The 134,314-nt window shown below is 42.5% G+C and overlaps 6 protein-coding genes and 1 long non-coding RNA gene across 9 annotated transcripts in view; 4 read left to right on the top strand and 3 right to left on the bottom strand.

The window, feature by feature from the left end:
• Window positions 1-3,819, top strand: part of LOC143118505 (uncharacterized) — an 8,033-nt gene extending 4,214 nt beyond the window's left edge. The window contains exons 3-4 of the long non-coding RNA XR_012986161.1: window positions 2,101-2,245; window positions 2,562-3,819. This is a non-coding gene — a long non-coding RNA (uncharacterized LOC143118505). The remainder of the gene's footprint in view (window positions 1-2,100; window positions 2,246-2,561) is intronic.
• Window positions 3,820-19,622: 15,803 nt separating this feature from the next.
• Window positions 19,623-23,524, bottom strand: LOC143118506 (ectonucleotide pyrophosphatase/phosphodiesterase family member 7). The gene is made up of 5 exons (XM_076279561.1): window positions 23,275-23,524; window positions 21,757-21,902; window positions 20,502-21,137; window positions 19,884-20,163; window positions 19,623-19,740 (listed from the first exon to the last, which is right to left on the bottom strand). The coding sequence occupies exons 1-5, from the start codon at window positions 23,522-23,524 to the stop codon at window positions 19,664-19,666; spliced, it is 1,389 nt and encodes a 462-aa protein (XP_076135676.1). The 3' UTR covers window positions 19,623-19,663.
• Window positions 23,525-31,005: 7,481 nt separating this feature from the next.
• On the top strand, window positions 31,006-35,994 carry gask1a (golgi associated kinase 1A). Its single transcript, XM_076279588.1, has 6 exons — window positions 31,006-31,020; window positions 31,207-31,350; window positions 31,723-32,535; window positions 34,430-34,552; window positions 35,389-35,492; window positions 35,696-35,994. The coding sequence occupies exons 1-6, from the start codon at window positions 31,006-31,008 to the stop codon at window positions 35,898-35,900; spliced, it is 1,404 nt and encodes a 467-aa protein (XP_076135703.1). The 3' UTR covers window positions 35,901-35,994.
• Window positions 35,995-41,094: 5,100 nt separating this feature from the next.
• Window positions 41,095-52,255, bottom strand: pomgnt2 (protein O-linked mannose N-acetylglucosaminyltransferase 2 (beta 1,4-)). The gene is made up of 2 exons (XM_076279562.1): window positions 51,971-52,255; window positions 41,095-43,369 (listed from the first exon to the last, which is right to left on the bottom strand). The coding sequence occupies exon 2, from the start codon at window positions 43,330-43,332 to the stop codon at window positions 41,575-41,577; it is 1,758 nt and encodes a 585-aa protein (XP_076135677.1). The 5' UTR covers window positions 43,333-43,369; window positions 51,971-52,255; the 3' UTR covers window positions 41,095-41,574.
• A 1,828-nt stretch (window positions 52,256-54,083) lies between these two features.
• Window positions 54,084-85,500, top strand: snrka (SNF related kinase a). Its single transcript, XM_076281108.1, has 6 exons — window positions 54,084-54,253; window positions 56,859-57,563; window positions 69,917-70,058; window positions 77,931-78,143; window positions 79,318-79,452; window positions 81,708-85,500. Exons 2-6 carry the CDS (start codon window positions 56,975-56,977, stop codon window positions 83,095-83,097), a joined length of 2,469 nt encoding a protein of 822 aa, XP_076137223.1. The 5' UTR covers window positions 54,084-54,253; window positions 56,859-56,974; the 3' UTR covers window positions 83,098-85,500.
• A 573-nt stretch (window positions 85,501-86,073) lies between these two features.
• Window positions 86,074-107,945, bottom strand: ano10a (anoctamin 10a). Its single transcript, XM_076281109.1, has 13 exons — window positions 107,785-107,945; window positions 106,643-106,797; window positions 105,261-105,458; window positions 104,793-104,927; window positions 104,315-104,434; window positions 103,276-103,845; window positions 102,676-102,731; window positions 102,435-102,509; window positions 102,146-102,328; window positions 101,083-101,274; window positions 100,836-100,964; window positions 92,923-93,039; window positions 86,074-87,091 (listed from the first exon to the last, which is right to left on the bottom strand). Exons 2-13 carry the CDS (start codon window positions 106,779-106,781, stop codon window positions 87,053-87,055), a joined length of 1,953 nt encoding a protein of 650 aa, XP_076137224.1. The 5' UTR covers window positions 106,782-106,797; window positions 107,785-107,945; the 3' UTR covers window positions 86,074-87,052.
• Window positions 107,946-107,995: 50 nt separating this feature from the next.
• abhd5a (abhydrolase domain containing 5, lysophosphatidic acid acyltransferase a) lies at window positions 107,996-115,360 on the top strand. 3 transcript variants are annotated; one of them, XM_076281110.1, is made up of 9 exons: window positions 107,996-108,086; window positions 108,325-108,410; window positions 109,005-109,274; window positions 109,404-109,489; window positions 109,732-110,107; window positions 110,901-111,055; window positions 111,773-111,884; window positions 112,243-112,429; window positions 112,830-115,360. In XM_076281110.1, the coding sequence occupies exons 3-9, from the start codon at window positions 109,138-109,140 to the stop codon at window positions 112,917-112,919; spliced, it is 1,143 nt and encodes a 380-aa protein (XP_076137225.1). In that variant the 5' UTR covers window positions 107,996-108,086; window positions 108,325-108,410; window positions 109,005-109,137; the 3' UTR covers window positions 112,920-115,360. The 3 variants fall into 3 exon arrangements, with proteins under 3 accessions (XP_076137225.1, XP_076137227.1, XP_076137226.1); XM_076281112.1 differs by lacking the exon at window positions 109,005-109,274 and having other exon boundaries at window positions 112,830-115,359; XM_076281111.1 differs by lacking the exon at window positions 109,005-109,274 and having other exon boundaries at window positions 108,069-108,410; window positions 112,830-115,359.
• The last annotated feature ends 18,954 nt before the right edge of the window (window positions 115,361-134,314 follow it).

Consider the following 134,314-nt stretch of genomic DNA (forward strand, 5'->3'; position numbering starts at 1 on the left):
CAAAATTAGTTATTTAGAGTTCCTTTCACCCAATTGCTACCAAACTTGGTATTTATTTAGCCAACAGGTAAATGCAACTTTCTGCTATTTCACTTTTTTTATAACATGCTGTGTTGAAGCTGAGGAGCTTCACAAACTCAAAAAATGTGCCCGAAATATGCAAATGGTATGCTAATTTATGCTAATTAGTATATATAAATAATACATAATTGTCATGTCAAACATATATTTGTGTAGCCTAACTATCTGGCTTCAAGAGAAAATGGATGGTTTCTTTGAGATATGCTTAGGTCACCCACAGCAGAATGAAATATCAAAGGAGTCATTTTTGGCCTGTTTTGGCCCTGTCGGGAAAGAGTTAAAACGGAGGGAGGGCGACACAGTGCTCAGTTGCTGCGAGGCGGATTTGCCAGCTGGTGGATGCTGTTGGTGGTCGATGGATTTTCACGTGGCATAGCAAGGTTAGCAGAATTGTTTCCTAAGCGTAATGTAAAAAAATTAGTTGCAGTATTGGGTACAATATTATGTAGAATGGACCGACATGTCCACCCGTCGATTTCCCGTAGTAAATCGACCCTTTTAATGACTTAAATTTATTTTCGTATAGATGAGTTTAAGCACAACATTTACGTTATTCATGACATTTATCTACATGTCGTGTTATTGGATAACGTTAACGACAGGTGAAGTTGTTGACATTATCAATGGAGATCAAAGGCGCTCGCGTTCTAAAGGTTAACGTCACTGTTGCCGTTGGCTAATAACGTTAGCATGCTAGCGTTAACGTTAGCACACTAAAGTGACTAACTTTGTAGTCACTATCATTACACTTACCTTTTCAACAGCTCAAGGAGGGAAAAATTGGCTTAAACTATCTAACGCTATCTAATATTATCTGAATTAATCTAAAACGCTAACTATATATATCTCTATATACAACAAAGATTGTCTCTTGTCGTTATCACCACCAACGTCTGCGCAGATTTTTTTGGTAGTTGGGGCTGGTTGGCAAGCACGCGACTTTTAGATGTGCAGTATTCTGTTAAAAAATCTGATAAGTGAAGTGCTCGCATGGCACTGAACTCTTCAATTTATTCCCCCATCATTTCGCTGAATTGTAACGGGCTACACCTCTGCCTTTGCTAACTTAGTGGGTTAGGTTGACCTAGCACCTAAGCAATGGAAGGCAATACCATCAAATGCATTACAACCATTTGTTCAGTAAATATCTATCTTCGTCCAGAGGTGAGGAAAATGACTTGCCTTTTTCATGCATCTCCTTTGTCCATCTCCTGTGTTCGGGGAATGTCATTTGAAATCACTCTTCAGGTCGTGATGTGATTAGAAAATGCATAAATTAACCTTCATAGTTATTTTCAATTGACTCGTTCAGTTCATATTTTTTAAATGAAGAAAGACAGTGAGTGCTTCTGGTTTCTCTCTTCAAATAAACTAGGGCTACAGCTCTGAGTCTTTTTGGAATCTATTATTCTAGTGATTATTTCATCGAGTAACAAAATATTTAATGTATTTAATTGGTAAAATATATTTTGCTTTAGGTGCAAATTGATTAATATGCACAATAAATGTTAAGCTGTAAACTAGCCCTAGTCACTTAAAAGTAACTTCATTTATTTTATGTAGATTTGTGCATCTGCAGCATCTACCTTTCCTACCAAATAACCTAATTTACAAAAAACTGCTGTTTTCACAGTGCAGTTATTCTACAATACAGTGCAGTACTTAAGTATTTTCATGTATAAAATACAGAATTTAATTATTTTGAGTTACTCGAGTAATCAATTCATCCCTAACTTAAACCTTTAACAAGTCCTTTAATAATCAGCTTTCCATCACTACCATCTCCAGTTGTTGTGGATATTGTGTTACCTATTTTAATCACGACTAAAACAATAATCATGTGTTACCAAGCTGGACCTAAATTGATTCCGAGTCTGAACTAACTGAGCTAGATGAAGTTATTATGTTAGGAATGTGTTAAGTTCAATTCACGGTTAATAGAAAATGAAATTGGTTCATGCATAACACTGCTTTTGAAATTGTATCCTTAAAATTATTGTCTTTTATGATTCCTTTTAGGAGTATTTGTGATGCACACCACACTACTCTGTTAAGTGCTCTGTTAAGTGCTCCTGACCTTCAGGAGGAACAAGGATCAACTGGAGGTCAACCTGGGAAGAGGATACTTGAAGCTGTTGCTGCCACTGAATAGCGCAACCCTGTTGTAAGAATTTTGCTTTCATACTCATCTTTCATATACCTTGTTCACTTTCAGCAGCTTAAACACGTTTTAGATTAAAACTTCTTATTCCACTGCTTGGCTGGATTTCCCATTGTCCTACGTAATTCAGAATGACCATTAAAATTGTTATTTGAACACGTATGAGGTAGATCCAATTTTTTATTTTTTGAACCAAGCACACTTGTATATTAATCACTGGGGGGGGGGGGGTATACCATGTGTCATTTTTTTTTTTTAGTGGTTAGGATGGCCAAATGTATATTTACTTTACATTATTTTTTATTTATGCTCCATACAGAAAGGACTCGAGCTAGAAGTCAAGTGTGCCGATCTTGGCAGACCTGTGCCACTGTGAGGTGTTGAGTGTGTCTTGGGAGAGCTGACATCTCTTCACAGCAAGAACATTGATTGGTGCAGAGCTGAAGCATCACACATAAAGGAGCACACAATCACCTTTAGAGGTTTACCTCTGGTCACTCCATAGACTTCTGAAAATAACATGGGGACACTGGTCCTGGTGTTAAGATGTTATGTAAACTCCCATGATTTCATTTCGTCTTTGGAAAATGTAATCGCCGACTGCAATTGCTTGAAAATCGTATGGTGTAAGCTCACCATAAGGCTTTTAAGGATAAATCATGAAAAAATATTTTCGAAAGTGCTCTGTAGAAGGGCCCCAAGATGCATACTTGGAATACAAATTTTCTGTTATGCCCATCAGACAATGAATCTTAAATGTGGTAGTGCTCTATCCACCCTTTCATGTAGGTACCTAGATGGTGTAGTGCCAGTCCTCTATTTGTGTTCTCTACATGAGTGGCAATCCTCAGAAACATTATATGTGAGTTTGTGTTGCCTGGACAAACCTGAAAAGTGCCTTAACCAGCCCTAAAAAGAGCTGTGTGTGGTAATCATCCAGGCTTAGAAAACACTGGCTAGAGCAGTGATCCTCACAATTTTTTTCACGAGCCACTTTGGCAGTGCAAAATCAAAAGGAGAGACACTTTTACGACAACATACTAAGTCACCTTTGCAAATGTGCATTTCTACATATAAATTGGACATCCCACAAAAAAGAAATAAAACAGCCAATACATTTTCATTTAAGACCAGATTTACTTTAATACTGGGATGAGCGGAAGCTGGCATGCATGTCCTTGACTTTCTTCATGCTGTATTTTTAGTATTAGTAGTAGCATGTTTGACAATGCCCTCTTTAGGAGGCACCATTAAGGCTTAATAACTTCCTTTCACCTTCATTACTGTATTTGGGTGAAGGGGGAAGTATAATTTAGATGTTTGTGTTTTTGTAGTGCAGTATTCTATGTTTATGAATCACATTTCAAAAAATGTATTGACTGTTACCACATACAGTGGGTCCCATTTAGAAGTGGCCACTTCATTCGTGCTTTCCGTGAGTCATGCACCTGCGTGAAATTATTACAACTTATCGCCACAAGGTGGCAGTTTAAGTCTGCTGTAGCATTTGTAAACAGGGCAGCGGATTGCATTCAAAGGCGTTGCAGTCGCAGTAAGATACTGTAAGCAGAACGAAACTTAAGATCGATCACCTTGTTGAAGTCATACAGTAGACTAGGCTAAATCAGAGCCTACTTTTGTTTTTATCAAGCTGGGGCCAGAGGTGATTGCCTTTGGCGAACAGTTTAGGCAGGTTTAGGCCTACTCAAAATGAGTAAAACCAAATTTGCTGAAATCTTGCCAAAGCTACCATGCGAGCCACCAATTATTGCTTGACGACCAACTGTACTGTAGATTGATTTACTGATTGTGTTTGTTAGATACATTGATCATGTATGTACATCTCCCCCCCCCCTCCCCCATTTACTACTGCTATGAGAATGTTCACATGGCCATGCTGATCAAAATCATTGTCATTTTACAAACTCCCCAGATTAATGTTGAGCTTGCTTAAATGGTCTGTTTATTTGTCTATTATTTTGTTTTCATAAATGAATATATTTATATATATAAAACATATTGCTAGTTTTGGAATTACAGCATGTCTCAGTGGGGCAGCCATGGCCTACTGGTTAGCACTTCGGACCTGTAACCGGAGGGTTGTTTGAGCAAGGCACCTAACCCCTTACTGCTCCCCCAGCGCCGCTGTTGCAGGCAGCTCACTGCGCCGGGATTAGTGTGTGCTTCACCTCACTGTGTGTACACTGTGTGCTGTGTCTGTTTCACTAATTCACAGATTGGGATAAATGCAGAGACCAAATTTCCCTCACGGGATCAAAAGAGTATACTTATACTATACCATAAGGTGTCAAGCAGTGTTTAACAAATGTTTGATTAATGTGTAGTAATGTTTTTTTTGTAAAAACTGTAAAATAATAAAATGTGTGAGTTATTGGTTTGCTCTGTAAATATTGTCAAAAGCATCTATGAAAAACCATGACCTTTAGGCTACTTGCATACACTTACAAGCAACTATACAAAATGGTAGGAACCTCTAAAACTCTCGAAATTTAGATTGATTGTATGGTGATAATGGCTGTTTTGTAAGAATTAAAATCACTGGATACTTTGCTATAGCCTGCACAATTGAATTTGCCATGTTAAACTGGTATAGCATTCAGGATGTGTGCTTGCTTATATCCATTCAGACTTGCTAGGATGTGTTACATCAAATCGTTAGCTATGTGCGAAGTGCTGCTGTGATGTCAAATGACAGCCTTTTGAAGGTAAGATGGTGATCAGCCAGCACATAATATTTCTACACCTAGCAGATGACGTAGGCTATACTGGAATAAAGCGTATTTTAGACATACAGATTTCCAGCCGATGTAGAACTAAAATGCATCTTGACGGTGAAATAGCGCCGACATTTGTAAGATCAAAATAAGACGTTCTAAATGGAACGCGATCATATTTAAGACATTAAGATCTCCAGGAGATGTAGAACTATTACACACATTGACAGTGAGATGCCGCCGCTGTTTGTAAGATCAAAATAAGACGTTCTAAATGGAACGCGATGTAATTAAGCTGTTCAGATCTTTTCCAGACGTCTTGGAGACGTATGTGTGCTGACTGGGCAGCTGAAGGGGACAAGCGTTCAAGTCGCCTGAGTCAAGGTCGGCGAACTTATGTTCCACCAACGACATCGTCTAACATTGCCATGATCGCAGAGAATAAAGTTGCATCTCATTGGACTGCAATTGTATCTTGCGTTTGCCTGTTGCTCACAACCTGCAGCCAACGACTTTGCTAAAGTAGTTTAAAGTGGGTTAATCGTTTTTGCCTGATAGCCTACTTCTACAGGAGGATCTATGATGCAACTACATGTCTGGAGGCAGAAATTGGGCTAACATATTTCTCTGTAACATTTCCAAAATCCAAGTGAACAAAACACTATACAAATCAGAAGTATCTACTGATATCTTTCTCCGCTGAGTTTGTTCCTACTATTTGCCACTTGCCGTGCCACTAAGACAAGCTGAAAAGGGCGCATCATGAATAAAGCCTATAGGCTACTGTAAACTAGCAATGCTATCTATGCAAATGCAATTATGTCCAAAGGTAATCTACGGTAGGCGACTGCATCAGGCTACTGCTGATGTCTCTGCATTGCATAGGGGCAGCTGTCTGCGCTGTCTAAAACGTATTTAACTTAAGCCCACAGAGGACAATATAATATAGTATTAATAATACAAATATAATAATGGCGATGTGAGGAGTTGGCTGTTTAGCCTAGGCTATTTATCCTATGTAGCCACAAGTCTCTCCTGTGCTGACTACTTCTCAGTCTCATTCTCTTCTCGTTGTCTGACCATGTCAACATTGAGCAACGAAAATAAGGGAGATTTTCCGGGTTACTCACCCAAAATACAGTGAAATTTCAACATTCGTCTTTCTGTTGCTATCCCTCTGCTGAGAGCAAGAATTCGTAGGCCTACTACAAAACTGCTGCACTAATTAAACGAGGTGTGAAGCTAAGCTAGGTCTAATGAGATTGGCGTCAAATCGTGCTCTCTCCCACACTGTTCTGATCACTCTCAAGCAAAACGATGCTTTAAAAACATATTTTCGCTGGAAGGGCTGGAAGGGGATACAGGACAACAGTAAAGAGACGGCCAAGTCCGATGGGGCTAATGTTATGAAAGTAATAAAATATGGGATATTTTACGGGAAAATATAAAAACAGGAAGACAGCTGGAAAAAAGTTGACAGGTAGGCTATGTTTCTGACAGTGGGTGACTCTAGGGCTATTTGCTGTTGTTAGAACGGCCTGTATTGCTGTTGTTAGAACGGCCTGCCCTGTAGCCTATTGCACATAGGCCTACCATCACGTTAAATTTTGTACAAATAAATAAATAGCCTACAGCGATCATACCGGCGCTGTCGCACTTGTCAATTGACAGCTGCATTAAATAGACCCACCTATGCATTTTCTATATCAACAAAATGGCCGCTGCGAACGTTATTACCTGATTATTACAGATCGAATAAGCCTAATAGAGCTGGTAAGTCCCGCCCTTTCCGCTATCCCCGATGGACCTCTAGATTGAAAAATTGTTAATGCAAGTGAATGTGAGAAAATTATTATTTTCTGGTCCCGTTTGAATTTTGCCATGAATGTGAACATATGTTGTCTGTGAATTTTTAATATAATTTTTAGTGTAAAGAATGCTACAATTGAGCGGGTAGAAGTTTGATGCGGTTAAACTTTGTATGAGAGCACTTTGTGGACTACAACTTTCCGCTAGACGACAGCTAACTAGTTTCCCATAACAACCATCAGTTGGTCGAGAGGTAGAGGGTTATTAAGATCGACTTTGAACACAGTGAACCATACAACTTTACAATCACACTGTATCATAGTGTTAATGTGTTGAGTGAAGCTAGACATGTTTCGAATATTTTTGTTACCATGTGTGTTTATTCCTGCCATTACAAAAACTAGCATCTCAGTTAATGTTAGCGATTAGAGCTAGCTCACGTCACAGGCGACATGTAGTCTTTCTCGTTATGTCTTTTCCACAACTGATAGCCGAAGAATCATATAATATACTGTCAAACTCGTAACATTAAAAATTATATTAAAAATTCACAGACAACATATGTTCACATTCATGGCACAATTCAAACGGGACCAGAAAATAATTATTTTCTCACATTCACTTGCATTGACGATTTTTCAATCTAGAGGTCCACTGGGGGTTTAGCGGATGGGCGGGACTTACCAGCTCTATAGACCTCTCCAGAATATATCCCGCCTCCTAACTTCCGTATCCATCCAACTTCCGGGCGTGGATTGTCTATGGGAAATAACATGGCGTTTTTAAAGATCGTACCTGTCAAACTCTGTAGGTGACAAAGTAGAAAAAGCTGCTGGGCAGATTGGCCTACACACTTCTGCCATCTAGTTTCCAATTTTCAATTTTTTGATTTTCGGTGCCGTTTAAGTAGTATAGTCTATAGTATACTACTTAAACTGCACCGACAATCAAAAAATCCAGTGGAAACTATATGGCAGAAGTGTGTAGGCCAATCTGCCCACCAGCTTTTTCAACTTCGCTACCTACAGATGTTTTACCGGTATGATATTTAGAAACGCCATGTTATTTCTCATTAGGGGTTTGCACGGATGTCACATTCTGGCCGGTAACCATGGTAACCCAGCATGCGCGGGCATATTGGCGGTACTCTGTGAATGAAGTACAATGGAGTCTTATGCACTTTGGATATCTTACGTGATTGTAGCCGTTAGAGTTCTCAACGGGTCGGGTTGGCCCGACAAACCCGACAGGACCCGCAGGTTCGGGCCGGGTTCAGGTCGAAAATATAAGCAAATGACTCGGGTCGGGTCGGACCTCGGGCTTAACCTTTTCTGCTCAGTGAAAAAAAAAACATTTTTTAATCATCGCAGCTGTTCACCGTAAAGAAAGTCTGCTGCTGCGTGCAACGTGCATCATGGAGAGGGGCAGGGGCAGACGCTGCGTGCACGCCTTTAGCCTGGAGAAGAAGATGGAGTTGGTGAAAAGTAGGCTAAACTTGCCGCAGGTGAATTCACCGTCGCTACTACAGCAGTGGGGAAATCAGAGGTCTGGAAAGTGTTTGGAGTGGTGCTGGATTCTGATGAATTCTACAGGTTATTTGCAATGCTCAAAATGCAAGGTGCTGATGAAATATGTGACCCTGCAAGGCGAAACCAGTCGCTTTGGTAAAATGTACAAAATTAAGTTATTGTGCTCACATGAACGGCAATAAACTAAGCTATATCGAGGGTAGGCCTATTGCAAAAAGTATCGCTAAGATAACCGCATCCAAAGTTGCCATGGTTCTTCCGTCACGATACGCCAGAAGAGGAGAAAATCACCGTTTTAAGTAAATTGTCACGCTAATGTGTTGAATCTTCACCTAAATAAAGTCAGGGTTTAACAGTCAAACGTAGCCTATGTTTTACGTCGGGCCGGGGGCCGGGTTCGGGCAGATAATTCATGTTGATGTGTCGGGTTACATCGGGTCCGGGCTTAAAAAGCAACGGGCCGGGTCGGGTCGGGTTGTAATTTTCAGGCCCGTTGAGAACTCTAGTAGCCGTGTCTAAACAACAGAAAAGCTAATCAAAATCCGTCTAAGATGCAAAGGCATATATAGGGCAGGACTTGGACCACAAGAAAAGGTGCAATATTTCGAGAAATTACGGTTTATTGGCAGCGCAGATCCATATGAGTTGGGTGATCGAGACGAAGTACCAAGTTCAACCACAAGCGCCCCCCTTCCTCCGATAACTTCTGGCATTATTCTCCTTTCTCCCTGTTTTTTTAATAACTTTTGGAAGTCGATACCTACACCAGATGTTTTTCTCAGTCGGACCTATTGGTACAACCTAAAACACGGCAATAATTAACCATTTTCCTTGACGATGTTAGGGATTTACTTCAGTGCCTAATGCTTTCTAATGAGGCGAGTATCTCCAATATGGCAACGTCCAGATCTGATGACACGCCGTGCAAACCCCTAATAGACAATCCACGCCCGGAAGTTGGATGGATACGGAAGTTATGGAGGCGGGACTTTTTCTGGAGAGGTCAATGATGTCTGCCTGTTTGTCTGTCTGTTTGTCGGTTTGTCCATTTCCTGCAGCCTATCGTCACTTAGGCCTACTGTTTACGTAAATTGGGGTTATTGTGGGTTTTGTTTAACCTTCTTAGTTTCTTTTGATTTATTTGTGGGACATGTAATCAGTACTGGCTTGGCCAATTCCATCTGCAGTAGTACAGGGTTACATGTGGGCCTCTTGTTTCCTGTCGTTCCATTTTGCTGTGGACCCTTATCTGGTGTATTCGTTTTGAATTTATTTTTGTGTGTGTGTATACCGGGTCATTGCCTTTGTACGGTTTGCTGCACTGTCAAAGAATGAACTTGTGGGTAGGCTACCCATATTGCACTGCTGCACTCTCGCCTCTGGAGGCTAATTCACTGTTGTTATACCGATTCTGTGAGTGTTCCTTTTAAAGGAACCATATGTAAGATTGTGGCCAAAACTGGTAATCACTTTCAAATTACTGTAGTGCGGTGTATCCCCTCCCCCTCCCCCCTGACTCAAGGTTGCCAACCCAGATGCCGAAACACTACTGACTTTGTGATTAGTAGATAGGTGGAGGGTGGCGCATTAGGCCAAAACACAACATGACATGACAAAACACAACAACAACAACATCAGTTGAGGGCTGCAACTTCACTTTTTAAATGACAATATCCTGGCCGGACTACTGTTGTCAGTGATATAAGTATTTGAAATTAACATGATTTCTTAATATCTAGTGACATATCAGGGCCATTTTATGATTAATTGAAATACATTTCTTACATACGGTTCCTTTAACTAAATGTTTTGTTTTTACCTTTTAAGGAACTTAATAAAATTAATTTGAAGAATCCTGCATCTCTTGATTCATTCATTCATCTCATTCATTGATTTGAGTGACCTGTTGTGGGTGAAAAGTGCAATGTGTTATACAAAGTAGGTGCTGCCACTACGTTGCACATATCTGTACATGTTGTTCATACATTGTTTATATTACATAGGCATATTTATTCTGCTCTTATAAGGTTACTGCTAATACACTGCACACTTAATTTAATTTTATACTACTCTAAAGCTGATTTTAATTTATACTACTCTCCTGTCTATGCATGGCCGTGGACACCTCAACAGGCACAGGCAAGGAGGCATCAGGCGGGGGCGGGGGGTAATGGGGGCTTAGTCATTGGATGTCACCGGGATGCAGAGCTATAGTTTAGTAGGGTGACAGCCGCAGGAAAGAAGCTTCCTCTGAACCTGCTGGTTCGGGTGCGGAGAGACCTGTAACGCCTCCCTGAGGGGAGTGGGGTGAACAGTCTGTGGTTGGGGTGAGTCTTTGATGATGCTTTGCGCCTTACGCAAGCATCGATTGCCCTGGATGGCCTCGAGGAGAGTGAGGCACCGGTGATGCGTTGGGCAGTTTTCACCCTCTGCAGTGCTTTCCGGTCATGGGCAGAGCTGTTGCCATACCAAACTGTGACACAGTTGGTGAGGATGCTCTCAATGGTGCAGTGGTAGAAGTTCACCAGGATCTGAGAAGACAGGTGGACCTTCTCTAGTCTCCTCAAAAAGAAAAAAGAAAAGATGCTGGTGAGCCTTCTTGATCAAGGTAGAGGTGTTGAGGGTCCAAGAGAGGTCCTCAGAGATGTGGACACTCAGAAACTTGAAGCTGGTGACACGCTCCACCTCAGTCCCGTTGATGAGAATGGGTGTGTGTGTGCCAGCTTTAGACTTCCTGAAGTCCACAATGAGCTCTTTGGTTTTCTTGGTGTTGAGAGCGAGGTTGTTATCAGTGCACCACGATGTTATAGGCTGGACCTCCTTCCTGTAGGCCGTCTCATCATTGTTGCTGATGAGACCAATCACCGTAGTGTCATCTGCAAACTTGACAATGATGTTAGAGCCATGTACAGGTGAGCAGTCGTAGGTGAAGAGGGAGTAGAGGAGAGAGCTCAGCACACATCCCTGTGGAACGCCGGTGTTCAGGGTGATGGTTGAGGACATGTGGTTATCTAACCTAACAGACTGAGGTCTGTTGGTTAGGAAGTCCAGAATCCAGTTACAGAGGGAGGTATTGATGCCCAGTTCACTGAGTTTGGTGATCAGTTTGGAGGGGATGATGGTGTTGAATGCTGAACTAAAGTCAATGAACAGCATTCTCACATAGGTGTTGCTATTGTCAAGGTGGGACAGGGCAGAGTGAAGTGCCATAGAGATGGCATCCTCTGTACTCCTGTTCTGACGGTAGGCGAATTGGAAGGGGTCCAGTGAGGGTGGTAAACAGGTCTTGAGGTGGGCCAGGACCAGCCTCTCAAAGCACTTCATGATGATGGGGGTGTGTGCGACTGGACAAAGGCCCTGAGTACATGTCCGGGGATACCATCAGGACCAGCTGCCTTACGTGCATTAGTCCTGCTCAGTGCTGCACACACATTGGTGCTGGAGAGTGTGAGGCCTTGATGGCCACCTCCTTATTGTCATTATCAAAGCGGCTATAGAAGTGGTTCAGCTCATCAGGCAGGGAGGTGTCGTGACAGGGGGGGTGGAGTTAGTAGTTTTGTAATCTGTAATGGCCTGGATGCCTTGCCATATGCATCGGGGGGTCAGAGTTGTTCTTGAAATGATCCTCAATCTTTAGCTTGTGGTTGTGCTTGGCCTTTTTGATGCCCCTTTTCAGATTAGCCCTGGATGAGCTATAGGCTTGAGCATCACCAGATCTGAATGTGATGTCTCGTTCCTTCAGCCGGAGTCTGACCTCACTGTTCATCCATGACTTCTTATTAGGGAAAGTCTTAATCCGTTTGAGGGTGGTAACACTGTTGATGTCGGAGTTGATACAGTCCAAAACGGAGGAGGCATACGAATTAACGTCCATGTGGAGGTCATGGGTGGCCTGAGTTGCGAACAATCTCCAGTCAGTGTTTTCAAAACGCTGCTGAAGTGCCGAGTCAGCTCCCTCTGGCCACACTTTGACTGTTCTTACTGTTGGTTTCACACGTTTGATGAGTTCTGAGTACTTGAGCAGTAGAAACAATGAGAGGTGATCTTAGTGTCCTAGGTGGGGGGGGGAGCGGCTTTGTAGGCATCAGTGTAGACATTGTCTAAAATATTATCTCCTCTTGTGGGGCATGATACATTTTGATGATATGTTTAGTTCAGTTGCAGCTCGCGGTAAAAACATAACATTTCCCCAGCAAACTAAATATGGCCACATCTGGTCACCATATCCTGTCAGTCTTGACAGTTAAACAACTGGTTTATCTCACATCATCTGACAGGGTTCTTACTTCTATTTTTGTCATACAGCAAAACTGCTGTCCTTATGCTGCAGACAATGAGACATTTAATACCCATCTATTATTGACCCAGTGAACCATCATTATGTGTGCATATCATATGGAGCCACGATGTCAAATAAAATAAATTTATAGTAGAGCTGATGATGGAATAAATTGGCATTCTATGTCATAACCCTCCTCTATAACATGGAATTTACAAGACTTCATGTTTACATTTCAGAGGTGTATCGTGGAAAAAAACACTACCCTGTTACAGCCAAATTTAGCACTCTGGATAAAAAGATCCGTGGACACAAGTCTGAGACGGAAGAAGCTGATGATAGCCTTTATTCACAAAACCTCTAGTGTACAGCTATGACTAAGCATGAGCCAAGTACACCCGAGTAGGTAATGTGAATGGATGGATGTCCTCTGTAGCGGATAATCTAAGAAAGTCTGAAGTTTACTCCCTTGCGAGTGAGCTCTTATTCTCTTGACATGGTGTTTGGAAACCATCTCTTTCCATACGTAACATGGCCAATCACAACTAAGTTTCTACCTCTTATGGAAATGGAAAACACCTAGCCAATCAGCATGCACTCAATTGATTATGGTGGAGTTTACCGTATTGTCCATAAAAATAATGTGCATCATCAATCTGTCTGGGCGAGTCTATTAGATTACATACAACAAGACCTGGTTCCTGTATGTGCATGTGCATGACGTCATCCTTTGGTGACTGCTTGGTGGTACATTAGTCTTCATAAAATTTACCACAAGTGTAAATTCCTGTGTGAGCTCTAAGAGAACAACTCACACGTAACAACAAGCCATACAGCAAAAGATACTCATAGTTTCACAGAAGCTGCGCTTTCACTTCTTCTAAAGCAGAAAATTTTATAAAGGTAGGCACCAATTTCTTGATTCAAAACAAAATAACGCTGAAACATCTCATTATACACTTAATTGACAAATGATGAGTATGCAATATTTTGTATATAAATATTTTAAACTTTTGTCTAGACAAATACTACCTATGAATATGTTTGATCAAGTTAGTTGATTGATCTTGATAAATTAAAATAGCAATTCAATCTAAGCATTGGATCGGATTCAAAACACAATTTTTTTTTTCCAGATTGCATCTGAAATGGCATGTTGTTTAGAAGCTAAAGAATATAGTGTCGGGTTAACCTCTAATAAACTATAACCATTATGAATCTTCTGATTATTTGCCTAACTTAATGTAGTGTTTATTTATCTATCTAGTGTACAATCCCTGTTTGTCTTTCAAATGTGCATTTTAACTCTGATTGCTAGCAAAATGTGGACAGCTGCAGAAAAAGAACTGGTTCTTGGGGTGTACATCATCACATTCATCTTTGGGCTGCCAGCCAACATCCTTGCCCTCTATACCTTCATCAAGAAGGTGCAGCGAAGGGCAACGCCTGTGGACGTGCTGCTGATCGGCCTCACTGTGTCAGATCTGCTCACCAAACAGAAAGCAAACAGTTACAAACAGTCACTCACTTGGCTTCATAAGAGATCGCGCGTGCCCGCACGCACGCACGCACTCGCGATTGCGCTGACCGTCAGACACCGGACAGCGTAGTAAAATTAACGGGTGACAGCTGGGGCCACTGCATCATACCGGATTCGAACCAGCGATGCTATTGGCACAATTCATGTGTTTTGCACAGCAACGTCTTCTCCATAGTGCTATGGAAGCACTGCTTAACGTAGTGCTCGGTGTTATAAACATTATTGTTTACACGCTGGTTATTGCGTGTAGGTCAAAGGTCCTCCTTTTCGTAAAATTGATTTTTATTTCTCTGGCTGTTGCAATTGATATCAATGATTAATGTGAATGCCATCAGTAAACAGCACACCAAACAGAAAGCAAACAGTTACAAACAGTCACGCACTTGGCTTCATAAGAGATCACGTGTGCCCGCCGGCACGCACGCACGCACGCACGCACACACTTGCGACCGCCAGACACAGGACAGCGTAGCGTAAAATTAACGGTTGACAGCTGCGGGCACGGCATCATACCGGATTCGAACCGGCGATGCTACTGGCACTATTCATGTGTTTCGCACAGCGACGTCTTCTCCATAGTGCTACGAAGCACTGCTTAACGTAGTGCTCTGTGTTATAAACATTATTAGAGTCTCGTAACGCTGGTTATTGCGTGTAGGTTAAAGGTCCTCCTTTTCGTAAAATTGATTTTTATTTCTCTGGCTCGCAGACACCGGACAGCGTAGCGTAAAATTAACGAGTGACAGATGCGGCAACTGCATCATGCCAGATCAATGATTAATATGAATGCCCTCAGTAAACAGCACACCAAACAGAAAGCAAACAGTTACAAACAGTCACGCACTTGGCTTCATAAGAGATCGCGCCCGCCCGCACGCATGCACGCACGCACTCGCGATTGCGCTGACCGTCAGACACTGGAAAGCGTAGCGTAAAATTAACAGGTGACAGCTGGGGTCACTGCATCATGCCGGATTCAAACCAGTGATGCTACTGGCACAATTCATGTGTTTAGCACAGCGACGTCTTCTCAATAGTGCTACGGAAGCGCTACTTAACATAGTGCTCGGTGACCGGTGTTATATACATTATTAGAGAGTCGTGACACTGGCTATTGCGTGTAGGTCTGCGCCTATTGCATTCTACTGTTGTTAGCCTTAAGCCTAGCTCAGTCATTATGCTATACCACATCTCCCTCCATTGGAAGAGCAATGAGCTGCATTGAGCGTAATAAACTGCATAATCCATATTTCTAGATATTTTGGTGAAAGTAACTTAAAAGTAATGCAATAGTAGTGTAATGCCTTACAATTCAGAGACAGTAATATTATAATGTAACAAATGACTTTGAAATGACAGTAATAAGTAATGCATAATACATTACGATTTTGAAGTAACTTGCCCAACACTGTTAGTGTAGGCTACTGTAGGCAATGTTTAAACTGTATTTCGAGTTTAATGTCAGCATGTTGACTTTAAAGTCGACACGTCGAGATTAAAGTTGACATGACATTTCAACTTTATTCTCGAAATATCGAGTTTAATGTCGACATGTCGACTTTAAAGTCAACATGACGAGTTTAATCTCGCCATGGCAAAAATATTTGTTTTTCTTCATGTGTGGCCCTAATGCTCCGTCGTACGTTCCAGATAATCCGGTCTTGAATTTGTAGCAAATTTCGACATGCATGCCTCCAAATTTGGGCTTTAAGTTTCACATTTTCTACATGATTTCATAACAGGCCAAATACAAAATAAATGTTACAAATATCGCCTAGATATCGGTAAATATTAAAATCAGAGGATATACAGCTGACTAAGAGTTTGTGCTGACTAAGTAGCCTTAATGATCACAAAATGCTAAGCATGCATCTAGCCTATTTGAGTTTCTTAAAGCTGAGCTGTGCTTAAATTGTTCAATACATAATTTCAAACAGGCCAAATATAAAATAAATTTTAAATATAGCCTAGATATCTGTAAATATTAGATGATCAGATGATTTACAGTTCTATGAAATATGTCAGGTTTCATGTTTTTGTAATGTTTCATACAGTGATGCAGGTCTACTGTTGTGAATAGGCCAAATACAACTTTGATCATTTTTATAGCCTACTACTGTATAGTTAACTTTGGCCTTGGTGCCCTGACATGTGGCCTATATGCCCCCCACCAAATATGCCCAACTGAAGGCCAAGTGGCCTTGCCTCTAAAATGGTGAAATTCCAAGCCTGGAAGGTAGAGTATTTCAAGAAAGAAAGAGCAGTATACAGCAGTACATGATAAACCTACAGTATATACCTTGTCAATCAACAATCTGATACCCATGCAGATAAATGATAATGACCCAGAATGATCATGACAATGACTGCCCCTACGAGGTCTCATTCCAACAAATCCAACCCACAACCTAATATGCACCTGACACCCCTGGTACAAGGAAATAACAATGATATCTCTTGAAATTGAAATTGAAAATCCTCAAGCTTCCAAACATAACTCCAAACTAAATCTCCTGTGCCATGTCAGATGTATTTATGGATAGCAGGATATATAATTAAGCTACACTTCTTGATATCACGCTGTGCCATATGTCCAACTCCTGTCCTCTTTCGAACACAGACAAAAACAAAAAGTAATTTAAAAAGGGAAAAGGAATGTTGAAGAGGAGTTCTGCATGCAAACGACTGTGTTGCACCAGTGGACAGCTTTTCATTACCTCTTGGCTTTCACAACACAGAAGCCAAAGACAGCTGAGTCGAGGCAAAGTCAGATCCAATACTGCTGTGCAAAGAGCCTGACAACCCACTCAATGTGCCAACCAGTTTGGCATGTTGTAGAAAGCATACCGCAAAACATTACAATATAATGTAATGTATGGCATACATATTGATTATGATTTAATCAATGTAATGCTACCATAGAGAATAAAGTAATTTTTCTCCATCAGGGCATTCTAAATATTAGAACACAAGTGTGTACATCACATATAGTGTTAAGGCCCCCAGCCCAAGAGTTTTACAATGACTCCAATAGTCGACACATTGGCTACCACATTTCTTACATGCACTTGACAATTCTCTGATGCCTCTACCCTGTGAAGAATGCTATTAAAATTGTTTCCTTAATCCCAAATGGAGACACAGTTGACCGAGTAGATTCCAGTGTAGTTAAGAGCAGGTAAAACTTGAGGCTGGTTTGCGAAAGAATAGTTCTTTATTCTGGATGTAACAACAGAGTTCTGGTAACTCTGTTATACGCACAGCACAGCACAGTGTTGCAAGGTGAAGCCAAGGTAATGAACTGAAGCCAAGAACTAGGAAACTCGGGGCTAATTATAATACCAGAATATACATTCATGTCTGGGGTCAAATTGGAGGGGGGGGGAAACGGGTGATATAGCCTTATTCAATTAAGATGTCTCTTGTGGGGAACAATTAGTTAGGTACACCATTTGCTATTGTAAAGTGACAACATTCTGTCTGCTTACAATAAACGTCCTGTCCCCACAGTTTCTGCAGTATCTTAAACAAAGAACCAAAAGAATGACATACAGAAAACCACTAAAATCTAACACCTGGCAGGGCATTTTCATGGTCGTTTACAGATAAAATTACATTTTGGACTGAACCTTACATTGATGTAGTGTGTAAAGGAAATTCATAATTGCAAGTTGGTATTGTTTATTAACTTAACTGGGATACTATGTTTGAAGGCAAGTCAGACTCAGATGTGGAGAAGGATACATTTTAATCCAGTAGCAAAATCCAGGTCTACTTAGTCAAACACAGCAGCACAGGTAGGGGCATACAATTACACATCACAAATCCAAAAACCAAAGTCAGGGTACAGAACAAGGTCAAGAATCGTTAACCCAGCAATGTAAATAGATATCTAGGGACATAGAGGGCTGCATTCACTGAACGGGTGTTATCCATCATCAAAAAGCAGAAAAGCAGGACGTACTGGATATATTAATGAGATATCTAGGATACAGAGTATAAGCTGAAATAGTAAATAGCAGGAATATCAAGTGACTGGGGGGGATGCGATGGGTGTAACAGTTATCTACTTGTCATTTCCTCTTAGAGACATTCATGGCACAGAAGCCCGTCTGCCAGATTTTGATACATGCATCAGTATTTGCCTAAATACCAGCATCTGCTGGTCATCTGTGGGGCAGCCGTGGCCTACAGGTTAGCGCTTCGGACTTGTAACTGGAGGGTTGCCGGTTCGAACCCCGACCAGTAGGCACGGCTGAAGTGCCCTTGAGCAAGGCACCTAACCCCTCACTGCTCCCTGAGCGCCGCTGTTGTTGCAGGCAGCTCACTGTGCCGGGATTAGTGTGTGCTTCTGTTCACTGTGTGCTGAGTGTTTTTCACTAATTTACGGATTGGGATAAATGCAGAGACCAAATTTCCCTCACAGGATCAAAAGAGTATATATACTTCTATATATATACTTATCAGTAGTACTGCAATTTGCTATAATAGGAAAGGTTCAGAGGTGGACCTGCATCCTTCTAAGCCGTGATTGAGGGGTTTCACTTTCACTTCATATTGTAATGTGTCACATGAATGTTGATCATGTCCCAGAGGTTCTTTTGGTGGTTGGTGGTACAAATTTCATTGTGTTCACATTCATTGTGTTGGCTAGGTACAGAATGGCAACAATAGTCCAGACAGGTTCCTTGCATAAGCCTCAGCACCTAAGCCAATCTGTAACGCTCTCAAAGAAGGGCAGCTTGTGAAAGCAGGAAACCTTGACTTTTAGATAGGCACAAAGTTTGCCTTTTTTCATATCTGTGTACCGGTATATCATTTTAAAGAGGTGCCCTTTGTGTCTTTATAGACTTTTGTTTCCCTGTTTCGAGTGTCTCCAACTTTGTATGGACTCCCAGCGTTGTTTACTATTAGGCTGCTTGACAACCCCCCCCCCCCACCCCCACCCCCTTTGACCACTACTGGGCCAATGCTTTTGAGGTGAACTGTGAACCTTTTGATTGGTGACTGAGTCCTGATCAAAAACAAGTGCTTCACCAAAATACATAAGCTAGCAACCTCGTCAACTTTTATCAGTACCAGTTGTGCTAATAATAATGTTTGCGCGGCCAGACTGTTAAGGTAGTGTGTTTATAATGTCTTTAAAGAAAATAGCACTTCAACATAATACTTTTATATTTATTGGAATCATTATTTGTCAAGCACAATAGCTGACAGTAAATAAACATAGTAGAAAAACAAATCAAAAACATGAAGCAGTATGATCGGATCAAACGTGGTTAACATTTAAAGCAGGAAGGAGATCTGAGATCTGAAAAGAGCATATTTCTCACGTCGTCCTGACATTCAACAGTACAACTTTATAACATTCCAACAAAACATTTCATAATATAATGTTTAATATTATTACAAATATTTAGTGTCAATCTTAGATCATGGGTCAGTGTACATACATATAATTAAATGTTGATGTTTGATGTTTCTAAGCATTATTTCTTTCAGTTGTTTCAGAGGTCCTCCTTCAACTTCTTATAGTAAACAAGAAATTGTGAAGATCAACACACTTAGTAGAGCAAGTGACATCTGATTCCTCTCTCCATGGCCAGCTGGAACGAAACACATGGGAACATGAATACACTGAATAGCAACACCCATCTCTATCTATCACATGGGAACATGAATACACTCACTGAATAGCAACACCCATCTCTATCTAACACATGGGTGGGGGGTATCAACGATAAAGTACCTGGAGTAGTCGTGCCTGTCTCTGTTGGAGTTGGGCTTGTTGGATGAAGATTGTCGAAGTCATCTACCAACATATCCTCAGTGTAGGTCAGAGAGCCATTGTTTGGGGCCGGATTGACACCCATTAGCTTGCACATGAGGGCATAGATGTTCACACTGTCAAATGGAGAAGCCAAGTAGTTCTTCTTGAAATCTGGTCCAAATGCTCGGAAGATCATCTTCATGTCCATTTCCTGATTATGAAAGCCATGATCTCCTTTGTTCACATATATGATTGCTCTCTGTGGACACCAGAAACAACTGTCTCAATAATGGTTTCCCACAAAACATTACCAAAACTTACACTGTGTTCCAGATTGAACTGATATATACCTTATTAGTTAGTCAAAAGTTTACTGGTCTTGGTCCCTAAAATAAAGAGCTAATGCTTTACAAAAGAAGACACTATACATTATAAGACAAAATACTAAAGCAATATAACAGTATCCAAGGCCAGTATTCATGTGAGAAAATGTAAGTATACAAAATCTCTAGTGGAATATCCTGATTCCTGATATTTTCAATTTTGCCTATTTTCACTGTACACCTTGTATCAGAGTGGAAACCAGTAAATACTCACTGAATTCAAGTTGTAACCTAAATCTCCCACAAGAATAATGTCCTGGATTCTGCTGTTTTTGGCAAAGTGAAAGTTTTCAGGAACATCTTCTTTCATGTACACTGTCAGATTGGGATGAGCATTCTTCAGCTTATCATAAATCTCTTGCTTTTTGCCGTTCCTGGGTCTTAACATTCCAAAGCCACCATAATCAACCAGTTCAAAGTGTACTAGCTGCAGAAAGTTAATATATTTGTTGAGTATGATTTCTTTGACAGTTGGATCGTGTTTTTCCTTTTTTATTGTGGTCATGCCATGGTCAGATGTGATGATGACATTTAGATTGTCAGTTAGGCCATGCTTTGCAATAGCCCCTTTGAGGTAACCAAGTGTGCGGTCGATCATCTTAATAATGTCCTTTCTCTCTTGGGTATCTGGACCCTTGGAATGTCCGACACTATCAGGCTCCCCAAAGTACAGGGTGACAAAGTCAAAGTCCTCCTGAGTGTACCAGCGCATGACGGTGTCTATGTTCTCTTGCCACTCTGTCTCATTGTCATCTGGCATACCATAGGATTCAACAAGTGCTCGGTCCACTGCTTGTCCACTGTAGTTGACTCCACCTCCGGGATAGTAAAAAGATGCTGTTTTCAGTCCCTGATGGAAAATGAATAAAATATGCCATTATACTCTGTTGGGCAGTAATAATAAAAAACAAGTAAGAGAATGTTTTATTGTTTATCTCTTACAGGCATTATTTAGGCATATTTATAAAATACAATATACACTACTACATTACATTTACATACATTTAAAGAGGAAAAACAAAGAACTTATATAGGCTATTTTCACAAGTTTTGAAGTTCCCTGATGCATAATAATTCTGTCTGACAGTTACATTACTAATTTGTGTAAAATTCACTACACTTTTATAACTACAGTATCATACTATATATTGTATTTCACTATTCCTGAAGAAGGTTTTTGGCCGAAAGCTTGAATAAATTCCTATATTATTGCACAGATCTGAGTGTGCGGATTTTGATCCTGTGCTTGACTATGTACCATTTCACTAAAATAGTTATGATTGAATGTGTGTATTCTAACTTTTCTAACTTCAACCTTTCCCCTCTAGAGTGTCATTAGTATTCATGACTGATCATAGTTCTGTTGGTTGGTTAATATTATTCTTTTGGCTAATAGATTGATTGCTGCACATGTATCCATTCATGTACATATGACAGTCACTGGAGAATAGTTTTGTGAGTGTCCCCACCTGGTTCTGTGCTGTGATCCATAGAGGCAGGGCTCCGTTGTCCCACCACTCAGAGCGCTTCATCGTTTCCTTGTGGGTGATTTTTAGGAGTGTGGTGGAGTTAAACAGCATGTTATGTACCACTCCATGATCCTCAATCCATCTCCCTACAAGTACAAATGTTGACATCATAATATTAATTAGACTGTGTGTTGGTTATTCTACACGGCTGCTCAAACCCACACTTTAGTTGTGTTGTTAGTTGCAGTCCATTTTCAATGCATGGACACATCACAGACAATGAGGCAATTTGGAGCAAACTAATCTCAAAGAACAGGGATAGAAATATGGGAACAATCTGACAAACAGTTGGTTTGTATTTTATTGACATAGACAATTTCAGTATATAATGGTGAGCATGTGTATATGCCAAAAAAATAGGTACTTTTAAGCCAGTTATGAATAACATTCTCCAATTTTGCATAGGACCATAAAGGTGGATATGACTGATATTAGGCTAATTAATCTTCTTCAATTGATCATACTCTAATCAGTTCAGATAATGCAACGTTTGAGAACATCCTTATCTATAGAATGACTCAGATGGTCATAGGTAAAATGATCAAACAAGACCCCCTGATAATGGTTGACCTTAAACTCTCACTCACTGGCATTAACTTGCTTTATCAATGTTGAAGGACATTTCTACGGCCTTGTACGTGTGCTCCAGCGGCTCCAGACCTGTCCCCAGCACAGAGACAGCCTTTCAGTGTGTTAGTGTCCCCAGCACAGAGACAGCCTTTCAGTGTGTTAGTGTCCCCAGCACAGAGACAGCCTTTCAGTGTGTTAGTGTCCCCAGCACAGAGACAGCCTTTCAGTATGTTAGTGTCCCCAGCACAGAGACAGCCTTTCAGTGTGTTAGTGTCCCCAGCACAGAGACAGCCTTTCAGTGTGTTAGTGTCCCCAGCACAGAGACAGCCTTTCAGTGTTTTAGTGTCCCCAGCACAGAGACAGCCTTTCAGTGTGTTAGTGTCCCCAGCACAGAGACAGCCTTTCAGTGTGTTAGTGTCCCCAGCACAGAGACAGCCTTTCAGTGTTTTAGTGTCCCTGGGTCTAATGCTGCTGTCTCAACAGATGGCAGCAAAGAAAATTGCACTTGCAACAGCAGTCTGGTAAAACATCTGCAATTGCTGCACACATTTAAAGACCTGAGCTTTCTCAAGAAATACGTAGAGTCCGAGAGAAAGCTGTTATAGTCTAATACAATCATTTGTAATAAATAAAGACTGTAGTAGCATATACAGCTCTGAAAAAAATATGTGGTCTCCTTATTTTCAATATGACCGTCAGCTCATTTGAATGTCACTCAGCAACCATGGGATGACATCAGAAAAATTTAGTGGTCTCTTTCAGAGCTGTATATTAGTCATAATAAAGTTTTACTTAAACTTTATAGTTATAAAAATAAGTAGAAGAATATAATTAAACATTCAGTATATCTTAGAGCCTAATGTACAGCCTTCATACTCTTGCTCTTACCAGTGATGGTGGTGAAGTGTGAAGGGGATGTCATTGTGATCATTGGTGGAGTGATGTATTCTGCCTTCACTCCTTCCTTTACCAATTGATCAAAATTAGGCGTCTCCACATCCTGATCATAATCCCATCTGAAGCCATCAAAAGAAATGAGCAACAACTTGTTAAAGCCACCTTTCCTGCCACCCTCGCTAAAAGGTCTGCATTCTGCACCATAAAGAATGCAGGCAACCAATATCAACCCTAATTTCATCTTGCAATGAGTTCAGAAGGGGAGCATGAATGGTGTGCTGAAGGAAAGCTACACCATTTTATAGTCAGCACTGAAAATCAGATAAGATAATACTGTAGCCTGCCTGCTAAAACCTGTATCCTCTTTCTGTAAGAGTGACCTTTCAACATGGGTATAAAACACATGGTTATATGGTTATACACATGTCTACAGGCAAATTGCTGCACATGAGCAATCACACTTAAAAAAAAAAAAAAAAAAGATAAAACATACAACCAACAAGTAAAATTATAAATAAATAATTATAATAAAATGTAAAAATAACGATGAAACAATGGCACTTAAAGAATAATGATAAGACAACAAACAAAGTTGTTTGAACAAAGTAAAATATCATTCAAAATCAAATTGAAATAAAACAAACATTTCCATAAAAATAGCCTCATTAAAAGTACCAAGGAGTATTATAAAGGCGATGGATTTAACTCCAGGCTATAGTGTTTTGAAAAAGGTAGGTTTTAAATCTGGATTTAGAAATATTGATTCCCTTACATGAACTTGAAGGCCATTCCTAAGATTGGGTGCCACAAATGCTCTTTGACCATCTGATAATTTCTTAAAAGATGGAATAACCAACAGAGCAGAATCAAGAGTGCAAAGAGTGCATACTGGTGTAAAATGAGCTAATAAACATAGTGAAATGAGGTGGTGCAAGGCCTTGTAAATTAAAAGGAGAATGTTAAAGTATAACTCCAGAGTAAAAACAACCTAGGGTCTATTTACGGTAGTTAACAACTTCATACTTTTGATTGAGAGCAAAATTATGTTATTTGGTGGCGTTTTGAGCAAGACCTTTATTTGCATTATCACTGAATGGGCTTACGATTAACCTAATTTTGCTCTCAATCAAAAGTATGAAGTTGTTAACTACCGTAAATAGACCCTAGGTTTCTCTGAAGTTACACTTTAAAACCATGTACAACTTGTACAGTTTGTAGTTTTGGTCAGCATTCTGGCTGCACTATAGTTATACTAGGCCTACCTATCTGAATTTTACCATTGACTTCCATTGACTTTAAGTAACATTGGTTATCTCCTCCACTACTCTGCTATTACTTGTTAATTATGGGAGGTCAAGTTCTTCATTTTATGGAGTCAGATTAATCATAGTTTCTATTCTAATATTTATCACCGCTTCACCGTTCTGTCCAGTTCAAGACATGTTAAACGTAAGATTTTACAGGTCCAACCCAGTAATAGTAAAGTGTACCTAGTGGCCGATGAGTGTATATCTATAGGTATATAATAAGGTAATACACATTATGATTATGTTGCATCTTTTCCACTTAGGAAACTAATCACCAAATATGTACTTGAGTGAGGTTGAACATGTACATCATAAATTCCTTATGACAGCTTGAGGTTGTCAGCAATTTGAAATCATATTTAAAGGCCAATAAAATAATAATGAATAATAAAAGGCAATGCCAGCTGATTAAAAAGGCCATGGTGAACCATTGGAACGGCAAGACTGATCAAAGTTACATACAAACATGGATACAGTTCTCCTATTAATGATAAGACAGGATAAGGACAGTGGTTTTCAAACTGGGGTCGGCAAGATTATGGGATGTAGGCTTACAATTCACAGTGTTTCCATAATGTTCCTCCGAAAGTGGATGCTCTTTATGCAAATCTTTAGGACCTACCTGCACCTCTGGTAATGATTAGCTCAAAGATGCTGTGTGAGCTTGCCAGTGACAGAACGCAATGCAGCCTTCTTTGGCCACAGGAGTGCCAGTTATACATGAATGAGTGCTATCAATTGGAAAATAATAAATCAGATTTAAAGAATTAAAGGCTGGCATTTACAGTACCTTTGGTGTTGGCATAGCCTAGCTATGAAAGAGCACATTTTCTCACAAAATTTTCCAAAGTGAAACTATTTTTTGCTGGCTGGCGAGACTTGGCCAATGTTTTTTGGGGGGTCGCCAGACAAAAGGTTTAAGAACCGACTGCTCGAGGATATTAAATATAACACCTTCCAATTTCACTCACATATGAACAACATTAAAAGAAACCTTTGTGGCTTGCTCATGTATATTTCAATTCATTTTCACAGAAATGTGCCAGTCCCTGTAATAAAAAGGGAAAACAAACTGGCAAGGAATGACTGGAGATACATACAGCATGATATGAGAATTGAGCACAACAGTAATACTGGACACAGGCAGGTGAGGGCAGCATTGGTTGTAGAATGATACAGTGTATATGAATCGACACTATGTTGAAACTTGGAAGTATAGACTGCATATGAACTACTCTACATGGCAGTGGTCTCACACCAATTGACTTTCGCAGACTCCTGTTTTCTGATGACTTTTATGGTATGGATGCAGAGGCGACCTCCTGTCCAGTGTAATAAGCAAATTATATCCTCAGATGTGATTGCCAGTGCAGCTGCAACTTGCACCAACACCTTTAGAATGATGTAGCCAGTACTACTCTCTTTATTTGAGATTTAGATCTGCATAGGACAGCCTATATAAACATAAACCCTGTAATTAGGCAACCTATTAAATAACCCTTCAAACCCCAGAATAGGGTTTCTGAATATGCTGTTCAGACTTTTGTTAACTTCTGTCAGTATATTGGCTTAACAGGATTTATATGGTTGGTAAGCACTCTTGCAGCATCATTAAATAACATGTATTAACAGCTTTTGGGTGACCGGTTAACTTCAGATACTATAGTGTGCTATGGAATTTCCAACACGTGATGGGAACATGTAAGCAACCAATATTAATCCTATATATCTTACTGTCTGGCTTAGGCGTGTATTGTTTTTATGTTGATGCTATTTTTACCTTGACGTCAGTTGTTGATATTATAAACACTAGGTTTTATAACAATTAATGTAAACGACTTCCAATTGGCCAATTACTGTGGTAGATTTACTTTGTTATAACTCATGTAGACGTATCTTTCACAATTATGCCATAATATCTGTAAATTCCTAATGAATATTCCCTGCCCTATTCTCTAATACAATGACCACGTAGACCACAAACAGGAGGTGGAGGACAAAATTCATGAGCCCTTTTTGCCATCGTTTTTTTTCCACGTTTCTGGAAACCAGGCCAACAGTTCTCAAGTTTCACTGCATTCCTTTAAGAACCTATTCTAGCTGGAGTCATAGACTACCTAGAGCTTTTACTGCGAAGTAACCTTTCATACGAACAGTTGCCTGACTAGTTACTTGACGAGTTGGGATAACTTTTCGGTCAAACGTGTGCAAACTCACAAAAGGCTAAATCTCCGCGAACATCATAGACTCGTTTCAGGCGATACGATTGTTTGATTTTTTTCTAGGATTAAGCATGAACCATGCTACAGCATCTTCATTGAAATGGGCTGTTTTGATTAAAGCAAATCAAGAAAAGCTTAGATTGCAACTATACTTTTAGTGTAATGATGGACAATGCTGCACCAGGGCTTCTAGTGCACGTTTTTAATAGAGAAAGTATCGAGATGATGTGGCAGCGAGCACATGTGAGATGAGATGAGACAAATTAAAAATGTTAGATCGGCATTTGCACCGAACAACTCCAGTGTTCAGTCGTCATATCATGGTAAGTGTCTGTATACATTGTTCTACGATGTACAGTAGGCTGAAACTTGGAAACAAACCTGCCATCCAATGCGCATGCATAAACACTGTAGCTTTGAACATTTGCACGCGCGTATGATCTAGCCTACTGCACAGAGACATTGAGGGATCTCTTTTTTTTTTATAAAGGAGCAAAGAAACTATGTTGTGTATTATCCAGGATCTATCTCAGCCACACCCTAGGCGTCTAAATGAGGCATGGAAAATAAAGAAGGGCAGTGAGCCAAATAATATTCTTCTGGTTGTCCTTTTGATATAAAAATGTAATGACTTCAAATTTGCAAAAAAAAAAAAAAAAAATCATATGTCAAAATGTGTTATGTATATTAAACATGAATTATTGATTTCTTCTCATTTTTCTTCATATTTACATATTAATATGATCGCATGCTGAGTGGGAAGCGCCGGTTAAAAGGAATAAGACATCAACAAAAGACTGACACAGATTTGGAGAGTGGTCATAGATTAAGGAAGATTAGTCATTTGCATACCTGTCATTCTCATTTTTATGTGTCATAAGATGCGAAGGTTTGTGGAGCAGCTTTGTCACACCTATAGCGAAGTTATATCCATTTTTACGAACAGTTGCTACCTTGACTGTGCAGTGCAGGATATGTTAGATTTGGCATTGAGATTTTACTATGTGGAGTTCTGTGGTATTGTGGAATATACTTCAATGGAGTTCAATCCACTTAGGAAATTGTAATGAGCCCAGCCAAACGTCTAAAACAAAGTTGACTGCCACTCCTAGGACTGAACAAGCTACTGTATGTGCAGACTTAGCAGAGCAGTTTGTTCTGTGCCCAGAACATGTGCATGAGTGTAGCTGTTGAGTTCTGTAGGACGTGTGTGAGAGAGCAGAGAGAGTGAAGTAGTCCAAACAAGTGGAGGTTCCTGAGGAGACACAGGAATGCAAGGAGCAGATCACAGGAGGAGCCACCTCCACAGCACACCACAGTGCCTACCAGCCCTCCACTATCTGCCCTGGTGCATTGGCACTGGGTCTACATGATCATGCACACAGTAGAACTGGATGTTCAAAAGACAGTAAACATTAGCACATGTGTGAAATTAGTAATGAAATAAGTCCACCATCCACCTACATCACAAGGACATCACAGCATGTGCTTTCCTCATGTATGTTGTCTGATAATGATCCCGATGCTTCCTGGTCTGCTGTGGTCTTTGTGAAAAAACATCAGTATTTTATAGCTTCATCTTGTAGCTTCAAGGCCCAACATATGTACCAAATCATGGCAGCAGCTGTACTGAATGATGAGTAATATACCATTTAAATGCTGTCTACATCTTTAGTAGTGTGAAGTATTTGATCAATACTATTTCTGTGACATTAGGGCTGCAACAATTAATCAAAAATGTCAAAAAAATCTAAGTGTTGAGAGTGAAGGGAAAGCTGTTTATAAGTATAGCTTTATAAAGCTCTCCTCTGAAACCACGGTTATGTGAGTAATCAGTGCTGTGTCACCTGGCAACTGCAAACCAGTCAGGCGGACCTCCCGTCCAGAAACTGATCACAGCCTCAGCTGCATGAAATAAGACAACTGCATTAGAAGCGATAACAGCATTTTCTTTCTGGTGAGGTCAGTTCTCCTCTCCTGAATGCTACTTTCTATGTGTGTGTGTGTGTGTGTGTGTGTGTGTGTGTTGCTTCTAACCACTTGCTTCTCATTGGTTATTGGCTATAGATTTTGTAAGGGCAGCACTCACTATTGACTCAGCTAGCATCCGTATGAGTAATGATCCCTCAGTGCAACTCCCTAAGCCCGAGAGCATCTCAGTCAGGACTAGGACACTCACTACAGCAGATGGCACCCTGTCACACCGTTATATAGTGCGCTCTCTGTCATGGCAGGAGACACAAAGAGACAGGCAGACACACTGGAAGATGGGTCCCATCCTCCAACCCTTTTTAATCTCTCTGCCTCCCCAACTCTATGTTCTGTTGATCTTGCACTTCTCACACGCAAACACACACTTCTCCACACTTACCTGTAGCTGTACTCCTGTACTCCTGCCTGAAAAAGAAAAAAAAATGTTCATGCACACCTCAAAGCTGTTAGCAACCGTCCACACCTGCCAAAACCTGTCAGAAACGCTGTACTGATGTTTAACTATAGCATTTTAGTGCTTGGGTGAAAAGGCTACAACATCGAGCAATACCAGTGGCAAGACATTACAGCTTTGTAGAGCTTTGTAGAGCACAGACAGGAAGTTCCTATTTAAACACTCTGAAGTTTCCTTATCCTCATGTACATGTCTTTCAGCTTAGCCAAACACTCAGCAAGAGGAGAAAACTGAACTGGAATAACTCTAAGCAATGGTGTAACTGAGTATCTATCATATTTACAATCCATATAAGGACACCATTTTCACACGCCTGAAATGAGATAAAGAGGTCATGGCACATTTCTTGTGACCGATGCTCCAGATGTGGGTTCTGTACTATTTCTGAGTTATGTGATTGTCACCTCATTGTCTTGCCCCTCTCCTTTTCTGTGAATGCACATGATCAGATTCATGGCTGATTATGTGGACCTGATCTACCACTAGTGGCCGGTCGTTGTTCTGTTGCTGTCGTTGCTGGGTATCATGACCAGCTGGAACTCATTTGGCTGTCCCAGGCAGGCAGGGCACTGCAAAAATGTGCTCTGCTCTGTTTCCTGGGCAGGGCGTGATTGGCTGTTGGCATTCCACCTCTTCACTCATCACCATGCTACAGTATTCAGGAAAGTTATGTCTCAATCTGAGAATATGAATGAGAATATATGCAAGTAAACACACCTTGTATATGTACCAATGCTGTTATATATGCCCACATAACATTACCTGCATAACATTACCAGACACATCCATGTTAGGCTACTGAAGGAGAGATGAGGTCTTACAATTAAGAAATATATATTATTAGTAAAAGCATTATGATATTTTTCTGCGACAGTATTGCAGAAGTTTCTGTATTTTCTCTCTCTCTGTTATTCAAAAAACAGCTGTTTGCTGTTGGGAAGCCCTGAAACTGTTTAGCACCCATACCATGTCCTTATGTTGACAAACCCACAGGTACAGGGACTGCTAAACGCTTGACCATTAATTGGCATGTCATAGTAAGCCTATCTGAATGTATTTCAACTGACCACTACACATCAGTAAGTGAACAATCTACTGTGTGGTCATTTAAGTTAGCCCCAAGGAATACGATTAGAATATAACACAGATCATTCTGGAATACCTCCTAAGCTCTGCGTTTGCTTAGCCAGTAGCCCCTGTGGTGTGGGCCATAACCTGAGACAGGGCAGGTCATAGTGCAGGAGTGGTGAATCCCGAGTCAGTCTCGACTGCAGGCATGACATTCTTTGCGTGGAGGATAATGAACGCCTTTCACAGGCAGTATCTGGAAAAGTCATAAAGCAGCCAGCCACAAGCAAAAGATCCCATGGATCTGAGACATTCCACTCAATGTAAGCTGACTCCCACACTCCGATTCAGTCATGATCAAATTGAAATTGAAATTGAATTATCAAATTCAACACATTTTAGTTTTTTTTCCCACCAACATACACACAACAGATCTTTGAAATCTTTGTAATTGCTCAAAATAGGACAGTATCTTTCAGTGTTAAAGTGACATTTAGAGATTTTGCCCAGTAACTTGCACAAATGTCATGTAAAGGGTGTCATATCTACACTTAAAATGTTCCATTCCCTTATCATAGACTGGGTGCTGTAAAGGTGGTATATTAGTAAGATAGCAATTGTAGCACCAGTGTAGTAGTTGCACTAGAGGTTTTGTAGTTATCTAATTTAAAGCAACACAATGTTGCTTCTGCAAGTCAGGAAGGATCGTGACCCTTTTAGTCGTTTTTGACTAACTGGATACCGTCTGCACTAAATAGCATTGAATAGACTCTGAGGGACACATATATAAATTCTTCCGTGCTTCATTAAGTCAGTGTCATGAATTCAGATTTATTATCATCTTTTAATGATTTAAACTCATTGGTTTGTGCTCCCACAGGCTCTGAGATCACTCATGAAGATCTGTGTCAAGAGGCGGTCTGTGGTGACTTTCTTGGCTCTCTTCACCCTGTCTGTGGTCTTAATCAACACCATTCCCCTGTTTCCCACGCAGACAATGACACTTCCCCCACGAGACCTGAAAGTGAGCACCAGCAAGAGGCTTCCTGAGGGAGCACAAACCACTCTGCTGGATCTCCCTCCACCTCACAGTGGGGCCTGGAAACTCAAAAGTTTAGAGAACAATGCTAAGCACAAATTTATGACTCATCACCAAAGACACAGAGACGTTGGTGTAAGCAAAAATATTGCAAATGAAATACATTTGGATTATTTCATTAAACTCAGGCATAGAAAAGAGTTAGCTCCAGCAAAGACCAAAGGGAAGCTCTCAAACAGAGAAAAAACTCCTTCCCTTCACTCAAACTTTTTAGAGAATAAGCTATTCAGTGGGAGCAGTGCTATCCCCTTCAAACAGCCACTATCACATTCTGTAAAAGCACCTGTCATCTCCCAGACTGCTAAAACACCAGACAACTCTAACGGCACAAAGCCATGTAAGCAGAAATGCATCCAGGGTGGAGGTGGCCATGAGAGTGTGGCAGTGGGAGAGGCTGAGATGACCCAGCCGACAGTCAGAGAGGTCTCAGGAGAAGAGACTGCACATGAACAAAATCCTGAAGGCTTCTGGAAGAGGAGGTCACATTCTTTGGCTGGAAAAGAGAGCATACTGAGAGACCAGATGCGAGGAGAGAAGTCGGATCTGTGCCAGATATCTCATGACAAATGGAACGAGAGCACACCTGAGTCCCTTCCCTGGTTAAGTGCAGATGATGTGAAGAAGATGGCCTTCCTCTCAGGTGGCGTAGTCCTCAGCAAGGCCAGGATTCCAGGACATGGTCAGGTACTTCAGGTTGGCCTGGGGGCTGGAGAGACAGCGGCCGTGCCGGACCACAGGCAGCACTGTCAGTCAGGATCATGTGCTCTAATCAAGCGGCCCAGTGATTGGTTTGAGGTGCTGGCTTTTCACCTGGACAGGGTACTGGAACTGAACAGAAGCCTTCCCTCCGTGCTCAGGAACTTCAAAAGCAAACTGCTACCATACAGGTATATCAGTGGTACCTCTAGACCAGTTGTGTGGTGGGACCCTGACATTCAACACCTGGCGGAGGTGGACAATGACCAAAACTCCTTCTCCCTCTCCTGGCCACTGTACCAGAAGGTTCTGCAGAGCAGGTGTGGGGCCCGCGTGTCCCTGAATGCCACACCATGTGTGGGGGTACACCACTCCGAATGGGGCCGCCTGGCACTGTTTGACTTCTTGCTGCAGGTAAGATGGCAAGTATTTTCTCTTCCATTCATTTATTTTTTATTTTAAAAACATTTTAAGAAGATTCATCGCCCATTTATAATCTCAGATGTTAATCTTTAAACACAACAAGGGTACAATAACGGTTGCAACAACATTATGTTGTGGAAGGGGACAATTGGAGTCTAAAGTCTTGTCTGAAAACAAGGGGAATTGATCATGATGGAGATGTAGGAAAATTATATGTGTTGTTCTATTGTTAATTATTCGGAAATGGCGTTTTGTGATTTACAATATTTAATATTTGTGCAAAGTCAAACAGGGTGCATGGTTTTCTATGTTTACAATTTGAATTTGGTGTAAGTAAGATTACAGTGAGTGTTGGGCTTTTAATAATGGAGTAGCTGGGCTGATATTGGGTCAGTTGCTGTAACATGGCCCTGGCCTAGTAGCACTCTATTGATTTGGAGACCGTGCCAAGTGGGCCTTTGAACATGTGAACAACGCGTCCTTGACAATGCGTCCTTGACTATCCATTTAACACCTGAGAAAACAGGTCGGCTGAAGCCTGAAGCCATCTTCACCAGTGTTGGGAGTAACGGCGTTTAAGTATAACGGCGTTACTAACGGCGTTAATTTGTCAATAACGGAGTAATCTAATTAATTACTTTTTACAACGTTACAACGCCGTTAACGTTACTGGACGTTAAATGCGGTGCGTTACTTACTTTGCATTGATTGAATAAACTGTGTAATCAGAACGCACCCCTGGCTCACAGCTAGTGAGGAGGTGGGTTAATAACGACGTAAGCGATTAGGATTGGCTAAGGCAGAGTCATGTTTCATGATAGCCAATCAGAGCCAGTGTTTTTACACACTTGCCAGCACACGCGCCACACACACGCAACAGCTAAAGTAGAGATTCGATGAAACAGCAGAGGTCAGGAGCAATCCGATGAAAAGTTGGCATTTTCAAGGTGGAGATATAAGCACTACTTCAAATTCATTGTGGTCAAAGGCAAGAACGTGCATGTAATGTGTACATTATGTCCAGGAGCGAAGACTTTGTCGACATCCGTTGTAAGCAACTCTAATTTAATGAGGCATCTCACACACGCTAGTGGCCAAAAACACCGATAGCCCCCCTCCACCAGAGATGATAGCTCGCCATCCACTAGCAAAGAAGGACGCAAAAGCTAGATCTTTCTGCCTCACAACAAAAACCTATGACACAGGCTGAAGTCAACCATAGGTCTGTCGATGGACAATTTCCCCTTGGGGATCAATAAAGTATCTATCTATCTATCTATCTATCTAATAAATATCGAAAGTTATGTAGCCTACAAACACCTGTCTGTTCTACTAATTTCAACTGGCTTTTCAAAACTGCTCAAAAAATCCAAATTCTTTGACATATAGCAACTTTTTTTTGTAACAGTAACGCAAATAGTTACTTTCCCTGGTAACTAGTTACTCTTATCATAGTAATTCAGTTACTAACTCAGTTACTTTTTGGAACAAGTAGTGAGTAACTAACTAATTACTTTTTTAAAGTAACGTTCCCAACACTGATCTTCACAACAGTGCAATGCACACACATTTTCTGTACAAAGAAAGAATGTATAGTGTGGATTTTAATGTTTTAATCTTTACATTATCATAAAATATTGTAGAAAAATAATGTCATGAATGTGATAAAGTTAAAATTTGTATGTAAGTTTATTTGAATGATAAGTTATTGCACATAGATGCATCAACTTACTCATCAACGCTGACATTCCAGTGGTGAGACCATAAACTCAAACTCAAATGTCAAAATGAACATGTTTATACAGGCTGTAACAGAGCCTAATCTGACATGTGCTGATGGTAATTGCTGATTGAGGGAGTATTCATATGTGTGTGTTTTTTCCAGGTGAATGACCGTTTGGACCGCTACTGCTGTGGATTCAGACCAGACCCCTCGGATGTCTGCCTGGAGAACATGTTGCATGTTAAATGCAAAAGCCCTAATGACCTTCTTCTTGTACATATCCTGGCAAGTGTAAAATCATTCCTGTATTTATGCTTTTCTTTAAACGTATGCCTTCAGCTTCACACAGCAAGAATGATCTCTTGTTTCAGTAAAACAAGACTGAAATCAGTTTCCTCCAGAGGGCTGTTCTTGTGATGGGACTGGTGGTTTCTCCACTATCAGGTTATTGTATTATTGTAGACACAGTACTGTGAACACGTTTACTGGGGTTTTAAAATGAGAATCAGTCTGTATTCTGTTTAATGGTTTAATGTTCATGTCTAAGGGGTTAAGTAGAAAAGTCTCAGTTCAATAATACATGTTATCAGTGTCACTGAAGCTAACCACTAGTGTCCCGAATGGGGATATGGGTTGGGCCTCCATGCCACTGAAGCAGCTCCAGACTGTTCTCATCTACAGCCACTACTTATGTAATTGAAAGGTTGTGGATAATTACTTCATGTCTACTGCAAGACTAAAAGCTTTCACTAAAATCATAACTTTTCAACATGATCCACTTCAGCCTTGGACTTTCTGGACATTTGATTGTATACAGTATAATAACAGTCTGTTCATTTTCAGACTGTTGTTCATTTGCACTGGAGACCTTTCCAACAGAAACTTTGTCCTTGGGATGTCAGACTCCAAGTGCTCAGAGCTCAGTCTGTCAGCTTTGTGAGGATTTATGTACATTTCCTCCCTGCAGTCCTATATTTAATTTACCCATACATCAGAACCCTCTGCTGAATCTGACAGCCGTAGAGATTTTGTGATAGAGTGGTTCTTGTACATCAGGAATAGCATTTGCAAACTATGCTATAAAAGAAGAAAATAATTCCTTCCTTCCCTTTTTGTTGTAGGTGAGGAAGGCTGATCCCTCCAGGCTGGTATTTATAGACAATGCAGGTCGGCCACATCACCCTCATGACAACCTCAACTTTCGATTAGTGGAGGGCATTGATGAGTAAGTGCGATGACCAAATTAATCTTATGATTGCAGATTACAGATTGTCACTAATAGCCACCTTTGAATATTATTCTACTATTGATCTTAGAGTTTGGTATAGGTTTTAAAAACAAAGTTCCTTCAAAGCAATGCTATTTACATATGGTACATGACATGATGATGGAGCCCCAGAGTGACGTTTGTTGCACCTCCACCGGTAGGTTCCCTGAGCGAGCTGTGAGCATCCTGCAGTCAGGCTGTCTGGAGAGCATGCTCCTGAGGTCTCTGTCTGCGGACCGGGTGCTGTGGGAGAGCAGAGGAGGAGCAGAGGGCCTGAGGCCCATCATCCGCACCATTCAGCAGCGAGGGACAATCCTGCTGCAGCACATCCACAACAGGAGACTGAGACTCAACAAGGATCTGTGACAGTGGTCATGAGCAACATGCATGGTCTTTCCAAGGGCAGCCTTACACCAGAATGTATCCAGGCATAAGAGAGCTAAGGAATAGGTGCACACAGAGGTGAATAGAAGACGCCAGGACTAAGCAGGGATTGTGTAAGCTGCAACAAAGTCATCAGGGATCTGCTATAGCACACAGTGCTACCAACACCTAGGAAGCCTGTTAAATGGGCATGACTCCTTTGGCAGGTTAACACAAAGGACCAAATGGTCCCATTCTAACTCTAGAACTTCTCAAGCCTGAAAGAACAGTGAAAGGGAGTTAACATGATGTCACCATATTAGAATATCTAATATTCACGATATTAAATTGAAATTCTCGGTGGTCAGTCTTGCATTGACATGAATTCATCCTCAGGTTTTAATTAAGTAAGACAAGTGAATGAATGCAGTCAGCTAGCTGGTGATGGTGGGAAGTCCTAGCACACTGATTTCAACTATTACTTAAACATCTAAGGATGCAAACATGGTCTGAATGAGTTAACATCCTTAATGGATCCTCCCTCTTTGAAGAAGGACATTTGCATGAAGGAGAAGCTCTGTGTAAAGTGAGAATATCCTCACATATCTGTGGTAAAGGCAGTGTAAATGTTTTAGTTCAATCCTTTTATAACGCTGTAACACTATCAAATTAAAGCACAGCTCACAGCAAATGTTTATTCTTTTCAATGTGTGCCTTAGCTGCTTTTGTATTGGTGTAAAATTGGAGTGATTGTTAGCTATTAAAATGCTATTAAAACACCTTTTCTTTTTATCTACAATATATCTATCGACATAGCAGCATTCTTGGTGCTTGTGTTTCATATCCTACAATTTTTAGTGTATTTGGTTGTGAAATGAGGACAATAACAAAAGGCTATCAAATTGATTCCGTTATATTTGTATAAAATGTTACTGCAACACTCTAGCTTACATCTCCATTTTTAAAAACATTAAAAATTCATGTAATTTAATTGTGTATTTCAGGTAATATCAATACAATTGCAATTGTGTTGTTTTGATTGAGTAAAGATAAAGATTTCAGTTCTACTGAAATTACTTGGAAATTTTTTTTAAAAACAATGATTCATGAAAATTCATTAAAATGGAGGATATAGCGTTTTGGAACCAAACTCTTCATATACATATATGCATCCATGGTAAAGTGTTTGTTTTTTGAGTGTTCTGGAAAACATCCTGCAAAGTTAGGTTAGCCAACAACAATAGCTTTATTGTTTAAAAGTTGTGCTGATGAAGACATTCAGAACAGCACTGTCAGAAATCTGTTGCTGATGAAGAGACTCGAGACAGCATTGTCACAAAATTTACTCGGAGCTATCCTGATGTGCTTAAAACATTGATATAGCTTAGGCTACTATAAATAACAGTTGAAGAAAACATGTTGCAACAAAACAGTGGTAAAACTGTCGCCACAGGACACTGCAAAATGGAAACAGCTTTTTTCTGAGGCACTGCCTTGTGGTTTCTCCTCTGTGATTAAGCGTGCCTTGCAGAAATCTGTAGCATGCCTCCCTCGCCTTTCAATTGCAGGATGAAAACATTTGAACAATGAATCAAAACCAGGGAGGGAAACATGTTTAATGTTATAAAAGAGAGGGTGTGATCAGGCAACAGCAAGTCTTGGCACAAGTTATCCTCTGACATACATTAATTAGTTTGTGTGAATAATTTGTCTAAATGCATTATAGTGCAAAGTAAAATATGTTCACCCAGAACAAAAAACTTTTTTTAGACAGATTCGTTAGGGCCTGGAAATAATTAACTATTTCCACTGAACTTGCCAGTTGCAGTGTTGGGTGTCTGAAGTAAACTACTGATTGCATAACTTTTTTCCTTTCAGTATATTCACAAATAGCCATTCAGTGATGCAGTGATGCACAGCAACCTAAATTCTAAAACTAGAATTCTAAAACTAAAAAAGATATTGGGCCATCAAGAGAGTAGCTCTTTCTTTATGGAACATGGTAACTACTTACAACGCTGGAAACCTGAGTAGTCAAAAGGAGTTCCTGGAGAGTCCTCAAGTCCATGTCCTCAAACTACACCACTCCATATAATATGGGTTTATTATTTCAGGAGATGCTCTGTATAAAGGCTGACCCCTACAGTTATGGAACACAGGACCTTGTTTATGTCCAGTAACAAGGTCATTCTAATCATGAAGGGTTTTTTACAGAGTAAAATTCTTATCCTTTTTTTCATACTTGATACTTTCTTACATTGTAGATGTGCATGTCAGAAAGTAAATGTAACTAAAACAGTTCACTGCTGGGCTCTATGATTTCAATCCTGCATTCTCACATTGTATCACTGAACTGCCACTGAGCTGCATGCGTATGGGCCTTATGACACAGCATTCAAACTGCTGTCAAAAACAACTGCTGATGGTGGTTCCATTAATGCAATTCAGACATCACAGAAAGTCAATAAACCTGAATAATTACAAAAGTTTGAAATAATGGCATATGAAATAATCACATTGAAATGCCAAAGGAAAATTTTCAATTTCAATTAAAATGTTTAGAGCAATACCAGAAGTTAACCCTCCTCTTGTGACATGAAATAAAATTGCCTATTACCCTTGGGTTATAAGGCAATCATCAACAAAACATCTGAGTACAACTTTGATCAAACTGTTGCAACAACTTGTAAATAAACTGCAACCAAATTGGTGATTGCATCATCAACTGATTATATGTGATTTTGCCCCCTGAAGACAACATGGCACTGAGGGCTCCGACACTGCAAATGTGTGTAAAACATGAACACATGATAGACTCATCAAAGACACAGTCAATGGTATTTCTAAAGCTCGTATCATAGTCTATCATGTGTTCATATTTTACATACTTTTGCAGTGTACAGTATGTGCCATGTGTCTTTGATGAGTGTCTTTGATGATGTAACATCTTTAATGATTGTAACATCTGTTATTATTTATTAAATGCAGCCACCTTCACATAATTTTATTTCGAATTAAGCTATTTTACCCTTTCAATGTTCAAAATAATTTGGAGCAGCAGGGCTGATAAAATCACTATTTGTGACTAATGAGGGTAGGCCAGTTACGTCAGGGAGCATGTCATTCTCTGATCATGTAGACAGATAGGGTAGAGTCATAGTTTGGTGAAGTGTTCGAATCACTGAGAAAGAAAAGGTGTACTAATGTAGGAGAGAACAGGTGTGTTTTTACGAACCCCGGACATTTTGATAAACACCCTTCAATTACACCTTATACAGGAAATATTATTAAAGACATCAACAAAGGGGTGTGTGCGGTGTCAGGTGGTGGTACAATAGTGTTCATGTGACATGATATTTCTCATTATTAATAGAATGTCATCTATCAGCGCAGGTTATATTGGTCAAATTCATTCTGATTGGATCATAAAAGGCCACAGCAATGAAGAGGATGGACTGAAGTATTTGATGGTATTTGTGGATGTCTGCATTAAGGGCTTTTGATTTGTCTGGTTATGTTAATGGTCGAATGGACAACAACAAAGAGGAATGACCCACAAAATGTGTTGGTATTTGTTGGTAGAGAATCCATCATGAGAGTGAGGGTGGTTGGGTTTGGGACGCCAGACACAACTGTTGAGCCTTCTGGAGATGTCGTGGGCCTAACAGGAAAGTGCCTGCTTGATAACCTCAGTGAAATCCTCTCGATGGCTGCTGTTAGTGATGGGGTTTTTTGCCCACAAAGGTTGCTTTGTTGATTTTGATGGTAAATATGATATGCTGCTGTGGGAAACCTCCTACCTAGTACTATTGACACCACTCCTCACTAGGTGTCCACTCAGTGTAAGAGGTCAAAGGACTGCTCACTCACCGCCTTGGCTCCGCAAAGTGGCTCAGACCGAGCGGAACACTATTCCAGCCACTCATGAGGTCAAGCTCACACTCTCATCCCTTCACATCACCACTGCTGACCAGAAGGACAGTTAACCAGTACCATAGATATTGATACGTCTAACCATACCATGACAGCTCATAAGCAAAATTGTTCCCATGACCCATACCTTTGCAGCAAATGTTTATGTCTCACTATTTAAATCACAATAGATTGAGGCCTTTCTTTATCAGGTGCTCTTGTTAAGATATCTTCTATGCCAAGACAAGGTAGTTTAACTTTATCTATGAATGAACCATATAAAACTGTCATGATCAAGTTTACATTCACCGACACCATTTATCATCATGTGTATCTTGGAATTTAATCAAGAAAGATGTAGACACTCTCACAGCATTAAACGAACCAAAGTAACCAAAGTACATTTTATAAGAAAATTTGATTTAAAAAAGTTTTGACCAGCAACATTTACAAGTACATTAATAACTTTGATTTCCCCAGCCAGCTAAACTCAATTTACAACATCCAAAGTAGTGTATCAGCTCCAAGATTTAAGATCCCGAGGAAAGCAAAATATTAAAAGATATTGAATGTGAAAGCATTTGAACTCATTACTGCCTTCCAATATGAATGTCTTCTACAAGGGTCAGACCCATTTCAGAAAAGCATGTCCAGTTGTGCTGATATCTGCCACCTTGAAACAGTAGTTTCTTCAGAGCTATTAGAAAACCAGTATAAATGTGCAAAATGCCCACTAGTAATCTCATAAACATTATTCCTGCAATGCAGCCACATTTCAACCCCATTCCTTAATTTCACTGTCAACAAATCACATTAAAGGGACTCAGTAATACAAAGCCAACAGTATTTTACGATCACATATAATAAAATAAATATTTGTATTCATAAATAACAATTCAAGGTTTCATCACTAGTATTCAGTACAGCCTCTCACCTACCTGCAATTCTGCCTCAATATGACATCTCCACATGTTGTGGCAGTTTTTGAAACAAAGTCCACGCAAAGATGCAACAATTCCAATACAATGTGGCTAACATGGTTAAGGTCATTAACATCTTCAGTCTAATCCAATGCAAATATCCTAAAATGCACTATTACTATACTCCAACACAGAATGATTTTGACAGACCGAACAACAACTCAGTCCGGTTCTCCCCATTTCAGTAGCAATTGCATGTAACATTATCCAAAATAACTGTTCCTATAAAGTACTTAATCTAAAACAAGGGAATTAGAATTCAATTAGAAATGAAAGGTTCACCAACACAATTACAAAAGCAGAAGGCCATTCACAACACTGATATTTAAATGCTCATATCATAGACTTCACATATTTCTCATTACAAATTCACTTTGTTTCCTCTTTTGGCTAATTACTGCAAAGCATGTTCTATAGATATCCAATGAAGTCAAACCAATTGCTACAAGCAAAAGGTGAGAACTGACACCATACTCTGTACACCTCAAGAGAAAGTGCAAAGGCCTCAAATGAGTTCAAAATAAATTAAATAGTTCAATAAGCCTTGTTCATACTTTAACACATCTTGTGTCACTAAATTCAGACAAAGATTTTGACCTCCTCAGGCAATATTCCTCTTCGATCAGCAAGCTATGGTGCCATGCGGTTGACCTCTCTCTTTACCCTGCTAATCTCCTACATGTAAAAGCACGGACCTCAAACACATATTTTCGCCCCAATGTATGATTGTCTGTTTCTTATTGAACTTAATCTAACAGTGACAGCATTAAGAGACAGGTTTTAGATCAGGTTTTACATAGAAGAACATCTGCAAAGGGCCCCAGCAGGCTCTTGTTGAAGATGCAACGTACCCACACCAAGTATGTAGTAAAGGGCTTGATGTTTTCAGAGAAAGTGTAGTTCTGGTGTGGAAGGATGTAAGGCATGTACGTGTTCTCCCCCTGCTCCTGTATCCACACTTCATACTTGACTTCGCGAACCTTCAGGTACTTCAGGTTCCAGGGGATTTGCCAGGACACAGTCAGCTTGGCCTCATTGGCAGCCTGGACTGAGGTCTGACATTTGGGCTCACGGACTCGGCCAGGGTGGACGGTGCTGGCAGCTTTGGCCTTTTTCCCATTGGGCTTGATCTGTACAGTCCTTCTGAGGGTGGCCAGGAAAGATGGAATGTCCACCATTGTGTCCTGGTAAATTCGGAAGAGCCACTCTGGGTTACGACAGCACAGATGCCGGGGCACTTCCTGGCTGGCAAGAATGCGGCCTTGTTCCTCCTTCTCCAGGTGAGAAATGCCGCCTTGATCCCAGGGCCGCTCGGGATAGGTCACAGAGTTCTCCATTATGGTGTTCCTCCAAGCTGCATACTGAAGATCCATACCAGGCAAGGAAGCAAGAGTCTTGTAAGGAGTGTAATGCTCAGGGTTGACTGCATAAGGGAAAAGCTCCACCACAGCTGCTCCCCGTGGCAGAAACAATGAGGCGACGAGCTGGGCGCCATGCATGCTAATTAGCATGGATGCCCCACTGATCACTTGGACAACACTTGCAAAAGACTGGTCCTCCAGGGATACCGTGACTGTCCTCATCTGGAACTCCTGGGCCAGAGCCAGAATCAGCTCAGCTTCATTAAGTATTAGCCTATTAATAGACCTGCTGAACACCACAATGTAGTCATCTTCAGGGCGATCCTCTCTTGTGACATTCATTCTCTCCATCATTGTTTTAGCAAACTGACGGACTTCGTTCCCAGACACCAGGATATTGGCTTTAGGTCCTTGTGGCTGCACAAATCCATACTGGTACCATGTTGTCATCTTTGACAAACCCACATATGATTTTGTGAAGCACATCAGCTTGCCAAAGTTTCTTAGCTGCTCTTTGAGGAGAGGCTGCTTGCTGCTTAGCAAACGGTACAGGTCAAAGTGGGCGCCCTCCCCCCAGCCCTCCATGAAAACAAGGCGAGCTTCGTCATCCAAGTCCGAGTACTGCTGCATGGTGTAGAAGATGGGCAGAAGGTCATCGTGAAAAATGTGCATGAGGTTGTCAGGATTGAAACGGTTCATGATCAGCGTGACATCAGGCACAAAAACCGGCTTAGGCATGAATTTCAGGGCAGCCGCGGGTAACTCGAGGAAGTTGAAGTACTGCGTGTTGTGGTCCTCCACAGAGGACAAGTCGAGCAGGGCTGGCTGGAAGCGGCGTGGGCCCAGGTTAGGCAACATGACTGACGAGTTGCCGTGGAAAAACACAAACTCCTCAGCCTCGGTGCAGTAGCAGAGATAATCGAAGCGGCAGATGCGGTCAGTGTGCATCTTGCCTGAGCACACCATGCGGGTGCCGTGCTCTTGCAGGGCCTGCAGGGCAGCGTGGTAGTCGATGCGCACTTGCGAGACTTCCTGGGACTGGCGTGTGAGCTGAAGCTCCTCCTCCAGCTGGGCCGCAGTCTCGCTCAGGCGCACGTACTTCCACAGCAGCGCTGCCACCACGGACACCAGCAGCCCGTTGAGGACCGCCGCCACGTTCATCCTGCAGCCGGGCGCACGCATCACTGCGGCATCACCACTGGACACACGCACACTCCACCTGAACACACAGCAAGGACAGGGTCACCTTCACATAGACAGGCAGTGACACAACTCTATTAGCTGAAGAGATAAACAGTAAGCAATAAATTATTCGAAATTAAGGCATTAAACGGGTTAGCAAAAATACATCAAAATGCTTTTTGAAATAAATCACCAAATACCCTCATTGGAAATGTTTAAAAATAAACTACATATACAGTAGCTACGCCATGTATCAACATAAAATACTGTATTTTGAAAATACTCAACATATTTTTTTTCAAGAGAGGATGAAATCACTGCCTATTAAATCTGCAATGAGGCTACATAGAGAATAGAGAAGTTAGGTTGTGGGTGAGCAAGTAACTGGGATTGAGAACTTGTAAAGTAAAGAAGGTACACCCTTGCAGATACTGTAACAGTTCTTGATGCAAAATGATCTACTGTAGGACTTAACTATTTTATACTATTGGAGCTGCGATTTGATGTCCATTAAGTCAACCTATTGGTACAGTTGTTGTCTCTGTGATGTTCCAGTCTCTAAGTTTGGTTCAACTGGCAACGGATAAATTGCTTTAACTAGACAAGCAGCTTGTTTACGTCCTTACATGCAGAGGAAATGTCGCCCTGGGAGCTGGAAAAAAGTTCCTAAAATATCATTACTAAATGTCAGTCAGTAGTGAAAACAGTGTGCCGATTCACTCTCTCAGGATAAGACAGGCCAAAAATGATTCACACATCTCAGAATGTCAATCTGTACGGAGCCCGCGAAGGGTCAGGGTAGGGATTTGTTTAGAGCAATAGTTTTGTGTTCCCTCGCAATGTTTTTGCGTTCCCTCCCAATACTTTTGCGTTCCCTCGCAATAATTTTTGCGTTCCCTCGCAAAAAGTTTGTGTTCCCTCACAATACAGCCTATTTCATTAACCTATATTAAACAAGCACATTGACTTGGCTAGCCTCGTATTAGTTGGATCTTTCAGTTGGATCTTCTCCAAATATTAATGGGGTTTCCTTAGCCTGTGCTACACCTTTCCACCAAGTTTTGCGAAATTTGTACCCGTAGTTTTATATATTGTAGATATTTAGATATTGTTGACATGCCGCACCGCAGTAGCCTACTAATGGAAGCATTGTAAGGGAACGCAAAAGCATTGCGAGGTAAAACAAAAACATTGCAAGGGAACACAAAAACATTGCAAGGGAACGCAAAAGTATGGCTTTAAATAAATCTCCATCCTGATCCTTCTCGGGCTCCGTAAATCTGCATAGTTAAAATAAAGCATTTAATTCCACTACATGGATTAAAACAAAATTAAAGTTATACTAAATATATTCTACCATGTTGCTTTTGTTGTGTATGATGATGCATACAGAACATCTGTTATGGCTAGATGAAACTCCTGACTAATAGTGTGTGACACACCTCAGTGAAAGCTTGTATACCATGAAAATAACACTGAATATGTTAGTGTGTATGCAAGGATCCTTCTTAAATTCATTCTGACAATGTTCAAAAGCTGACAATGATGGTAAAGATCTAGCTTGCTGTTGAAAGATCTAACTTGCAAGTAGATTGGCTCACTCCCTCATTTCCCTCTCTCCCTCTCGACATCATCACTGAGTCTTGAAGAAGCTCCAATACCAAAAAACCCCATAAAAACTGCTCTTTTACATGTAAGCAGCTAGGTGCAAGGTGCAAAACATAAAATCTTATTAGACGGCTCTTTATAATGCTGCAGAATGCTCCAATCACTTGAATGGGCATTCCCAACGTTCGGTGGTCTGATTTCTCGATAACAGACCGTTGCTAAGTATAAGTATAAGACTGCTGTCAAGGAAAATGGGTTTTGTGCTTCTTATTCACATCTTAGTCCGGTCACTTCTTGCAATGGAACTTCATTCAAAAGTGAATGCCGACGGTTGATCAGCTGTGTTCTAAAGAATGTTTGATTCAAGTCCCCTCAGGGCGAAGCAAGACCTCTTATGAAGTAAAACCTCAAGTTCTGTTCGCCCTGTCGGGACTTATTTTCTAATAATGACTGGTGTTCTTTACATTATCCCTTAGTGTATGGGTTTCAACTTGTTATTTCCACACCATCGGTGTGGAATATCTTGTTCACAGGCGCTAAAAGAAAAAGGAAACCTATAAAAGCCAGGCACAGTCGATTTCTGCAGGTCTCTTTTTTAAATGATATTATCTAACCTAGCTTCCCACCTTTTGCAGAATGTGATATCTTTTCAGCAAAATGCTCTCACCAAGGTTGATTACACTTCTGAACTCTGAATGCCACCCAGGTCTTCAAATACCTCTGGACTGGAATGCAAACATGATCCAGTTGCACTGTATTTTGATTCAGAACAGACTCAAAGGAGAGGCAGAGGCAGCATTACCCTTCAGTCATCAAGACAAGGACAGGAGTGACCACACTGCTGGATATTAGTGTTCATCTTTCTTTCTGCGAGGATGTGAGCTCACACTTTGCTTTGCCAAGTGATGCAAAATGTCAACTTGGATATTAGCAGGCAACAGCCCTGCATGCAATAAGTGTGTCTGATATTTCTCTTAGACATGCAAGGTTTAAAATGTTGAGTCACTCCCAACATCCCATCATGAATACTGCCTAGAGAAAAGACAGACCGTGATTTGGTTTCAGGGGAAAACAGCGGCCCCAGTGTTATTTAAATATGAAAAGAATAAGTAAAAAGATGTCAACAATACATACTACTATGCAGCAGAAAGTGGAGAAAGTATACAAAAGTTAGTTAATCCAAAATCATTATATGAAAAGAAGATCAAAACAATCCTGAAAAGGCATATGTTTTCTCTAAAAAAGTAGCCTACAGGTACTACTGTTTCCTCAATGTATGGCTGAAGTAAACAAGCAGAAAACTAAAGCTGTAAACAACTCATGCATATCCTCGTCTCTTTTGAGCTTGATCATTTCACAGTGATCTACATAATAAATTGATATTGCACAATGGTATTACAGCCATCTAATTACAGCCATTGAGCATCTTAAATGGCAACGATAGGGTAGAGCCTACACCTAACAACCACAAAGGATATGGGAAATGATCGCAAAAAGAATACTGAAATAAAGGAATTACAAACAGAGCATGTTTGCCACCAATTCAGTTTCCTAGTGTCAAATCCCTCCAAGCACTAGATGCAAAGTCCGAGTCTAGGTGAGCTGTAGATGATTAGGGGGGAATCAGGGAGCATGTCCTTGAGATGTCTCTTCCTGTTTAAGTCCCATGGCATACTGAGCAGACAGGGAAGTAAAAGGAAAGCATAGATTGGCCTGGCCATGCAAACAAGAAGGGCTCAATTCCCTGTGGATATGCTTTAGTGTTAGCTCTGTGAACAATGAAGTTCACAGTGGGGGAGGAACATAGCCTGATGAGTCCACTGCATTCTAATAACAGCTGTGGAGAGACACTACATCTCTTCCTGCTTGCCTATTTTGAGTCTGACCACAACAACAGCATTCTTTTCAAATAAAATAAAGACAGCCAGTAGATGATTTTAAGGGCCGTGGCATTAAAAACAGTGGACAAGGACAAAGCCCATTGCCATTTCCAATAGTGATAATATCTGAAACAGAACTGAAGATGTAAAAAATAAACAACTCAAAAGCCCCCATAATATCTATGCAAACATCATTGTGAAGTGACATCAGTGGCTAAATGTTCATTCTTGCTTCATAGTCAGGGGGCCAAAACTGATATTAAAACTCTGTCGGTCACTTTTTGGTACAAGCATACAACCTATCCAGTATTAATATTTAACCCCTTAACATGTGTTCTAGCCAGGTTGTCAGCTTAGAAAATGTTTTTTTGTCCATTTTAACACCATATTCTTATAAGTGGTAAAAGCGGATTTTTTTTCCCCAAAGTGCTTTCATTTTCTTCCATGTTACCTACTGTAATTTTGGGCAAATGTGCAATATAATCCAATTTATGTGCAAGCATGATCATTAGGGTGGTTGTCAAGCTGATTTTTTTTTTGTGTGTATGACTTTAAGCAATTTCAGGCCAATTTGTTGGTTTTCTGCTCAACATGACATACCAACACTAAATGTTGAATATCTCCACAACCACAAGGACCATATACATAGAAATGGTATCACAACACTCATGGGCTGTCTGCAGAAGTGTCAGAATGAACATGTATTGTACAGTGTAAGAGAACAGAACTAGAACATGAAAAAAACAATCTTCACCTAAAGAGAACCAGTTTTCAAAGTGAATATCAGCTTGGAAACATGACATAGTATCCCAAAACCTCTATCAATCAGTACCCCTATCTATGGGAATGCCAAGTTTAAGTCAAGCCAAGTTTAAAGCTTGTAGGGAGAGACAGTGCAATGCTGCACAAGTTGTAATTCTTTAATGTCAAGGCAGCAATGTAGAACTGTAGATGGTAGTCTATGGTGCTATTTGACTTCATTAATATACCAGGTTGTAACACAAATTATATTTAATTGACATATCACTATAGTTATTAATTCCATCCTAACATAACTGCTCTCTCACTTCTTTAGGGTAAGGGGTTAGTAACTAGTTAGTAGTAATAACTAGTCTTGCTGATCCTAGCACTTACCACCTGACTAGAACTGACTCTCGATTGTTTAAAAAACAGCACTCACTGATGCACTTATTCTTATTGTACTATTATTGTACTTTTTAAAATGGTCCTATATGTAAGTGTTGAGAGAATTGCTTTATAAAGCTTAAACTGTTAACCATGTTGTTAGTTGCTTTGTTTAAAAATGTGTCAGCCAAATGTAATGTAATGTAATAACTAATAGTTGTATGGCAAAGGTATGTTTTTCCCCTTCCAAGCAGTGACACTCAGGAAGGCAGCCAACAGAAGGCACCCAGGGACCATGTCCATGTGCTCAATCTGAGTCCTAGTCAGGGACACAAAAGAAGAGTTTACCGTTTGGAGAATGAATACCTTCCCGATACAAAACATGCATGCATGCATCCAAGGGCATAATATAAATCTAATCTACAAAACAAGAAAAACAATATCATGCCAAATAATCTGAAACAATGTAGTTGCATGTAATGTGGCAAAACTCAATAATAATGATGCGAGTACCTGAGTATTCTTGCACCGAGCTGCACAGACACATCCACATGTACCACTACAAAATATTCCACTTTTTTGACATTGCCTGGTACTGCACTGACTTCCACTTTCCTTGCATCCACATATCGTCAGCTCCAAGCACCTGGCCTGTACAGGTTCTTTGGTTAAAAGCTGGGGGACAAGCATTCCATCCTTCATGTGCCAATCACAACTGGTTGGTAAGGGCAACTGTGGATGGGTCACTGGTGACTGTTTCCACTGATTTGGTGGTAAAGTATCCACATTGGCTTTCACTTTCAAAAACAGGGCACAGCGAACATCATGGATTGAAGTGCTGGTCGTTTTTGGATCATACAGTTTGCAGACAAACTGTTATGCTGAGGATAGAATAGCTGGACTTGGTACTTCATCCTCACCAAAGTTGTGGAGAAGATGAGGGCACTGTTGGAACACTTTCCACGCCATCCTTTTTCATATTCCAGTGACCTGACTGGTAGTGTCACATCCAGTGATGGCATGAAATGCCAACAGACCATCCAGAATCTCATTTGACATTTTAATATCATGCACTTTAATGTAGCGTGGTTTCTTGGCAGTTCCTGCTTTCATCCAAATTTCTGGGCTCAGCAGGTTGCAAACACAAGCTGCAACAACAGTACATCTGTGTCATTGCACTGAATGATGAGCCTCTCATACCCATTGGTTGTGGCATCATGAGGTTGTGCCTTCATCTTCTCGACAACTTTGGCTATTCTATAAGTATAAGTATATATACTCTTTTGATCCCGTGAGGGAAATTTGGTCTCTGCATTTATCCCAATCCGTGAATTAGTGAAACATACTCAGCACACAGTGAACACACAGTGAGGTGAACCACACACTAATCCCGGCGCAGTGAGCTGCCTGCAACAACAGCGGCGCTCAGGGAGCAGTGAAGGGTTAGGTGCCTTGCTCAAGGGCACTTCGGCCATGCCTACTGGTCGACAAACTACAAACTGTATGATCCAAAAACGACCAGCACTTCAATCCATGATGTTCACTGTGCCCTGTTTTGGAAAGTGAAAGCCAATTTGGATACTTTACCACCAACTCAGGATGCCTTGTCTCTGCACCTAATGAGGGCCCACTATCAAACAAAGGTTTGGAAACAGTCACAAGTGACCCATCCACAGTTGCCCTTACCAACCAGTTGTGGTTGGCACATGAAGGATGGAATGCTTGTCCCCCAGCTTTTAACCAAAGAACCTGTACAGGCCAGGTGCTTGGAGCTGACGATATGTGGATGCAAGGAAAGTGGAAGTCAGTGCAGTACCAGGCAATGTCAAAAAAGTGGAATATTTTGTAGTGGTACATGTGGATGTGTCTGTGCAGCTCGGTGCAAGAATACTCAGGTACTCACATCATTATGATTGAGTTTTGCCACATTATATGCAACTATATAGCCTGACGAGCCAGACCCACATTAAAATGTAGGGTCTGGGTACTCACCATTCACAGTGCTCAGTCCGAGGGGCGGGATAATTGGTTGTCTTTCAAATTCCCTCTGCACGCAATAGGACAGCGCTAGAACGCGTCCCATGCGTTTTCCCACCAGCGGAGCTAGTTGGCTAGTTCAAATTTTTGCCAACTTAAAAAAAGCTTAACTCGTGTCAAGCTGTTCGCCAACAGCAAGATCCATCTTCTAGCTAGGGTGCGTCTAGATTTCTAGGCTAGCAACTCTATTGTTTCAGATTATTTGGCATGATATTGTTTTTCCTGTTTTGTAGATTAAATTTATATTATGCCCTTGGATGCATGTATGCATGTTTTGTATTGGGAAGGTATTCATTATCAAAACAGTAAACTCTTCTTTTGTGTCCCTGACCAGGACCAGCACATGGACATGGTCCCTGGGTGCCTTCTGTTGGCTGCCTACCTGAGAGTCACTGCTTGGATGGGGAAAAACATACTTTTGCCATACGACTATTATATAGTTATTACTACTAACTAGTTACTTACCCCTAACCCTAAAGAAGTGAGAGAGCAGTAATGTTAGGATGGAATTAATAACTATAGTGATATGTTAATTAAATATAATTTGTCTTACAACCTGGTACATTAATGAAGTAAAATAGCACCATAGACCACCATCTACAGTTCTACATTTCCGCCTTGACATTAAAAAATTATAACTTGTGCAGCACTGTCTCTCCCTACAAGCTCTTTAGGCGGAGATTGTTTTTTTCATGTTCTAGTTCTGTTATCTCTTACACTGTACAATAAATGTCAATTCTGACACTTCTTCAGACAGCCCATGAGTGTTAGCTTTCATTTGATACCTTTTTTATGTATATGGTCCTTGTGGTTGTTGAGATATTCAACATTTATTGCTGGCATGTCGTGTTGAGCAGGAAACCAAAAAATTGGCCTGAAATTGCTTGTACAAGTCACACAAAAAGAAATTCAGCTTGACAACCACCCTAATATCTTACCTATGGGTGTCTTCTACCTAAAAAAATAGGGTGACAGCTTGTACCAAAACATGTCCGCAAAAGTCTTAACGGAGGGCCTTTTCAGAATTGGCCCCCTGACTATCAGTCTCTTTAACGGCAATGGACAAAAAAAAGTCCAAGCCCTATAGAATGGGATGTCTCTTGGGGGCAGATGAGAAATGGGCACTAGTGCTGTTCTCCTGCAGGGGGGAGCATGCACAATGTCACTCTTTGTTCCCCACTCAGAATGAGGGCATTTCCAAATGACACTGCGACACCAGTAAAGACATCAAATAACATAAAGTAACCCAAAGGCTCATACTTGCCAGCAGTTTGCTAGGCCTACTTAATTTTTTGGTTGCGATAGTAAATTCCTTGAACCATGACAGTTTTTCAGAAAAGGATTGATCATAAAAGTATTTCCAACTAGGCCTACACTTTTACTCCCATAGTGGCAAACTGCTGTCTGTGTGTGTTCTGACATGGTAGGCTTACATCATTACAATTTTATCAAGCCATGAATAAATCTGAGACGATTAATAGGCTCAGCCTTGAAAACCAAAATATTCAACTGGGAATAAGGGGCCTTTCATCCAATTATTGTAGGCTATGTGTCTGAGTAAAGTGTTTTAATGGCACCCAGAATGCCCAATGGATATTCATTTAAAAAAAAGCCTAACTTTGAGGATTTCCTAGTAAACATTTCATTAAGCCTATTATTAACCAAGGTAAACAGGATTTGTTGAAATCTGAGGTCAACGACAAGGTTGATCGCATCTCCTCTCATTCAATGTTGAAAGATATTATGCTTGCGTAAACTGGACAATCGGGATAGGAGCCTAGCCTAACATATAATCAAAAGGCACCTCTGCCTGCCTGCTGCAGAAATGTAAAGGCTGTCTATTTTAGGTTAATATGTGTGCTCTGATTCTGATAGCATAAACGGTAGCTGTGACGGGAGTCAATAACAGGCTAATAAAAACTTCCATTCGAAAGTTTTCGTACTGGAACGCTTTGAATAGGCTACATCACCTGTTATGGCACACTTACCACGATATGAGTGGAATGACGATCACAATTCACTGCGGCTACAATGTGTCAAGACAGGCTACAGCTACAGCACCACCACCGATGGCTTCAAATTCTCTCACAGCGGCAGGATTTCAAGAAAGGCTTTCGGTCTGTTGCAATGTAGTCGTGAGGCGACGTTTCGTTGTCGTAGGCTACGTTTAGAGAATATAACGTAGGCCTATTTCATTTATTGCGTTTTCATTAGTTATGGCGCTATGTTTATCTAATTAGGGGGAAGCGAGCAAATATGCTGGCTTCTTTGGCGAATCTGAAACATTCAAGCTAGCCTGCTGTAGTAAGTCTCCACCCACAACAATGACAGATCTCGTATAAGCAAACACCGCGAGATCACAATCACAGCAATCTTGACCTTTATGCAATTATGGTGTAGCCTAGAAGGCTAATTATGGTGCATTTGAATGTTGCAAACACATTATGAGTATGTTTTACTGTATGCAGTCTGTAATAATGGTAATAGATAACAGTGCATTTCACACTAGGCGACATGCAATGTTTGTAGGCCTACTGTTACAAATAGGCTCATGGCCAATTGGAGCAGAGAAAGAAGTCCTCTAGAATATGTCCATTTAAGTTTCTGGCATTGTAAATAAGACTTTAGATTTAGATCTGCTGTAGCACTCCTTTGAACACTATTATTTAGTATTCTCCCATTTAGAATTAAGAGCAACCACAGGCTGGTCACTAATAACAGCTAAACAGAGCAGATGATTATATGGAGTGGCCTGAGAGATACCTAGATAGACTACACTTACTCCACTGCACTGACAAGCTTGGCACATTCAAGTTTTTCATTTAGTACTGGGCAAATTTATCTTGGCATTCTTCATACCTTGGCCACAAGGTGGCAGGATAATACCATTTTCAAGTCATGTTGCAGGCTTCGGCTTCATCTGAATACCCATACTAGCCTACTATTTGATGTTGTTAAACATGTTTTATCAAAAATATTTTCAGAAACATGACACTATTGAATTATTTTTATACAATGCTATATATCCCGTGAGAATGGTGAAAAGCAGTGCTGATCCTCCTTCAAAAGGACTGCTCAATAGGATGTAGCTGGTCACGGACCAAAACAGTTGTTTAATTGTTATGTCCTGTGTGATACCATAGAGTCCTTGAATAAGCACAGGTTTGCATGTCACTGCATGAAGATGTGCTTGACACTATTGTCAACCACCCCATTAGGTAATGTGCCTTTGTTGTGCATTGTTTCTCACAAATGGTCAATGTGCAATGTTGCATTTTGGATGAACTTCAACAATTGCATCCTTAAACAAATGATAGACATAGGATATGAGCAAAGGGAGTACACTGCATTTGCACTCCTGTTGATCTGCCATCATCTTTAACCTATCTCAATTTGTGCCCTCTGTATCATATCATATTATTTCTGACAGTTCAAGAGCCATATTAAATATTAATGTGCACAGATTCACCTAAATGCAAGTGCAATGGCAATTGAATTTTCATAGGTGGAACAGGCTACAGAGTAGCCTACAGACTATATGACAGATGGTCAAAAAGTCAACTGTCAGACTTTAAGCTTAATTTATATCCTTTTCAGACTACCTAGCCTATATGCCACTGCATGTCTTAATGCAACATTCAGCCATGCATAAATCATACTTTGGGTATTTCTACACACTGCCAGTGTGAATACCAGGCTGCAGAACTACCGAAACGAATCTCTGTTCAAAATTAAAAAATTAAGAAATGAATACAGTATGATTGGATATACATAATCAGGCCTATGCCTAACATATTGGTGTGGCCTACAAGAACCAGCTTCGTTGCATTAACTTATAATACAGCAGCAGAGATAGAATGCTTTCCCCCTTTGCAGCATAGACTTACTGTTGACTTTTTTGAGAAACATTAGAAATGCTTCATGACTTGCAAAGTCTAATGCACTAAATTATAGGCTACAGAGAAGTTGGACTGTTCTTGCTTATGTCAGTTAGCATATTGACAACAAGACTGACGTCAAAGCAAAATGCGGCTGGGTTTCACTGCGCCGCCGCAGCTGTTACATGGGAGGAGAGCTAATTCGCTGAGAGTTGCAGTTCTATCAACATTGTACACTAGCTCTCAGCAGCGCCTAAGTAACCCATGTTGGAGAGGTGAAGTTCACGCTTTTCTTTGGTATACAGGGTTGCGACTAAGGGCGCACATCGGCTTGCTTTCATCCAGGTGCATAGTAGCTGTTTGGGGAGGCTTTAATGTATGCCGGAGTAAGTGGTAAGTAACGTTAACTAGCAAGCCAAGGCTACATCAAATGGGTTAAAGGGTTACATTCACGTAACGCATGCTAGCCAGATAGCAATCGAGCGACGTTATGGTCGGTTAGCTTGCTAGGTTGCAACGTTATATCTAAGAGCTACGTTACCGAGCAAATTATTTTAATGTTAGATATGGATGGGTGATAAATCTATCTTTGCAGTTGGCACTAATCTTAATAATTACCAGCTTGGCCCCAGTGATCAACTATCGTTGTTCAGATAGATAGAGTTATTTGAATGCCCATCCCTTCGATGGGAATGGTCAGGCAATGTTAGCCAGATGGCTAAGCGCACAGATGTCAGCTAACAGTTAACGTTAAGTTACCGTCTTGCAATCCAGCTCACGTTTACTTTTCGTTTTATCGTTGTATGGACCATGCTTGAGTCGTAAAGTTCTGTCTGGTTTCTATGCTGAGTAAGTCAAAGTAAGCTTGGCTTTGCATTATAGGAGACCGTAACGGTAACTTACTTCATATCGAATGCATTTAGCAAGTTCGCTAGCGATAGCAAGCTACCAGAGTTAGCCCAACACAAGCCACATTGGTAGCTCGCTAACTATTTAGCGAGGATTGGCAGGATGTAGGAACGTTAACTGAAGTGAACGTTTCCACTGAAGTTAACGTTAGCGTGCTAACACTGTCTGCTTAGTAAGCGGCATCCAGTGTTATAAGCATAGATTTCACTGTAACGTTATGTTGTTTACGCAATGTAAAGTTGTAAACTGAGCGATAGTTGTTATTAAAATTAATTTCTATATCTCCTCTGTGGTTAGATGTTTGTCAGCCAAGGATACCGTTAACGTTGGTGTGACTGCTGTCATTGTGATAGCTGTGTTAGCAAGCTGCTATCCTACGTTCAAGATAACCGGAAAATGCATCGTATAACAGTAAGGCTAATGGTCATATAAATAAGTGCTGCTCATGAAGCCGTTTTGATCTGGTAGGACACATTCTAAATATTCGTATAATATGCTAAGTACTGAAAAACCAATATGTTCATACACGCCAGCCTAACAATAGCTGGCATCCATTACGTTAACGGTGCTGTTTAACAATCTAACATTGCAGGTGCGATGCATGTATTCAAGTTAACGGAACAGCATGTCGAGCCCATGATCGGGCCTGGCAGACTGGCAGGTGTTAGTAGCAACATTTAGGCGCTGTATTTAGTAGCAACATTTAGGAGCTGTATTGTCTATCTATTAAGCCTAATTTATGATGGCCTCAACGGTCTTCCAGTTGGTGGGAGTGCGGTGTATAGAACTAGCAAGGCTGAGATTATTCTACCCAGACAACTAGCTACTGGCATTAACGTTATTGTGTATTTTTGTCCTATTTGTTATCATGTCATGTTTACCGCTATGACATGTTTTTGATAACGAGCCGGATAGATGCACTCAAAGTGGACAATCTTCTGTTAGAAATCCAGTGGCGTGTAAATTTGCACTTTTTAATTATTATAGGCTTATGGATGCCACAACCAGATCTTTTGTCGACTGTACTGCGTATTCTTTGAGTATCCACGTTATGATATAACCCTTTTCGACGTGTTTTCGATATCATTTTCTAACAGAACCGTACACCCGTTGTTTGTGTATGGCTAAATGTCAGTCATTACAGAACTCGCGCTATGTTGTGTGATTTCAGTTCCCAAACTACAGGTTCATTTTTGAGAGGTAATTGTTATTTATGTCCGCACCAATGACAATCAGTAGTCAGCATCCCACATTTGGTCTGCAAATATTCATATGAATCACATTGGGAAGTGGATGTTGGAATGTATGAATCGTCATTGTTGCATTTGTCTTGGGCAAGCTACATTGTGACAGTTTTTAATTATGAAATATCATAACATCGCTTTTTAATTGAGGAATTCCAAACTAGTGAGTAGGTTCAGTTGATGAGGTGACTGGGAACAGGTGTGGGGATATTACATACCCAGTGCAGTTTTGCCAAGTTTGTTTTACTGCCAGAGAGCAATATTTGAACACATAATTGGGGACATCACATTTCTTATTTCCCCATTAGTAGTAATCTCTGTGCATAGTGACCTACAGAACACACTTTGCATGCATTACCTTTGAGTGTTCAGTGAACCGCATCCCTAATACAATTAAATGTTTGCATCCCAACAGGTTGTCTTTGTGCCACTCCTTGCCCCATTAATATGTAGAATTAGGGAAATACAAATATGCCTAAGGCTACATATCAGCCTTACTCTTGAGTCATGTCTGTGCTGCTGTGGGTTGTGTCACAGAAATTGAATTAGTGTTCTTGGTAAATGGACAGCCTGGCCCATGGCTTTTGTTTTTCCTAACAAGAGGAAATCGATAGAAATCTATGATGTTCCATGCTGAAGGCTGCTGGTAGCTTGACCACATGATGCTCAGTCACACTGTACTGCGCTCCAACTGTTAAACAACCAGTTGGAGCACAATACTTAATTAAAGGGAAAAAAGTTTATTTAACTTGGCATAATTTTCTTTTCTCAGATTTTATAATTACATGTAAAAGTGCTTGTAAAAGTACATTTTTTTCTCATACAATTTCTGGTCTCTCTAACAGAAACCCGTCACCATGGGCTTGAGGTCAGTATCTTATGGACTGAAGTGAGCTGGACCCCCTCTGCATAATCCCCAAGGGCCTTCACCTGCCCGCCTCCCAGCCAGGGCCAGGTGGCAATGGCAGGCTTCAAGCGTGGCTATGATGGCAAGATCGCCGGACTCTATGACCTGGACAAAACCCTTGGACGTGGGCACTTTGCTGTGGTCAAGCTGGCACGCCATGTCTTTACTGGTGAAAAGGTGGCAGTCAAGGTCATCGACAAGACTAAGCTGGACACGGTGGCAACTGGGCATCTCTTTCAGGAAGTCCGCTGCATGAAGTTGGTGCAGCATCCTAACATTGTGCGTCTCTATGAGGTCATTGACACCCAGACCAAGCTCTATCTGATCCTGGAGCTTGGAGATGGTGGAGACATGTTTGACTATATCATGAAGCACGAGGAAGGCCTGAATGAGGAATTGGCCAAGAAATACTTTGCCCAAATTGTGCACGCCATCTCCTACTGCCACCGACTCCATGTGGTGCACCGGGACCTGAAGCCTGAGAACGTGGTGTTCTTTGAGAAACAGGGCCTGGTCAAGCTCACAGACTTTGGCTTTAGCAACAAGTTCCAACCAGGCAAGAAGCTCACTACCAGCTGTGGTTCGCTGGCCTACTCTGCCCCTGAGATTCTGTTGGGGGATGAGTATGACGCACCTGCCGTAGGTAAGTGGAAAGGGTGTGATGGAGCTCAAAGGACTGTTTCGGGAAGGAATTCCTCAGGCATAATTATGTAGAGCAATAGTGGAATGATTGCGGTAATTTGTGAGTAGGGACAAATGTGTTTCCAATTTTGTTTAAGGCAGGGAAAAATAATTGTTTACCTTCGTCACTTTTTCCAATATTTCGTCAGTTGGTGTTAAACATAGTTGCTTAGGCTTACTCTGGGAAATGACGTAAATATGTGCATGCTCATGCAAGCTCCATAGTTGACATTTAGAAAAAGGACAGGGCTGGTTGCCCAGAACATGTTTGCGCATGTTAGTGTGCCTCAATTGAAACCATCCTTAGGTCCTCAGGAGCACAGACGAGGAAGAGAGAGCCTGAAACGGTTGATTTCAGCATTTGTGGCCATTTGCTTTGCCATTGTTTGTGACATACTACATGTTTTTGTATTTAAACCACATTGAGAGACGTTTAGGTGGGGACCTCATGCTTTCTCTGTGTTGAAACGTTACTGATGTTTAATTTTGGAGGCACTTGTGCATTACCAACTGCGCGTAAGCCTGACATTGTTTGTCTGTCTGTCTCTAAGGCACATACCCATAGAGTGAGTGTGAAGCTGCTCAGCTGTGGCTGGCGGTGTAATTGTGTGCCTGTGCGTCACACAGGAAGGGCCATCAGAGAGATGTCTGCTGTTAATTGTATTTCCAGTGCAGTCCCAGACTGATGGCAGAACAGTTAATCCGTCTTTGTTTGTGGCCAAGTGCCACAGTGGGAGCTCCCATTCAAACACTCTTTATTGACAAAGCCCCCATGATTGAATCCATCACACTGTGATTACATAAGTTCCTCCCCAAAATGATTTCCGCCTCCTGATCAATACTCTATCTGCTCTTATATTTCTCTCTGCACTGGACCTGAGCATTAGGGAACTTTCACTGTTTTCATTGGGTGAAGTTTGCTGGGTCTTTTTGGGCCCATATCAGACTACAGTATCAGATTTCACACAAAAAATCTAAATGCTAAATTCATTTATATAACTTGTTTGCACATGTCTATAAAACATGGGTTACATATTGCCAGGAAAATCTTCAGGTTCTCTGAAGTCTTCTGAAGTCTTACTCCCAGCCACCTGCATTTGGGTAGCACAGGAATAGTGTGGTATTCTGTGGTAGACAGCTTAACACTAGGCTGTACTGTGATTGGATATTATGATGCATTGATTCTACAGTGGGTATTGATGAATTGTGATACTGGCCTATTTTTCCATCCTTTATATGTAATTAATTGTTAGGCTTTCTTTCTCATTTCACTTAAAGGTATACTATGCAGTGTCAGGTGTTTTTGCCGACTGTAGAGCTCACCCTAGAGTCACAATATGTTTAGATTTTACTCTGCCATTGTAAATAGCCTACTTCTCCTGGCTTGTTTCCCCTGTACACTAGAGGTGTTGAAATTAATCAAATAATCGATGCATCGCGATGCGGGCATGGACAATGCTGCATCAATGCAGTGGCCGACCATAATCGATCTGTCGATCAATCGATTTTTTGCTGTGTTCAGACTTTGTTAAATAACAACGTTTGTTTATATCTTACTACTTGTATTTTTGGATGAAAACATAAGTAACATTGAAAACTGTATTATATTAAAATATACAGTATCTTAATTGCATTCTGCCAAGTCAAGTATCCTATTTGGCTTTAATAGAAAAGTGTCAGAAACCTCCAAGTTTACATGCTTCCTGAAGTGTAGAGGATGCCTCTTAAGTTGTTTGTATGTCTTCATTTTTGTTTTTTCTTCAGTTAAATAAAAATAGTTTTAAGCTATTGAAACAGAGCGGAACTAATTGATGCCAGTGTTTCAGGGAGGAAAGCATGGGCAAGGGACTTTCATCTGTAATCACCAATGAACTAAAAAAATCTCACTGCTCATTATGGCCTAACCAGCTTGCTGCTGCTCACAACTTTTCACTAATGGTTGGTTTTGAGTCCTCACTGTAAGCATCAGTTCATTGCATGTGTCAGCCTCCAGCCTCCCTGTGCTTTCTGAGCTTGGTTCCTCAGAGTGTACAGCAGTGCTAAACAAAGTGTCATAGTGAGGCTTTGACACTCATAGCGCTATTCAAATTGAATGTGAAATCTGGGTGCAATGTAGGTGAGTGAGAACACAAAAGAGTGTGAGAACTTTGTGCCTCTTGGAAATGGTGGAAGGAGGAGTCTCTCGAGTCATTTATAGGCCTAGTTATGAAACATAGTGTTTTGAGTATGTTTTTGCATTTGCCCAAGAATATTACATTTTCTTTTGAACAATTTTTGTAGCTGATTACACACGTGGGTGGTGGGAAAAAAACGTACATCTAATTTGAATGATGACATTCAGAACAGATTGTACAGATTGAGCCTTAAAAGTTTGATATTTGAATGTTGATGTTTGTCATTATGGTGTCGGATGTGTGTGGGAGTAAGTTAGATTTTAACAGAAAGTCAATCCAGTAAGCCACAGCCTAGAGGGAGTGTGGCTAATAGTCCTAGCAATGATTGGAATGTGTTGGTCCACCCCAGCCCTCTTACTCGTGCTAAGCCTAATGCAGGTTGCAACTGTACAAAGGTGGGAGTTGGGCATGAATGCACAGAACTCACCAGTCTGGTCTTGGCGTGTCAGAGGAGTGGCTGGGTGCCGCAGGTGAAAGGGGGTGGAGGGCGAGCAATGGTAAGCATCAGGTTACTCCGTCTTGTACCAGGAATTGTAATGTGACAGGTTCCTCGAAGTGTTTCCCTCAAGTGGTCCTTCACGTTTGTCAAACCTATGTCACACAAGGTAATGCTCTGCTGTTCCTAAAGTGCACAATGTGGACACTGGACACAATAGAGATGTTGAGGCCTGACACTACTTCTATACTACTTCTTTTCTAACTAAAAAGGCAGTTCATGATAGTAGCTTACTAGCTTAGTCAACACATTGTCATTTTTGCCAAATGAAAAAATAGTAATCCAGATTTCACTTGAAAATCAGAGTAGCTCCCGTTGACAGGCCTACATTAGCTGCAGACAACACGGAACAGTTTGCTTGAAGGATCCGTAGCCTAGGTGCTGCCAGCTTTGGATGCAACTTCGTCTTCGCTAACCGCCCCTCACGTCGACTCATCCAGGCACTTAGGCACATATTTTGTTTATTCCTGTAGGCTACTGCCTGTCATGTTCAGTATTTTAAATAACCTGGTGCAAGGTGATGGACATCCTAGACCTCAAGTAAGATACTGTGAAACTAAGTTTTAGGCCTACTGTTCCTCAGGCTACATAACCACAATGAAGCAAACATGGATTCAATCGCGGGTGTATCGCTATTAGACTCCGCTATTTTTTGACTCCCAAATTGGCAGCGTTAATATCTATTCTGGTTGTTATGGGAACAATAAGGAATAGTGGGCGGGTCGGAATCCTCAATACATTTAGTTCTTTCTAACCTTTACTGATAGCCAGTGCTCACACAATTTTAAGGATGGATTTTTGTATTATATTTGTTCTAGTTTTAATGCAGGGTATGATCAACCAGTATCTGTTTAAATGTAGGCCTGTATGTTTGGAAGAGGTAGGCCTATATGTTTAAAAGTACTGGAGTACTAATGGTGTGCCATCATTATAGCTTTTGAAGTCTAGACCTTCTTGTTTCACTGGTTGATGACTACATATTCTAATAACGTTGATGACTGCTTGGTTAAGGTCAAGGTCCCTGTCATTTAGACAGAAGCCATTATACTGTTTATTTCTTTGTCATTGAGGTCACACTCTCATAGTAACTTATTCCCTATCCTTTGTGTCTTTTATGGTTTAATATAGCACCCAGCGACCTGTGTCTCTTATGGCCTTGTGTGATATGGCAGACCAGGAGTGTTTGTGGCATTCCTATTGTGCCAAAGCCTACTTGAAACACAAAGAACATAAAAGAACAAAGAACAGTCTAGCACAGGTCTGTTCCTGGTTTTGACACATAGGCTTCTTAGTGCAAGTTCAGACTTCACAGCCACCTGGTGTAGGATTGACTGGGCTGTGTAAATGTTCTGACTGTCTTATGTATTTAGAGCTGAGAGGCTGATGTCATAGCAGTAGGTATCTTGGATCGGTGTAAATGGCAACAGTTGCTGTTTTGTTTTTATGTCAGTGGTTCAGTAGAAGGTCAAGGTTGGTTTTGGTTTTCCCGGTATCAGTGCGAATTTGAGAAAAAAATATTATTTCACTAGATTTTTCTGCAATTCAATTGATTGCATTTCATCTTCATTTTTTTGTGATGCTCTGTGAAGTCATGTGTGTGTGTTACTAAGTAGTCTGGTTTTATAATGGTTTTGATGGGGATGTTACTGTTCTGCTTCATCTGAGCAAGAGAGATTGAGGTTGTGGAGGCTTTCAGCATAGTTTCTTGGCTTCAACAATCCCATGAACCAATTGAAACCACATAGCTTAGTTCCTTTGGAATAATTACAATTAAACATTTGCTTAACATCTCTCAGTGGTTGTAGTAAATGGAGATCTTGCAGTAGGCTACATGCTCTCCCACCATGTTATTCGGCTGAGCTGATCACATGTGTGCATGCTGTTTGAGTTTTCATCTCGGATTAACATGGAACATTGTCAATGTAGAGTGTGAAAGGGCTCAGAGGGGAGTGAGAGAGTGAAGTACACAGGTGGCCAGAGCAGAGCCGGGGTCCCTTAATGGATGTTTGGATTGCTGGCTCGCTCGCCTTGTCTTGGCTTTGCTAAGTGACATATCCCTAAGCTGAGAACAGGAGATCTCTGTGGTACACTGCAAGTGTGTATCCTGGTAGTGGAGCTTGGGGAGCCGCGTCCTCTCTAGCCTATCCATGTCCACCTCTCTGCCTCCAGTCCACTAGGTGAGGGGGGGAGATGAGGAGCAGGGAGCTGTGTTTGGAGTGGCGCTCTCTCTGCTGCTTTGCTGAAAACACAGCCAGGCTCGCCAGAGGGCTCTGACAGCACGTCATTAATCCAGGCCAGCTGTCGTCATGGCAGTGCCCACAATCACAGTGCCCGCAATCACCGTGGCAGGTGTTGGAGACAAGCCTGCCGCCTCTCCAACCCCAACATGGCTCCCCATCTCTAGGCATTTAGAGGGGTAGGAAGTAGGATGGAGGACAGGTTTTGTGTTGAGTCAGATTGATGCAGGACTGATCCTGTGTCAGAGGTCAGCTGTTGCATGGTGCTGGGATATGATCCATACTGATCTGATGGATTCTCTCTGTGTGATTAAATGGACCAAGCTCGGATTGTAACTGATAAGTTGTATACCGTCAGAAGCTTGTGTAGAACACACTTGCACTGGTTCATGTTCCCCCTTAATGGTCAGTGAGATTAGGTTAGTGATGCATTGCATAGTGCAGTACTTCTTGGTGACTTATGCGTGCAATATCAGGAGGAGCTTCCTGGTAGGAGATTTCATCAGAATTTGAGTGAAGTTGTAGACATCGTCCCTGAAAGTAGATTGGAGCACATCTGTTGCTAGTCATGCTGTGCGGAGCGGAGAGGAGAGGAATATGTGCTTGAATGCATAAATTAGCAGAGCACAGCATCCATCTTGTTTTTACTGTCACTTTTGAATTCTTAATGCTTCTCACTCAGGAGGGCTTTAAGATGCTTGGAGTCCATTAAGCCCCTACCCGCATGCTCACATACCCCATACTGGATACCATATTTCCAGGAACTTTCTACTGGTGTGTTTCTCTTTCTTAATTGTTTTCTCCATGGGGCATGTAGGCTAGTTAAACTATTCAAGTTGATCAGCACTGAGATTTTGTACTGAAATCAACCTGTCCCTAGCAACAAGTCTCTAGCTACGCAAAGCAAAGATGGTCCTTCATTAGTCCTCGTGAAAGCTACCTCATGTGGTAGCAAAATCTGGGAAACAGTGGGTGCAACTTCTTTATATAGCTGCTTACAGTGCTGGCTTAAAGCAATGCATGCTGGGCTTCACACGATGGCAGAATTCATTGTATGAAGTCCAGCATGCACTGCTTTAAACCAGCGCTGTAAGCCCATGAATTGTTGTGGACTTGTCATCACTGTCAATTGCAGTTCAATTGTAGTCTGTGTGTGGACTTTGATATCAAGTGATTTTATGGTGAACTTCCTCCATATCCTTCTTTCGCAAGCGCCCCACACCTTACTTTTGAGCAAATGCAGTCGCTTATTTAGGATTAAAGGTTGTATCAGCGATTTCAGGCCCAAAAAAGGCCCAAACATAAATGATCATTCATCTAATCTTTCCTAACGATCCACTAGCTGCCTGCCCCATAAGCAGGCCGTCAAAAAACTGCGTCTCTGGCCCCGGCCGTGGTGCAACTGGCTGGGGCACCTGCACCGTATGCAGGCGACCCGGGTTCGATTCCCGCCCCGTGGTCCTTAACGGATCCCACCCCGACTCTCTCTCCCACTCGCTCCCTGTCACTCTCCACCATCCTGTCTCATGGCCGCAGGACATTCCTAACCGGGCCGTAGCCTACGACATGAGTTTAAAAAAAATGCATGCAAACTAAACAAAATTTAATTCGCAATAATGTCACGTTTTTACATGGCATAGGTCTATATGCAGTTGTTTGATTGCACGCATGTTTGCATTTTGCAAGGTCTATTTTCTTACGTCTGTCTGTCCCGCCTTCAACACTTTTACATATTGCCTTCAGCGCTGCGCAGCCTCAGGTCAGCTCACTTCACTTGATCAGTTCTTGGCGAACGGTAGTGTCACACGAAGTTAGCTAAACTGCTAGAATGAGCAACAAAAAACAAGCATCTTTAGCAGGTCACTGGCCAGAGTGTTTGAGTTGCGAGAGCCGCTGCAGAGATTTCTTACAGAAAAAAAGTCACCGTTAGCTGCACATTTTAGTGATGAGGACTGGGTGTCAAAACTCGCTTACCTGTGTGACATATTCGGGTTGCTTAATGACCTTAACCTGTCACTCCAGGGGAGAATGACGACTGTCTTTAAACTGGCAGATAAAGTCGCTGCATTTAAAGGAAGCTTGATTTGTGGGGACGACGAGTGGACCGGGGTCTATTTGATATGTTCCAAACAGTAGTGGGGGTTTTGGGAGAGACTGAGGCAGGGCCCTTTCTCTCGCAGCTGGTGCGCTATCACCTTGTTGCGCTTTCAAATGAGTTTGAACGTTACTTCCCATCCTCCAAAGATCCACGGCAAACCAATGAGTGGGTCCGCAACCCATTTGTCAATATCCCGAATAGTCCTAACTTGTCAGCGCAGGAGGAAGAGCAGTTGATCGAAATTGCAAATGATGGTGGTCTTAAGAGTGTGTATAAGGAAACCTCTCCTCCCCCCCCCGCCGGTCCGTGAAAAAAAAATAGGAATCAAACCGGTCCATGGTACATAAAAGGTTGGGGACCCCTGGCGTATAGGTTTAATTGAGTGCCTGTCACTTTAAGACGTTTGTGAGGGAACCCTTGCAATTGTAACACAGTTGTGATGTGTGGATGCAATTCATAACGTTTTCTACATAGTTGAAATAAAGGTTCGTACTTCTCCTTGGGACAAGCACTTTTGAATTTTGGAAAACACTTCCATTAACATCGGGAATTTGTAAACATTCAGTGTCAAAGTCAATAAAATGAGCCCTTCAACGAAATTGACAAGCAGCTGTAAGTAGGCTAAGCATGCTAAATTCGACATCCAAACAATATTCTAACGTTAGCTTTGAGATACTGCTTGATTGCATAACTTAACTTAGTTTAGTCTCTTCAATGTAGCCTACTATGTTGTGATAAGACCTTAGCAGAGTTAACTTCAATGCAGCAGTTTTTAACAAATTTGCGCAGCATGGTCACGATGCTAAGCGGATTTAATAGCAATTTAGCCAGACGTCTTCTATGAAATGCTTCTATGTGGCAACAACAATCATTCAACAATCGTGAATATTTTGTTAAATGCACATGCAGAGGAGTGGCAGCAGGCTACGAGAGAGAGCGGGGCGGGGCAAGGAAAGGCTGCGTGCGAAAAAAGCGCAGCTCAATGGCAATGCAAGGATTTGATCTTATATTTAATTTAAATTAAATTAAATTAAACATAGAACATTAATGTGTGACGGCCGATTTTGACTTTGTGGCGCCCCGCCACAGATTAGTCAATGTATGGAAAACACTGGTGTATGTTTTAACCTTTGTCGTGCCGTCATGTTTTCCCCACATTCTGACTGCAAAGCACATGAATGCTCACAGTTGGAAGAATGTGGTCACTGGGAACGTTCACATTATTCCCAGACCCTGTGGACGCACTGTAACTATCCTATCAAAGAGTATAGAAGTTCCTTCTATACTCTTTGATCCTATGCTATGCTGTGATACTATGTAACACAACCTCTGTGCATTCTAGAATAACCCAGAGCCATATAAATGTACCTTTTTATATGGCTCTGGAATAACCCAATAGACCGGTTTCAGGTCCCTAACAACCGTAGTCAAGAACGAACTCGGAGGACAAGCACTAGTTGTTTACACTGACAGCGCATAGAAAACAAGCTGGTTAACCTCTATATAAGATGAAGAATAAAAACATATTGCCGAAATATTTCGGTGTAGCCGAGTCTGGATTGTTTTCATCTAGAGGTGTAGCGGATTTACCTATGAAAAAGCAACGGATTTTACGGAAGGTAGGCTAAACATGTGGCCAGTCACTGTAAAGTTAGGTTAGGCTTAAGCTAATGTTAACGTTAGGGCTTCGACTGCAAAAACAATTAGTTGAGATTTAGTGAGAACATTACCTACTCAAAGGGTACATAATGACAGGGGTGGACAATCATTTCCCCCTGAGGTCAGAGGATAATTACTTTGATAAAGTAGCCTATGCTGGCCACGCATTGAACGATTGACTGAAATAACGTTAATGCACAAAATGCATTGTGCTGGATGTTAACTGACAGGACAGGAGCCTATGACGGATTAGCTATAAGCTAGGCTACCTTATAGTAGGCCTATGCAATAACGTTACTTGCAAGCCCATGTCTTCTTTTCTAAAACAAACAACTCAAATGGAGTGTCAACTTTAACTTTAGGCTACCCTACATATTGTCATTTGCGTGAAATGTAGGCTAACGTTAGCCTCCTTTCTCATGGATCATAAGTCTCTCAAATGATATGCTGAGGAATATGATAAAAAAAACACTTTGTTAACGTCACTACCCTATGTTATTTAGCCTACATGACTTGAGTTTTTCCTCTTGAGCATGAAGATAACATTTGTGGCATAACTTCGTAGCTTCATAATGCATGCTTCGTATCCAAATGTCTAGCACCTAGGCCTGCCTACTTTATTGGCGTTTTAATTTTTTTTAGCTTTGAACGGACACATCACAAAAAATGAAATGTCTCCTGTACCACACAGGGGAATTTTAGTCTGCTTTTCTCTGCCAAAAGTTAACAATTTTTAACCTCCTTGCCTGGTGTCCCTTTAATGCAGAGGAAGTAGATTGGGAACAAAATAGAACGTTCAAGCATTGTTTTTGTTTTATTGTTGAAAGGGTCTATAGGGATATTCATATTTGTGTGGTAGTCTTGTATTATAGTCTCGAATGGTTGACCTGCTATCCTTGCGCTGTACACCCCTAGTAAGTAGTAGGTTAAACTTCAGGGTGAATCTCCTCGCTTTGACTTTGCCAGGATGTGGTATGCTGCTGCTTCCTGTAGATAGGCCTCCTTACCAGTAGGGAGCCCAGATAGAGTTGTTATCAAGGGGAAGGAATGGCGAAAGAGGCCTCCATGGATTCCTTCCCCCAGCTCAGCGATGCAGAGGGCTCCTGCTTTTTTTGCCATTTGAAACCAGGCATGAGATTATGACTCCTGCTCAGTGTTCTCACAAACCTGGGAGAGGCCGAGTCGCCCCGTGTTCTCCCCCATCCATGAAATGACTGGACGATAGGGCTCCACAGGCCTGTGCTGACGGATGTGCGCCGCATGGCTCCAGGAGCAGCTTTTGATTTGGGTTTTGTCCACACATGTTTTGTAATTCACATGCTGTGTGCTCATTGATGTCATGTGGAGCTGACCTTTCGCTCTGTCTGTGTGTTAATATCTCAGTGCTGATGGCCTATGGCGAGGGTTGGGATTAATCTTCCGTCTTTAATTCGGAAGAAGCTTTATCTAAAACCAATATGACCAAGAAGTAATTGAGATTTTATCTAGATATATGGCAGGTTGATTCTAAATGAATGTGAAGCCTGGAGCACTATGCGTTGTTGTCGCCTGTCTACTATAGATGCCACTGAGTTTGTCTGGAAGGGTTCAGGCGTCCTTTGAAGGCCAATATCTTTCTGCATGATTGTTGTTTACATCTGACACTTAAAGGATTACAAGACATTTTCCATATGATGCTGGTTTATCATATTTCATCATAGGCTCAGCCTTTTTATTTGAGTTGAGGGGATGTAATAAATACACTGCTAGGCTACCTCCACACACACACACACACACACACACACACACACACACACACACACACACACACACACACATTTTATCATGTCCTCTGTCATGAAGTAGTAAAGCCCTCTACATTGTATACTGAATATGTTTTTAAATAGTGTGTGTTTGTGCGTGTGTAAGAGGGAGAGAGTAATGTGTCTGCAGGTAACATAGAGAGCAGAGGGAAGCCCTTTCAGCAGTGGTTACATGTGCAGAGTGGGGCTCCATATGTCAGCACAGCCCTGCACACAACCCCTCAGCAGGGACAAGGCTCCTGCCAACATGCTAGCGCCCCCCTCCCCCCCCCTCCCTCATCTGAGGCAACTGCTTACAGGTTCAATTTATAAACAATAATGTTTAAGGCCACATGAGACATGCTCTTGGCCCGCTTTCGCTTTCTTTTTTCCCTTTAGCCATGAATGTAGAGTCTCATTCATTTTTCTCTTAGATGTTCAGGGGAATAGGAAAGTGAATGCTGTTATCTAATGGAGGAGCCACAGGTGTGGTGTGACGTCCCGTGATGCTTAGTGTCCTAATGGAAATGTTCCTTTGAGGCTGCTGGATTTAATTACCCCACCTTACAGTTCACTGTAATTAGCCCACTTCAGTTTCCCTGTGTCTGGCTTTGTTGAGCTGAGGTTAATGATACCTTGATAGGGTAAAGTGTATTCCTGTTCCTGTCCTTCCTGTAGACTGTGCTGAAGAAGAGTGACTTACATCAACGCTTGCATCCTTGGCCTAAATATCAGCAAACCTGACAAAGAAATTATGAAAAAAGTGCTGTATTTTTTTTTTTTATTAATCTGTTTGTTGACAGCGGACAGCCAGCATGTATTGATGGCTTTGAAATTTCAGCGGAAGTTGGTTTGGCTGTGAAATGGGATAAGTAGCCAGTGCTTGATGTTGTTCCAGGTCTTTGTTTGCCCTAAACCTATGAGCCTCCCAGTGAGCTACAATGATAGGTCTGGGGGCATCAACTAAACGTGACTTTTTGCCTCTTAACTGAATTAAAAATGTCATTTAAAGTTCTGTGCAACATGAACAAGGTCCTTACTTGACAAAACGATGGGTTTTCAACACATTAATTGTGAAGAAACTGTTTAAATTCAGTCCATTCAATTCATTGTAGCTCACTGGGAGCACTGGCCATTAGCTGCAGCTACTCCATTTCGGTAGCACCGATTTTTTATTTTATTTATTTATTTATTTATTTTTATTTATTTTTATTTTTTTTACTCTGTGACGCCTAGCGAAGATCCATGTAAAAATCGACCAGATTTCTCCTTAAGATTAATTTCTAGGTGGTTTTCTCCCAGGTAATGTGTTGGATCTGGTTTTGTACCATTTGTTTGCGATCTCGATGATCTAGGTTGATCTTATTTTAGCCATCACAAGCAAAGCACCAGGAATGACCTTGGCCATTTGTAGTAATCTGTAATTGATTAATTGGGATAACCCCCACACATTATAATGTTGAGCTGAAGTTCCAGATGCAACATACCGCCATAGAGTTGGATTGAAAACGTGCTGAGAGCACCTCCTCTAGGTGGTCTCGGTCTGTTGGTTTTGTTCTGAAACAGAGTGTGATTGCTGTATTCACAAAAAGGAACCAATCTTTGTGGGGAAACACTTCGATATTCAACTGCTCCAACGAGCCAGGTGTGAAGGCACCCTTACAGCCTGAAAATTAAAACTATAAGGGAGTCAAGGGACCACCCTCTGAAATGTTATTAGTTCTGTAAGTCGCTTTAAACAAATACTATACTTTAACTGTTATTAGTCTATCGAAGTTTATTTTATTTTATTTTTTGTGTGGTGTGCCTGCTCTCCTGTGTGCTAGCCTGAGTATTAGCTGGACTCTGAGGGTCTGTGTGTGGTCAACAGATATCTGGAGCCTGGGGGTGATCCTGTTCATGCTGGTGTGTGGGCAGCCGCCGTTCCAGGAGGCCAACGACAGCGAGACGCTCACCATGATCATGGACTGCAAATACACTGTGCCCGCCCACGTCTCCAACGACTGCAAGGAGTAAGTTTCCATCCATTCACAGATTTTTCTCTCACGCAATCTCTCTCTCTCTCTCTCTCTCTCTCTTTCCCTCCCCTTCCTATCTGCCGCCTCCTCTACAAAGAATAATAATAACCATCCACAGAGAGTGGTAAACGTGTCAACACAAAAATAATTTACTGAGTAATGGGATGGAAAGTTGTATCCTTTGAGATTTCTCTGACAAAATGACTGGATGCAAGTAAACAATGGAGATGGGAGTGGAGAATGGGCCAGAGAGCTGGCACTCTTGTCACTTGCTGTTGCTTGCGTCAATGAAAGGGGAGGGGGGGTGTCTGGTGGGAGATTTGTAAAATATACTTCAGATGGAAGGGGAAGTTCAGATGGAAGTCTGCTACAGATGCCATAGTCATCCTTTCCAGTAAAACAAACCTTTTGCCATGAAGGGCATTCTTCACATGGTTACTAATGTCAAATACCTTGGGTGTAACTGAAAATGATGGCCTGCAACCTAGCCCTAACCAACCTAGCTTTTGGCATTTGAGAACAAAAAAAACCTCATGACCGCATATCTTCCCCAATTTTAAATATGAGTTTGTTTGTTTTCTCTGTTCATAAAAACAACATTTGAATCAAGTCTATTGTATACCTGATATTTCATGCATTCAATGCACATCCTGTTTGTGTTCCTTTTGTCCTTAAAAGAACCTCTCGTAGGGAGATGATGCCAAACACTTCAGCAGATTACAGTGGTGTCTGCCATTTTCCGAGCAGGCTTCATAAGGGAAGGCTGTCTCGTATTGTTAGCAGCATAAAATGGCATATGAACCACATGGTCATGTTGACTTTGTGATGTATACTGATGTTACGCTGCACAACCCTTTTATTCTTGCACAGCAGTAAACCTATGTTTGTATTGATAGCATGAAGAGCGAACATCTTATCAACTTAATGGGTAGGTTGTCTTGTGTTTCAAAGGTCAGTATCCTGGCCAGACTGGTCCTGATTGGTTGGTTGTTTGGTTAGCATGGTTCACATTGGCCTCCCATCTGTGATTATGTAAGAAATAAGCTGTGGATATCTGAACAGGAGCCAGACTAGACCCTTCTGCTCCACTGCCACACTCTGTCTTCTGTGCACCCTGCTCTTTGGCAGCTGGCCATAGCCAATCACTGATACTTATGGACCAACTGCTTATTCATTACAAAACCTACAGGGCCAACGGCAGGTCTAATGTAATTACAGTCCACCACTATTACAATATGCCTGCTTCACAGCCCAGTTTAAGGTTATTTCTTCCAGTGTTGTGCACTTCTGTTTTTGTGTTGTCTACTTATTGACTTTATGTTCTTTGGACAGCAGTCACAACAATACGCCATTTCTAGATAGATATCTAGACTGTTATTTCTTTCATTTTTCATTGTTAAACCTGGTCCTTCCTGTTTGTCCAAATGATTACTGTAGTGCCCTTCTCTGGTTGATTCAGTATCTGCCCTTGCAGCAATGAAAGGACCCAGCTGCACTCTGGGTCCAAAATGTGTTGGAATTGTATGCCCCTGTGGTGTTGTGAGTACCAGACAATGAATGTCACAGAAGAAAATGGTTCCTGTATCGCTATTGATCATCTGGTGGAAAGTAATGTGGCTGCTGAAAGTGCTTTGGCACACTGTGCTGATCTAGACGAGCTGATGTAAGAGAAGCTTACGTGTTCACTGTGGTCTGGTGGTGGCACTGCCATCACAACAACACTCCCAGAGTCCGAGGAGGGCAGCCCTGTGGCAGGCTGTTCCCTCTTTAACCCCACATCTCCAGATCTACCTTTTGCTATGTCTTTATTTATTTATTTATTTGTTAGTTATTTCGTTTGTTTGTTTAATCTTCACTGATCATGTCAGTTCTTTCTCTCTAGTCACAAGAACCTGACTGGCCTGTGTGCCCATATTGTAGGCTAAATGTAACCGGAGCCTCTGAAACCTTTGACATAACTCATCGTTTCCCAACCTTGGGGTCGGCTGAGATATTGGGTATCTTACAATTGACCTGTACAGTACATAATTATATACACTACTCACAAAAAGTTAGGGATATCTGGCTTTCGGGTGAAATGTAATGTTTTAGTACAAAAAGTACTGAAACATTGAACTGTTGAACTGAACTGAAACTGAACTGAGTACTGAAACATTGAACTGAACTTGGACATGCGCAAGTTTAGAGAAGGTTGCATTAAGTTCACCTGTAAAGGTTATATCGGAACTCCCCCTATTACCATCGGTCCCGTATGGCCGCCGTCTATCGTGTATGTGTCACTTAGTATCCATTTCTATACAAACCAAGACGCTGGATACCCAAAGAAACGCAAGCACCCACACCATAGGTGTATCTAAATTAGCTATGTAAAATGACATTTTACCATGACTCGAAGAGCTGTAAACAGTGTTGTAAGGCTGTGTGTACACATCCGCTTGGATCTCCAGTGGAATTTTAATTTCATGACGAGAATTCTCGGTCTAACCGTTCATGTGCCGTTGAAACGGCATAAACAGGCGACCCATCAGGCCAGCATTATAACTCCGAGCATGGTAAACAAAATCGGATATTTCAGGCAGTAAATGCTCCCGTTAAGAACCAAACCAGAGTTCCAAACAAAGTAGCAAAACAACCAGTTAATCAAACAAACAAATTAGCTTGCTAGGACATTTGGGCAAAATACCGCTCTCAGCTGGATGTTATAGCAGAGATGAGATGCACTATCTCTCACAACATGTTGTGAATGATTGGGGTTGCCAACATTTGGTGACATCAAAATAGGGTTACCTCACCTGCCAAAAAAGGTTGGGAACCCCTGACATAACTGCTACAAGTAATCCTACAGAATTGAGAAGTTCTTCTTTAGTATCTGAATCTCAGTCGTTTTTCAAATTCATTTGGGAATTACATGCCATGTGCCCAGTGAGATGCTGAGTCCTTTGGATAGAATCAGCACCTATTGCTGTTCCCTACCCGTTTCTCCCTCCTCAGGGTCTCTGCCAAGTAGGCTACTAAGCAGCTTTTTGTTTATCGTGTGCTATTCATATTCTGTGTTTTGAAATCCTACAGCCTACCTCCTTTTGAAAGGCAAGGGACTAATTCCCCGTCATAAATAATTCACAGTGATGTTTAGTATTTCATCAGTCTTCAATCCTCTGTTGTTGATTTAAATAAATATGCTAATATTTGGTGTGTGTCTCTCTCAGCATGGGCATCAGGGAATACTGCTGGTACATGAAAAATAACATTTCAATGTATTGCTGCCTAGCTAGCCTTCCCAGCTTTCTCTCTAGTTGTGTGTTGAAGCACCCCTCAGTGCTTTGCTGCAACTGTATTGTGTTCAGTCATCCACAGCTAATAGACGTGTGGGGTGAGCCGAGGTGTAGACGCAGTGAACCATCTCAACCTTGTGGAGCTATGGATGCATGCTAATTATTAGCGGAACGATAAAGCTAATCTTGTGTGTAGATTGACATTGTTAACGGGTGATGAGCAGAGCTTGTACAGAACCATACTGGGCAGAACGAGAGGGACTGACCGCGCGCACGCACTGAGGCATCGGGGACAGGAAGTCCTTAGTATGTTCTGGTCTGGCCAGCTGATGCCCATTATCCCCTCAGCTCGGCGTTATCCTGCAGCCTCTCAGTCCAGGCCGTTCTCTCCCCGAGACACGAGCGTCAGCAGAGCTCATTACTGTGGTAATCACAGGCCATGGGTCCAGCAGCACGACACGGATAGGGCTTTTCTGCTGAATCACAGAGATGGCTGCAGCTCACTCATGCACACACAGACCAGGGCTAGTGCACTCAGCACACCCTCGGTAGCCATCACAACGATTATCGCAGGGACTTGGGCGTGGAAGCCGTAATGTCCCTTCTGTCATCGGCTGGAGTCCAGATCTCGCTCCATAGCACTGCACTTTCCACTCATGATGATGTTGTGTACATCACTGGGCTCCTTTGCTTGCGTTGGCCAGCATTCTATAAACATCCTGCAGAATGCTGAGGTTTGAGTGTTTGTTCACTTACTCACTCACTGACAGCAATGCCCAACACACACGCATCCACACACAACACTTGCATTCTCCCATTGCACAAAATAATGTTTGGTCAGTGGTGCTCCTTTTATGTTACTCATCCCCTAACCATAACACTCGTTTAGTGTCTGTGCCAAGTTGCACATTTAAAACATATCAGTACACATCTTGTACCTTGCTTCAGCAGATTTTCCAAAACATGTACTTTGACCAGCCACACGACATTCCAGTATTTCTTTCTGTTGCTGAATGCATTAGCCAGGTAACCCCAACCAACCATTTAAAAAGATTTTTTTGTCGCCTTCATTGCAGTCTTTAACTGGGTATGTGAGCGTGTTTGTGTGGAGAGAGGTGTGTGGACATGCTTGGTGGGCTGCCTGAGCATATGTGGTGCTGCACGGCAGAGGAGTTGGCACTGGCTGCAGCAGGGACGTGCAGCATTCCTGGGAGGATTCTATAAATATATCTGAAGCTGTTTTTTGTCTCTTCTCTAGTGAGCAGTGAAGGGGAAGCGGCCAGAGAGGAAGCAGACACATCCCCTCGTCTTAACAGCAGGGAGGGGGTCGGGGAACTGGGAAGACTGGGTTTTAGTTTTCCTTCGCCTGGCATTTACTGTAGGAAAATGGCCATTTCTCCAGGATGTTCAGACAAAACCTCCAGATGTGTTCAGATGAAAATCACTGCTGAAAGGCCTGATGTCATGAGCGATGTCTCCTGAGGCCTTTTTGGAGCTCCTCTATGGTGGTGTGTTTAGAGAGGGCAAAATAACCTTCTGTTCCTCTATGGTGGTGTGTTTAGAGAGGGGAAAATAACCTTCTGTTTCTGTTGGTGGATTCATGTAAACTATTTTAACCTCTGTTGCTATTGCTTTAGACCATCAAGTCCCTGGCAGGAGCTGACAAAGCTCACAGCACACATCAGAGGGGTGCTCTGAAACCAGCAGCTTAAACCCACCTCAGGCCATTATTTTGTCCCTGGTCATTAATTGTTTTGCCTGTTTGGTCATTGTGAACCTGGGAGTTTGGCTTTGGGAATGAACCCAAAGTGGAGCAGAGCTGCAGAGGTGCTCTGGTGTTGCGTTAGTGCAGCGTTTCTCAAACTGTGGGTCGCGACCCAGTATGCCAGGTGGGGCGCGAACTGACGTGAAAAACAGGAGTTTTTTAAATTTCTTTTTTTATCTGTAGCCTGGGCCCAGGTAGCACCCGATGCGCAATGGACGCACTGTGTTATTCACAGGGAAGCGCTTGTGTCAAGGCAGCTTAGTCCCGACCTACATGAGATTTTGAACGTTGTTGTGAGAGTGGTGAATTTCATCAAAACCCGGCCCTTAAAAGCGCGTCTATTCTCCGCACTTTGCGAAGAGATGGTAGCTGACCAAAAGGCTGTACTGTTTCACAGTGAGGCAAGGTGGCTTTCCCAAGGTAAAGTGCTGTCGCGCGTGTTTGAGCTCCGAGTCGCCTCTTCTTGGAGGAAGAGCGCATGTTTGAATCTGCAAGCACGTTCACTAATGAAAATTTCTTGACGAAGCTGGCCTATCTTAGCGATATATTTGATATATCTTAGCGATACATTTGAGTTAAATGTCCAGTTACAAGGCAAAGACAAGCACCTACCTCACCTAGCAAATAAGATTAGCCTACTGCATTCACCAAAAAAACTTGAGTATGGGACAGGCGCCTGTACTCGTTCGATCGCGACAGTATTATGCCTTTGAGATTTCTGAGCGAAATTGCTGAAACGTCTGATTGGGAGACACTCTTGTGATCCCATGTATTAAACAGTAGGCCTACATCACATCCCTGCAAAGTTTATTTAAAAAATATTTCCCAACCAGTAGTACTCAGTATGACTGGATTATGGATCCATTTAATGCAGCATGTTGGTATTTCATTGAATATATTGTACAATGCTGTAAAATGGCCTATGCTTCCTAATATGTTGCTGGAAAACAGAAATATGTGTGTGATGTATTTATTTATTATATCTGCAGCACCAGCTGATTTTAACTCTGTTGAAGAGGATATATTTAGAACTTGTCATTATTTCAATACATTTGACAATTTTAAGCTTGACCTACTACTTTCTTAGAGCGATGAGGGACGGGCATGGGTCTCGAGAATGCCCCCTTGATCAAAGTAGGGAATGAAAGAAAAAGTTTGAGAACCACTGATCTAGTTTGTTAACTACCAGTCACGAGTTGGGTCGCGATAGTCTGTCATTTTTAAAAAGTGGGTCCCCAGAAAAAAAGTTTGAGAAACACTGCGTTAGTGCCACACACATTGCACTTGCTGGGCTCTTCACACTTGGATGGGAGTGTGTACAGGACTGTTTGCACCTGCTCCTTAGAAGAACCTTTGCCACCACTGCCTCCACTACTCCTGCTCTCAGAGGCCCACATTAACGAGTAGTGCAGAGGGTGTGTGTGGGGGGGGTTCTTTTTATTAGTTTCTGTTTTTGGTTCATCTCTGGAATGTGGTGTAATAGAAAAAGTCTTAGTAATTGATGTCTTTATATGAGGTTAAAATGATGCCTATTAAGTGTTGGAAACGGCCAAATCCTTTTAAAATCCAAGGATTAAAAATGACCCTTTGATGAATTCATTTCGGACCGCGTCTTTTATGGACTACATCTAAAGATAGGAGCTTCAGCCAAGAGTAGGCTATAAATAATTGATAGATAAATGTGTAAAAATGGATGCGACTTCAGAGTGAAATACTGGCTTAAGTGATGTCCTCCCTCCCTCCGGTAGGTGCATCATGGACTGGGAGTCATGTTTGAATTGTGCGTGGTCACGGCAGTGTGTTCGGTCAGCACGTGGTGTTATCAGTGACCATGCATATGGAGCATGTAGCCTCACTTGTGCCCATGTGCCCATCATGTGCTGCCCTCGGACCCTGGGAGCAGAGTGGAGTGGGCAGCAGTGCTAAGAGGTCACGGCATGTGGACATTCCCGTGGATGAAGGCGCTCCTGAGGGACTTCGCCTCCCTAATAAATGCACGGAGCGCTGCTGATGCAGGGAGTTGGCTTGTGCTGATGCTCTTCACTGTTCGCCTGTAGAGACTGTGTGTGTGTGTGTGTGTGTGTGTGTGTGTGTGTGTGTGTGTGTGTGTGTGTGTGTGTGTGTGTGATGCTGATGTGGCGGGCGCGGGCAGCCCTGGTCCAGTTCTAGTAGAGGAAGGCTATGCGTGCTGACTGCACTCGGCTGGGCTCCAGCGGCAGGCTTCAGGTCTGCGTCTGCTCACATCAGTGAGAGCCCTGCGCTCACATGGCCCTGCCACAGCATCTCCCTGCGCAGCACTGGCCTGGAATCAGCCTCCGGCGCACCGCCTCTCCATTCCACTCACTTCTCCTCCATAGTCCCCCTGCAACATTTACTTGGCTTTGTCTGTGGAGCTTTATACAGTATGTGGTAGTGCAAAGAGTGTGTGTGTATGTCTTTGCAGGTGCTCTTGTGTGTAGGCGCACATTCTCTCACACAGATACTATTCCAGAGTTGTGAATATGGAGCAAGCTGGAGTAGCAGATCCCAAGGGGAGGCTGGCACCATCCAAGGGGGGTTCTTACAATTATGGATTCCACTAAGTGTTCTTAACGATTTGTGAATTCTTCAGAATTGTGCGTGTGGGAGGATGTTTCACTTGAGGGCAAGGCACTACTTCATCATTCAGTTCATTTAGTGTGCTGAAAGTTTCTGACTGTTGTACAGTATGGGAGTTTGCACTGTAAAACATGACCTAGGGGAACTACTACACTACTGAGACGTGTGTGTGTGTGTGCGTGTAATTGTGAGACTCATGTTCTCTCTCTTCTCCCTGCCGCTCCTCTCCAGCCTAATAAACCGCATGCTTCAGAGGGACCCAAAGCGCCGGGCGTCGCTGGAGGAGATTGAGAGCCATGCGTGGCTGCAGGGGGTGGACCCCTCCCCGGCCACCAAGTACAGCACGCCACTGGTCTCCCACAAGAACCTGTCGGATGAGGAGCACAACGGCATCATCCAGCGCATGGTGCTCGGGGACATCGCCGACCGCGAGGCCATTGTGGAGTAAGCTGGGGCGCCACTGCACACACTAGCACCAAACACCCATGACTAGTGGTCTCCAATGTGTGTCTCCTCTCCTCTCTGTGCTGCACCCTCCTGCTTCTCTCTCTCTCTCTCTCTCTCTCTCTCTCTCTCTCTCTCTCTCTCTCTCTCTCTCTGCTTGGCCTGCTTGTCAGGTGTCTAGGCTGCAGGGCTATGTGGGACTGAGCAGGACAAGAGACGGAGAGAGCACATTTATCAGCTCTAGTTCTGCTCCCCCTCCTCCAAGCATCATTCATCAGCGCTTACTGACACCTCCATTTGAATGCTCATCCAGTGTGCGCTCGTTAAGGAAGATGAATATGGCAGGGTGGTGTGCAGAGAGAAGCCACAGAGGCCAACCCAGTGACGCTCTCTAGATTACATGTGTGCATGTTGTTTGGAGTGGTACTCCCACACCCTCCTACAACAGCTGCTTCTGTCCTCAATGAAGTGTGAAATGGATCTAAGCTGTGTGTGTGTGTGTGTGTGTGTGTGTGTGTGTGTGTGTGTGTGTGTGTGTGTGTGTGTGTGTGTGTGTGTGTGTGTGTGTGTGTGTGTGTGTGTGTGTGTGTGTGTGTGTGTGTGTGTGTGTGTGTGAGTGAGTGAGAGACTGATGGAGCAGAGAGGCCTCCCGCAATGAACATGATCAGAGCCCATATCCACCTAGCCTTCCCCAGCACGGGGAACGCCCTTATGATGAAACTCCAAGATGATGCAGCATGTTGATGACTCATATGAGCTCGCAGCCTAATAGCTTCATGGAATCATCTTTCTGCTCTAGTGATGAGCTTGACTATTACTTTGTTATCGTTTCTGTTCTGTTTTAAAGGGGAAATACAAGTAGAAATCCCACTGCATCACAGAATGACCATATTGAATAGTAGAGATGTTAGTGATGAATAGTGAGGTTCCCAACACCAGTTCTGGCGCAGAGCCAGAGGCAGGATGCCAAAGAGCCCGCTGACCATCTGTCCTCTCGCCGGCTACCTGGGCAGGGACAGCGCACAGCCATCACACATAATCACCACTAGTTTGTACCTGTTGAATCATTTAGAGATACACACTACGTTGCAGGACTGTGGCTGTCAATATTTGGAATGGCCGGCTGACTAGTGTGGCCAATAAAATGACTCCCTCCTGCCTTCTCTCCTCCCAGGGCCCTGGAGACCAATAAGTACAACCACATCACAGCCACCTACTTCCTGCTGGCTGAGCGCATCCTGAGGGAGAAGCAGGAGAAGGAGGTGCAGCCACGCTCATCCAGCCCCAGCAACATCAAGGCCCACTTCAGGTAGACGCTCTCTCACACATGCTCTCTCTCTCACATGCATAGGGCCTGAACACATCAAGTGCTTTGTACACATAAAGTGCACATTAATGTTGCATCTTGTATGGCCTCAAACTGGAGTAACTGTGTCAGGCTTACTGGGAAGACTTTGGCTACTAACCCAGTTTTCACTACAAGTGGCAAGTAACATTTGTGCTGTGTTTGTAAAGCTGATGTCACATCACATCAGCTGTGTTTTGGTATTTTGGGCAACAACACTTAACCCACATAACAATATAATACATCTCATGATTCATATGTCAAGATACAGTATATGACAACATGTCAAAATATCAAGTCATGATGGCATATAGCAAATGATACCACCTTTTATATCAAATTGAAGGTACCTACTACAGAAGCATCTAGTATCCTAGCCCTTAAAATGAGGAGGGGAAATGTATTGCTACTGCTGCTTTCTTAGTAAATGCTTAATTGTCTTAGTTGCCTACAGAAACCTGCAACCAATACACATATACATTAGTAATTTAAGTATGATACCAAGAGCTCCGAGGACCCATGCAGTAAAATGAAAAACATTATGTGACCAGATGCGGTGGTATTGGGCCAGTCCTAATTGCCTTCTAGTGACTGTAGTGGAGAAGAGATGCCATTCCATTATGTGAGTTGGTGGTGTGCAGCCATGCTTCTGTAGAAGTGCACTCTGGAACAGAACACATTTAAACCAGCAGGCCTCTGGAGCATGGAGTAAAACCTTGGAGGGAGACTTGAAGATGCTGTAAACCAAAATGGGAGATTTGTTTGGACATAATTTGTATGAGCTACTCCTGAAGACCATTAAACAGGGCATAATTGTTTCTTTGGCCAGTTCTAGGGGCTATTGAAGATGCAAGGAGTTCTCCAATGAGCATAACCCCTCTCTGTAAAGGTCTCCGTGCCTAGGTGTGACATGAGGATGGCACACTCCGCTTTTGACGCTGGATTACATTAGATTACATTGTTGCTAATACAACCTTGCTCACGACTGCTCAATCCTTTTGCTGCCAACCTGTGCGCTTAATATTTGAGTGAGCAGGTCCCAGGAAGTAAAAGTCCTGTCATATTTTCCTTCTGCCAGTGACTGGTGATGGCATTAATTTACTGATTTGTAAATTAGTTGTGCTTAGTTGCATGATGCCTGATATCAGAAAAAAGTAAAACATTTGGCCAGTGTATCATCAGCTTTAGCAGGAGAGTGGCTATTGAAAAGAAATGCACAAAAAATGTAAAGAGAAAAAAGGTATTTTCTGTGAAGATTCTGTCAACACATATCAAGTCATATAAATGCCTAATGTCAGAGGAGAGTCCAGTTCTGATGTACACCGTATGGCAGGACACCCAACTCTTTGTCAGCCTACTGTAGCCTCCAGCGATCCCCAGCGGCCTCAGCAGCACCTCATGATGGATGTGTTTTAGGGATGCTGCTGAAAGCACCGCAGAGTGACCTAGAAACCATGTTGGGCCGTTCCCCTTTTAGCCATCGGAAGGCAGAGGGGTCTCCCAGTTAGCCCTGACTAAAGGGGCGCTCTCCGCCTCACGCTGTCTGACCGCCACTCCCTTCAAGGTCTGGGAACGTCCATGAGTGGGTGTCCAACACGGAGGCAGGCCGTACTGAGCTATTTTGATGAAGATCACAGTCCACTGCTCTATTTCCTGTGTTTTTTGGGTTGCCTCTGTTGTATCAATCTGGTACATTTTGCAACAGGCCAGAACCAAAAGGTACAAGACCGATTTGACAAACAGAAGTAAACTGCTGAGACAAATGCAGATCGGTACTTATTATGTTATGTATTCATTATGTATAATATTGCAGAACTCTGTTCCTTTGTTCTCTCTCACAAGTCTCCAATCAGCAAATGCTTGATAGCTTGATTGATGCTCATGAGGCAGTGATTGATGCTCACTGATCAGACATGACCATGCTGCCATTAGATTAAAATAACAGCTTGGCTCTGTTAAGATTCACACAGTGCCCTCTGTCTCAGAGAGCTGCTCCCTGCACCCTAACGGCTATTGTCTGCAATAACAAGTCTGCTTTTTCACCTCATTCCAATGATGATGGAAGTAATGTGTTGTTTCCAGGCACCGTTTGGACCTCAGTTGCAAGTCTTGTTTGACTTGATGACTGTAGGCTACACAAGTGTATTGTGGATTACAGTTTGTAGCCTAAATGTTTCTATTCTAATTTCACCTTCTGGATGATTTTTGTTTTTCTACAGGCAGTCGTGGCCAACCAAGATCGACATGCACCAGGACATTGAGGACAGCTTGGCCTCGTCCTCCATCTCCCACTCAGGCGGGCCTCAGTCCCCAGCGCGCAGTGCTGAGAACCTGCTAAATGGCCACCGCAGTAAGGGCCTGTTGGACCTGGGGCGGCGCGAGGAGGCCAGCAGCAGCAGTGCCAGCGAGGCCTCGGGCAGCAGCTTCTCCTCCTCTGGCCAGGGCTCCTCAGCAGGGCTACTTTCCAACCCCCTGGTACCGGGCGGCCTGCTGGCCTGTCCAGCCTCGACCACAGCCAAGCAACGGACCTGCCTCTTCAGGGTGGAAGAGGATGAGGAGGAGGAAGATGAACAAGAGCCCTCGCCGCTGTCTGCCCAGGTGGTGCTTCGCCGCAAGCCTTCGTCCATCACCAACCGCCTCACTTCGCGCAAGAGCGCTCCCGTCCTCAACCAGATCTTCGAGGAGGAGGGTGAGTCGGACGACGATTTCGACATGGACGAGAGCTTACCGCCCAAGCTGAGCCGCCTCAAGATGAACATGACGGCGTCGTCGCCGGGCACGGCACAGAAGCGCTACCACCGCCGCAAGAGCCAGGGCCGCGGCTCCAGCTGCTCCAGCTCGGAGACGAGCGACGACGACTCGGAGAGCCACCGGCGGCGCCTGGACAAGGACACGGGCTTCACCTACAGCTGGAACCGGCGGGACAGCAGCGAGGGACCGCCGGGGAACTCCAGGGGAAACGGTGGCGGCAGCGGAGGGCAGAGCAAGCCCCCAGGGGAGGGCAACTCAGGACCGGACCGAGGCAGCCCCCCAGGCGGGAGCGGAGGTGGGGGAGGCGGAGGGGGCAGCGGAGGGGGCAGTGGGAGTAGTGGTGGTGGTGGGGGGGGCGGGGGCACCAAGGGACAAGGCAGCCCCTCCAGCTGCTCCAGTGGCAGTGTCAACCGCTCGTCGGGGTCGTCGCGCAAAGCGTCGACGCGCAGCGGCGGGGAGCTGGTGGAGAGCCTCAAGCTCATGAGTCTGTGTCTGAGCTCCCAGTTCCAGCAGCGCAGCCCCGGCGGCCGCTTCATCATAGACCCTCAGAGCCTGTCCAGCATCAAGGTCCAGGAGAAGTCCTCCTGGAAGATGTGCATCAGCTCCTCCACCGGCAGCTTGGACCAGGTGGGCCTGTCCAGCACGGGCCTCGGGGTCCCCGGGCCAGAGACGCACGCAGACCAAATGTCATCGGTGCTCACCGAACTGGGCTTGGCCAAGGAGAACAAGCTGAACCTGAAGAACAATGTGCTCCAGCTACCTCTGTGCGAAAAGACCATCTCTGTGAACATCCAGCGGAGCCCCAGGGACGGGCTGCTCTGCACCTCTGCCCCGGCCAGCTGCTGCCAGGTCATCTGAGGGCAGCTCCCTACGCTAGCCCCTCCTTTCCTCTCGCCCCCGCCACATCTGTAGCAAAGCAACCCTTCCTCCCCCCTCCGCACTCCCCTAGTGTCAGAGTGAAACTCCTCCACATCTCTAGACAACCCCCCTCCACCTGCCCTACCTGCCTTCTCTGTCGTCTTAATCATTCTGACGTTATTTATTGGGTTCCTCTTTGTTTCCTGACTGGCACCTGTTTTTGAGGTGCATGCTGCTAGCTTTATGTTGGTTTTCATTTTTTTTGTTTTTAGTTTTTTTTGTTTGTTTGTTTCTGTTTGTTTTGCCTTTTGGTTCCACTAAAATGAAAAGCGCTTATAAAAAATTCCAAGGGATTGAATAGAGTGTCGAGTCAAACTTGTGTAAAATATTCATTTTAGAATAAAGGTAAGTTGGAGAATGTGTTAAAAAGACCAAACATCTGACCGAATAGCACAGGATAGCTAATTGGGCAAGCACTTATATTACAGACTCTTCTAACATCTAATTTATTCAAATCCTAAATATGCGTTACATAGATTGTAAACTACAGAATGTAAATTTCCGATTTCAAACATAAAGCTACAATAGTTGAGGAGCAATATTGACCATAGAGAGGCCTTGACTGAATCCCTTTTCCTCTGTTTCCCTTCTAACGGTGTACAGCTCTGCAAAGTCTTAAACAGACGACCAATATATGGAACACGTGGTTGCATGGAGATTCATTGGGGGTTAATCTGATATTTGAAAAGTGCTTTTAGTCATAGACAATCTGTTTTGTTCACTCTCTTATTTTTAATTTTTTAAATTAAAGATGTTTTTAATTGGAAGCTCACCTGTATTGATTAATCGATTATCTTACAAGATAGTGCTCAAAAAAAAAAAAGTTTTAGAATGGAAGAGTTCTGGTCTTTAAATCAATTCTGATTTTAAGAGAATGTCTGTTCCAATTTCCAATATACATCAGAACATCAGACCTTCCTGTGGTCTATTTGGTCAATCTGTACGTGCTATACTACTGAACAAGAGATTGAATGATGGTGTCTGAAGGATGAAGAATGAAGGATCAAAACATATCTTTCATCACTGCCCACATGGATAATGGCCATTTTGTTTCGTAACTTTTTACACGTCCACATGGGGTGATGCCACAGCTTCTCTGGGCAGACTCCTCTGCTAGAGCATCACTAGGACATGATGAGGGCCACACCACCAGAGATGGATGCCTTGATGAGTCCCATCTGTCTGTCTTTCTGCCCCTGAGTTCAGGTCTAGTTCAGATGTCCATGTACAGTGGTCCAGACACAGAAAACAGAAACAGGGTGGAGTGTGCAGCAGCCTCGTGAGCACTGCGGCCACTCTAGTTTGGTGTGTGTGTGTCTCAACTCGTGTCAATACTCTCCCAAGTGTTTGCTTTTTTTCATGACTTCTTTTTAGTTACTGTCAACGAGTGCTCACACAGAGTTGTTTGAGGGGGTGTAAATGGGAGGCGTGTGGATGTATGTGTGAGTGTGTGTGTGTAGATATGTTTTTCAGAAGTTTTATTTTTGGAAAGGACTGCTGTTTTAAAATGCTTTGTGAAAGTGGGATCTGGATTGCAAGAGAAGGCTGGACTGGGGGTACCAGGAGGCCTGAGGCCTCGCTCGCTCGCTCGCTCAGTCAGTCAGGGGGTGGAGTGTCCTCCTCTCGGGGAGATTACACTTGGCTTGCACACTTTAAACAAGCCAGGCTAAAGAACCAGAGCAATCTAGTGGGTGGGGGAAAATCTTGAAATCTATTTTAAGGGCATTGGCAATAAGCTATGAGTTGCAGCTATATGTAAATACACTTCTTTTGTTTTTATATTTCCAACATGTACAGCCTTGGGATGGCTGTTTTGACTGTAACAGAAAATGATCATCTTGAGTATTTTTTGTTTTCTTCTGAACTGAAAGGTCTGTAAATATAGGTGTATATATGGTGCTCTGTATTTAGATCTTAAGTGTTGGCCATTTTGGTTCCTAGCTGTAATATAGCCTTATTAGTTATGAGTGTCTGATGAAACCGAGGTGACAAAGGAGAGAAAAAAAGAAGAAAAAAAAGGAGAACCTCATTGCTGTACCCATGTCAGTCTCTGAGCCTGTCCTGCCCTGATATAACCAGGTGAATGATGTGCATGTGTTGTTAGTTTAACATTATTGATCCACGTACATCGAGGAAGATTTTTTTTTTTTTTTTTTTTTTAAGAATAATTAAAAAAAAAAAACACCACTAAAATGTTACTGGACCAAAACATGTACTAGAATAAATGAATACAAATTGAAAAAGCAAAAATAACTAAATGTTCAAATGTTGAAACTTTGTCCTCAGAGGTTACATATAGCTATGGTAATGTCCAAAATTAAATGTTGTGGAAAATGTCCTCAACCTGTGTTTTGGTCTTGTCTTCTGTACTGTTTGACAACAAAAATGTGACTACATCATTACTAAGTATCGTAAGGCGAGATTTTATCAGCTTAGTAATACAAGGTTACATTACACAGCTCTACAAATCTGTTCATGGAAGTGGAGAGGACTGAACTTTTGAGGAGGAATGGTGTTAAAGGTTGAAGGTGACGTTTTCAAGGAGCCGTTAACCCATCCCGTGATGACAGCTACTCTGTAGTGATTTACATCCAGCTTGTTCTGGCTGAGAGCTCAAGTAACCCAGCACCTCTCCCCAGCCAGACCCTCTCCACCACCAGTCCTCTCATCAACCTTGCACCCGCTCAGCCACACACACACACAGAGAGAGAGAGAGAGAGAGAGAGAGAGAGAGCGAGAGAGAGCGAGAGAGCGAGCACTCTGGAGGAGTGGTGCAGCTTCATGCAGCTCAGTCATTTACCTTTTTTTAGTGTCATTGCTGAGATCTGTCCGAGTGTCTGGGTGAGGGGGTGGAGAGAAGCTATGTGTGCGTCCAGCTTCAGGTCACTCAATATACATTCTACTCCATAGATGGTCTCAGAGCACCGACACATTTATTGCCTCTTATACATTTATTCCCAGGAAGGAAGAACACGTATAACTCAGCATCAAGTTCTGTGAAGAATGTGATATCCAACGTGATGCGCGAGGGCCATAACACTGTAGCACTTGATATGGTGACATTTAAAGGCATTGCATGACATTTGAGTATAAGTTCTAAAAATAAATAAATGATGAAGTAATGTCTTGTCAGATTGCAACAATAGTATATTCCGTTGCTCAATTAAGCACAAACCATTTAAATATTGATATATTTTGAGTTGTCGGTAGGAGAATAAGAAGCTGCTGATATGTAATGCTTTTTGGGATAATGGTGAAGCCATTCCAGTGCAGGCCTACAGAAGTGCTGATGTGTCAGTGTTCCTGAGGTATTGGCTTATGCATTGGGGTTTTTTGTTTTGTCTACAAAGGCCTATATTTAGAGGACCGCTTCTGATATGGAGATTTCAAACCCACAGTAAAGATGACCATGATGTCTGGAGAGGGAGATAAAGGGTTATTCATTCTATTTTTGAAGGAATTTCATTTGATGGTATCCATATTTAGAAAAGAACAAGATGGTACATTAATGCAGCTAGTTGTGTGGACCATTCAAACCGTGTGCCTTAAGGACATTACATAGCCATAATAGGAGCTGACCCTGGCATTTGCAACAAAAAATACCCTTACAGATTTTAGATCAAAGACGCTCCACCTCATCCATGGTGCTTGAGCTGTGCAATTCAACAGACTGAATAACTTATCTACAAAACAAATTTCTGCAGAAGGTGAAGGCCTCTGGATTATAGCAGTAACAGTAACAGTCGGAAGCTGTGACAACAAGCCAGTGCAGCACAGCGTGTTCGGCCAAGGAGCGCATTCTGTCCAATATGTATTGTAAACACCTTCCACTGTTGTCTAATATTTCAAGGAAGAGCTTCGGCTTCAGTGTCTGTGTTGGCGATCTCTTTTCTCCTCAGTGTTTGTTGGGGATCCCAGAGGTCTCCAAGATTTTCTGGAAAGACAAAAGAACAACATCAAAACAACAGACATTTTCTCTTCACAGATAAGCTCTTTCTGTGCCATAACAGCAGAAACCGACTGAGTGGACAAAAATAGCCACAGGTTTGAATTTTAACCTTTAAAGTCCACCCTACTGAGGAGAAGAAGAACTCACTGTGTGAGTGTGTGGCTGCAAGGGTTTTGTATTAGTGACTCAGAACAAGCTCTGTCTACATTAGTCATAACGCAGCCACTCAGAGTGGTGGACATGAACACCATTACAGGATGGCCAACATCAGCTCCTCCAGCTGAGACATCCAGCACTGGTATTAGCCAAATTACATGTGACTACAAATAAAGAACACAGCAATGCATGTGTACAATTACAATCATCCTAAACTAGGTCCGATTACATAATGTAACCCACAGATTTTCAGGAATGTAGCATTAAAATAGAAAATATTACAAGCAATTTGTTTTTTCTTCATTTCACTACATTCGTCTGATAGTCCAGAAGCCGGAGTTAATCAATTTATTCTCATGCCTGCAGCATAAAAAGGCAAATTACATTCTCTGTGGAATGTGCAATTAACTTTTTAATGCAGTAGTGGGATCGATAGGGGAAACTCTGCTGACACAGGCATCTTTTCCTGAGCCTTTTACACGGCAGAAACCTTGAACAGAGGGAACATGAGCTTGTCATCACAGCTCACCCGTTTATCCGTAACACACACACACACACACACAGTATGGATAGCTTTTATAGGCCCAGCTGTTAGTATACAAAATTTTGAATTTTGAATTTTAATCACAAAGGTCTGTGAACATGCAATGCAATAAAACACTGCAGAAAACCAGTCAGATGATTAGATCAGTAATACAGTAATACGGTCATGAACGACTGCTGTACAAAAAATCCAGGTAAATCCGAGATGGCCAAGCAGGAAGCATTTGATGAATTGGAGACAAATTCACTCATTTTAGGTAGAAAGGGAACCAATTAGGATAAACCGGCAATTCCATTTTTAGATCACAGTGCTGCAGTTCTAGGTCATGGTCCTCTGCACTATAGCAAAATAGTCCTTCTTCAATGCTAGACATGATTAGGGTTCTGCAGTTATCAGATATTTTTAACACTAGTTTGCCATGTGGCCCATCAGTGTTGAGCATAACCATGAACGCCAAGACCATCTGAAAGGGTGAAATGGTGTCAACTATTTCTGAATGCTAGGTTTAAAACTGTTAGCTACTATACTGCTGACTGGATTTTCCTGACATAAGACTGAGCTGTCCTTAAGGTCTAGGGACAAGCCATATACACAGTCAAACCCTTTGACATGGTGAGGACTGCAACTAGGCCACCAGCATGACTCATGATGGGACCTCACAACCCCAGATGAAAGTACTCAGGCAAGGGTCTGTCTGCACAACCCAAAGGAAGAAGCCCTCACTGAGTCACCCAAATGATCCGTCTACCACAACAAGCATCTCATTGTACAGAATCATATGAGACATGAGCGTTCCTGGAGCATCGGGAACCCAACTCCTAAGGGCTGTGTGTGAAAACACGGACACAGACACCAGCTCAAGGCTGATCTTGATCACAGGATGACCCCATGTACAGTTACCTTTACACAGTCAAGGGGAGCACATTCCAAACGGCGATGAGAGCCACTGACATGTTTAATTGATGGTGGTAGTGACTTGTGCTTTGGCAGCATTCCAAACGCTGTGGTGGAGGTCAGTGAAGGCCATCTAAACCTCACACTGGCCACTAACGTTAGACTCTGACAGCAATCCTCCATGACTCACTTGTCCTGCTGTCCTGATGCCCATTATATGGCCAGAAAAAGGAACCATGTTCTGACCAACAGAATTTTCCCACATTTGGCTACATTTAGTACTTCTCACAGACGTTCGGAAAAGGCTGTGTGCATCATCTCTGTTAGGTATTTGATGTTGCATCTCTTCTTAGCAGTTTCTCCACTAATGGACACACTGGAGTGATGATTGTTCCCTGTCCTTTGTGTGTGGATGCATGGACATTTCTTTATGTATAATAAACAACACAATGAGTTCTGTGTATGTGTTGTTTTTAAAACGCATCTATGTGGGTTCCTGTACCCAGAGAATGGCATGACTTTATGGAACAGCAAGTAACAGGCTACTACCAGCATGGTCACGCCTTGAGGACCGATACTGGCAACAGGGAGAAAACCACCCGTATGGCCTTAGCGGAGTGAGTGGTGTGAGCTGCGGGAGTTCATCCCTGCTGCAGAGGCTGGTAGAGGCCCTGTCCCCGGCCTCCTAGTGATGCTGGGCAGTAGTGGACATCAACTTTTCCACGGACTCCTCTGATGCGTCTCAGTGCCACCATCTTGTTTCAGATTTCACCATGGGAACAGCGGTATCTCCAGCACACAAGTCTGTTTGCACGTAAGCATGTGTATGTTGGAGTCAGCAGGCTGAATGGAGTCTCAGTTGGCAAACACATAATGGAGCCATTAAGGCAGAACAAACTGTGTCCCAACACAGAAGAGGGAAATGCGATATTACAGAACTTCGGCAACACACAGACACAACACGTGGCACATATCCTTGCAGTTATTAACATCCTGTACAACAGTGTTCAGAGTGATCCGCATACCAATAAAGGTGACTTTTTCGGAATAAAGAAAAAAAAAAAAGTATTCTTCAGGCTTCAGCTCCTCTTGGGGCCACTGCTGCGGAGGGATCTCCCAGAGGTGTCTCTGCCATCCTCTCCTGGGCTGGCAGGGTGACCTTTCCCCGTCACTGTGTCACCTCTGGGTGCCGCTGGGTGCCTGCCAGCGCTGGCTGCTAACAGGGGGTTTCCATCAGGCCAGCCGCTATTTTAGGCCGAGCCCAAGCGGGAGGCTCATCCCCCCCCAGTGTACCTTGCTGCAGTTAATGCTGAACCTGTGGAAAAAATCCGCCACGGTCAGCTGGCGGCGCGATTGATGGGGTCAGATGCGGAAGCGGGTTAGTGACAGGAAGAAGATCTGTTCTTCACTCCATCTTACAGCGCCTCCCGCTGAACCCCGTCTCCTATTTCTCTAGGTATCCCGAGGCGTGTCACATGCTCTTTGTGCAGCAGTGCTGAGAGACACACGCCTGCTGCGGCCATCACCTGCCGGTCAGACAGAGGCTCTGGCCAGAGAGGGGGGTGCAGCCGCAGCACAGCGCAGCGCTGGCAGAGGCCACAGCCGGTGTCCGGTCTGGTTTGTGATGCTCCAGAGGAGGCGGAGGACGTTGGCCTCATAGCACAGCCTGCTTCATCATGCTGATACTTAATCAATGAGTCCTGAAACAGCCCACAGTCCATCTAATTGAAAAATGTTAATGGAGGGGTGAAAAAGCTTGCCTAAGAAAAATCTCAGACTATACCCAAACATCCTTCCAATCATGGTGCAGCTGCACAACTGGATCTCTCCAGTGCTGGGTGCATTTCTCTGTTTGGATGCTGTGCTGGCAGACTACAGACGGAGTAATCCAATAGAATGCAATAATATCCACATAAAACACAACCTGAGGGTATCCAGACAGCATTAATGATCCAACTGCTTCTCTGATGGTAACATGGGGGTGAACAGCGGTGCCACCCAGCCCATTAGTGCTACTGTGGATTTGTTTTCGGAGTTGTTGTTACCACATGCATTGCTACAATGTCTTTTCAAACCGTTTCAAATGTTACTTAGGCAAGCGGAAACTCCTAGGGTATGCTTTCTTTATCACACAAATTAAAACCATCAATGCAGTAGAAAATCCCAATCCAAGAACCTGCAAACACATTCATGTTAAAGGGACACCAGGCAATGTTTTTGTGTTAATTACTCATCTTTGTAAGTCTGTATATGGTTAAATGACTCATTACAGGCGAATGAAGACTCTCTCGCCCGCCCCTACTGCCTGTAGGAAGAATATCCCGCTTGCAAGTTCAGTGTATCGTACCCGAACTAGGGCATCAGACTTACCGGTGGGAACGGGATCGCATCTGCTCAACAACAGAAAACGACAAGAAAACAAGAATCAATCCAGTTAAAGTTACCTGTGGAAACGAGTGGGCTACCCTCTATTGATTAGAGATGTCTCACTCAGGACTCTGTGTGCATGAAATAATAGCCGTGCTAATTACTTGAGCACTCTGGCTCCATTTTTAATCCGATAAAAGGCTGTCAGACTGGCTGCGATTCAGATGATTCATATTAATATCTATTAATGTCCCCAGCCTCACCGCGCCCTGCTCCAAACACTGACAAACGCAAGGCTGTTGCTGGCCCAAGATTAAGGATCCCGCTAAGCCCACTGAGCAAATAAATTTCCCTTTCCCATTGAGTGGCATGCACAACGCGTGCTTTCCGCTCATAAATTTGAGTGGCTTTCATAACCTTTCAGTGTGAATGAGGTCCTGTGCTGCTCTTGGGTGTATATAAGAGAGATGAAGAAAGAAGGGAAAGAAAGAAAGAAAGAAAGAGAGAGAGAGAGAGAGTGACCTACTTCTTAGCATTTTGCCAGGTCATAAACATCTGCCCAACTAGCCAAACCTCATTAGCATACTCATATGCATGGAGACACACTGGCTTTCTCTTTACAACACAAACATACATACTGTAGTACATACAGTTATGTGCAGAATAATAGCAGTGTGTTTTCAAAAACTGAATAAAGCTCAAAATCCTTAGAATAGCTGCATGAATTCCATAATATCGATGCATCACTGCACATTCAATTTCAAATCAAAACATGACCAAAATTTATCAAGTTTGTGTTATACCTTTACAGAAAGTGAACAAAAAGGAATGTTAGGCAGTGTTTGCATTTTTTCACACTTTACAAACACAAACATTTACTGTATTAACTCAAATGTCTCATATCAAGATTTTGCTTTACTTTGAATCATTGCACTAATATCTAGTTGCATTACCATTATTTCTGAGAATTGCTTTACATCTGTGTTGCATGGAGTCGACCAACTACCGGCACCGGTGAACAGGTATTCCAGCCCAGAACGATTTAACTAATGACTTTGAAATGGGTGTTTCAACAAGACAATGACCCAAAACACACCAGTAAGCAAGCAAAGTCTTGGTTCCAGACTAACAAGTTTGATGTTATGGAGTGGCCAGCCCGGTCCCCAGACCTCAATCCTATAGAAAACTTGTGGGGTGACATCAAACATGCTGTTTCTGAGGCAAAACCCAGACATGCAGAGGAATTTTGGAATGTAGTTCAATCGTCCTGGGCTGGAATACCTTTTCACAGGTGCCAGTAGTTGGTCGTTTGAGTATGTAAAGAAAAATGCAAACACTGCTATTTTTTTGAACAGCCTAACATTCCTTTTTCTTCACTTTCTGTAAAGGTATAACACAAACATGATCAATTTTCACAACTATTCTAAGGATTTTGAGCTTTATTCAATTTTTTAAAATACACTGCTATTATTCTCCACATAACTGTACATACATACATACAAACATACATACACATACATACATACATACATACATACATACATACATTTATACCCATTTATACACAATGAGTTGGAGGCATGCACCCACACAGATCTCCATCTCCATCAGTGATTAGGTGGAGTGGTTCACTGTCTGGAGCTGATTAGTGCAGAACAGAGTGGAGTGGAGCCCCATCAGTCAGGTACTGTTTGCCCAAGTAAGTCCACAGCTCCTTTAGGTACAGCACCCACACTGTTGATTCAGCTCTATATCTTTGTGTGAACACACAAATGCACTTATATAATTAATGCTGTGTCTACAACCTCTCTCTCTCTCACACACACACACACAGACACACTCTTCTTGAACTCACTTTTTTCTTGAACGCCTCCAAGGACTCAAACTCCAGGCGGGCGAGCTTGTTTTGGATGTGCTTGGGGATGTCTGGGATCACGAAGGCCAGGATGAATTTACAAGCCAGGAGGATATGCTGCAGTGACAAGAAACAGAGCCATTCATGACATGTCCCTGTCCTTGGACTGATCTCCCTTACACACACTGGGACTCACAGTGAACTCAAGAGAAGCCAGTCATTCTGAGGTAGTGCACGGCCATTGTGGCTTTGATGTATGTGACACAACTCTAGGGTAAGCATCCCTCACATGCTCACACACACTCACTCAGTCTCTCTCACACACACACACACACACACACACACACACACACACACACACACACACACACACACACACACACACACACACACACACACACACACACACACACACACACACACACACACACACACACACACACACACACACACACACACACACACACACACACTTGGCACCATCCAATCTTCTGTTCCCACCAACGGAAACATTGTCCCATCCTTTTTTAAACAGTTGTGACGGCTCTCACCTCCAGCAAACCTGAGCAGCACAAACAGTGTCAGGCAGAGGTGTTCCAGGCAGAAGCCCAGAGAGGGAGAGCGCAGAGTGTGAAGCTGTGAGCCAGAAAGGGAGTGTGAGATGAGATGCAGTGCTGAGATACTGTAGCTCCTATTTTAGCTTCATTTTTGCTTCTCTCATACCTCAGCGTCCCTTCTTGTTAGTTTCAAACATTTTTATAATAGTTAGACCATCTGTATTCCACCAAAGGCACCAGAATGATGTGTTTGAATTCCAACCTGGGCTCTTTCTCCATATTTGGCATGAGAATGTGGCAGCGGCCAGGTGGCTTTGAGGGGGGGACGAGCAGTCCTGCTTCTCCCTCTCCCAGAGCCGTCGCTCTCATTCCGCCGACAGACACACAGCCACACCGTCTCAGGCTTAACAGCTGTCCGCGGGCACAGACGCTTGGTTTGGACCCGTTCCAATCGCTTGTCTACAGGCTGAGTCATCACATGCGATGTGATCGTATCTGTCCTTAATCCTTTGATCAATACACTCACAGAGGCGGCGACACCAGGCAGAGATAGCCACACTGAGCGAACAGCAGCCTCCCGGTACAGACGTACTGTACACAATGCTTTTCAACACCTCATCAGGTGTGAGGAAAAGCCGAGCCGTTTAGCCGCGTCACCTGAGCGAGGTGAGTGCTGCCCTGGCACCAGGCTCGGTGCCCACTCTACTCTACTCTACGCTACTCCGCTCTGGCTGGCAGGCTGGCAGCTCTGGCCGCACTCCTGACAGCAGGCCTGGCCACGGGAGGCTGCCAGCAGAGCCGCCGAGGCCCCGTGGGCCTAATGGAGGAGAAAAAGAGCCAGGCACAATACCGACCATGGACTGGACTGCGGCGCTACACGCTGGCGCCTGACATGGGGTCAAGCCCAGGCCTGCCGTCCTGCTGGCAGAGGTGAGAGGACGAGGATGAGGAGGAGGAGGAGGGACAAGGGGAACGTCCTCAAAGGTGGGGCAGAGAGGAGCGGCAGAGGAAGAGAGTGCTTTTGACAGAGTAAGAATCAGACATTAAGAACACAAGGTTAGATCTTCTCCTATTTGCAGTAAAAATAAGGTAGGCCTAGTCTCAAATACATGTATTGAGTTGCGGGCCAAGTTCTCACAACCTCAAGGTAGATAGATAGATAGCTACTTTATTGATCCCGAGGGAAATGTAGGAATTTAGGAAATTTAGGTTCAAGGTGTCAGCTGAAGCAACAGACTGTGACATTTACGTCACTATGATAAAAAGGATGGGCATATATGGTCATGTCTGTACATGAATGTCAACTATGAGAAGTGGAAAAGAGCTGACAGAACAGACACAGAGACTGTACAGTATGTGCTGCAGCAGAGCTGAGCTGGGGCCTGAGCAGTGAAGGCCACACCATTCCTATTATGCTCACATTCAATTCAGCACATTTCCTCGCTGTGGGATCAAATAAAGTCTTATCTGATCATATTCTCCACACAACACCTAAAAGCACATTTGAAATGGATGTTATCCACCTGAACACAACTAAGGGAATAATGTTTGAAAAGGTAGAATGAGGAAAAGTTGGAAAGCTTCCACTGTTACTGTTACTCCTCCAAAATCCATGTCCATCTCTGTTAATAAAAGTGTTGTGCTCATTCTGTGCAGAAAACAGCTGTTGTAAAACAACAACACTGGGTTATATGGCTTATAAAGCATAAGCTTCCATATTGATTGGGAGGAGACAGGAGAGAGCTGTTGCTACCCAAAGCCCAAAGCCCTCCAGCATTCATCCCACTTAGCAGTTGCCATGCCCCTCATCATTAGGAGTAAATCACCAGGCTGCTCCACCTTCACTCCGCTCTCCCAGGGATGATGGGTCGGCGTCACCGCACCGAACAGGGCCGGATGCAAACGGAATGCCTAATCTCAGCCACTCCTCTCTTACATATCAATATGTCCATCTGCAGAGGACACAATGTCTCAGCAGCTCTATGGGACAGGAAGCACGTTGGTGAAAGTCTGTTCGTACGAACACACTTGCTCTTTCCCTGCTAGCTGAGGGGCAGCAATTATTTGAGCCGAAATCCATAAGAATGCTATTGTGTCTGGTGTCCATGCCGACTGATGCATTCCTGATATGACTCAGCTCAGATATCCTGAATGAGGTCTGCATTTATAGGTCATGTGGAAAAAAACAGTGGTGGTGTGTTTCTGTGTGTCTGCCAGTATGTGTGTGTGCTTGTGAGTCTGTTTGTCTACATATAACAAGTTTATCTGCAAAGCAATCAAGTTATTTCATTATCATGAGGCTGCACATCAGCGGAGCAGAGAGCCACAGACAACAGCAGCAGTGCAGCAGTGGCATTACAGACAGACAGTCATTTACTACATATTACACATATTAGAATAAGGAAATGGGATTCATAGTACTGCGCTACTGACTGATTTTAGAGGGAAACAGTGGCATCAACCTCTACTGAAAATACATGGGCTTCTTCATCCACATAAACATAGGCTACTATTACTGTATATAATGTACAATATTACGTATCATACTTTAATAAAATGTTACATAACATAAATGTTTGTAAATAACATAACATAATAGACCATTTAGCGATATTTGGTGACATATAATTACTGATTATATTCTTGAGAGCCTGCTTTGTGAATGTGTGTTTCTGACAACAAAACCTATTTTTTCTCCCTTGCATTTGTTTATGTGTGTGGGCTGGCATCTATATACTGTTTTGAATATTTTGTTTTTTTATGACCATGTTGTAATATTAGTACTTATTACTGTTTGAAGTACACTGTGACATGCTTCTGACAATGGCTGTGGGCAGTCCTGTCACATCACGCTCGGTCTCTGCTGTGAAGCCCCTCCTGCAGATGTGGAGCCTGTGGTCCTCAGGACCCCTGTCCCTCACTGCTCCTGACTGCTCCTGACTGCTGCTCACTACTCCTCACTACTCCTCTCTGCTCCTCACTACTCCTTGCTACTCCTCACTGCTCCTCACTGCTCCTGACTGCTCCTCACTGCTCCTGACTGCTAATCACTGCTCCTCACTAGTCCTCTCTGCTCCTCACTGCTCCTCACTGCTCCTTGCTACTCCTCCCTGCTCCTCGCTGCTCCTCACTACTCCTCACTACTCCTCTCTGCTCCTCGCTACTCCTTGCTACTCCTCACTGCTCCTCACTGCTCCTGACTGCTCCTCTCTGCTCCTCCCTGCTCCTCACTGCTCCTCGCTACTCCTCACTGCTCCTTGCTACTCCTCCCTGCTCCTGACTGCTCCTCACTGCTCCTGACTGCTCCTCACTAGTCCTCTCTGCTCCTCACTGCTCCTGACTAGTCCTCACTACTCCTCACTGCTCCTCACTAGTCCTCTCTGCTCCTCCCTACTCCTCTCTGCCCCTCACTGCCATACGAGTGCTGCCTCACTAAGAAGCTGCTGAGCTCTCCTGTCATCACTCTCACTTATCATCCAATTGCAGGCCCTTCGCCGCGCCTGACTGGCTAATGAAATCCCCTCACCAGGTTGTTTCACTGAACAACAGGACACAAGAGCAGCAGCACACCAGGGCCTGGATTTGTCTCCGCCTCTCTGGCCTCAGCCTCTGCTTTCTCTACACAGACTCCATGAGCATAAACATCCTCTCAAGTGTGTCTCAGGCAGACAGGCAGACATTGAGTTCAGCATGGATTTGTTTTTGGATCATCTGGACAACGCACAGAGGGTGCCATCAACTCAGCTAGGAAAAGAATACAGCAACACAGGTTGGAAATGTCTGCAAATGATCTGCAATGATCATCTAGTGTCCTCGATAAGATCACCATGATTTCAAACGACCACCTTTTGTATTGTAAAGCTAAAATGAGTTCACATCATTCATAAAGGAGGAAGTCATGCAGGATGTCAGGCAGCATCATTATGTAACAACCAGCTCTGTTAAGTCAACATGAGACTCTGCGATGGGAAGCCTGGTAAATGTTCTCCTTAAGGGCCTATAGCTGGAGGGACTTCCATCGAGCACTTCTGTTACGCCTGGTCCCGAGACTTCTCCCGTCTCCGTGGCTACCCTGTTGCCTGGTTACTGCTCTCTGAGGCATGCCATCGTGTAATTACCTGCGTATCATATGCCCTAAAATAGGCAGCGGTCTGGGCTGCCAGACATCACAGCACTGACAAGGAGAGCGTAAAACAGTCCCTGGCCAAGCCTGAGGCGCTGCACAAACATACTCTTTCAGTCGTGTAGACAGAGGTGCAGGCCTGAACTGGTCTCTACTGGCCACTGATCCATGAACTCCTACAAATCCAATTAATGTGATTTGTTTACAGATTTAAAGATCAATGCACACAATTATGATCACTTAAGATTACAGTGCCAAGTCCTTTAACACAATCCTGAAGATTAAAAGAGATATTTCCGTTTGTGTTTAAGTGAAGCTGAGGTGAATGCTAGTAATGATCATTTCAAAATAAACAAGCTTGATAACTGACTAAGCGTTAACATACTGTGCCTGTGTGCATGGGCTTCTGTCAGACACCCTAAGTATGCACACTGAGCTTATGAAGTGAGTAGGCTACTGCTCTTCTGATGAGTTTTCTCCTCTTGAGACAGAACTCAGACATACGGAAAGCACAAGAGCAAATTCCATTGGATGGCATGCGACACACTCTCCAGTGAGCAAAATACCAACATTAAGAGACCATCTTTTACTGTGAAACCCTTTTCATACACAATATACAGCAACCAATTACAAACTACCTCTTCTTTCCTCCCCAACTCACAGTATCCAAATCTCCAGTTTAGCTACACCTGAAAATGTACTCCAAAACAAACAAATAATACCCTTGACATTCAGTGTCCCTGCAGTGGACACAGACATGTCTTAGCTGACGTGCTGGGGACTGTCTCCACACATTAGTCAGTCATGGGACAGGAGGGTCAGTATCCATTAAGCAGCTGACAGAGGAGCGGCGTCTGGCAGCATACGCTGGAGGTGTTTACGCGTGAGGCCAGCGAAGCACGGAGTAGCCCTGCCGCCCCGTCAGCCTGCACAGCCAGCAGTAATCACTCTGGAGCAGAGAGTCTCCCCAAAGTCTCCACGTTTTTAGAACTCATTTCTCATGTACGGCGCTCACGCAGAAATCAATGTGACCCAATTACCCATCCAGCAATCACTGTATCGTCTTAATTAGTGGAAAAACACGCAGCGACATGCAGTGCAAAATCATTTCCTCATTTCCTCATTTTTTTTCCCTAAGGCAGCGTGAAAACAAACAACAAAAATGCCCTGCTTTATCTCGTCCTAGCATGCACTCCCTGGTCTTCCGCTTTGCCCCTGCGCATCTCCCCTCCCATGTCTTCTGAGGTTCCTCAGACGGTTTCTCTAGGGGGCTATGAGGCACAGATCAAGTGTGTGATTCACTCCTAATTCTGACGCTAACACATGTGGACTGGGACCTCATTCCGAGGCAGAACACTGGATTATCCAGGCTAAGGCCCAGTCAATGCTCTCTGGTCTATTTATGTCTGCAGCATCACAACACTCTTCATAGCAACGTCACACACGCATGCACACACACACAGACACAGACACACACACACACACACACACACACACACACACACACACGAGAGAGGAACAGGGCAAGGGAGGGTGCTCCTCAGTCCACACACTCAAAAACAGCTCACTGGCGCCACATGGTGGATATCAATCCACCACTGCAGACAAGGGTGTTATTTAGAGATGCACCGATACGATTTAGGGCCGATAACGATAACCAATATTTATTGGTTTGTTGTAGCCGATACCGATACGATAACCGATAATATTACTCTTGAAAAAAAATTGTGAAAAGTGATTTGGGGAAAGCATTTAATAAGCATAATTTTATTGCAGTAATTTTACCTACCACCAAATGATGGACAGAACTCATAATAGTCCTCAATAGTACGGCAGTCAACAACATAACAGTAGCCTAGCCCTACAGTATGTGTGGCTCCTTTAAGTGAACCTGACGTAAGTGAATTGCGAGTGAGTGGCTAGAGAGTTTGAATCGTTTTCATTCAGGACTAAACGCTCATAAACGGCTCAGCTTGGAATAAGCTACAGTATAGCGACCAAATCAGAGTTTGTGAGGGAAACTTAGGTTTAGTTTCAACTGCGGGTAACTGAATAAAGCTGCAACTCCTCAGACTGTATCTTATGTCCGTCTACTTTGTTGCGCACAACCTGCTGCAGCAGAAATGAAAGGCGTTAGCCCCGAAGGTTTTAATAACTTATTATGATGACCTGTCTGGAACTGAAGCACAAATGGTTAGCATATTTCTAAGTAATAATACAAAACCCAAGCTAAAGTAATGCAAATATAATACTAAAACACAACTTAGAACTAGGCCTACGTATGTACTCGTCCCACTAACGAGTTTGTTTATTTGTTTCCCCGACCAGCGCGGTAAAAAACACACCAGCACAAGAGTTGTTAGAGTGGTGAAATACATTCACACCGCTGACATTATATTGAGGAAAAAGTATAGCCAACCAAGCTCAAGTAGGCTAGCTCAGTGTAGCCAGACGGACCTTACGTAGGCCTAAATTAGGACTTTAAAAAATATTGGCGCAAATTATCGGCCAGAATTCTGTTATCGGACCGATAATAATATTTTCATTTTTTCACTTATCGGCTAATAATATATCGGCCGCCTATATATCGTGCATCCCTAGTGTTATTCATGAAGACCTACATGTGCATACAGATTATACGCACAAAAACACATCATACTGTAAATCCTTTACACCTGAGGCATTTTGATACATCACATGGACTACCACTCTGAAAATCATCATAAATCATGAATTATGAATGGACAGATTCATTCCAGTAAGAATGCCTCACATAGCAGCACAGCATGCAACAAACACCCAGAAGAATATCTTGGTGTCTTAGATAAGGATAGACTGCAACGGTTGTTGCTATTAACAGATTAACATCCATAGGCTGTACTAGTTTAACACACTGGTGATTAATAACATGATTAAACATTCATAGTTTGAAAAGAACAAATTAACCAAAACAAAAACAAAATACTTTTAACCTATATATTTTTTTTACTTTACCATTGTTTTCATTCTGCCCTTCCTCTGGTCTGAGTCAAGTCACTAATGAACTATATTTTCATTATCAGTTTACATGCGGTTTACATATTTGATGGTAGATAATTTAATCTTCACAAATCTTGTCTGATCAGAACTGAAATCTCAGTCAAACTGATAGCATACAATAGCTTACAAAAATATCAAACAAGCACTCAAAGTATTTTGCATCCTGAGTGACCAACACCATTTGTAGATCTTACCTCGACACACACAACCAGAAGAATAAGCTGGGTGTCAGACTCCGGGAAGTAGGCCTTCACTTGTGGAGACAGACCAATCAAGGCACAGTTGGTCACCACGGCAATCACACTCATCGTCTCAAATGCCAGCTGTAAGCCAGAAGATGTGAAAATGATTATGTCTTTGCCATGTCATTGTTCATATTTTCAACAACAGCAACCAGCAACATCTTCCATTTGTGTTACTTTTAAGAGAATTTATGCGTACCTGCCACACTCCGATATTTGAGGCGGGCTCTGCAAAAGGCCTCTTGAAGACATGACACATCTTGAAGGCATCCGAGTAGACCTCTGTGATATTATTCAGCACCACCAGCACCGCAGCCAACGGGTAGACACATGAGAACAGGCTCACGTACCCAAACAGAAGGAACTGCTCCAGGTAGTCATCAAAGGTGCCCTTTAGACACACAACACAACACACAACTGCTCATGACTACACTTTCATTCCCAGTCCTCTAGGTCTAGTAGTACACATCCCTTAGCCTCTCCTTCTGTGGCACTCCCATATGGCTATAGAAATGGCACTACAGAATGCAATGCTATTGATCCAACATGTTTGAACTTCCATTAAGCTCCCACTTGTACATAGCTCAATTCTCTATGTATCCTTATGTTTGTTGATAAAGATTTGCAGATGAATGGGAGTGGCTCCAGTAGAAGTCAACTTTTACCTACTGTAGGACATGTGTCCTACTCCTACTGTAGGCTATAGGACATGTGCTCTCTACTCTCTACTCCTACTGTAGGCTATAGGACATATAGACATATGCTCTCTACTCCTACTATGCTCTGTGTATATAGCATACAGTCATGGCAACTCATATATTTGTCGTCACATCTATTCTTATAGGATGTTAAATTAAAATACAATCAGTGTCTGGGCCCTGTTACCAGATATGCTACATCTGTATAGTCACGGCAACTCATTTGCAGAGACATAGAGAGTTAACAAAATACTGCAGTGTTGTCACATGTATATAGGATGTTACATTGAAATCCAATCAGTGACTCGGAGTCGGCCCTGTTATAAGATATGCTACATCTGTGCAGTCACGGCAACTTATTTACATAGAGACGGAGAGAGTTGACAAAATATTGCAGTGTTTGCAATACACATATTAGTCACATCTACAGTACATAAAATGTTTAACGGCAACTCATTTACGGAGAGACAGAGACAGAGAGAGAGTTAACAAAATATCACAGTGTTGTCACATCTATTCCTGTTAGGCGTTAAATTGAAATCCAATCAGTGTCTGGCCCCTCACCAGATATGTGCTCATGTCCAACTCCAGCTGGGTCTGCTGTTCCAGGGGCAGCTCCTGGTCTGCCATGACCCTGTGCAGCCGCTTGTGAGCCTTCTTGTTGCGTCGCCTCTGCAGCCAGTAAGGCAGGAAGGCCTCCATGATCTGGTTCAGGATCTGGGAGGTGATGAGCAGCGTGGCCAAGCTCTGGAAGGCAGAAATGTCATGTCACATTATAAGTACAAGTTTCATGAGCCTTGAATAATCAGATGTAAGGTCTACAAGAAATCCATGTAATTAACAGATGACTTGCCTGGCGTAGGAGCACCATGTCTTGCATCACAAAAGCGATGTAAAAGAGAGATGCAAAGCAGTTGAAGAAGTTAAACTGTGGGGGGGGGGGGGGGAGAAGAACTCTTAAAAACACTTCCAATGTTGTCACAAGTTAATTCAACATGCAAATGATCAAGTTGCCACAACAAAGGCATTTTAAAGAGCAAAAAGTAGAGAATAGTTTTAAACATTGGGAATATATTTTAAATGAATTCACTCACCACCAGTACTTTCAACACAAGATGATTCTGATAAGATGTTTCCAGTCTGTGGTTTTCTAAACAAAAACACATAAGAAATAGCAATATTATTTCCAAAATGTGAAAATACACAGCTGAGATGACTAGACTGAACATTTAACTAAAGTTATCTTCCTTACAGTCAGATGCAATTAAAAAACAGGTCATACTGTACAATAGCATTTTCATTTTATCAATTGCAATGCTATCATCCAAATCTAAATATACTGATGAGCCAAAATATTTCACAAACTTCCATCATTCTAAGGTCCAGTTTCAATGCTTGCATAGACAACTGAGGCGATTTCGACTGTGTACCCCAAAGTTATCTGGCCATCATACATGCTGTTACATGTACAGCGTTGGCTTTGAGTCAAATGTATCACAGACCTTACCAAGTGCTATTTTTAGAAGCTAGGTATTTGTATCATCTGTGAGTGGCCAATAATGTTTTAGCTCATCAATGTAGAAACACATAATATGAGCAAGTGAAATAGGTATGTATGTGGATGTGGAACACGTACACATACTCAAAAACATAACGGATGTGCAATATTAGCCCACTTGTTCTAGGACACTCACCCCAGTCTGTGAGGAACTCTGCAGCATAGCGGTAGAGCAAGTTCAACACCTCTATGACCACTGCGTAGATGATACTGGGCACAAACAGGAACAGACCCGTCCAGAAGTTGGGCTCCACCTCGTACAGAGCCAGCGCCCAGCTCTCCATGTCGAAGTAGATCATCATGATATAGAAGGACAAGTAGAGGCACAGCAGCACAAAGGGCACGGACACCAGGTAGATCCTCAGCAGACGCTTGCTGTTGGGGTAGACGGGTTCCTCGCGGCCGGTGACCGGGTTGAAGCCCAGCACGCCGTGGAAGCCAGCCCGGGGCTCCTCGAAGGCCTTCTTGCGACTCAGCGTTCCCCAGCTGAATGCCAGCGTGGCACTGAAGCGTTTCCACACCTCGAGGAAGACGGTGGACCACACCAGGTTGAAAACGGCAAACAGCACGTACTTGTCATAATCCTCCCAGTCCCACAGGTAGTACGGGATGCCAATGAGGGCCATGGGCAGCATGGCCAAGGTGAAGTACTCCAAGAAGCCAAAGTAGAGCGCCAGGCCCTCGCCAAAGTAGTGCCTGATATCATCTGGATTGGTATGGTGGGGGGTGGGGGAGAAGGGATCAAAGAGACACAGAGCTTAGGAGATCCGGATATGTAGGCAACTCTCACACATGTTTAATGAATGTGTTGTGGTTAATGGCATCAGAGTTTGCTTTCTTTATTGGTACTCGCAATGTCGCATGCTGTGCATGAAGCAACTGGTTAAGGTAAATGCACATCTTTACAATGACGTAGCTTCAACAACGATCCCTGACATCATATGCAGTGTTGGGGGTCAAAGTCTATGCAAGAACTCGTCTTATCTGAGTGGAGCCACCTCTCTTAACAACTCAGCACTCCAACAAACACATGTCGGCCCTCTACAGGTTTACAACTCATGCTGTGAGGTACCTTCTCAAAATTGGAGCATTATTGTTAATGTTTACACATTAACAATTCATTGATTCTTGAAAATACATTTTAAAAATCAAATTGAACGGAAAAAATTACTTACTAAGAGGTTGAAATGAAAGTTTGACCTTTCGATACCATGAAAATGAAAGTCTTTTGAGTTCCTCTTTGTCATGGAGAGGGAAGACCTGGTGGAGAATTCCTTTCGATTGTAACCTGCGAACTACAAGGGGTAAAACTATTTATTTCATTTGTAGGATTCATTTTCCTGTCATCAAATGTGGCATGTCTACTGCAACACTTCACAAATAAAAACACAGATGAAACATTAGATTACATGGATAGTTCAGGGTTACCCACACATTTAATAGGCTAACTAAATGGCCAAATGTTAACAAACCACTGATGTAAACAAAGAAATTATTATCGGTGTCTAGCTGTCCATAGAGCTCCCAAGCTGTTGCTGCAAATGTCTGACCAAGGTTTCTTAGAGCTTCACATAATTCTACAACCAAATTTAGTGATTGATTTACTTATTAAATAACACATGTGCCAGCTTTGCATGCATCTATGTGACTTACTAATGGATTTGCCAGGGTAAAGCTTGGCTTTGGGATATCCAGGCACATTGGCTTCATCTTTGGCTCTCAGAGTGTCCAGCTCGTGCTTGATGATGTACTGGCATTCTGCCACACTCAAGAAGCCGTCTCCATCACCTGGGTATACAGTAGGCAAATCACACATGCTCATTGAAACAATAGCAATACAGCAACTCATCTAGCAGTTAGCTCAAGTAAGAGGAACGTCTTCCAATGTAGCAGTGCAGTGATACAGTGATATTCCCAAGCACATTGACCATAATATGTGTTTGCATTTTAATGTCAAACTATGAACGTTTTTCACAGAAACATGAATGTTTTTCTATTTGGAATTTAGAAACTAATTTGATGGCCAATGACTACAAAATGAGCTGAGCAATTATAATGCACAGAGAAAAACAATAACATATAAATCTGCCAACACGGTGAACAAAGTAAACATTCACAAACCTTGGAAGTCTTTGAAGTTGTCTTTGTTGGTGTATGTGAAGCCACGCATGGAGTCATCATTGAACTCCTTGAAGAGGCCTACATCCTCAGCTCCGTGCAGCAGCCTCTTCAGGGTGGAGCCAACTAGGAAAACGTTGGGGTTGCCCTTCTGACCATCATGGCCTCCGGTGAGCAGTTGCTCCACCAACAACTCAGCCCCTGCAAGATCCAAATGTCTGAGCAGATCACACTCTGCACTTTTGTGAGGGTACCCATATAAGAAAAAGTAGCTACTCTGCTGGTTCAGAAATGTAGTGCTCAGCAATATATTTGTGTTGTTGTGCTGTAGCATTTGTTGCTATTACACACACACACACACACACACACACACACACACACACACACACACACACACACACACACACACACACACACACACACACATTAACTATTCTGTCCAAAACATTTGTCTAACCATCAATAGTCTCAAGCATAATGATAGAGAAAAACATGAGAGAATAAAAAAAGCTTTTCAAAACTAACACTGCATCCCATCTTTTCTTAGTTAACAAAGGATCATATAGAAAACACACTGAAGTAAAAAGAAAACGCCCATACTGTGACAACTTGAAGGCCTCCACAGATTTTTGTTTTCCTAGTGATTTTTTTACTTTTGATGCATTGACTGCAAGAGGTTAAACCTGAAAATGAACCAGATGGCATAGGCACCACCCAAATCATTTGCAAATAGGCAGCACATGTTCTGGGGCATGTGGAATGCAACTGAAATAGCATAATGGAAGTGGTAATGTCTATAAGCTGACAACTGGTAACTAGCTCGATGACCAACAAGACCAACTTTCTAAATATGTTGGTTTCAGCATCCTGTACTGGCATCATTATGTCATTTCACTTGTTATTGTCCAGTGTGTATACAAACTGTTTTTTATAAACTACATCAAAAAAGGTTGCACACCAAAGGTTGCACTTCCTTTAGTAACGACAGGGGTAACAAACAAACTTTTCGGCCATTAGGTCTTCATCTGTGTCAGTGGATGATATAAACTTAAATAGTCAGTGGAATTAATATGTTGATTCTGGTGTCTGGTGTAGAAAGAGAAGTTTGAACCAAATCAGAATGTTTTGACAACTTAGCAAAGTTTTAAGATGACAGCAATCTGAGTATACAACATTGAACACAACAATGTATATTGATGGAACTTGACAGCATATCAGGTTCTAAAAAAACCTGCTTCATATTATGTAAGGACGTTACTTTGGATGGTGAAAATTGTGTGTGTGAAAAGTCAAAACACTTCCAGTGTTACCTACTGTACCCACAATGCAACCATGTTATGTGGACCTGTACTACTCATAGCACCAACAATACTGTAAGGGCTTACCTCCATTCTGCTCCTTATCTCGTATCCTGCTTAGCAACCATTTGATGGCCTCTTCACTGGTGTCCTCAGCCAACTCCAGGACCACCATAGGGGTAAAGGCTGTCCCATCACTGTCAGAAACTGACCAGCCACTTTGCATTTTCCCACTCCCTGTGCTGTAAGAGGAGCAGGGATAAGACTCATAAATAAAACATATTACCAGGACAATCTGACAAAAGAGACAGGCCAGGCATTCTCTTTGGAGTAATATAACATGTTGAGTTTTATGGCTGAGCCAGTGTCACAATGTGCTGTTCAGTGGCATATGCAAATGTTTAGTGAACTCAGCTTACTGCAACTATTGTAGGGTACTTGAGTTATATCTTACACAAAGTTTATATCTGCTGCCTCCAAAATGTTTAACTGAACTACTAGGCCAGGCCTAGGCTACTGAACAGAGTATATCACCTTGAATGATGACAGCCCTACCTCCACTTGCACCAAATTCAATACAACAATCAGTACACTGCCAGTCATTAAGTAAAACACTAATCAATCTAATCAATTGTACTTTGCAGCAAAGATTGTTATAACCTAAGTTATCATTCAAATTCCTCTGTGGTGTTAAGTTATACAGTAGTTGAGTCATCTTGACATCCAGTGTTAGTGGATGGAGGTGACGTCCAAAGTTCAGATCTTAGGCAACAACCTGACCGGTTTTAAAAGGTGTGTTTTGCAGCACTGCTGGCCGGCCATCTGTCCTGCCACGCTGGTGGAAACCATACCCCCACCGCCAACTAATGCTCTATAAGGCTCATTTATATTCCCAAAGTCACGGCAGAATTGTAGGCTATGAGACTTTTAGGAAAATCTGTGCTGCAAAACCGAACGAGTCTTATGACAGATGACAGTTGGTAAGCTACCAAAACATCATGCATGGGCGGAGGCGGAGCAAGTTAGCTTAAGCTTAGAAGGGGCTTTATATACTTACGGCTGGTGGTAACCACTTTAAAGTATACAGATTCACAGTATAGGCTAGTGCTAAATAAAAACGTGCCGTGACAGAATATCTGTCTGCTTGTTAACGGTACAGTGGTAGTAGCCTAAGCAGAAAGCTACGCTGTCTGCTAGGCCCTAGCATTCCTACAGCATAGCCTACTCACCGTGTGCCTTAACGCCACAAGTGTGGAGTCTGAGAAGTAGCTTTTCACAGAAAACAACAGCAGTCCATTTGTTATGTGATCGAGAAAGCAAGGATAGGCTACGTTTAGTTGTGATGTCTTAATGTGGAACTGACTCAGACCGCATACAAAGTTCCTCACTTCCTCCACGTCATCGAGGAGACAGGCGCAGAGAAAAAAAAAAACGCTGAGGAAGACCATACAAAGTAAAACACACCCACCACTTAACGCTACTGTTATGGATAAGTCACTCACGGGTACACAGTGATTTCGTAGCGTAGCAGGTATGTACTGTAGGTATAGCCGTAGTAGCCACATCCACATTTACGGTTTTTAGAAACTATCTGGTATTGTCATGCTCAAATGTCTGATTGGGCAACAGGAACTAGTGTTACAGCTGCACTTGGAATCTTCATTGCTATATTTGCATTGCTTGTCGCGAGTCGCGACATTGTAACAAATTAATGTAACAAATTAATGTATCAAATTGGGTCCGGCTGACACGATTGTGGTTGGGAACAGAGCAGCACCAGCACGCACACTAGCTCCAACCGTGACGTCATGCGACGTCGAAAAATGGCCGATGAGTCTGTGTCAACAGACAGGGGGTAAGTAAAAACAGAAACTAAACACAGTTTAGACCAACAATAACACTACTAACAAGTATTATTATACAACTTAAACATGTGGAGCTTCATTGTGTATCCTACATTAGGCTATAAAGTTAAGTGTCGTTGCCTAGTTCACCTCTCTTACTATCTCAAATCACTACAGCTGATGTTGCAGTGGAAGTTTGCTTTAGCTCTTGTTTGTTAGATTGATCATGTTTGTTGGCATTAAAATGTCTTTCAGGCTAAAACAATGTCAGACCGTCTAGATGTCAACACAACATGTCTAGCCTATGATAGGCTAGCCTACTCATTACATCAACACACAGTTAGGCTATATTTAGCAAACTCTATAACAATCCGATATACCCTATTATTGTAATGGGGTTTAAAATAATATCCAGTTATAGTTAATCTGTTAGATATCATTAGTGTTTTATAGTTTATCATTTTTAGTCATATGATAGGGGATAGAACAAGATATATATTAATAGAGGATCTTTACTTTAGGCTTACTTGTAGCTGTCTAACCTTCTACTACTGTAGGTTATATGGCTACCAATGTGTGAAATGAGGTCTGTTTTCTCGTTTAAGGATATTTGATCTTACAGTGAAGTCACAAGTCTTCTTCTGAAGATATGAAGTGTGATTTGTGAACCTCTCTGGTGGAAATTGTTGCCTTTGTTATAGTGGGCAAGGAACGAGTGGCTCTTGTGAAATATTGGTGATGGACTCAAGTCTGTTGGGAATAGTCAAGAAGATTACTGCATATATTCAGAAAGCACAACTCTGGCTGTTACACAGGGAGCTTGAACCTCTATTTGTTGTGTTACTACTGCACTCTTCTGCTTTTTCCAGCAAAATGTAATTTTGACTTATTTGTTTTATTTATTTTTGTACTGTTACAGCTATAACAGCTTAGAATAGATCACTGCTATCATGAACAAGTACCTTACATTTGATGTACATTTTTCTGACGGACATTTCTGACAGGTCCTGGTGGATTAGCAGCTGGCTACCTTCCTGGTGTCCAACTTCCACTAGCCATTTGAAAGATGCTGAAGAGAAGATACTACTCCGTGAGTGCCAGTGTCTGCTTTCCTATTTTCTCTGCCATTCCACTTGAATTGTGCCTAATTCATACAAGATTTTACAGGTTTTATGTTTATATTCTCTGTAATATATTGAAAACCATAATGTTCCACAACCTTAAATTAATCTTTTCCTAAACTGCATGAAGCATGTGAGTTTTTGTGACACAGTGTACAAATCGGTCTGAGCTCATCCTTTGTTTTACCCTCTCTCTCTTGTCTTTCTCTAGCCGTAAAAAGTAAATTCTCCAGGCAGTATGTGCCTATCTCAAATCAGAATGTGCTGTCAACGCTGGCCTTTTGTGAGAAAGCAGGCAACGAGTCCACCCCCTTGGTTCTGCTGCATGGCTTTGGGGGAGGTGTTGGGCTGTGGGTGCTCAACCTGGACGCCCTGTCCCAGCAGAGGCCAGTTTATGCCTTCGACCTGCTGGGCTTTGGCCAGAGCAGCCGGCCAGATTTCAGTAGCGACGCACAGGAGGCCGAGCTGCAGTTTGTGGAGTCCATTGAGCAGTGGAGGACCGCTGTGGGGCTGGAGAGCATGGTCCTGCTCGGCCACAACCTGGGCGGATACCTGGCAGCAGCATATGCCCTCAATTACCCAGCCAGGTCAGTGAGCTAAAAGCTCATACTCTGTATGTGGCAGAAGATGTTTTAGTGTTTTTCGTGTTGCACTAATAAACAGCTGAATGCCCTTAAGGGTTGTAATGGAGCCCACAGAAAGAGATTCATTCAGAGAATTCATTTAAAAGACGTTTCGTGCTACAACAAATCCATGTCGAATTTTGGGTCTTTGAAAGGTTTGATTTAGGGGCCGGAACAGCCAAGTCTATAGTACTCTGGTTTACATTGGAATCATCTGAGGCACTGCATATAAACTCACTTAATGACTTGCTCATCAGAGTTAATATTCTCTGCTACAGTAAAACTTTTATTTATATGGATGGTGTTATTGAAGCCACAGTAGCATAGGAAAGAGTTCATTGCTCCTAATTGATCTTCATTATCATTATAAGATGTGTTGTAGCTTTGGGATTTGAAAGGTTTGATTTAGGGGCCGGAACAGCCAAGTCTATAGTACTCTGGTTTACATTGGAATCATCTGAACATGAGGCACTGCATATAAACTCACTTAATGACTTGCTCATCAGAGTTAATATTCTCTGCTACAGTAAAACTTTTATTTATATGGATGGTGTTATTGAAGCCACAGTAGCATAGGAAAAAGTTAATTGCTCCCAATTGATCTTCATTATCATTATAAGATGTGTTGTAGCTTAAGGCTAATAACTACACTTGAGAGCAATAGCATGCAGGTGCAGAGCTGAGCAGGGTTTCAGTGCGTGCTAGTGTGTGTTTGGTTCTTCTGCTGAGCTGTGCTACACGGCTGCTTACGCAACAGAGTCAAGCATCTGATCTTCGTGGAACCGTGGGGTTTCCCTCAGAGGCCTGACCCCGGAGACGAGGACAGACCCATCCCCATCTGGATCAAGGCCTTGGGAGCCATGCTGAGCCCCTTTAACCCTCTGGCAGGGCTCAGGGTTGCTGGGCCACTAGGTAGGGATGCATATTTTATCATTCCATTCAGATTTAGACTATATAGACACTGCTTCTGTTTTTAACATGCAGAGCTTTAGGACCTGAGAAGACGGATGTAAAGGATCCCAGTAACAAGTTAGACAGTACAGAACTAATGAAAGGTTATCTGTAGTGGGAGTTGCTCGCCACTAATCCCATTTCAGATTTTAGGAATGCATTTGGAATGACATACCATTTGCACTGGTGAAAGACAAAAGTATTAATGAGGTCACTGACTCACTGAAGATAGTGTATATATATAAGTCATGGACATATGTTTTAGTAGTTTTATAAATCTGGTAAGAAACACTGTGTTTCAACATGGCTCTACTAGCTGCAGCTCACCCCAGTAGATTTCATGCTTTTGTCATTTCATGCCTTATGCCTGTGATTTTCTTCCTTTGGGAGATGGCCTGTTTTCAGTGCCTATACAATTGTTTACTGTCTGAGGGCTTAAATTATTGTTTCACTTTCTGTGCTTTAACTTGTGGACTGTGATTAGACCACAGACTGGAATCACTTCAGAGAAATAAGGTAGATACATATATAGAAGCAGTATTGCATGTATTGCATACTGTGTGAGTATCAGTCATCATAAAGATTTGTGTGTGTGTGTGTGTGTGTGTGTGTGTGTGTGTGTGTGTTTGTGTTTGTGTGTGTTGTGTCCAATTCATGTGACATTCCTGTGGTCCTCAGGTCCAGCTCTTGTACAAACACTGAGGCCAGACTTTCAGAAGAAATACGCATCTGTGTTTAATGATAACACTGTGACAGACTACATATACCATCTCAATGTGCAAACCCCAAGGTCAGTCACCTGCAGTTCGTCCATCTTTCTTTGCTCAAGCCATACTTCCTCATGCTCTTCCTCTCAAACAGTACTACTAGGAACAATAATGGAAACATATTCATCTATCCATTATGCAATAATTGCCTGGTTTTCATAAAACTTGGATCAGCCCTGACTCATGATCAGGTCTAAAAATGATTTCTCACTTCAACGCTGTGAGATAGGGCCCTTCGCCTTAACTGCCTTAGAGCAGTCTAGTTACAGTAGTTGGTTTGTTTTTCTGTCAACAACACAGTGATTTTTTTTTATTTTTAATGAACCCTATCTTGGTGTGGTTGATGCTGTACAGTGTTAATGCTTTGTTTGTCTCCATTAGTGGTGAAACAGCCTTCAAAAACATGACAATACCCTATGGCTGGGCCAAGCGGCCAATGCTGCAGCGAATTGGCCTGATCCATGCGGACATACCCATGACTATCATCTATGGCTCTCGCTCCAGCATAGATGGCTACTCTGGCAACTCTATCAAGGAGCTGCGACCAGATTCCCATGTGGAGATTATTGTAAGTCAACCATCTTATCAGTGATTGAGTCTGTGGTAGATAGTAGATAAGATGTTCTTCCTATGTTGTCATCTATTGTGCAACTTAATGAGGCTCAGACAGGTCAGTGCTTCTAGTTTAGTGAAGTACATGACCGTAAAAACATTTATAGTCTTAGATATGTACAGATGATTGTCATTCAGTTGCGTTTTTCAGGAATACTGAGGCTGTGCCGTTTGCATGTGTCGGGTTAGGTGGAGCAGAAATCAACTGTACTATAACTTTTTGAAGAACAGAATGTTCCAAAGACACCACAGAGCGTTCAAGAACATGTAACCTGTCCAAGTTGTGACACGCTTTATTATTTATTATTAGTTCTCCCAGCTTCCTCTCACTCTGTCCCTCTGCTGGTTTCCAAAAGGCTATCCGTGGGGCTGGCCACTACGTGTTTGCAGATCAGCCGGATGACTTTAACCAGAGTGTGCTGCAGGTCTGTGAGACGCTGGGCTGAAAACGAGCAGGTTAGGGGATCATCTCCCAGAGCAGCCCCAGCTAGAGGTGCTCGCTCTTTGGCTTTGTAAAAGGACTGTGTGCCCTTAATAAGGAAACAAGCCTTCCTCCAAGTGCCTTCAGAGAATCACATTGCCTTTGAATTGGTAGTTCCCCTGTGAGGCCTTTGCATGAGAGGTCTGTTTTAGGGAGCAGAATGAACATGAACAGTGTTTTGATTGTTGCGACTGGGATTTCAATTTTGTGTTTAAAAAGGCTTGTCGCTGACTTTGTTGGAAAGCATGCCTACAGAGGTTAATTTGTTTTTGAATATACATTATGTAAATTAAGTATTTTATTTGCACTAAACAATTGACATAATATGTGAACAGTGCCTGTCTGACACAGACGTAATGCCTGATAGATTCAGAGCACAGAGTTGAGTAAGATATAAGACTCACTAAAACAGTAAATATGTAATATTTAGCTCTATATGGACCACTATGTGTAATTCAGAGTATCGCCACAGAAATCATTTGACATTTACTGTAGATACAGTAAGTGGAATGTATAATTTGCACATTTCACTTGTCAAATTATGAAAGTATGATTATGCTTCTGTATACCTTTCAGGTTGTCATTGTGGTAATGCATGGTCTAGATGAGGTATCAGAATATGGCTCAACCATTAAACATGTCACCTGTACATTATTAATTACTCAATGGAAGAGGTCAAATTACACAGAAAAGCTGTAATTCTTACTAATAGCTATAAAGTCCTGGTATTTTAATCTGTCAGATAATTGCTGTCAAACAACTGCTAGGTCTGTCTGCTGCCCTTTGGACTAACCCTTGGACCGCTCCCTTGAATAATAAGCCTTTAGCAGATATGTAACAAGGTAATAATTATCAATCTATATAGGCTCAAATGAATTCTTAAACCGATTCAGTTTGCATCTCATCTGCTTGACGATTACAGCTCATATTGAGAGCACAGATTATGGGATGGATCCCAGAGGATTCTCCCTGGGATCACCATATAACCTGTTTCATCATACCATATATATATATATATACTTTCCAAGACTACTAGATATGAGACCTCCCAAAGAACATTGTAACCAAAATCAGCCAAAAGCTACATAACAATATAATGTTCATCATGGAAAACTCATCTGTCTACCTCATGCAGGACTCGGTAGTGACTACTGTGAAATGTGGCCATTTATTTAAATAACGCCACTTATTAACATACACACTCACACACACATTTCTGTAAATAACACAAGTGTGGCTAATTTCTACACTCTGTTGCCTTAGATACCATGGGGCTGGGCTCAAACCTGTTGTAAAACTCAGCTATGCTCAGAGCCTCAGACTCAACATTGTAACAGGACTGTGGTGAACTTGTGTGTTTCATGACTAATGATGACTGCTGTGGTGCAGAAATAGGCTTGAACTATATTTTGTGTCTAACAAGGGCTCCCTTTTTGAGAGAGTGTGTTCTGTGTCAAATGTTATGAATGTGAAAGTGTTCAACAAATAAACCTTTCTTGCATTTGAATAATCAAACAAATGGGAATTGTAATGCCCAAATGTTTTGAAGAGTGAATTGAAATATTGGCCCTGTACACAACTCTGTTAACCCTGTACACTTGATGTTTTTTATCCTTTATGACCCTAGTGTCTTAGAAATGTAAGTGAAAGTTCATGGCCCTTTTACCCAGAGCCGTTGGAGTAATGTCATGCCAATGAGGAGGCTTGTGGGACATGAAATAGAGGAGAGTTGACCAGTTATCAATCAGTTCCATCCCAGTCCACCAGAGGGCGCAAACACACATGGAACAGCCAGTCCTTGAGCGTAATGTCACTGTTGAGTCATTGTTGCCCTTAGTATTTAACCTTTCTACTGTATATTAATAGAGTACACTTCAGCATTTCTTATCTATGTGAAAAAAACAAAGTGTATAGAAATAAGTGGCCAACAAATGGTATGTTTTTTTTCCTTCTCCCAACCTCGGTATAGACCAGCGTTTCTTTTTTCGCAAAAGCCTGAGACATAAGCAAACATACAGATCTTTAGTACTACATACCCTGTGAATAGCTATGTTTAAATGAGTGCTTAAAGAAGCACTTAAGCTAACCTCTCTTTCCTCTTGCCTCATTGCTTTTCTCTGCTGTGTGCCAATGAGGACATTATATCATCCCGCTTTACACAGCAATAAGGAGAGGGCTCATTTCTTGGCTCCATGAGTATGGCATTTGGCACCTTTTCAAGGGGTCATATAAAATAAAATAAAAGCCTTTCTTGCTTAACACAAGAATGATTTGGAAAGTCTGTATTTCATGCGAGGGTTCAACCCATTGGATAATGTTGGATAATGCATTTAGTGCAGTGCACTATGGGTTGTCTCAACATAAGACCAGAGGAGGTCTTTACAGAGCCATGGGCAGACGAGTTGAACCAAGTTGCTAGGTTACAAGCCTGGTGCCTATATTAGATTTTTTTTATTCATCCCCTCGCCCACCTCTCTCCATCTCTCTCTCTCTCTCTCTCTCCCTCTCTCTCTCTCTCTCTCCCTCTCTCATATACACATATGATCTGTCCTTTTTGCCTGCTCTCTCCTTCTCATACACATATGCTCTGTCCTTTTCTTTTATGCTGTACTGGATGGCGACCCTGTACACATACTCTTTCCTTCCTAACATATCACATGCTGGGAATTCTCCTGGGTACTGTGGCAATTAACACATATTAATACTTTATGCGACCATTTTCAGCAACTTTGGATGACAATTTTATTTTACTGAAACATACCATTATAACGATATGCCTGTGAAGTATGTGCATATATATCTTGTATATAATCCAGTGGATAGACAACAGACACATTCTATTTACATTAAAAGGCACTGTAACAGAAAGCAAAATACATAAAATCCAAATAAAATGCATTAAGCAAAAGGATCATATCTCAAGTGATTCATCATAGTCTTGTAAAGACAAATAGGAATGTCACTATGGTAGTCTAAAAGTATCTTTTACCAGTCCAGGATTAGAGTCTCTAATAGAGCAGAATAGGAGATGCCAAAGGGGCCGATACCAGACTAGAGCAGCTATTCTGTAACTTCATGTTCTAGTTGGTGGCTATCCATTCCCCTCCGCCACTCATTACAATAAGCAAACACCAGACACATCTGCCTGCACATCATAAACACTGTGCCGTAATAATAATGAAAAAGGTCCTCAGTGGTTACAGCGCTGAGAGCTCTGAACAAGAATCCTTTCATCTAGAAAAATGGTCAGTCATTCCTGCACATCGTCATACTGTACCTCAGCGTAGTGTCTGAGGATTAAGGGTGTGAAGCTACATCAGAACCATTACACTCACTACCCCAGCTTTCCCCTCTCTATGTGTGTGTGTGTGTGTGTGTGTGTGTGTCTCACTCTTCCCGCAAAGCTCACGACTCGCAGAAAGCCTCAGCTGGACTGACAGGCGAATGGGAAATCAATCGACACGCCAGGCACTCTGTGTCAGTCCGCTCAAAATAGGGGGGAGTGCAGAACTAAAAATATACTCAAGAATATAAATAAATATATAGACGTATGGCATAGAAAAGGTATCTGTGTACAACAGAGATATCATCGTGTAAGGTATGTTAATGCATTTTCCTAATCACACAAGACCTATTGAATGCGTGTGTGTGAATTGTCCCTACAATGGTCTGTGATTGCCTCAATCTGAAGGAGCATTTTTTCGCATGAGTGAGAAGTTGCTATAGAAATGCCACACACACACACACTCACACACACAAACATACGCACAAATGAAATTGATCTGGGACCGCTGTGGCACTGTTCAGGTGAAACACCAGCCCAACCGTATCCATGGTGATAGGAAACATCAGATCTGAGCTTGATGATGCTTTGTAATCTGACAGCCGCCTCAAATCAGCTCCCTCCCTTGACATACACAGGCTGAATGAGAACTTTAACAGTAAATGACAACGAATGATTAATTGTAAGAACATTTGTGGGCCATCTCACAGCTTTGGTCATCGTATTAGCTGCTATAATTTCAAGTTCAAATTTCAGTTTATTAGTCATATGCTCCTTGTTGGTGCCCCCCCCCCCCATTCCAATCCTCCCCCACCCCCCCCCCCATAAATGCACAAATAGGCTGACACCAGACATAATTTCACTGCATTTCTTACTTCCAGTAACTATATGCATGTGACAATAAACTTCCTTGTATCCTTGTATCCTTGTATATGTACGTTAACACAAGGTCAGCGTTAGACTACAATGAGATGTGCTTGACAAGAAAAAGCAGCAGGCCAGCTCACCAATGACAGGAAAGTATAGGGTAAATGATAAATAGGATATAGTTAAACACTAGTAAATTACTAGTACTAGGAATGATATAACATTGTAACAGAAAGTAAACAGTGTATAGAGCATTATTGCCCATTAATTGTCTTATCAGTCTGGTACGATGACAGCAGTTCATATGAGATGTTTGAGTTCTGGAGCCTGGTGATAAAAACTATATCTGAGTCTGCTGGTATGTGCAGACATACTCCTGAATCATCTGCCAGAAAAGCAGACACTCTTAGCAATCCTAATCTTTAGCGATGCTGTGTACCTTTGGCAGGCACCGTTGCTGGTAGATAGGAGTCTATATCCAATGATGTGCTGTGCGTCGAGCTACAGTAGCTACCATACCAGGCCGTGGTGCAGCCTGTCGGCAAGCTCTCAAGGTGCACCTGGAGAAGTTTATGTGGATATTCATGCCAACATTTCTCAGTCTCCCCTGCAGCCACTGACAAGCTAGCTATTTTTCACCACTGTGTCTTGTGGTGTGTGAAGTGACCAAGAGAGGTCATCTGTCATATACGTACATACTGAGAAATATCTCAATACTCAATATCTCCAATGTGAATAGGGAGGTGTCCATCTCTCTTCTGTCTCCTGTGGTCCATGATCACATTGAGAGAGGGGTTACTGTCCAGTGGTCCATGATCACATTGAGAGAGGGGTTACTGTCCAGTGGTCCATGATCACATTGAGAGAGGGGTTACTGTCCAGGCACCAACTGAACGACTTCACCTCCTCTCTGTGGGCCATCTCATTGTTGTCTGTGGAATCGTTTTAAACAAATACCCATAATCACAGTCCTTGGCTGGACACAAATTTGTAAAATATTGTAGTCAAACTTGAACTGCTCACATGTAATGTCATATTTCTAATCGTTCTATAGCACCTAGCCTGTGGTGGTGACTCCAGCGTAATGGCTGCTGTAAATCCTATGAGTTGTGTTGTGTATGCCTTAGTACGTCCCCAGGCTCCTCTGCTGACTGGAGATGAGCAGAGCCACATGGTCCGCTCAGACTAAACGCAGCTTCAGACTGCTGAGGAGGCCTTTCCTCCATCCCCCTCCCACTAAACACTGATACGTACTGTACACACACCCACACACATGCACACACATAGTGCATCTGTGGACAACCAAATGTGCTTGCAAGAGTGCCCCCATGCTTAGGCTGGCACTACACAGTTAAACCCATAAAAGTCTGTGTGTGTGTGTGTCTGTGTTGGTGCGTATGTAAGTGTGTGTGAGTGTGCGTATGCATGTGTGTCTGTCAGTGTGTTCCTGCCAGCCTAGCACTAATAGATCTAATGCTTCCTGAGGATCTGCCCGAAGCTGCATTAGTGCTGGACGGCCCATTGATTTAAAGAGAGAGGCCGGCCGGCGCGGCGCTGCTAGCGGCCCTTGCTTCCTGCCGCTAGCCCTCAGGGTTATCTCCCCAATGCAATTACGCCGCTTTAAAAGTGCATTTTCAGGAAGAGGCGGCAAGTAATCAGGGGCTCGTCCTGCTTTCTCCCCCACCCTGCGCCGGACGCGAGCACCCGCACCCCACCCCCCTGTGTGCCACGCCCCAGCTGCATGGAAATGGGTGCATTACCGCACCGAGGAAGTGCCTAAGTGGACACTCGATCTGAAGGCTGCCTGCAAGAGGAGGTGGGGTGGGGCGAGAGGACCAGTGGAGGCAGGAGAAGCCCAGTCAGACGTCCAGCTGGTAGGAGACCTTGCTCACAGATTATTTAATAGCATCGCAGGGAATGGCCCTCCCCAAGCTTAATGGACAGGGACTCATTGTGAATTATGTCTCTCTGGTAGTAGTTCTTTACAAATGTGATCATGGAGAGAGTAGATCTGTTGGATATCACATCTCAGCTTAAGAGAAAAAGAGTGTGTCCTGTTCTACTAAATCTGAACAATAAATAGCACAGTCTGCCTTCATTTTGGTTATGCAGGTGTGGTCTTTTGGCTGACTGACTGCACTTATTTAACCATGCAAGAGAGGCGGCTGCCTTTTGCTGAAATCCTAAGTAGCTCTTCGCATTCATGGTGGCCGCCCTTTACGTATCTGTATTGCGGGCGGCAGAGGCAGAGGATGGAGGCCTTATCAAGTAGGAGAAAATCTAAACTAAAGGGGAGCAAGGGGGGTTAGCTCGGGAGGCTTCTGGGAGTTTTAGAGCAGCACTCTCCGCTAGTAAAACTACAGCAGCTCCACAATCAATAGTCCCATAATTTCACTCAAATAATTGCAGTTTGTGTTGTGAAATGGCGATAAATCACAAAGCTTGCAAGGCCAGCTCGGCTTAGTGAAGTAGCAAAGCCAAGCCAACAGCAAGGGGTCCAAGTAGGCTTAACACAGGCATTTACTCCACTAAATCATATTTGATTATTATTAATTAATGTAAAGAATATTTCTGGAAAGGACATAGCCCTGTACTGTATTGCAGTGTTAGAATCAACCCGTTTCAACTTGGATGCTAAAAAGACTGTGACTGATTAGTGTATGAAAGTGGTGTGCATACTTCAGCATTGATCTGGCGCTGGGAGGTGGGAACAGAGGGTTATTAGGGTGGCTATTAGCGCGTGGGAACAAGCAGCATGTCTGGGCAAGCACAGGGCGAGCGCTGCTCTCTCTCTCTCTCTCTGTGCTAATGACATCAGGCCCAAATCAGATTTGTAGAAATGTCAAAGAGAAAGATTCAGCCATCCTGCAGAGTGCAAGGCATGATGGGGCGCCACTAATGGCCTCTGTTTTAGAGGCCCACAGCAAATGGAAACACAGGCTGGCTGTGACTGACACACCCAAACACGCACGGCTGCACTCAGAGCAGCCCACGCAAGACCACTAGAGTCAGAATCAGGCAGGATTGGGATGTCAGGGTTGTTAGTGTACTTTGCAGAAGCAAGGATAATTTCATTGCTAAAGTACATACAAACTGTCATCAGTGATAGACATCAAGGGAATGACTAGGGGGTTTAAAAGAGTAAGATACATTGTTATGTCTGCCATGTAAAAATACCCACACTTAACCAGTAAGGAATTGTGACATGCATCATCCACCAGTCATTTCTCAAGTGCCTTCACATCACAGCGTATTTTCCTTTAAATTAAGCTGCTCTTTGTGGACGGGCATCTTTTCCCTCTCGTCAATCCAGGCTAATCTATTGCCTCCATTTAAGATGAGGCACACCGCCTTGACTTTGTGCACTCCAGGGTGAGGAACAGGCGCACTGATTTTCCACTTTGAAATATTCATGTATTCCAGCGAGTTTTGCATGCACATTTACACCTACACAGCACCGGAGACAGGCAGACAGTTTGTTTTGCAACGGGACTCCACCTCCCCGCGGGAAGCATTAAACCAAAGGCTGAATTTACATGTGAAATGGCAACATTGAGGAAAGCTTTCTCTGCCAGGGATGAGCACTCTGATTGGGGCTAGGCAGGGCTGAGAGAGACCATGGGATAATGAGAACAAACAGTGTTTTGGTTTATCCTGCAGAATGATGAAGTGTCAGAAAATCAACTGAGCATCATAGAAACAGCTTCCATTCCTCCCTCAGTGTGTCTGAGCTGCATCTCCAGTTCCATCTGTACAGTATGCCTCCTGCTCATCCGCGCTGGCTCCTCTACCTTTGTGCCCTTGCTGGGTCACCAAATTGGGCTTTTGAGATGAGGTGGCTTTGATAATCAATCTACTGCTCAATTTTGAAAAGAACTGTTTCTGATACTGTTCTGAACATATTTGGGGAAATACATATGTGTACAGTATATTTAGAGAGAGAGGAGAACAGAAAAGCACATATTCATCTCTAATGGCATAAAGCAGCACAATGGAGGATGATTATCCATGCGTGCACTGTACAGACATTTGTCCACACATGCACTCATCTGACCTGTGTGCATATGCAAACATACTCTCAAATACATCCATTTATGAAAGGTACTCAAATGCTATTCACAATATGCAGACAATAAAACCTCACTAAACTTTTGCATGTGCATGTCTCTTTGTGTGTGTGTGTGTGTGTGTGCGTGCATGCGTGCGTACGTATGTGTTTGTGTGTGCGTGTGTGTGTGTGTGTGTGTGTGTGTGCTGGTTAATGCGTGTGCTGGCAATGGGAGGCTGACTGCATGTAAAGGAGGCAGAGAGAATGTGGGAGAGCCACTCCCAGACTCTTTTACAGCAATTGAATCCCTCCACCCCCTCTCACCTTTTCCCAAACTCGATTCCACACGCACGACCAGAACCTAATGCATTCACTCACACATGCACTGTCTCTATCTCTTTCTCTCTCTCTCTCTCTCTCACACACACACACACACACACACACACACACACACACACACACACCCCACGAATGACACATATTTATGTATTATATATGTATGCTTTATTATGACATAAAATATGCCATATTTTTTAAATCTGGATGTGTTATGGAAAAATTGCAACCAGTCAACTAAAACTAAGCCTGTATACAAAACTAAGCCTGTTGTTAACAAAAGCAACCACAGTAATTATTTACTTATTATTAAAAATTCTTAAGGAGAAAATATGGTGAAAATTAAAGCAACAAACCTCATTTCTTCCTAATAATTATCGTTTAATCCAAAGACAATAACAAATGTATTTTGAAACACAAAAGGCCATGCCTCGGGCTCCCTTCTTAATATAGCACACTCTAGCTGGATTAAAAATAGCTAAAAATCAAATCTGAAGCCGTCAACAGAAAACAGACACCGGAGGAGAGGGCTGTGTGCTCAGAAAAGGCAGCTCTATTGATAGCACATTTCCATTGTACTCTAGTTTGTGTGCACATCTGCTGCTGTTTCTTGAGCCTTTGTCCCAAGGCTTTGTAAGCATGCTAAATATTGTGATATTCACACTATCACCACTGAAAGCAACGAATACTTGCACTACCACATAATATTACAAATCTACTCTAACTGACTCCTAGATGACACTTCCATGTTTTCCTTCCTATTATATTTATGAGTCTTTATGAATTACACCAAGTTGTGATCTGTCCAGTTCAAATTGATTCCACATTCCACACTGATGACCATTTTTGTGCATCTGGTCTATTGATTTCAAGGTGTCAGCGGAAATAACAATAATTGAGACATATGAGGAGGATATCCCCAGATGTCACTTTACCGTAATTTCCTGCCTATTAACTGAGTTTTAAAGGCCTACATTGAGTTTTATACATTGATTTGATTTTTTGATATTTCAGCTATGAGGTTAATACATGGAGATGGGCTGCACATGGGAATACATTTCTTTTCTTCTTTTTGATTAAAGCACAATGTGATTCTAATTTGTTGGGCTGAATAATGCGGTTCATACCTGGATGCAGATAAAAAAACTGTTTTGTTTTGTTTTTCATTTGCATACAACACTGTTGTACGGTTTATGCATGGTGTGGCTAATACACTGGCAGTTCCACTGGTGATATTGGAATAGCCCAACCCACAGATGGCCCTTTTTTAAGCACAAATAATGATGCAGATGAATGTGAAAGCACCAAAAAAAAAGCTGCTGCAGTTCAATTATTGTGCTGCTGATCTCAGGGTCTGTTAGCCTGACGAGCCAGACCCACATTAACATGTAGGGTCTGGACACTCACCGTTCGCAGTGCTCAGTCCGAGGGGCGGGATAGTTGTCTTTCAAATTCCCTCTGCACACAATAGGACAGCGGCAGCGCTATGAGTCCCATGCGTTTCCCACCAGCAAGCTAGTTGCCTAGTTCAAACGTTTGCCAACTTAATAAAAGCTTAAAGGGGTGGTTCAGGATTTTGGACATAAGACCTCATTTCCAAGTAAGCAAGTGTGATATTAATCAGTGGAGACCGTTTTCAACACGTTTCATCCAGTCCTTCTAATTGCAGAGTTCGCAGGTGCTAGGCTAGCGCAAGTCAACGGTATGTGCTAGCCTGCCACTAAAGACAGTCTTACCCACTCCAAACTACACCTGAGGCAAATTCCAGACAATCGATGTAAATGTCTGTGTTGATAGAATAGTGTAAGAAATACAACTACCCTTGCATCGCGTTGCAATAGTTATACTTTGGTCCCTGAAGTTGTTAGTAGTCATTTTGCAACTCAGCGGCGGACTGCTATTACCAAGGCTACTACTAGGTATCCCCATTGGAGTGCGCTTTACTGTTTACTTTTCGGCGCAGTACTACTAACCGGAGCAAGTATAATTCCACCGCTGCTAAGAAACTAGTCCCTCAAAATGTAATGCGATCGTTGAAATGCAAGGATAGAATAACGTTATAAATAACACTATCAATACAGACATTTACATCGATAGTCTGGCGTTATAATTTATTTGCCTCGGGTGTACTATGGAGTGGGTAAGACTGTTTTTAGTGGCAGGCTAGCACATACCGTTGACTTGCGCTAGCCTAGCACCTGCGAACTCTGCAATTAGAAGGACTGAATGAAACGTGTTGAAAACGGTCTCCACTGATAAATATCACACTTGCTTACTTGGAAATGAGGTCCTATGTCCAAAATCCTGAACCACCCCTTTAACTCGTGTCCCACTGTTCGCCAACAGCAACATCCATCTTATTTGTTTTCAAGTAGCAGGGAATTCAAGCCAAACCGTTGCAACTCTGCCATCAATCATTATGTTAAGCCCACCTAACGACTCTATACACGATTTCATTGGCCCGGAGAAGTTTCGATATCTGGAGCTCACAAGCCAACGGAGAGTTGCTAGACTAGCCCTAGGGGCGCGTCTAGATTTCTAGGCTAAGGGTCTGTGCTAAGTGACTGAAAAACATAATGATTGAATTGGCATGGACTGCAATCTTACATGGAGCATCGTTAAAATATTCAATTTAGTCTGATCCATTAATATACAACATGAAACGTGTGTGTTTGAATTGGGACAACAATTGAGGCAAATGTGTCCAATATATCTTTTTCTTTATCCCTTAGCTTTACTGTTATGTGGGTTGTTACCGTTAGCATGCAATTGTACAGTAACATAGCTGCCAACTCTCACGCATTGGGCGTGAGACACACGCATTTGATTAGTTTCACACACTCACACGCCACACCCCCGATTTCTCACGCTGAAGTGTCAACCCGGTTGGTCAGATGCCTGAAAAATGAGTTTAGCTATAGATCTACCTGTTGAGCCACGGTTATGCTTTCAGAGACGGTGAGAAGGTTCAAGAGCACCCCCTGTCTGTGGAATTTTCTAAATTTTCTCTCATTTGCGATGCTACTTCAGAAGCCGTCCCAGGCGCATTCCCCAGGCTTCAGTTATGCTTTGAGTATTATTGAGTATTTTTCACGCTGAAGTGTCAACCTGGTAGGTCAAATAGCCTACCTTGCAGATGAGGTTCAACTAAACTAAACCTATACATATGATATCATACATCAGGTGAACGTGCGGAATCTAAGCTTTCCAATGATATTAGCGCCAAGTTGCTGTGATAAATGGTTCGCAAGAAAATTCACATTGAACCGACGTGCAATTTAGGCTAATCATATTTGCATTTTGCACACAGTGCACACCCATTACTCTCGGTTTAATATTTCACTAACCCTTCACACAACACGTGGCAAACCCAATATCACAATAAACAGCAAACCGTACCGAATATGAGGATATAAAGCATGCCTCTGTGCAATAAGTGGTTCCTGCGTAATCCGGTTTTGAAATTGCAACACATTTCTACATAGCCTCATTGGGGCGAAATTATAATGTATTCTAATGTAAACTATTTGTCAGTAGGCCTACTGTACATACATTTTTGTAAATTGCTCAGCCATAGATTATCCCACTATCATGGTTCTTATATTGTCAGGTTCCAGCCAATCCCATTACAGATAAATGAATATATTTATATTGGCATGCTTCCTAGTGACATTAATGCAAAAATATGAAGAAAATCAAATAACGAGACACAAATATTGATATAAAGCCTGACATAAGCCATATGCAAACATTCACATCATGCAGATATGGGTACATCCTGAAAAAGGAATAGCATGTAGGCTATAGGCTATGGCCATTACAATGACCAATATATTATCTTAAATAAACTAGCTGAATAACACAGGTGACCACTTCTGCATAATTTCATGGAGTGCTGAAATGTACACACATTTTTGAACATTTCTGAACTGTGAAATGTAGCATATGTTTTTGTGGTTGTGAACTTATTGCAATATCACCATAACTATAACACCTGTGTATGCATGGTTATAATTCTGAAGTGCAAAATAGCTTAGGCTACAGCACAAGTATTTCCATAAAAATAAGCAAGTCTGACCTCTGAATTTATTTTGAAAGTGCACCTGATTGATGCATTTAAAAGTTAAAATATACAAACATTTCTTAAATTCTTACAAAACACCCACCCACTTTTTAAAGTTGTTAGTTTGGACACCCCCACTTTTGCCGTGCGAAATACCAGTGCTGTTTTTAGCATCTGTTTAGTGCTTCATTGTAATTTTCATTGGATTCTCCCATTTGCACGCAAATCGCTCAAACATTGTTTTTTTTGTTACACGCATTCTCCCATTCCTCTTCTGTCACACACACAATGACAAGCGCCAAATCCCCCGCAGTGTTGAAGAGATCAGTCATCCCCCTGACTTTTGATAAGGTAAAAAGCCTTATAGGTATGCCAAATAAATAATAACCTATAGGTTTACGCTAGGCTATGTAAAACTCTCCATTAACAGCATCACGTCACTAACCACAGCGACTGCACAATCTCGTATTCACTCTGTTGGATATCTAAAGCCAGTTTGTCTACTTAGATACTGTAAGTGTAAATCCTCAAATTATGGCCGGGGTCTTAAGACAAAGTACAGGCCTTTAGGGGCAGGATTCGAGACAGCCCTTTATTTCTTATGCGAGTTTTAGTTTGAGACATGCGTTTTTTGGAGCGGCATACTTTCCATGCGTTCATTGAAGGTCCGCGGTGCTATAATGGAAACCTTATTGCGTAGCCAAGTAGCCTATATATTGAGTTATTTTTAAATTATGCATGATTTACTTTTTATTAATTTAGTAGGCTGGCTTTATTTTGTTATATAGAAGTATCTAAATAACCTGTTAAAATGTACCAGAATTCAGGAAATTGCATCTAGTCCAAAAAATTTTTTCTGGGGGAGGACCCCCATACCCCCTGCTAAAATGTCCCACCCACTTTCAGAATGCCTCCGACGCCCATGGTCCTAGTAGTAGGCTAGATCCCTTAGATAGCAATGTTAATTTAACTCTGGGACCCTGGTCCCAGGGATAGATTACTGCACGGGCCTTCCGGGCCCAGACCCAGGGGCCCAAGGTGTCAGGGGGCCCTGAAGCCCAAGCCTTTGCATGGAATCATTGACTCAATATCAACACATCAGGATGTAGGCTATGAATCTGATTGAATTTAGTATTGGCCATCTCCAAAATGCACCAGAATACAGGAAATCACATCAAACAAATTAAAAAAATTCTGGGGGACGACCCCCAACCCCTCCTTCCACATATGCGACAATTAGTGGGGAGCCCTTAATACATGTGGGCCCAGGGGCCCGAAAGTTTATAATCCGTCCATGCCTGGTCCCTAAACTTGAGAACCACTGATGTATATATTTTTTTACTGTACGGTATAATGCTGAATGAGCCAAACAAAAATTTCCGCAGCAAAATTTTGGTTGGCCCCACCAAATCTCACTCCAAGGTTTTTTGAAAAGTTGGCAGCCCTGCAGTAACCTAAAGACTATTCACACACTCCCTATGATGGTAAAGACATAATTAAATCATAATATATTGCTATATCCCAATATTACAATATCACAAATATTTGCTTCTAAGCATTGCATAGTACATTGAATATTTTGGAACTGTAAAGTGAACATGTCACATCAGCAAGTGTGCAGATTGTAAAGTTATGGTTTATGGAAAGACCAGAAAGACCAGGTTTTCTCAAAGATCTCTTTTAGTGTTAGTTGCACCTTTAAAAAGATTGCCCAGATATGTAACTCCAGACCCAGACAGGGAATATTTTCATGGTTTCATGCTTACCAGAAGAATTGGCTGACCCTGTCTGTACAGTAGCTGTGGGCTGAGCTGTGGGCTACTTCAGTCTCCAGTTCCCGTACAGGAAATTCTGCCAAGAGGACAAAATACTTTTGAGATCAATGAGTTGACTGAAAAATGCCTAGCCTATATTGCTATTTGGTATTTCAGCGCAAGTTAACACTTCAATTAAAACAATGTGATATTGGACTTTACCAGTCCAATTGTGAGTTGTTTGTAGCTGTGTGTACAAAATTCTCAGCAATGCAGTTAAGTGGGCATAGGGACATTGTGTTGAAATCATTGTCGTATAGGTCTTTCTTCTTACTGATCCTCTTACACTTTGGATTATGTTGCAGTGCTGCATGCCATGATTGACTTGAGTTGTCTCTGTTTCACCAACTGTCATGGAAGCGTCTATAAGTAGTCACTCTGTATTTAAAAGAGAATTGTGAGATGTGTGCTCTATCATCATTATTTGAGATCCAAGATATCCAAGGTAAGGCTACTCTGTTCTTGCTAAATTTGCCACATACAATTGTCTTAACTTTTGTCATTGTAATGGTCCTTTATTAATCTGCCTTTGTTATGGGTTCTTGTGATGCCTCACAGCATACAACCACACCACTCTGCCAACCAGCAAGAGACTTCCCCTTTCTGTGCCAAACCGAGAGAGGGGGGACTGGCACAGAGACAGGCTGGCATGGAGGCAGCCGGTTACTCAGCATTTTTCTCTAATCTGACTGCAGCAGTGATGAGGTTTCGCTTCCTAGCAGGCTGGGTGTAGCAGAAGCCCAAGACCTGTCCTTCTCTTCTCACTTTGTATTTTTACTAGAAGTAACCTCACATATATGATGCGTCATCCTTCCCTATACACACCCAAAATGATTTTGCTTATGATTAGATCAAATGAAAAGGTTCGCTGTGGGGAGAGCAAAGGGCAAGCAGATACGCCTTAATTACCCAAACAGTCATTTCAAAATGCTATTTTCCACTATGAGTGCATATTGAACTGTGTCTGCATTGGTTGAATCCTTAAGAATGTGATTTGAATGCCTAATGAATTCAGTCATACTTGAACTTGGGCTTATTCATCCTTCTACAGATAATTCAGCCACTAATAATTCCTTGTGTCTGTAAAATTACCTGAACTGTCTACAGATATTAATATATTGAGTAGAGTAAATATAATGCATATGATGTTGATTATAATCAGTGTACCCTCACAAGTAGAATAGTTCTGAATGAGTGGGAAATAATTTCATCACAAATCCTACATTTCACCAGATAATGCTTGCTGTTTCAGGTGGTTTACTTTAGTAAACCACCCATCACAATGGCATCTCTCTCTCATTTCTCTCATTAAGCATCACATTCAGAGATTCCTTACTGGTACTGGAGATAGAACTGAGTAAATAAATATAATTTACAACCTTTGGTTTATTCATTATGTCATATAATGACATTAATAGCACTCTGAAACAAGCTTCACAATGAACCAATTGAGAAAAGTCAGTCTTATAGGCTATTGTAATGTACATGGACATGCTTTTGGTTAATGATTCCACAACTCTGGCCACCCAGTCTATGCCAGGGTAGGCCAGTGTCCAACAATTTAGCATGAACACACAATTTCGAACTACGATGAAGTATGACCGAGGATTTTTGCCTCGTAGAGCCATCAACCAAGCCAATCTCTCACTGATGTATACATATCATACATAATATATTGAACATGCTTTGATACCAATGTTCACAGAGAGAGAGGGGGGGGCATGAGCCAAGGGGGTAACTAAAGGACAAGTCTAATGGGAGCTGTTGCACACTGAGAGAAAGTGGAATAGAACATTATGTCCAATATTCCAATATATGGTTTATTGTTCTGCATTATGTCCAATATTCCAATATGTGGTTTAATGTTCTGCATTTCTCATTAGTAGGTCACTTTGATACTAAAAGTATGATTCTATGTAATGACTGTATGATATCTGTACTGTCCCTGTGTATATCTCTGCGTGACTGTGTTTAGAGATAAGCAGGAATATTATGACTTTGCAGTGTTTCACTGTTCTGCTAGGCTGCGTCAGTAGCTATCTGCTCCGGATTGCCAGGTTGCCGCTAATCAAAGTCTGATTCAGTGTAGTCCACGTGAGATGAGATGACCAACGCCATCTCCCGTCAGCCTGGAAGGATACTTAAACCCTAACTATTTCCTTGTCTAGTTAGAGCAGCTGATGGATCTTTAGGTGAAGTCATGCTGTCTCTCCCTTGATGCGCATCATTGTAAATAAACTCTGTTCCTGATTTTTCATACTATTGGTCTGACTGGGTCTCTATTAAATCTATGGTATCAAAATGACCATCAACACACACACACACACACACACACACACACACATACACACAAACACACACACACACACCAGCCCTGACAACCCATTGGCCCTGTGGCCCACTGACTGACATCTGTAGCTGACTCATGCTAGTGGCTGGAGAGATGCTCCCCAAGTGTAATTGGGCCGTCTCTTGTGAACGGAGATGAAAACATCTCTCTGCCCGTTGGTCCTGTCCAATGGGAGAAGCCCCGGGCAGTGGTGTGTTAGGTGTGTCCAGCCCCGGGGACTGACTGCACAGTGAGGCTGTGTCAGGGTGAGCAAAGGCTGTTTCTGGGAAACTGACAGTATCTTGGGGAAAGGGTGAAGCGGCGTCTGTGGCTGCAGCCAAAAGCACTGACTCATCCTGGCACATGAGAGCTTGGCACACTTTGAGAGGAGAGCAGGGGGGGGGCACAGCTGCAGTCTCCTTCATTGGCTGACAAACACTTGAAAGGAGTTCAGCAGGGTCGTTTAGATGGCTGGCACACCACACACAGGAGCCTGCTGCATGACTGGATGTGCCTACTGAGTCCGCTGCCTCCAACGGTCCCCAAACATGAACCCCTTCCCAACCTGCTCAAAGGAGCAGCCAGATGCTTCCTGTCCTTGTGCAGGGTCGCTTATGTCTCCTGCTCTGGATAAAACACATAGAGCTCTAGCTGTACCCTGCTTCTGTACAGCAGGTAATATCAAAAGCCTCACTCGCTCATCCCTCATTAGCCTTGAGGCCAAATCTATGCGCCCAGCTGTTCTCTAGTCATTTTCAGACATACCAGCATTCCTGCTGAAAGCCTTAGATGTGTTGAATTCCTTTATCCATTTGTTGTGACTAATGTACTAATGTAAGGGTGTTCTTTCACAGAACGCCATCCATATTGATGACTGGGTGGAATAATGAAAGACAAAAAAACATGGAAAACATCCTCTAGCCTTCCAGGCTTCAACCAGTCTGCTCCATCAATATCAACCCCCCCTTCCACAAATGTAGGTCTAAAGGCGAAATATACAGTTTTAAGACCGTAAGTCTTCATGTTGTTTTCTAAGGGTCTGATGATAAGATATTGTTTGCCACCAATTATGCATATAATGCTTTTGTTTCATTTTTGTCATATGGAACAAAATTGCCTGTCACAAAGGGTGAGATGTGTAGAATGAACTGGAATAGTAAACAAAGTCTGCTTTCAATGCGTCTTAAGGTTGGCATCATTTATGTTGTTCTTTTTATTCTTTGAGAGGCACATTATTCCTTTAAATTATGACAACATAAACATGTAAAATCAAAGTCATCATGCACAATTTAAAGCCTCATGCGGGTGTTATTTATTATTATTTATTATCACTCTCTCTACTTCCCTCTCTCTCTCTCTCTCTCTCTCTCTCTCTCTCTCTCTCTCTCTCTCTTTCTCGATCTCTCCTTCTATCTTCATGCAGCACTGAAGTGGAGTTAGGCTTTATAAATAGACGTGCCAGTGCCTTGACAATAGGCTGTCTACTTCCTACACAGAAGCATCAGTTCACAGGGAGCCAACGACAGCTGTGTGGATCCACCAACTCACACACACACACACACCACACACACACACACACACACACACACACACACACACACACACACAGTGAGTTCAGAGCATGTCTGGAACAGCTGTGTGGATCCAGCAACAGTGAGTGGGCAGTGATGCATTGCAAGTGCCTGAGTTCCTGCCAGAAGCTTTTACACACACACACACACACACACACACACACACACACACACACACACACACACACACACACACACACACAAATGCATCTTTGGTCTGTAAATTGTGTTCTGTGCCTATGAGTGAGATGTGAGATATTTGATTAGGGTGCTGTACACTGTTCACTTCAGTATTCAATTCAGGTTTATTTATTTCTTTATTTCTTTGCACTGCGGCATGGGGGTAGCTTTTAGTTGCAAAGTCTATGAGTCTGCACCACCACTGGGTTCATTCACCAAGAAGTCACTCTGTAACACTTTAGACTCCACATCTCCTTGAGGCAAGTGGTGCAACTAATTGGGTGCACTAATTAAAGGTGCAGTCAGCGATCGTATGCGATTTCAAGCCCATAACATTTTTTTGTTAGATTCAGCAATCATCTCCTCACGACCATTAACTGCCCATTCAGTGACTACACTGCAAAAATAAACCCAGGCAGCCCAGGCTCCAAAAAATGGAAACAAAGTGGGGGCAGCCTCTCCCCCAAACCAAAATGAAACCTAGTTGCGTGGAGTTTCTCTGGGAATATTGAAGGTAGGGGTGAGCTACCTCCAGGCATGTTTCATTTGGTCGTCTGGTAATACATTTAAATATAAACATAAACACAAACAAATGAGACTTCCTGCACAATCTCTGACTGCACCTTTAAGTGAATGTACTGGTTGTATAGTGCATAACGACTAATTTCAGCATCTACAGTACACCTGATTCAACCTTTCAGATGTTCACAATGGAGATGACTCCAATGAGGAGAGCAAAACAGTGAGCTGAAGGCGACTGAATTAAGAGAGGAAACAGAGGCCATATGGTTCCCTGTATCAGTTTTCAACAGTTGCCTATACTTCTTCCCATCAGCAGGTACTGGCTTACTATATAAAGTATAAGTATAAGTAAATATAATCTTGATCCCGTGAGGGAAATTTGGTCTCTGCATTTATCCCAATCCGTGAATTAGTGAAACACACTCAGCACACAGTGAGGTGAAGCACACACTAATCCCAGCGCAGTGAGCTGCCTGCAACAACAGCGGCGCTCGGGGAGCAGTGAGGGGTTAGGTGCCTTGCTCAAGGGCACTTCAGCCGTGCCTACTGGTCGGGATTCGAACCGGCAACCCTCCGGTTTCAAGTCCGAAGCGCTAAGCAGTAGGCCACGGCTGCCCCCCACTACAAGGGCATGCTGTGTTTAATCACTGGACTCTTCACAATGAATCAGCTCAAGCCACAGAACCAAGAACCCATGAACCCAAGACTGAACATGCTCACATAGGCTATGTTGTAAAATAAAACAAGACCAGCTTGAAATAAATGAGAAATTTGTGGATAGCACTGGGGGGGGGGGGGGGGGGGGGGTGTCTTTTGAGTGCTTTTAGCTACCTCAGTTACATGCCACTATGGAGCTTTGCTTTAAAGATGCAGTCTGTGAATCGGTTTCACACAAAAAAATGACCTGTCATTTGAGATCAACAGCAAATCAAATTACAGCCCTTACCTCTGTGTTGCTAAAGCACTGTGTTGATTGGCGGATATTGTTTATGACTCAGTCCGAGCCACTATCTTTGTTTCCACTTTACCAAGCCAGAACTGTGTTCAAACTTTTCTTTTCAGTATGTACTGAATGGACAACTATAGGACAACGAGAAGCAGCTGAACCAGACAAAAGTGTTTGCGATTAAAATCACATAACTTCACGTTTTTAAATAAGTGTGGTGCTCTTTCGCCACTATACCAGTACATTAATTGATATTGGCATGCTTCTTTCCATAATACTTTTCCAAGCACAATGGCCAATAGCCAACATGTGCTTAAATATACATGCATAGATTATCCATCATAGGGCCCGGATACACCAACCCGATTATTGGCCGTCAGACATCGTCCGATAGTTGGGCGAGGTTGGTGACTCGAGTCGGTTCGGTGTGTCCCGTGCCGTCGTCAGTCGGAGTCGGTGTCGGCATTCATTTTGGCCGATTCCACATGTTGAATGGGCCAGTGGGCGTCAGCCTCAATTACCAATCTGATTGGTGGAGTGCTACCCTTGACTAGCCTAAACATTAGCGGTATCTCAGATTAGTAGGCCTATGACCATTAGCCCTACATTCAGCGATGTAAGTTATGAACATGTACTTACCCCTATACACACACACACACACACACACACACACACACACACATACAATTTCCCCCTCACCCTAGTCCTTGCCTTCCCCAACAAATGTAGGTAAAGCTTCAAAATATGTCCTTCCATAGCTCTTTTAATCATCCCATTGTATTCTTATTGTTCTTAAATACTGTCTTTATGTCAGCAGCACAAGTATTTCACCACTACCAGCATTTCCTCCATTAAGATTTCATCATATTTTTAAATAATAATAAATAATTATTAAAGTATTAGTGGTAATTATTATTATGTCCTTAAAACATTGTGATGTCCCTCGTCTCCAAACAACATAATTCCAATTGAAAATGTGAGCACCAGATAATCATTGGCCTTCATACTGCAAGATTAATCAGAACATTTTCAAATCTATCACATCTTTCATTGTTTTTTGTTTATTTTATTGTTTGTGAAATTGTTTGTCTTGATGTCACGTACGGTTATGCTGGCAACTACGCCACTCCGTCCGGCATCTTTTGTCTTTTGTGTCAGTGTCTTGTGTGTGAGCGCTTTGGGTTGCTCTCTGTGCATATAAAGGGGCTATATAAATAAAAGTGACTTGACTTCAAAAATGATCACCTACAATCTCATAGTAAGATTTTACATCAGTGTACTTTGCATTGGGAGCTGGTGAATACTGGTGGTGCTATGGACTATATAATGAGCATGCACTAAGCCTACTTCATTTAAACCCTGCTGCTGTCACATGATGAGGCACCATCAATAATAGGCATA

Source organism: Alosa pseudoharengus, unplaced genomic scaffold, assembly GCF_046254945.1.
Source record: "Alosa pseudoharengus isolate Yale_2024_CS ecotype anadromous, Long Island Sound unplaced genomic scaffold, YU_APseudo_1.1 YU_APseudo_1.1_scf_12, whole genome shotgun sequence".
Lineage (NCBI taxonomy): Eukaryota > Metazoa > Chordata > Actinopteri > Clupeiformes > Clupeidae > Alosa > Alosa pseudoharengus.

Coding starts and splice junctions, on each gene's coding strand:
- LOC143118506 (XM_076279561.1), bottom strand. CDS start 23,524: ATGAAATTAGGGTTGATATTGGTTGCCTGCATTCTTTATGGTGCAGAA. Junction 21,903..23,274: donor ACACTTCACCACCATCACTG/GTAAGAGCAAGA, acceptor TTGTACTTGTAG/GGAGATGGATTGAGGATCAT. Junction 20,164..20,501: donor TAGGTTACAACTTGAATTCA/GTGAGTATTTAC, acceptor TGGTGTCCACAG/AGAGCAATCATATATGTGAA.
- gask1a (XM_076279588.1), top strand. Junction 31,351..31,722: donor TTCCCCCACGAGACCTGAAA/GTGAGCACCAGC, acceptor GTCATCTCCCAG/ACTGCTAAAACACCAGACAA. Junction 34,553..35,388: donor TTCTTCTTGTACATATCCTG/GCAAGTGTAAAA, acceptor TTTTTGTTGTAG/GTGAGGAAGGCTGATCCCTC.
- pomgnt2 (XM_076279562.1), bottom strand. CDS start 43,332: ATGCGTGCGCCCGGCTGCAGGATGAACGTGGCGGCGGTCCTCAACGGG.
- snrka (XM_076281108.1), top strand. CDS start 56,975: ATGGCAGGCTTCAAGCGTGGCTATGATGGCAAGATCGCCGGACTCTAT. Junction 57,564..69,916: donor GTATGACGCACCTGCCGTAG/GTAAGTGGAAAG, acceptor TGTGGTCAACAG/ATATCTGGAGCCTGGGGGTG. Junction 70,059..77,930: donor GTCTCCAACGACTGCAAGGA/GTAAGTTTCCAT, acceptor GCTCCTCTCCAG/CCTAATAAACCGCATGCTTC.
- ano10a (XM_076281109.1), bottom strand. CDS start 106,781: ATGCAAAGTGGCTGGTCAGTTTCTGACAGTGATGGGACAGCCTTTACC. Junction 104,435..104,792: donor TTACCCTGGCAAATCCATTA/GTAAGTCACATA, acceptor TACCCCTTGTAG/TTCGCAGGTTACAATCGAAA. Junction 102,732..103,275: donor AGAGTTCCTCACAGACTGGG/GTGAGTGTCCTA, acceptor GTTTTTGTTTAG/AAAACCACAGACTGGAAACA.
- abhd5a (XM_076281110.1), top strand. CDS start 109,138: ATGGACTCAAGTCTGTTGGGAATAGTCAAGAAGATTACTGCATATATT. Junction 110,108..110,900: donor GCCCTCAATTACCCAGCCAG/GTCAGTGAGCTA, acceptor CTTACGCAACAG/AGTCAAGCATCTGATCTTCG. Junction 112,430..112,829: donor ATTCCCATGTGGAGATTATT/GTAAGTCAACCA, acceptor GGTTTCCAAAAG/GCTATCCGTGGGGCTGGCCA.